The 121,896-nt window shown below is 42.6% G+C and overlaps 2 protein-coding genes across 2 annotated transcripts; both read right to left on the bottom strand.

Moving 5' to 3' along the window:
* Positions 1 to 700: 700 nt before the first annotated feature.
* Positions 701 to 74,170, bottom strand: TBC1D15 (TBC1 domain family member 15). Its single transcript, XM_090042543.1, has 17 exons — positions 73,868 to 74,170; positions 59,841 to 59,939; positions 59,212 to 59,286; positions 47,294 to 47,432; positions 44,950 to 45,160; positions 36,675 to 36,777; positions 34,346 to 34,543; positions 30,314 to 30,442; positions 28,868 to 28,971; positions 28,440 to 28,534; positions 26,605 to 26,721; positions 19,785 to 19,885; positions 18,713 to 18,812; positions 18,255 to 18,352; positions 5,652 to 5,768; positions 4,420 to 4,506; positions 701 to 3,737 (listed from the first exon to the last, which is right to left on the bottom strand). Exons 1-17 carry the CDS (start codon positions 73,889 to 73,891, stop codon positions 3,531 to 3,533), a joined length of 2,004 nt encoding a protein of 667 aa, XP_089898669.1. The 5' UTR covers positions 73,892 to 74,170; the 3' UTR covers positions 701 to 3,530.
* A 28,890-nt stretch (positions 74,171 to 103,060) lies between these two features.
* On the bottom strand, positions 103,061 to 118,754 carry RAB21 (RAB21, member RAS oncogene family). Its single transcript, XM_090042542.1, has 7 exons — positions 118,409 to 118,754; positions 110,210 to 110,269; positions 109,863 to 109,970; positions 106,820 to 106,883; positions 105,547 to 105,601; positions 104,734 to 104,822; positions 103,061 to 103,768 (listed from the first exon to the last, which is right to left on the bottom strand). The coding sequence occupies exons 1-7, from the start codon at positions 118,544 to 118,546 to the stop codon at positions 103,629 to 103,631; spliced, it is 654 nt and encodes a 217-aa protein (XP_089898668.1). The 5' UTR covers positions 118,547 to 118,754; the 3' UTR covers positions 103,061 to 103,628.
* Positions 118,755 to 121,896: the final 3,142 nt, after the last annotated feature.

Here is a 121,896-nt window from a genome sequence, read left to right as displayed (position 1 = left end):
CCTTTCTCCCCAGCACCACCTGGGGTGACAAGGAACAATGGTAATAAGCTGATGGAGAATAGGTTTAGGTTAGAGATCAGGAGGCAATATTTTACAGTTAGGGTGGCCAGTTAGTTGGTTCCAATCTGGAACCAACTTCCCAGGGAAGTGGTCTTTGCCCCTACCTTAGGCAAATTCAAGAGAAGGTTGGATGATGACTTGTCTGGGGTTTTGTGAACCCAGCATTCATTCCTGCCTGTGGCAGGGAGCAGGGAGTCAGGCTAGATAATCTGTTCAGGTCCCTCCTGACCCTAGCTACTATGAAACTATGAAACAATTCTTTGCAATCAAATGCCAAGAAGAAAGGAAAGGCTGAACATAAAACTTTAATACATTAACAGCTCTACAGTTCCAGTTCAGCATCAATGGGACATGTTTTAGCTCATTCAAATTGCTTTGGGCTCAACTTTTGCACTTAAAATAGGCATTAAAAGGAGACTGAATTGGCAAAGCATGTAGGTAATTAGAAGGCAGACAAAAGTGAAGGTACTACCAAATTATCATGCTGGGGCATTGTATTCTTGCATTTTAATTAACAGAATGGTAAATTTTATAACACTGAAAAATAAGTGCTTCTTTAGTGTTGAAAAATAATCATGCCTACAAGATAAACCACAGAATCTCCTTTGTAATAAAAATTTTTACCGGGGGGGGGGGGGGGGGGGGGGGGGCGGGTGTGTCAGGAGTTAGTTGACCAACTGGGCTTTCTTTACTCTTTTAAGAAATATTTGACAGAATTTAAAAGAAAAGTAATGGTACATACTACATTTGTACATTCTGGAGGGATTCTGAATACATGAGATGATACATTAGAACTGCAAAACTTGGCATGAGTAATCTGTAATCTTTTAACCTGTTTTTTTCCCATGATGTAACAGATTACACCCCTTTCAGAGAAAGCTCGGCCCTAGGACTCCCCAGGAAGCAGCCTCCTTTAGTCTCCTGCTCCTGAAGGACTGCTTGCCATGATTTCAGAAGAGGAAAGCCACTGGCTCTGTTCCTGGCTCCCCAGGTGATCTGTAACATTGCTACCTTGGAGAGTTTGGGTTTTTCTGATCAGCACCTGAGGAGAGTGGGTATTTTCTTTTAGGGGGCAAAGAGTCAGAGTGCCAATGTCACAAAGAGCACATCAGACTGCTCAGATCCAGTCTTTACTATGGCACTGCCGTTCCCTCTGCTCTTCCTGGGACTCCATTCTGGCCTTCCTAGGACTATCCTTTTCTCTCCCTACTCTGGCATCTTTAAGACTACTCTTTTGTCTCTCCAGTTCTGTCAAAACATCCCTCTTTCTCCTCAGGCAGTCAGCTGCACTCCCATCAAAATTGTTACAAAATTCTAGTTTTAACTTGGGTATACCTATCTAGCCTCACCCAATGAAACAAAGTCATGGGGAACCAATCAGAAGTCCCCAAGGCCTATCAGGTCTAAACTACCACATGTTCCCAGGGTGGAAAATACATACAAGTACCATGATTATGAAGCTTTTTACAGGAACTTTACAGTAAGGCACACTCACACTGAGCCCCCAAAACACTCCCAATTAGAACTTAAGGCTTCAAATCAGCCCACTTAACCTTTTTTGTCACATGCAAATATTTTAGAAATACTTTACAAGCTCTCAATAAAACAAGACATTCTGTCCTAGAACATACTAAAGCAAAACTCATTCAAGTAACTGACACATTCAGTTCAAATATAACAGAAATACAAGTAACAGATTTTATTTCATGTAAAATGAATCACCTATTAGCCCAATGTTCAAAAAGGAACAAAAGCATCATAATGCTTCAAAGTAATTTCCTGTAAGAAAGGAAATGAAAGACTGAGGAGATGCTGAAATATCACTGATTTTTGTTCACCGGGTTTCTCACTTATTAACTGATGGGAGATAACATGTTGACAATATTAAAAACAAAATCTGTATTGATTCAACTAACCCTTTGCTGTGTTTGTTCACTACTGATGTAAGATGTTTATAATCCGGTCTCAAGTTATTGCAACGATTTAATTTATCTATTGAAGACTTATGTCACATTTATTTGTTTTGGACAGTAAAAGTACCATTTTCAATAGTAAACTGCTCCAAAAAAAAAAAAAAAAGAGGGAGGAAAATACATACTTCATACTTAATACCTAAACCTGCCTTTAGACTATGAATGAAATGTTCCACTCAGCGAAGACAGAATCTCCCATTGCTCCCCATTACCCACTCAAAATATGATGTATGTCTTGAAAACTGGCATTAGCTATGTTCCCTCTTTATCTTTCCTTCATATATGAGCCACTGGACAATTAAGGATTTTCTCTAAATACAATTTAATTAAAAGCACTAAATAAGCTTTGAATTTTATTTTATATGTACAATAGTTACCAAATAACAATGAATACACTGAATCAGTTATGTTAAATTTCACATAACTTAAAAAGGTCAGAGCATGGCATAGAATAAACTCACACTGCCTTTTGCATATACAAAAGAATTAATTATTAAGATCTCTGATTACTGTTTTGCATTTTTCACCTGTTTTTAAATTCCCCAAATAGTCTGACATAAAAAATAGTGTAAGTAGGAGTTTATTGATCAGTTTATATAAGATTAGCAAAGATAAACATTATTAGTAAAGTTAAAGTTTGCAAGAAACTATATGTAAAATTACACCAAATGTAGAACTTAATATATCCACATGAAATAGTTACCTTTATTTTTAGAAAATAGTTTCAAAAACAGTCCAAGTTGTATATTAATCTGGTCAAACTGACTTGCATATGAATGAACAGTCAAGTTGACTCAAATATTGAAAATATGCCTATCTTTTTAGTATTCACAAATAAGTATGTGTGTGGGTGTGCATGGGTGCATATATATGGGTGTGAAGAAATGTTAAATGCAGGAAATATACTGGTTCATCCACTCCCAGTTACACAAAATTTAGTACTTGGACATTAAACTGCAATAGGTGAAAAAGTCCATTTCAAATCTACATTCAACCAGCAAATACTTAGAAGTATTTTTGTAAACACTTAAGAATGAGAAACCCCATTCATTTACAAAGTATTCCTTCTTTAGGAAAATCAGAATTTTTTCAGCTTGGAAATGGTGTATAGGAGCTCTAGTTTGCCCATTTTGATTTAACCAAACAGAAGAACCACCCAAGCTCAGAGTAACACAACCAAAAGCTCAGCAGATGCATCATTTCCAAGTCAGTCACTTCTGAATCATAATTCATGTCCAGTTCATCAGCAAAAAAGAAAATGCACTTGGCTACAAAAATATTAAGGAATGTTATTGAAAACAAAAGGCTATTTTGGTAGAAGTAACTACAAAAATAATTAAGTCAGGTCATGTTGTAAAGCTTTAATGCAACAGCATTACAGTACAGAATTTCCTTCCAAAACCTTAAAGCTTAATCAATGCCAAATTTAAATAGTGACCTCTCAAGTGCTTGAAAAATTAGCTGAATAAAGTCTCTCTTCAATTTAGCCAAGTATAATTATGCAGGTGTCAATCTATGCACTTCAGCCATCTGTTGAGCATTATCTCTTGTTCCATTGGCAGCAGTTAGAGGCATTGAGATATTCTGATATGTTGATTTAAGATTACTCATCACACCACCCTCCTCTTCTCCAGTGTCTGAATCTGGTGTTGTTGCAGTGCTGTTCTCCATCCCCAGGATCTCACAGACTGCCTGAGGTAATTCCTGTGAGGAGGAAAAAACCACCAAAGTACTTGTGTTGTAAAATTTACAAATTAAAATTGAACAAAACATTTAAGAACAATTATTTCTTGAATGTAATTGTTAAAAGAACAAACTCTGATTTGTACTTAAGATACTTAAATATGTTCTAAAACTATCTGCTTTCTGAAAAGACTTGAAAGACGATTCAGATTCTTGCAATCTGCATCTGATTAACAATGGTATCTTTGCCCTGGTCAGAATAAAATCTGAATCAAACATTACCAAGTTTTTTCAGATGCTCAAAAAAACCAAAACAATATTCAATTGTTAAGCCCACAACAAACTATAGTCTTATGTTGCTTGTGATTCTATAGGTGACTAACTTAGGTCCTCACTATGACCCTTCCCCACATACCAAAGGTCATCTACACACAGCTAATCTAATAATTAAATAATAATGATTGAACAGAGCAAAACTTCATCTTTTCCCATCAGCAGCATTAGTTTGATATGAAACGTAGAATTCAAGCCTATGCAGGTGCCTGGGGCTTTGTCAACATCCAATCAAAGACTGAAAGCATAACATCTTATCTAAAAACTGAACCATTTCAAAAGCTATACATTTATATGACTACAGCCAAACATACTTTTTTCTTTTTATTGTCTGGAATGCTCATAGCAGACATAGTTAAAATAATTTTACCTTGCAACTCATCATCTGCATAGAAATTGCTTCTGCTTTGCAGAGTATATCTTCCACATCAATTTTCATAGACAGTTCATTGACATGCTAAAAATATATTCACAAACAATATAAAAAAGTGACAAATGGTCTGCTAGAAAAATACATTATTGCATTAAAAATAATTTTCCTCTACTATATTTCTGTAAGTATCACACTGGAGATTAAGGGAACCAAACTGCAATGCACTCCACTTTCATCAATTAATGAACACTGAAGGTGCTAAACCATTCATAGCAGGTGCCCAGCCCTTTAAAAGATCTTTAAGAGTCCACAGCAGTATTACTTAAATCAAATTTAATGCAACATTTTAGTGTATATCAGGCAAATTCAACTGCCATTTTCAAAGCGGTACTGATAAATAAATTTAGAGAGGGAGCATTAACAGAATTAAAATTAAAACACTTAAGATTGATAAAAACATACAATGCTATTTTTCTACTTATTAGTGTGTTGAAAATATTATTAGCTCATCATTAGGTTTTAACTTCTTAGCACAAGTACATGATCAATAATTACACATCTATCCAGCTGCCCTATTGTTTAAAGAGCTCTGGAATTAAACAGAATTGGCAAAAAGTAAATTAAATGTAACCCTCCAAAAGACACGCCATGTATCTATGCCCTTTATTCAATATAGAACCCCAAAAGCTTACAGAGGGCATGTCTACACGTGCAATTAATGCAAGCAATAAGCTCCGGCGCATTATGTGCCAGATTTTATTGTTCCTGGGCACACCGTTTGCATATGCGCCCAGGACTGCAGCACGTTGTAACAGGTCAGAGCAGCCCCAGCTGGCAGGGGGCCCAGGGGTCAGCCTGCCAACCCAGGGCTGCTCTGACCCAACTCAAATGTGCTGTGACAGGACCGGCTAGGGCATAAGGGTGCTCCAATGCAGGGCTAGCCAGCTGGCAGCCCCCACAGTGAAGCACTCTCATACCCCAGCCAGCCTCTCCAGCGTCTACACATGTGCTGCTGTGAACTATAAAAAAAACCTTGCAGCAGGATAGTATTTGTATTTACAAGTACTAACCTGATGCAGAGTTAGTTTCCTCCATCCTACTAGCACTGCACATGTAGATATGAGACATGTACTGCGGAGCTAATTAGGCAATTGCAGTAAGTGTCTCATGTAGATGCACCCACAAAGTGCTACCTTAAGCTAACTTAAGACTACATAACAGTAAGATACCTTTAGTATTTCATTAAAACCATAATGCTTGTCCATTATTTGCTGCTTTTCAGATTCCAAGATAGCACAACAGATGAGGAGATGAAAATTCTGGCACGGCAATTCTGTCCACATTACCTGTTAAAAACATTAAAACAGCTTTTGAAACTGGAAATAAGACCTTATATATCTTTTTTGAAAGAGCAAGATAGATTTTGAAGAATACTAATGTAATGCAGCTTCAATAATCCTCTAAGCCTAATTGCTTAATTAACAATAAGCTGCCATTGATACCATCTATTTCTATCATTGACCAAAATCTGGTAAATAATTAGTGATAAATAAAACCAAATTGGTTACATGTACAGTTCGTCAAGACTTTTGCATCCTTTGATTCTATACGATATGCTTTCACAGTCTATTTGTCTTGGATTCAAATTTTACTTTTTCAGCATAAGAACGTTAGGTAAGTGACTGTCGCACACACTTGTGAATTTTAAAGGTTTTACATAGTACAAAGCTTAGAGGGTCTATTAGATACAGCTATTGTGCTCTCAAATCCAACCCAAAAGCTCCCAGCTGCCAAAAATTGCTCCCCATTCCCACTCTCACTATCATATATCTGGCATCAAAGTATGTTTTATATGCATAATAATGGCTTCGGACCAATTCTTGATTCAACAGAAAAAGCTCAGTGAGTTCAAAACTTAGCACTCATGAACATTTTAAACTGCAAATGTAAGCTGAAATTCAGTGCTAGTATTAGGGATGAAAGTTGGATTTATGCTTGAAGAAGAGGTGGGGAAGGAGAGAGAAAAAATAAAGGACCAATACTGAAAAATGCTATTTGCATAAATAATCTTCATGCATATTAACTGCAGCAAAGAATTCAATAGAATTACTCCAATAAGCAAAGGCTACTAACAAGACCAGGGTCCTGGAGAATCTGGTTTTTGATTGGATATATTAAGACATGTTGAAATGAAAAAGAGGACATCAAGAAAAGGAGAAGGCAGTTATAGTTATAGACAATATAGTTATAGTTATAGACAAAATAAAAGTAGTTCCGGTCTAGAAGGTACATATTTATGAAAAATAGTATTTCATTTTATAACACTGACAGGGAAAGTGTGGGTTACCATAGGGAAATAAAATGGAGCTACATTTGAGAGAGGAAACTGAACGGCAATTTTTAAAAAACACATATAAGCCAGCTTTGTGGGTATTTTCTAGAGCAGGACTGTCCAACTGGCAGGCTGTGAGCCAAACACTTATAAACCTTCTTCTTATGCTGAAAAAGAGAGTACAATTCTCTGTTAACCATCTGAGGCCTGCTGTCCCTGCCAAGATGCCACTTCCAAACCCTCCCCGCATTGCTCTTCCTGCTTCTGCAATACTCAGGCACACATACACTCCCTTCTCCAGCGTATGTCTCCTCTCCTGGGGGACAAAATAACACAACCTGGAAGGCCAGTGACCCCAGCTGCTGAAAGTTGGGCAGCCCTGTTCTAGAGCAATGGGGGCCACCGTTTTGGGAAGCATGCCAAAATTAGCCTGGTACCCTTCCACTTTGATCCCCTTCCCAATCTCCTGTTCAGCTTTCTGCCCTATCTGCCATTGTGCTGCCTGTGCCCAATCTACCACATGCCACACACAGAGGCTATTCATTCCACTTCAGGCATGTATGCTGCAGGTTGGCTATCCCTGTCCTAGAGTATCAAATTCAGTATTAAATACATTCTCTTATATATGCCATGTTGCATTCTTAACTGAACATTCACTGTAAGGACATTTTCCAATTTGCATACTTTTAACTGAATACTTTTCAGAATATGCTGCTGCAATGGTTTATCAGATACCTTCTGCTCCTCCCTGATTAGCTACCTCCATTAATGTAGCGCTTCATGACTCCACCTGGGATCATGGTGCCATTATCCTAGGTACTCTACATCCATATTAAGATATAGTACCCGATCATAAGAGTTTACAGGTTAAATAAACAAGACAACTGGAAAATCATCCTGTCCATCTTAAATAATCACAGTGAGATTAAGTGACTAGATTAAGTCAAACAGCAAGCCTGTGCACAACTGTGAATCTAGATGTTATCTGAGTCCCAACCCTGTTTCTTTCAAATCATTAACTGATTTAATAGGACAGTCAAGAACACTGTCAAGAGTTAGAACATGTCTACATTTTCTAAAAAAGATAATTCATTTTATAGAGTAAAGTCTCCATCAATTGATCCCTTTAGTGAACCCAACAAACATCAGTTTCAAACTCCTTTTCACCTTTTTCAAATTTCCCATTAAGATAATTTCATCTTGGAGCAATGTCACAGTAAATTCCTGAAATATCAGTTTCCTGTTGTTGCTCTGCCCAGACACTAGCAAGTATCCAGCACTTGTATCTTTACACTACTCTGGTGTCCTATATATCCCATTACGTATCTCACATAAAAAGAACCACATACTTAAAAGGTAGATTTGTGTTGCATTAAAGAAAAACGAGCAATTTTGTTTCTTTATGATGTTACTTTGAATGGCTAAAAAACTCAAAAAAGTACTGTCCTTTGGCATTTTTTGAGATCTTCCCTCAGGAAGTAGATTTTTGTTCTCATTTGAATCAGTGGTGTCAAAACTTCCTGATTCCCCTGTCCCGCTCCCCTCCCCATCCTCCCCCCCCGGTTTTCCCCCAACCCTTAAAACCAAACTATGGGACTCCTGTCAGGTCATATCCAGATCCATCTCCAGCAGCTGAGCAAGCAGTATCGGGGAGCTTCGGGTATTAACACACCCATCATTCACCCCTATGACATCAACAGATGCCCCCACTGAGGCTCCATACTCTGGAGTTTGATGGTGGGCCATGACTCCACCTACCCTTCCCCCAATTTCCAAGCTTTTTTGGTAACTCCACAGGTCAGATGTGGCCCACAGGACATATCCTTGCCACCCTGATTTAGATATAAAAAGCAATATTCTCAGCAACAGTCAAGAGCCAAATTTAGTATAATTCAAAACAAAGGCAGCCTCAAATTGTCCTCCCATAGACTGGGTAAACATCTCATCAGGGTAAGACAGTGCTAAAATTTCTGGATGTAAGAAATGACTTTTCTAAAACAACTCATCTGAGAATCCACAAAAGGAGAAGCAATTCTAGACCTAATCTTGATTAATGTATAGAACTTGGTTTAAAAGGCACCTGCAGGTGAGCTGCTCTGTAACAGCAGCCACAACAATTACATTCAACATCCTAATAGGAATAAGCCACAAAAACCCACTATACTGATATACAACTCTACGAAGGGAAATTATACAGAAATGAGGAAATTAGAAAGTAGTTAAAAGGAGCAGTCAAAAATCTAACAGGCCTGCAGACAGCCTGGAAGCTGTTTACAAATACTATATTAGAGGCTCAGGAAATGTGTATAGCATATAAATCAAAAGGGGTGCCAAGCAGTCCAATAAAACCCTTGCATAGCTTAATAGCCAACTTAAAGAAGCCATTCAAGGCAAAAAGACATCTTTCACAAATGGAAGGCATGCCCAAACAAGGAAAACAGGAAAGCTCACAAACTCTGGCAGGTCAGGTGTAAAAGCAAAGTAAGGTGAGCCAAAAAAAAAAAAAAATTGAGGAGCAACTAGTAAAAGATGCTACAGCTAAAAATAAAAGCTTTAAATACATCAGAATTAGGAAGCCAGTGAGAAAATCGACCAGTCCATTAGTGACTGAGGAGTATGGCTTGCACTCAAGGATGATAAGGCCATAGCACAGAAACTAAATCAATTCTTTGCATCTTTTTTACTGCAGAAGACACCAGGTGAACTCCCGCACCAAATTAATCCTTCCTAGAGGATAAGTCTGAAGAGTTGGATTACAATGAACTGACAACAGAAGAAGTTTTAGAACAAATTGTAAAATTAAATATTAGTAAGTTGCTAGGACCTGATAATATTCATGAACTCAAAGGTGAAATTGCAGAACTGATGGCAATAGTATGCAACCCAAACAGCCTCTATGCCAGAGGACTGGCAGGCTGCCAGCACAACACCCATCTTCAGAAAGGCTCCAAAAATGAGACCAGTGAGTTTTACTTCCATCCCTGGTAGGGTTGTGTGATGCTTCGGTAGCCAATTAGATTCAGCCCAATTCGGCAACTGAATCTCTGAATCCAAATCAAATCAGGAGACTAATTAAAAGGTCCAAATTGAATTGGAAGCCTCTGAATTGAATCGAAAAAGATTTGGCACCACTTCAGAGATTCGGCCATGGACTAAACAGGCAGCAGTCCTCACCATGCTGGACAGCTGGTAAGTCTGTTGTGGTGGGCAAAGGGGAGAAGGAAGGATTGGGTTTGGGGCTTAGACAAGCTGCCCAGGTGGGGCGGGGGGGTGCGAGATTTGGGGAGGGGGATGCAGACATGGCAGCACTCAGAAAGGAGGTTATGCCCTGCTGCCGCTTGTCCAGCTGGGGGGAAGGATGCGATTCAGGTGCAGCTTTCTCTGGGTGGAATGGGGCAAGTGGCATAGCCCACTGCTTGCCTAGCTGGCGGGGCATGAGATGCAGGCGCTGCTGCCACTTGCCCAGCTGGGGGGGTGGGATGTAGATGCAGCAGCGCTGGGAACGGGGGCTACGCCCTGCTGCCACTTGTCCCCTTCCACCCCAAGTAAGCCATGCCTGCATTGCACCTCCTCTGCCCACCCCAGTTGGGCAAGTGGCAGTAGGGCATAACCCATGCTCCCAGTGCCTTCTGCCGCACCCACATCCTGTTCCCCCCACCTCCACCTTGGCTGGGCAAGTGGCACTATTACCCTTGATATCTTATACCTAGTGCTCCTATTGATACAGCCCAAAAGCTCACTCCCCTTTTGTGTGGCTGTATCACACTGCAGACTCAGTCTGAGTGTTGTCCACCAAAACTCTCAGATCCTCTTCCACAGTACTGCCATCCAGCCAGTTGTCACCTATCTTGTATTTTTGATCATTCTTCTTGCACTAAATTTCACACTGTTGACCAACTTCTCATCCCAGAAGCTTCTTCATTCTTTGGAGACCAGTAATTCTGACCTCTCACAGAAGAATGCTGCTGATCCACTTAGATTCCATTCCTTTCCCCCACCTTTAGAAACCAAATATCCCCTTTTCTTTCTTCATACAAAAGACTTAGGGCCCAGTGGGATGCAGGAATTAGAGAAAGGAGTAAATTCAATTTGAAAACAGACAGCTTCTGTTTTTCAGAAATCCTCTCGCAAGCAATTACATGGAAGAAGCCATCACATTTTTACAGTTAGAAAGATTAAAGTGGGTTTAATGTTTAAGTGTGTTTAATGTTTAAGGATTTCAAATGTTAGGTTTTAGTTCTGGTGGTTTTTATATCCAAAGGGAAAAGAAAAACATCATAAGACCTATTCCAAAGTTCTGCTATCACAGAAGTTGTTCACCTGAAGGATAAAGTTATACATGAGGCTCACCTGGGAACCATAGCTCCTCTGCCTACCACAGTGCTGGATCTGGACTACACAGTTTGAATTGGAGCATAAGTATTATGTCCACATCTCAGGAAAGAGGCTTATACATAGCTTGTGTCAGCTTAGTCCCGATTATTTCCAAATCACAATTGCTCTCATCTGCAACAAAGCACCTGCTTTACACCCCTCTTCAGGTTTCTCCTACGTGGAAGATTACATCAAGTAATGTAACAGAACAGACCAAGAATATAAGCAATCTATAACCTTTGGAATGTCCTGATGATTTAGAGTTGTGTTTACCCATACAGGGACCAGAACACCTTACTGCTACCAGCCTTGCTACTCGGGTAAATTGCCAGGAAGTAGTGGTAAAGAACTCAGCAGATGACAAGTTACTAACGCCCCAAGGTTTCAAATACCTTAACTGGATACCTTCAAGTCAGCCGGCCCTGACAATCTGCACCCCAGGGTACTCAAGGAGCTGGCGAGCGTCATAGCCCAGCCCCTGGCACGGATCTTTGAAAACTCCTGGCGCTCTGGTGTAGTGCCCAAAGACTGGAAGAAAGCCAATGTGGTGCTGATCTTCAAGAAAGGGAGGAGAGTGGATCCGGCTAACTACAGGCCCATTAGCCTGACTTCTATCCTGGGGAAGATCTTAGAAAAGTTTATTAAGGAGGCCATCCTTGATGGACTGGCCCAGGCTAACATCCTAAGGGATAGCCAGCATGGGTTTGTTGCGGGTAGGTCTTGTTTGACCTCATTTCCTTCTATGACCAGGAGACCTATCATCTGGACAAGGGAGAAGAGATTGATGTCATATATCTTGACTTCAAAAAAGCTTTTGATCTGGTATCCCATGATCACCTCTTGGCCAAACTGGCCAGTTGTGGCCTTGGCTCCACCATGATCCACTGGCTGGGGAATTGGCTCCGTGGTCGGACCCTGAGGGCTGTAATTGATGGCAGTCACTCATCGTGGTGCCCTGTGACCAGTGGGGTCCCTCAAGGCTCTGTCCTGGGACCCATCCTGTTCAACATCTTCATTAATGATGTGGACATTGGAGTCAGGAGTGGACTGGCCAAGTTCACCGATGACACCAAACTTTGGGGCAAAGCATCCACGCCAGAAGATAGGCGGGTGATCCAGGCTGACCTGGACAAGCTCAGCAAATGGGCAGATGAGAACCTGATGGTGTTTTACACCAAAACGTGCAAGGTTCTTCACCTTGGGAGGAAAAACCTGCAGCATCCTTATAGGCTCGGCAGTGCTACACTGGATAGCACTACAGAAGAAAGAGACTTGGGGATCATCACTGACCACAAGATGAACATGAGCCTGCAATGCGATGCTGCGGCTAATAAAGCGACCAAAACGCTGGCTTGCATCCATAGATGCTTCTCGAGCAAATCCTGGGACGTCATTCTCCCCTTGTACTCGGCCGTGGTGGGGCCGCAGCTGGAGTACTGTGTCCAGTTTTGGGCTCCACAATTCAAAAAGGCTGTGGAGAAGCTTGAGAGAGTCCAGAAGAGAGCCACGCGCATGATCAGAGGTCAGGAAAACAGATCTTACGATGATAGGCTGAGAGACATGGGACTCTTTAGCCTGGAAAAGCGCAGGCTCAGGGGTGATCTGATGGCCACCTATAAGTTTATCGGGATGACCACCAGGATCTGGGGGAACGTTTGTTCACCAGAGTGCCCCAAGGGATGACTAGGTCGAATGGTCACAAACTCCTGCAAGACCGTTTCAGGCTGGACATAAGGAAGAATTTCTTTACTGTCCGAGCTCCCAAGGTCTGGAACAGTCTGCCAGCGGAGGTGGTTCAAGCACCTACATTGAACACCTTCAGGAGTAAATTGGATGCTTATCTTGCTGGGATCCTATGACCCCAGCTGACTTCCTGCCCTTTGGGGAGGGGGCTGGACTCGATGATCTCCCGAGGTTCCTTCCAGCCCTGTTGTCTATGAAATCTATGAAACTAATTAATAATATGCTTATTTAAACTACATAAAATAATTTTACAATATCACAAGGCATGTGATAAGTATCAGAGCCATGTAATTTAACATGCAATATTTCAGTATGCCACCAATTTTCTGTCCAATAATCCATCTTTGCTGAAACAGCTCATTAGGTTCCAAGTTCCTAAGCAACTTAACACAACTGACTTTAAAAAGAAGGCTGCTAAGACCACAGTTTCACTTTTTCCTGGATAATTTACATATAGCATTGGAGCACTGGGAATTTCTTGTTTACAACAGAATACAAGATCTTGCTAGAATTCTAAGTTTGTTATAGAATATTAGGGGGTGCTTTGAGGTTTGTGACTTACAGAAGCAAGTTGAGTGGATGTCTTGTGAACTCTTTCAGACCTAGAGCTTACATGGTTACTTGCAATTGTAGGGGACTAGATTTTCACCCATATGATCCCTTCCAGTCCTATGTTCTTTATTATAAAAGGGGCAGTAACCAATTGCCTATGTGGACACCAGGAGAAGGACGAAAACAAATCGGATGCAGTGACGAAGATTTTAGTTGGATATTATGCAAATCTAACTGTTACAGTAACGAGACAGTCAAATGGATCCAAGGACCTGTGGAATATCCTACATTGGAGGGTTTAGAAACATGTTAGACAAATATCTGTTAGGAATGGTTTAGGGTGTCGACCACGCCTTAGTGCAGGTGTGGACTAGATTGCTGATTCTCACCAAGGGTGCTGCAACATCCTTTGGATGGTGCCATAAGGTGAGAGAAGGTAAGCACAGACTCAAGACTAGTCCCTACCTGGCCACTCCCCACCATCCCCACTGCAAGAGGGTAAGCACTATACTAAACCAGTTTTTTTAAATGGGGTGCCACTCAATTCACAGAAGTTAGAGAGGTGGCTCGAGTCTAAAAAACACAGAACCACTGGACTAGATGATTTCTTGGGGTAGAGTCTAGCTCTTCATTTTTATAATTTTTTCTAAATTATTTTTACCCCTTGCTCGAAAGATATCAAATGTTTTTCTTTAAATAATCATTGATCATTAGTAGCCCTATTAATATATTAACTATATTTTCCTTACCTTTCAAAACCAGAACTGATAGGACAAAGTACCACGAAACACTATGCTTTGTAAGTAAAGGAAAGCACATATTTTGGCACTATTTTTTGCCAAGTTGTCAAATATTTCTGAGGTTTTTCCTGGAAAATGTTCAGTTTACACACTTATGTGGTTTAACACAAAAGATTTGACTTTCACTCACTAGAATGACTTGTTTAATGACTCAGAGCATCCCAACTGATAACAAAGTTGTTCCAAACTAATTTTCATAAAATATGTACACCTCATCATGTCACCATTTAAATTAATGCAGGTGGCAGTATGCCAATAAAGTAGCTAGTAATGGGAAATGGAGAATCATAGGGGTTGAAAATGTTTGAATTACTAACTTCTTTATTCTGAGCCCAAGCCCTACACCCAGCATTATATAACATGATATACCTTTATTCTGAAAATAGCATACAAAACTGAAAAAAAAAAGGTAAACTGACCATTTTTACCAAACAAACACCACTTGCAAAGGCTAAGGCATATAATGTATCCAAAACCTGTTAGAACATTTCTATACTGTGTGGCTACGAAAAGTGAACATCCCCATACTGTATTGGCAAATATTGAGATTATATATTCAAGGGATAACCTCATATATGGACAATTATACAAACAATATTACTATACAACATACATGAGTCAACATGAGAAAGTAACATTAGGCCCATCCAAACTCCAAATGTTCTAATGAAATATGAGAACTTACTTCTAGCTTCATCTGAGGAAGATGCTTATTTATGACAATTACACAGCAAAACTTATTTTGAATGCCTTTCAGATCCAATATTAGATACCTCCCACAAGTTAAAACATTTTTTGCACAGTACTATTCCATGATGAGGACTAATTTGATACAAATGGTATCATTCATTCAAGTACCAACAGTTTCTCCTATTGGTGCATTCCCTAGCCATAAGTCATTATTGTAACATACGAAGTAAGGCCATGCACAGACATGCTATTTGAAGCACCCAAACAGCAAAGGTACAAATGGTCACACCCAAAGAAATGCTTTAAAAAAATCATTTGGGAAAAAGAAAACCACTTTTGATGCTCATCCTGAAATATCTGAACTCTCCAATGGTCCCAGCATACCACACTGTACTTCTTCCCTCCCAACACACCAAACAACAAATGGGAAAGAGTAATGAGTATTCTCTTCTGTGCTCTGCCGTCCTGGGGAACCTGCACAACTCTGAACGCCTTTAAATGGACATTTGCCCATTCCCCAAGAAGCAGCCACACTCAATTGGACAATATGAAATTATAAGCATGCCATTCCCCTCTATTCCAAAGATCTACTGCATTTAATCCGACTACCCTATAGCCGAACAGGTCTTACTTGGCTGCAACGGTAAGCTTTGTGAAAAATGTCCAGGCTCTACACAAGAATGATCAAAAGGGACCAACAACATTATTTCATTAGGTCTAGAATCATACTTTTAAACAACTAGAACAAATGCTACAGAGACACCAGACATATTTTCTTTCATTTCTAATTTTGTTCAAATACCAGTTAACCTTTAGACGGTTAATTGTGTCCCACCCCTGCATCTGTGAGTGTCTGCAACAGCTTCTAATACATAAGCAAGGAGTTGTGCCTTTCCAATGTTATGGTATCCAAGTTGTAACCCTGTAAGACTAGAACAAAGTGGTAAATCAGTTCTGTAACTATGTATTATAAGATTCTACAAATACCCATATCCTATAGTGTAGCATACCTCTGACTGAAAATGTTACACTTCATGGAAGATACAAGTAACCTCTATAATCATTGAAGATTAAGAAGATCAAAAAGGGTGGGGGGGAAACCCACTCTATTTCTTGGGGATGAGGAGGGGGACTGTTTTGCTTGTTCTTTACCACAGGCATTTGACAGCATTCCATTAACATCAATGAAGTTGCACAAGTATAAAATTGGAGCAACACAAGCCTGACAAAGAACACGCTGTCAAACAGAAGAACTGCCACAGTGTTTTTAAAAATGAAGTGTTTTGTTTTTCTGCTCCTTACAGCGAAGAGACTGAAACTGAGTACTTTGAGTGTTCACTTATTAAGATGCAATTAGAGGATCCAAACAGATCCATTGTATTATTTTAGTAGGACTCCATATTACTGTGTTTAAATAATGAATAAAAGATACCTAAAGGGTTTTTAAAAAGTAGAATGCAGAGACAGGAAATGTGCATGAACGGATGCTCTACATTTAAGGTACTCCAGTAGGAGTGCTATAATATCTCTAACATAAGATCTCAAACCTCATTAATATGAACTCTATACATTTCAGATTACTTGAGAGCTTATGTTAACTGTGCAATGAACTCTGACTGCAACAGTATTGCAAAAATGGCATGATACAAGAACAAATTTTTCTCCTGTTAAAGAGAGGGGCTGATTTTGCAGCCTCTTTGTACAGACTGCTAACACTGAAGGAAGTGGAGGGTTCTACACAACAAGCAGCTGAAGGATTGTGCTAACACTGAACAACTTACTGAGAAAGCAAATACAAGAGAAACATAGGCACCACTACCTCACAATCAGTTGCTGGTAGACCCCATCTGCCAAACAGTTTAGGTAAGCAGGTAACAATCTTTTCTGACTACAGGATGGAATGACTCACCTTAGGTCAGAAGCAGCTGTCCACAGCTGGCGTTTCTCCCCCCGGTGATGTAAAGAGAATGCCTGCAGCCAAAGCCCACCCCACCACTGCAAGTCACCAAAGCCCCATGTCCGCAGGCTGAATCCAATAGCTCTGAGCCAGATCTGACCCATAGGCTGTAGGATGCTGAACCCTGGCCTAAGCAGTTGCTTGTAAAGGAAGAGGGAGTGAAAAATTCCTAGTCAGCTTATGCCTTGGAACAGGGGCTAAATTCTTTTGTATTTGAGAGTTCTGGTTCAGACATTTAATATATGTTGTTCATACACTTATCTAATCCTCTTAAACTCTTTGTTTCAATAACCTCCTATGGCACTAAATTCCAGATGCTGACTACACAATAGCTAAAAATGATTTCTTTTTGGCAGTTTGAGAGTAACGGTTTTCTTCATTTACAGGGCAAAGTACAACTGTCAGGCCATTTTTCATTCTAATAGCAGCTGTATACACCTCTAGCTACCTCTCCTTCCTTTCCAGGCCAATTAACCACAATATAGGCAGTATTCTGCTGTATGCCAGTCTCCTTTCTTTCATCTACCCATTTTATTTATTTTCCCTGGAGATATGCTACTAGTTTTTAAAATAAGTTGAACAAAGCCTTGCAAGGAAGTCCATTCTGTCATTTAATGTTGTTGTATTATTTATCACTTTTTAAATAATATACCCAAGATTTTCATTTACTTTGATCAGTGTTAAAGCTTTTAGACTGGTGCTTGTTTTTCAGGCCAATTTCTAGGCCACTTCAACCAACAAGATACCACTAATTCAGATTCCATAAGCATTTCCATCTTTTCAATAAGCATTACATTTTATTAGTTGTGATCTTCTGGAATTGTACAGCCAAATAACCTAAGCTGATAAGATACTCCAAAATCATTCTATACTCCTCTCGATAGTTTTTACTAAATTTGGAGAGCTTTCTGCTGAAAGAAAATGTCCTTGTCTAACTGCCCACTTAAGCTACATATCATTTATGAAAGTAGTAAACACCCTAACCCCAATACCAATCCCAAGAACATCCTACTATCTATTCACTTCTCACCACTCTGAGAAACAACCATTTATTCTGGCTCCAGTTTTTCATCCCTGTAGGAATACTACCTCTTAATCTCTGGTTATTTATGTTTCTTAAGAGTCTTTTTGAAGGACCTTGTCCAAAGTTTTTAAAAAACAAGTAAATTATATCCATCAGAGCCCCTTTATCAAGGAACACACTGTAACTTTCAGTCTTCTAATAGGTTAGAAAGGCACAATATATATTTATAGACAATGGGCTAGTTTTTCCTTATCAAAATAGATTTGTCCAATTGTTTTATTACTCTGCCCTTGATTAGACTTTTAATCAACTCCCTCGATCTAGAACTTCTCTTCTGAAAGACGGTACCACGTTTCTTACCTCCCATAATCGAAGAATATCTTGAAAGCTAAATTCCCTTTTAAATCTGATCAGAAGCCATCGGAAACAAAAATAAAGGTATCCTGAGTCTTGAGATTCTAAAAAGGGAAAAAGAAAATAACTTCTATGAAAAATCAAACTTGGGTAGAGTATCAGAAAAAACTTACAACTCATAGGGAAATCATCACAGCATCAGTGTTTAAAATAACTATGCTTGTTTTGAATGAATAATGCCTGTTCAGCAAAACAGCATGCGAAACAGTTCACTAAGGGCTCTTCAGCCTGGGACTTAAGAAACTTCTATTTTGTTTCTTTCAAAAAGACTAACTCACTTCAAATGAATATGCTAACACTGTTCTGCATAATCAACAGTATGTTTGAATGGTGTTTTAGGTCTCTTTGGGGTATCAACATATATATCTATAAAAACTAACAAATGGCCTGAATAATCCACGTACCTAAGTAATTGCAAAACCCACTGTCTAGCAAGCGAAGCAAAGTACTCAGGTGAATTAGCTGTGTCTTCATGCCCTGCATTTGTTCCTCAAAATTCTGATGCTAAACAGAAAAAAAATATTGATAATGGTAAATATTTCACTAGGTCAGAGGCAGCTATAAAAATTGCAAGACTATGATGAACTTAAATCTTGAAATCATTGCCCTGATAACAGGAGACCTGATCATTTAACTGTTCCACATGCTAAACAGTGAAAGGACTAAGCACATATTGGTAAATTTTCCACCTTCAATTAGAATCTTAAAGTAAAAACTGGCCACTTAATTTCTAAAGTTCTACGATATTTGCATTTAGTTGTGCTTTACAGACCAAACATTCAGCAGTATCACTGGGCTCAATCCAGCTGGGGAAAAAAATTTGAAAAAAAGTTGGTTTATATCCTAGTGCCAGGTGGTCTGTTTGGACCATGGGCCCAAGTTAGATCAGCTTCAGAGCTGCTTTAAGCTTCAAGTCATCTCAAAAGGCTATTCTGATAGATGGGCATCACCTAAGCATAACTGCAATTTAGGCAGGCAGAGGAGCTGATGGGGAGCTGTGCTGGCTCTGCATTATTTGACAGTTGTTCTTGGGTACGAAAATCTCTAGGCAGCTTGTTATAGAAACTCTTTAGTTGCTCTGTGCCATGAAAACAGCCCAAAGTAACCAGAGGCTGTGTGAAGGATAAATTAACAGACAGAAAAATAAAGGAGAAAACAGAAAAAATCAAAAATCTGATTTGTCTGTTGTCAGAGCACAGGTAAATTAACATATGCAGCACTTCTGGTGAAAAAAGGACTGGGAAGTTGAACAGTTATAGGATTAATGCACTTCTTGCAGGCCATATATATTGTACAGCTATTAGCAATAGTTAATAGTTAAGAACAACAGAAAAGAACAAGTGCCACTTACTTAGATGGGCATACTATATATACTGGGTTCAAAATGTGATGTGTGGTTCTGAGCTGTTCTACAGGCAGATATCAAAAACTGACAACAATTCCAAATAAACAAAACATTTGTTTAGGTCTTTTTACCATTTGATCCATGTATGATACAAAGCACCAAAAGGCATCCACTTCATTTTCCATGACATACAAGACAGGCGAAAGCAAGTCACTCATTCCCTGAACATAACCTAAAAAGGAATTTGACTTAGTTTAACTGGTTTGTTAACTTACAAGATAGGCAATAGTGAATTTCTGCAGGAAAAAGCTCTTGTGATAACTGATGCTTCTTCTTTGTTTTCTAAGATGCTAGACTGAATACCATCTTTTTTTGTTTTACAATTATTTATTAGCAAGAAAGAAGGCTGAAGAAGGACATCTGTGCTCAAAACCTCATCCAACATCTCTCCTGGGGGTGTGAAATGGACTGTATTCAATTCAGATTCAGCCTGAATCTGGGACAGTGGTTCGATTTGTTGATTCAGATCACTGTTCCAATTCGATTCGGCCGAATCTGAAGATTCAATGCCGAGTTGGAGAATCAGACCCAGGAGGAACCAGTTGCTGAGCTGGAGTGGTGGGGTGGGGGGTGTCCCCATGCTGTTCTCGGCAGACCCAGAAGTGGACTGGAAGTGCTTCTGGTGCACTTCCAGGTCCACTGCTAAGCATGCGGGGTACCCTCCCTGTGCTCCCATGGAACACGCCATCCACCCCAGCATCTCAGCATTCACGAGCCACCTGGTACCTTAAGGTGTATGTAGAAAAGACATTTAAAGCTGTGTCTATGTCTGAATCGTCAAACCTTTCCAAATCTCTCCAAATGGATTCAGAGGGTTCCAATTTGATTCAGAGAGATTAAAGGGTCTTCTGATTCAATCTGGATTTGGAGATTTGGTCGTCAAATCAAAGCAGTGACCGAAACTTTGCACAGCCCTAATCTCTCCCAACTATACAGTTGATCCAAATATATATATTACCTACCCCAACCCAAAAACCACCTTGCCTCTCATGTATTTCTTTGACTATTGTAGCTAGAACAACACTCCAACCATATTACAAGTAGTGGAGTGGGGTGGTGGATGGCAGCGGCAGCCGCCATGTGCAAGGTTCCTCCTCCACGTCCAGGGGGGGCAGGAAGGAGCAGCAGCCGGTCCTGGAGTAGCAGCCGCATGCGGAGCATATACATGGAGTGGTGAATGACAGCAACAGGCGCTGCATGCAAGCTTCCCTCTCTGCATCCAGGGGAACAGAAGAGGAAGTTTAAAAGGTGAATTTTAAAAAATTTTGGATATTTAGATTTTTGAGGTAATACTGTATTAATGTCTCTAATTAACCAACCCTATAAGCTCAACCTGAAATTTGAAAAATGTTAATTTTTTCCCTTGAATATAATCCCTAGTAAAAGTTCTGAGAGCCAAATTATGCCCCAAATTAAACTGGTGGAACTCTATTTTCCACTTGGTTTGGTGATTTTTAAGGAAGTCTTGTATTTTCTTTCCATCTAAATTCAACTGAGGAGCCACTAAGAGTTGAGGGAAATATACCAATAATACTCAAGGAGCAGGAACGAAAAAATTAGCAACAGTGGTTTAACAGACCTATGAAGGACCACTTTCTATAATCATTTATTTAGACACATATGGATCTCAGATGTCTGTACAAAATGTTGACTCCTTTGCAATCACTTTTCAGAGCAGCCCCATATTTACAGCCTTCTGAAAAGTTGTTTTTTTAGTCTGTTAAAACATCAAAAATTAATGCTTTTAATAACAGTAATAAAATATCCAACTGGATGTTTTCATTATGCACTAAAAGACAAATAGCTTCTCAATTTTATTTAAAAACTGAAGTTCTATAAAAAAAAATTACAGAATTCGGACCCACACCTAGAAAAGCAAAAATATCTTCATATGAAATTAAGTAAATTAAAAAAAATATAACTTATTTTTGCTTCTACTGTACATGCTTTAAAACTACTTTATTTAAAATCTACAGTTGTCACTCAAAAGAACAAACTTTATAACCCATATTTTTCAGAAATTTTTTGAAATACATTCGAGACCATACACAAAATTTATGATTTTGGAATCATGTAATAAATATCTGTTGCTTATTAAAAACTTGGTTCTATACAGCACTGTAATCCTGAATGGTTCTCATTAATGTTACCTATCTAAGCTAGAAGTGATCAAGATACAGTCCCACAGACCCATGTCACCAGTGTTCCCAAAGGTCTGGAAATTTTCCAGCTGTGGAGTAGTAGCACTGTTAATTGCCATGGTTCATTCCACTGCCAATCCTGCATGCTGGATCTGGCCTGCATGAGCAGATGAGTTGGGCACCACTAGTTCAAGCACAAAAACTAATCTCTCTTTTGCAAAAAACTTAACATTTCCACTTCAAGCATGCACATTGTATTGTGTAAATATATACCTAAAAGTGTGGCCAGGAAGAATTATTTAGGACAGAGGCTTTAAATCAAGGTTACTCTGCCTCAGTATTATCTGTACTCTGAACACAAGCCTGATCTATATAAACAAGTTAAGACATTACTTTTAGCATTAAATGACAAGGTCACCTAGCAGAAGATGTAAATCTTCTGGAAAAGTTAAAAAAAAAAAAATCCAACCTAATCACTAGCGACTTTAGTATCGTCTGCAGCCTTTAGGAATTCTACTATAACAGGAAATAGCTATAAACGCATATTATTTCATTACTGGCCAAACAGAAAGCCTCAAGTATACACAATTCTGAAGCCATTTAATAAACACAAAGAAAGCTGTAATATACAGTCAAGCCCTCCGATACCACCAAATCCGCATCGTCATGATCATCACCTCACAAATTTCAAAGGGCTTTCATTCAACAAGGACACTGCTGCAGAGAGACAGATTGCACTTCTGAAAAAGCCACTGGGAAACCACGTGAAGAACTGCTACAGAACGAAAACCCCCAAGAATCACACACCACTGGTTATGACGTGTCACCCCTCCCTGGAACCTATATGGAAAATCTTAAACAACTGCAAGCCATATTAGAACATGACCCAATTCTTTCCAGAACGACCTGTTCTAGCCTTTAAACAAGCACTGAACCGTAACAACTTCATCACCAGAAGCAAACTTCCTACAGCCCAAAACACAGCAACTGGAACCAAAGCATGCCATGACAAGAAATGTAAAACCTGCCAACCTATCTCCACCACTCCCACAATAAACTACACCCCACAACAGAACCATCACCATTCCTAGATCTTACACCTGCACCTCCAGAAGTGTTATGTATCTCATCCAGTCCACCAAATGCTGTAATGCTGTAATAGAAAATATGCAGGATAACCAAACAACAACAACTGCATACCAGGCTGAACACACATGGAAATCTATCAAAGACAAGAATACACAATTTCTTGTGGGAGCACACTTCTCAGAAGAAAACCACTCTCTCTCCAATCTCTCAGTTCTAATCCTCAAAGAGAATTTACAAGACACCTTTCACAGACGAGCCTACGAACTTCACTTCATCAACCTACTAGATACAAAAAATAATGATTGGATTTATGACAGATTATAACCTGCCTAACATCTGACTCCCCAAGTAACCTCTCTACCATTTACCAGCTATATTCATCCTTCTCCCCCCATCCCACCTCTCTCTTACCTATTAACCATCTCAATTTACATTTTCACTGACTGGCTCTCCCACATGCATACTGACTTCTGGCTTTTTTTTACTAATCCATCCAGCAAGAGCACAGACCAACTGCAGATGCTTCCTCAGCCTGACAAAGGGTATTTGTACCCAAAAACGTGCAAAGAAGATTTTTTCCAACTATATGAATTGGTCTAATAAAAGATAACAGATTTACCCAAAGAATCTTGTCTGCTTATGTCCTTAGACCAACACACCTACGTCTTATACCCCTGAATCGCACTGCAGCACCTGGGTGCAAGGAAGCATACAAGCTGTCTTAGCTGGGCTAAAACACAGCATAGGGGAAAAGAAAGATTGCTAGAGGACTCTTCTGTGCATGACACAGGCTCTGTCCCCACCTTCCCTGACCCTAACAATCCCTGCCTACATTGACTGGAAAAAAAAGCCTGCAAAGCTTACTGCTGGGCTGAATGTTCTAGGGTCCCCTGCCTGCCCAGCATCTGTACTACAGACTCTTTGCTGTTCTGTTTGAAACTAACTCTCGAGAAAACAAACCTGGGAGAGCGTCCTGGATGACTAGAATGCATGTATGTGGCTCCCAGTTCTGCAAAGCACCCTAGGATGATAGAGAACTACGTTGTGACTCTTCTCAGAAAAGAATGTGCAGACTTTTGCTCACCTAGGACAAACTCTCCCAGGGTTCAACTCAGGTTATTCCCGCTTATTTTTCTTCTCAAGCACCCTTTTTTGCTCCGGAAGAAAAACCTGAACACCTCTAACACTTGTGATTTCTCCTGAGAGAGAAGCAAGTCTCCTGCAGGAAACAATGTCTGTGGCCTGAGAAACAAACAGTCTAAAACAGAAATTAAGAATCCTTGGAAGGATACAATTATGCAAGATACAGACTGCTTTCATTTTGCTTCAATGGTCCTGCTTGAAGCAGGGGGTTGGACTAGATGACCTCCCCCAAGGTCCCTTCCAGCCCTATTTTTCTATGATTCTTCCCCTGTCTGTAAAACAGAAGTAGTCATAACATGTTACAATAAAAACAAATACTTTAAAAAAAATCTACTTTAAATTATTTTAAAAGATGTATATGTTTCCCTTGCTTTATACTGTACATGCGTTCCTGGAAAACAGCGCATAACTTGAATTCGCATAAAGGAAACCTGCTTTACAATGTAGCAAATAGGGATACATTCCAAGACCTTGACTGTACTGATTCCCAGACCTGTTTCTACCACTTCTACAAGATAATTTCGATACTCACCAACAGTAGACAGTACACACAAGCACAGGGTGGTGGTGAATGTTACCATAATAGGGATGGCAACTACAGAAACATGTCTCAGACAACGAGCGAGGAACACAGATCCACACAGGGGACTATATTTTGGTGTGCATCACTCCCACAATGCACCACACACAGCAGCTAACTGCAGGCTTCCAACACACTGATCGCATAAGAGTGAATTTACCTCACATATAATTAGTTTTTGGTATAAAAAGGACCATCTCATAAGAGCGAATTCACGCCTACAGAACCCGCATAAAGCGAGGGAAAACATTTTTTATTTCAATTAGACCTGACATTACGTACTAATAGTGAGTAAAACATATCATAGTCCCTGAACAGTCCTCAGCCAGTTTTTGTTTTTCCTCCCTATCAGTATTTGTTGTCTCCAGATGTACAGGAAAGTACTGCATGAGAACAGCTTGGATTTGAGGAAAAAAGACAAATGCCATCAGGTACTGCTGCTATGCTGCACCCTTGCTAGAGATTCCAGACATTGCCTTCCCTCAAGGTTTTATAGAAGAGATCCCTCTCAAGTCCCAATACCCTTTTTTTGATGAGAAGACTGGGGAAAAATGTAAGGCAACAAGTAGAAACAGCCAATTAACTAACATCCAGAGGAAAAGGAAAGTCCTGGCAAACAAATACCACTTACTGCAGTGGTTGGAGGCAATGCAGAATCCCAAGCCACTAGTAGAGTATAGCATCTTTCACTAGCCTACTACTAATATTTATGTGGATGGGGTTTCTTTGTTCTCTCAGTAGCGGCTATAAACACTTTAGCCTCACCTACTCCTTTCCCTCAACAAATGCATTCCAGGAAAGGAACAGGACACATCTAATGGCAGCAAAGGGATAGAGCACTAGCAAATAAGCCTTGCTAGCAGAGAGTTTTAGTTTCACAGAATTACTGTTCATAGGAGTCAGAGTCTCTTCCAGCAGCTGCAAATAAGACTAGGCAACTTGCTATACATATTCTTTTATATTTTCAAATTATGTGCACGCAAATAAGTCATCCCCAATACTGCAAAAGATGCTACAACTTTAAAGGTCCATCATATACATCCTATTTCTGGGAAGGATTTTATTGTTGGCAGACTCCCAGTACCACAGTTCAGATCCTACCTATCTGTTCTAAGGTGTCAAAATACACATCATGACTCTGTCCTCTGTTGAGATGTAAAGGCAAAAGGTCATATGTGACAAATGTGGTAAACTACCATGGAACAACACAAAATTGTAATTTTCTGGTACATACAGCCCAATTTTAGATATCTTAAGAAATACAGAATGTCATTAATGAGGAACATCACTAAAGCACTCAAAAGATTAAATGGGTCTTCCCAGACATATTCAAGTAAGTTCTCACTCCACAGATGCATAAACTAAAAGCAGCAACCTGGATGGTGCAGACCATTATGTTTAATGCATCTCTTAACACGCAAGTTTAGAAATGTTCACAAAAACTTGCATATTTGACAAGAGTTGATTCAACCTCCTAAAATGAAATTTAAATTACAGCTGTGATAGCTGGTTTTGTACTTTTAATTACAGCAATAGCATCAGGCTTTTAAGAATGGATGTAACAGTCAAACTGAGTAAATGATACATCAGCTGCTTCAAACAGTAGCTCAATATTAGCTTAATACTTCAACAGTAGCTCAAGGCAGGCACGGGCAGGGACACAGCTAAAGGCAAGTCAGCATTAAATTCACATTCCTCTTTCAACTGCTGTGTGTGTATGCCTATGATAAGCACTAGACAGAAGAAAGGAGGAAGACAGGATAAAACACTGAACAAAAAGTTATCTACACCATTAAAATACAAATCTTGCCATTCAGAGACAGTAATAAGCCAAGCTCAAGCTTAGTGCTAGATCTTACTTTGAGAAAAATAAGAACTAGAGATTAGAGGTTAGTTTTTAAATAACATTTTTTTTTTCAAATTCAAAAAAGTCCTTACCTAAATCAAAGTCATACATACAATAAGTCATCAAAATATCATGAAGCAAAATCAATCCTGGATTATCTTGACCTTCATAAAACTTGTTTGTGCGATCTGTTCTGTTTACATCTTTTTCTGAAGGAAAAATCCACAGATTTTAACCATTTTCAAAACATTTTTTACTAAGCCTGTATCTAACAAATGCAGAAAAGCTCTTTAAATTACTGATTTTTCTCCAAACACTGTGGCAGAGCTTTGATGCGTTTACTAAGACAACTATCCACTAAATGTCATTTTAAAATACATTAAAGAAGTTTTTAAGAGAAAGTATTTAAGAAAAAAAACCTCCTGTCTGGACTAAAATGATTTACTTATAAGCAGATCTTAAACTTCAAATGTTACACCCTTCTTATGGAAACCTCATGATTAAATACAAATATTTTCACTGAATACACAGCAACCCTGAGAACTATTTCAAATGAGTAAACTAGAATATACCACTTGTGAATGCATGTAATATTTAGCATAACAGAAAAATAATGGAAAAGTTACTCTACAATCAAGGTAATCTAGAGCGGGACTGTTATTTTTGTAATTCTTTGTACATTATAGCAAGTATTATGGACTTTACTTTGCCAGGCTACGGTATTCACCACTGAACTCAAACTGCAGGCTAGTTTTTCTATATATTTTGTGCATTGCTTCAATATTCAATATGGAGTTCATACTGCCAAGACTGAGGTTACACTCATAAAGGATTGCTTACTTTATTCATTTTTAAATGGATGTTTTATAGTTTTAGAGACTATGTGATCTACAGTCTCAGGATCCTCAACTTTTTACTAACATTAACATCCACACCTTGGACACGAGCTAATGTAATCCTTTAATATAGCCGTTTCTTGAATTAACGAGAAGCATGCATATCTGTTTTAAGAAAGACGGTGCACTATATTCAATTCTCTCTCAGCTTCAATCTGCCTGATGAGCAAGACCACAGGCATTCTGTCCACAATATGCACTTTTTGCAAAAAGTGAAGTCAAACTGAGGAAGTCCAAACCAATTTAATTCACCTTCAGAGAGAACTGTTTAGCAACCAATTCCATAAACTGGCTAGTTCCCACAACTACTGAAGACTTCAAAATCTCTGTTTAAAATATGGTCCCTTGCAAAAGAATTTTCAAAACAGAGTATGTATTACTTGTGGTTTCTCTCACTGTTGATCTGCCACCTCAGTTACACATACAAGGAAAAAGTATCTCATAATGAAGCAACATGAAGTAAAAAGGTTTTGCTATTGGTGACAAAAACATATTTCCAGAGTTTTAAAATAATTCTCTCTGTTTTCTGATTATATTGGACTTTTTAAAAAAGTTTTAATGACACTTCTACTATATCAACATAGCAAGTTTATTTTCAATGCTTTTTTAATGACAAGACTGAAGTTCTTCTACTTCATATCAAATTGTAAAAACAGAAAATAAAATATTGATCGTTTTGCTGCAACCACAAACCCATTCCAGAAGACAGGGGCCATATTCTACAGAACTAGCTGCGAAAACAGAGATCTGATGCTGAGGAACAAAATGATTGAAACTGTTTGAAACTATTGTTTTAATCTCTCTGCAAACTCAGGACAGCCACACTTCACTGATTTATACTCACTGCACTTTTACATTATTAGTAACAACGAAGTTGAGATCCTGTACTCTATTCTGGCAGCAAGTTCCTGGCCACAGAATATGAAAAGCAATGAACTTTATTTCCTAATGCAAAAGCACCTCTTTTTACTTTGACCAAAACTTAATCCATCTGCATACACTGTGCTCTAAATTTCTAAGTAGAAAATTACCTATAAGACTCCGGTAGTCTCTTAATCTTGAATTGCGTTTTTCTTGCTCCTCGCTGACTGATTTCCACTGAAGTTTCATCCTGAAATACTCATCTCTAAAAGAAACAAAAAACATTTTGCAAGCAAATGAAACCTGTTAAATAATGAGAAGTGAAATGATTTGTCACAAGCTCTCTCAGAACACACACACACACAACAGGAGCAAACAGAAGGAGTATGAAGCAGGAACAAGTAACTCATTTTACAGTATATTCTTCAATTACATACAGTGGCCTTTTTAAAATTTGTCAAACACTGCCCAGTAATGCTAAATATTTGTCTCTGAAGTCTGCAGAAAGCCTTCCATAGCACTACAATTAAGCATAAGCTTGAAAAAAAAATCTGAAGCCCTTTATACCATTGGCAATATAAAGTTAATCTCTACTCACGTCTTTCTTTTTTGCAAGTTAGTTCTTTCCTCCTTGGTGCTGTGCCAAGGAAAATAACCCAAAAGGAATTTCCATACTTCTTTTCTCAAAGCATGGCAGAGCCCCTAAGGAAAGAATGCATATAAAATACACAGATAAATGAATACGCTAGCTATGAAACAGTTCCACAGTAACTGAACATTTTCTAAAGCAACAATTTTAACTGAAAGAGACGGTGCAGAGACTCCTCCAAGATTTTATAAAGTAGCTGTACTCTACAGTAGCTGTAGATCTCAGTTTGTAGCCTGGTATGTTCTTTTTTTTCCTTTCTTTTTTCAAATAGCAAAAAAACTAAGTCACAACTAGAAACTACAGCATGTCAAAAGCATACAGACAATCTTACATATAAATCACAACCAGTCAAGAAACTGTCATCTCAGCAACTGTTTCACAGTCTAAGTAGCCCATCCTACCATATTTCTCTCATTAAATGATTACTTCTACCTTACCATTACCCCTGCTTCACACAAGAACAGCCCATGTACTTGCTATGAGCAAGCATATACACTGTACCAGAAGAAGAAAAAGACAATAATATTTTCTTAATTGTCACTGTCACCATTTAATAGCCCACTATGATTTACTATAGTAAAGGTGTATTCCATTATTTCCTCATTCATCTACTGAACTAAAGTTGGGGAAATCATACACCAGTAAGTACCATTTGCTGCATCACTTGGCCTTACCACCAATTCTAGTTAGGAGATTCCTTCTGGCCTCTTAACTGCCCCAAATACTTTTGATATTTTTAAAATCCTGACCCCATACAAAGACAGCATGCTGCAACTTGCATTCAGAAGTGGCCTCAAGTGTTCACTTACTGGGATTTTGGGTACTCAGGGCACTAAAAATACACTGGCCTTCTTAGCATAGGTTTACAGAATAAAAACAAGATTAAATGCAATTTAGGATGCCATATAAATGCTAGTTGGCAATAAGCCAGCAGTATGAGGAAAGCAGTTTTCAATGGATATCACAAGTGCCTGCAACAGGCTCCTGAACCACCTGGCAGGGGCTTTAAATGACCAGTACAGGTGGAAGAGGTACCACAATCTTGCACCACACTCCAAGCCATTCTCTTCATTACTTTTCTCAAAAGAAATTTTGCTGTTGCTGCTGCTGAATTGCCCAAGATGCAGTCTGTCATTTACTTCCAAATCCTTTTAACCAGTCTAAATTATCCATTTCTTGTGACACCATTTCTTTTGTTATGTTATTTCAGAACTATGCAACTGGTAGTTTAACATGAACCTGAATACTGCTGAAGAGCCATAGGGCCTTTGGGATACTTCAAGCGTAATTCAGCTAGTGCAACATGAGACTTTGGGGACCACTGAAAGGAGACAAGACATCAGACTAGTTGACTTAACACCTAACAGTGGTTTAATTGACGAACATTAAAGTTACCCCTTTGAATATCATTTGCTTTATGGAGTCAACATGTATCAGTCTTCCTTCTGAATCCATGTTCTTTGTCCATTCCTCAACTGACACTGGCTCTCTTCTGCTAACTTCAGGTCGCTTTCCTAGATAAATCTAAAAATATTAAGAAGTTGTTACAAACCTGATTGGATGGACCCATTGTTTTTAACATACAACATAATGAACAACATTAAACCCTATTCCCTCCTCCATAAGCCCTTGGGCCCTGAACATATCAGTCCCACTGTGCATAGGGAGTGCAAAGGAACAGTGGAGAAGACAGAGTTGAGAAGGATTTCAGGACTCCATGGGGGCTCTTTACACATAATAGCACAGTATGGATTTGAGACTAACAGAGCAGTTCCTGTAAATACAATGGCAATTTCTGCTAACAAAAACTAAGGCCAAGACAGTTTTGAAAGCACAAGAGCTCCATAGCTGAAAGACTATGTCCCCAACCTACATATCTGAGCACCCAGAGGAATCCAAGTTGTGGGCTGTAATTTCTATAAAGATTCATTCATAGGAGAAGCCAAGTCAACTTTCAGTTTGCTTTTCAACTGTTTAGGAGCCACATTCTTCAGTATGTCAAGACACATCAGTAGCATTATTTCTAAATTAATAAGATTTATCATATATAGATTTTCCTTAACGTCCAGTTACTGAACAAACACAAAGCAGCAATTTCTAGGATATACTGTATTTACTCGAATCTAAGATGGCTTTAGATTTTAAACAACCCCCCCCCCAATAATTAGAGTCTATACATGGAAAATGTATAAATCTGTTGTAACTAAGTACAGAATATAATCAATAGGAGGTTTTCCTTGAATTCGTCTTTCTCCCATTTGTACAGCAGAGCAAATAGTGCCTGTGGAGGTCAGGTGGCCTGGGTGGGGAGGCCAGGTGGCCCTCTTGCCCTCTGACCACTCACTTCTTTCCTCTGCAGCCTTGCTGCCCCCCCCAACCCCGCCCCAGCTCCTCACAGCCTCTATTTTTTCACCTCAAGCCCCACAACTTCTGTCCCTTCCCCCCTTGGTCTCTGTATCTTCCCTCCTCCCTTTCCCTGCTTACTATCAGACTCTGCTTGTTCTGTTCCCTGCCTGAATACAGTACGTGGAAATAAAAAGTGGGGGAAGGGGCAGGCAGGAGCAGGGCAGATGCTGCATGGGCAAGCAGAGACTCAGAGCCAAAGGACATACTCAGGACCAGTCAGAGCTGCAGCATCTACCTGCACCCCCACCCCCCCGCCACCCCAAACCTTCCTTTCTGCTCTGTGCAGGAAAAACTTATTAATCTGAAACACAAGAAACCCAAAAACACTGACTGTGAAATTAACATACCCATGGTAATTTTCATATATACATGTTACAAGTACCTCCAGAAGCAATGTATTTTACCATTTTTGCCAACTACTGCAAGTTTCAAAACAGGTTTTTTTGAATACACAAACACACTTCTGAGCAGTACTTTTGTACCTACTTAGACAGTACAATTTCACTTTGAAGGGCTAAATCAGTTCTGAAGTTCCGAGTTTCGACTGAGCTCAATCATTCAGGTCTGCATGGTTCTACCACCAGGTAAGTTTCCTCCTTCCCAGCCTCAGTCTGGGGCTTCAGATACTCCCCAAATCTGTGGCACACATCCTACATGCAAGCCCAGAGCCCAGGGACCCTTAAGTTCAGATGCCCCCTAGTTTCACTTGCTCTTAGTTAAAAGACCAGGGATCAGGGGGAAAGCAAGAAAGCAGTCCTACATTGCCATAAAATTCTGCAGTCAAATACCCTGCATTTGGGGAAACTCATAAGGATCAACAGGCCCAGGATGCAAGGGACAGGCCTCGCCCTGAAAAACCACCTCTTAACCCACTAGAGGCCTGGTGATCATGGTATTTCCCTAGCCAGGTAAGTATGAATGATATTAATCCAAAGGCAAAAGTCTCATGATTCACCATACAGTTCATTGGGCTGGGCCCCACCACAAATCAACAGTGTTTCAAGTCATGGTGACGCCACAGCTCAGCACGGCTCAGTATGGCTAGGGACAGACATTACGCATAAACCAGTTTAAGTTATCACAAACTGGTTTAAACCAGTTTGAAAATGGCTTAAACTAGTTTGAGATAAACCTAGTGGAATGTAGTATCAGACTTAACTGATTTGGGTCAAACCAGTTTATGCAATGTCTGTCCCAGACCCCTTCCTGGTTTAAGTTACACCAGATTCCCCCCCAGCATCCCAGATCCTTTGCAACCCTGAGCAAGGGCTCTGCTCCAGCCCAGCAGGGCTGGCCCCGCCCCTCTGCTCCCTGGCTATGGCTCCAGCAGGTACAGCGACATCTGCCTAGCTTCCTTGTGCTTCCTACCTCCCGCACCCATTCCCTGCTCAAACGGGGTTTCCTCCCTCCCCTTTGCCTTACACAGACACCTCTCAGCATTAGCTAGCATACCACATGCTGGCTATGGTCCACGCTGTGGGACACAGGACAAAGGCAGACAGAACAGTGTCAGCTTAGGGCTGTTTGGTGCTAATCAACAAGTAGCTGATAATGTCCCTGTGTTCCTTCAAGGGAAAAAGTTGTTTAAGAGCTTGAACTAGTGAGAGAGACTTTTGTTTTGTTTGATGGACTGATAAATGGTAACAACTCCCTGCTGTGAAACTAAATGCTGTTATCAACTCCCTGCTAGCTCCCTTGCTGGTCGGGAGGGGTGGAGGGGTGGGACCCCTCCCTAATCAGAGCATCCTGCCAAGGTGTGGCCATGCCCCACCTCAGCTCAGCACTGTAGGGAGGGCTTCTCTAGCACCACCTGACTTCTAGCCTTCAGTCCAGGGGGGATGCCTGTTCAGTTACAAAAACTTGTTCAGCCTAGCCAAGTTAGACTAACCTGCAAAGACTGAATCAACTCAGGCTCAAGCTTTTTCAATGTCTATCCCTAGCCTGTGTGTGTGTACTCCAGATACCCCCACCCCCCTCAAAAAGGATTCATGGGATAATCAGCTCCCCCCTTGCAAATGGAATCAGGTGTTCTTGTCACAAGTCCTAGGATCCTCCAAAAATCTATATACAGATGGGGCACAGAGCTACCTCATCAGTCAACTTCATAGTTTCCATAACTGAGCACACACTGCTTCTGGCAGCAGTTTAATGATATGTATTTAATGAGGTTTTCCTGTATGCAAATAGAAGACGAGGGGCTTTTTACCCCATGATGCCTGGATTAAAAAAAACCCTTGTCTTACATCTGAGTAAACACGGTAAGTAGTTATAGATATCTCAGCCAAATTTACTGATAATTTTTTTTGGGGGGGGGGGGCTATTAAGGAAAATTTGAATATTAAAAAGTTGTTGTGCAGAACTTTGCAAAAGCACTTGGGCTACTTAAAAAAACCCTCAGTATTGTCAACCCCTTGATTCAGTGCTGTCAAACTCACTGTGATACCCACAGCACCCACAGTAAATGATTAATTATCCAAATACATTACACAGAATTATTTGCTGTCCCTAGAACACCAATTCATTACATAACACTTCTACAACTAATCATCCAACTATTTGTTTGCATCCATATAGACTGGTTTAGATGTAAAACTGAGATTGTAAAATGACTACTGTATCTCTAGCCAAGTCATGAGAAAGAAACCAAGCATGTACTCAATTAGTTTAGTTTATATGAGGATGACACTGCAAGATAATGAGCATCTTAATATTCCACTGGCATCCCATGTTTGGATCCCATGTTAACAATTAGAAGTTCCTCCTTCACTACATTCAAATACAGTTTAATTTCTGACCATCTGTTGGAAATGATAAATGATATATATTCTAAAGCAGTAACTGATGATACTATACTGCTACATGGTTTATAAAAAAAGAGACCACAACAGTCTCCAAGGAGGAATACAGCATGCTTCAACAATTTTAAAATCAGAAAACATGCTTCTCAAGACAAAGGGTTAGCAAGAGAAAAAAAAAGGAGTTATGTCTCTATCACGCTTGGAATTTTATCTACACACTCACTCGTGTAATGACTTCAAATCCAGGTTCTTCCTGCTGATTTATCTTTAGTCCTGGAATAGCGTCACTAAGGAAGTCTACCATTTCTGATGGTGGCCGCCGTTGCGTTGACTGGTCACTTAATCGAAAACTATCAAAAATATAGTTGGTCACTTTGGAAAATCTTCCCATAGTTGCTGTATAAGGATCCCTCTTCAATTTCTGTGTAATAGCAGGAAGGGAAAACAGAAGTCAACACTAAGCCTAAAATTCATGTGAGCAAAACCCTAACAGAACTTGAAATCATAACAAAAACAGCAATTTTCTAAGTTATCAGAGGTTTATATAACAGTAATTTTGTACAGCACCATTCTAACAGGATAAGGAAAATGAGCAATCATGACAGATGAAAAAATTGCTACTACTGATTTGAGTGATTAGTCAGCCCATCACTGGCTAAATCTAACCAAATAATATCTGAATAACATTTCACAAGTAGTGCTTACTTTCCAGTGATGAATGACCCCAAATGTTTTTCTTCCATGTAGTTTCCCTACCTTTGTAGAGAAAAATATATCTTTTAGCACCCTGGAAGAGCTGTTACACAAAAGAGTATCTTTGATCACTATAGCTGAAAAAACAGTTCAAATCACTCTACCTTAAATCAATGCACAGGGTGAAATTCTGGCCCTACCCAAGTCCCTAGGAATTTTAGCAACAACTTCCATAAGACAAGACGTTACCTAGTTTGGCAGTTATAAAGACCGAGAGTTTCCTTTAACAGTACTGTGCTCTGAAAAACTATATTTCCGACACCATCTTCTTAGTTGAAAGAACATTAGTGTAGCAGAGCACTGGAGTGCTCGCTACTAGCAACAGTAATAAGGACAGCTGCCAATTAAGAGGGCAGCACAGGTGAGGGTTGCCAGGGCAACTAATGTTGGTCAGCTGGCTAGAAGTGGGCTGAGCCGGGCCTTTATAAACAGCCCAGGCCGGAGCCTAGCTAGCAGTTCCCCTCTGGCCACTGCAGGAGCTGGAGCTGGAGCTGGAGCTCTGCGGCGGAGAGCTGAGCAGCAGAGCTTACGGTGGCAGTTTGGCCACTGCAATGATGCGAGGGGAGGGAGAGAACCGCTGAGAAAGGTATTGGTGAGAGCCAGCGTGGTGTGTGGTTTATGTTATAAGCCGGTGGGCTTTTTGCTTATGTTGCAGCCGCTTGGCTCATGTTTTGTTATCGTTACACGGGAGGACCGGGTGAGGCTGTAGGGGTGTGAGGAGGCCTCACAGGAGCTCCCCAATAACCTGGGGGTCCCGGGTGCCCAGTAGTGGCACAGTGAGCAGTGCCAGTGGGGCACAGCTGTTTGCACCGGAGAGGCGCGGTGTGTGGGGTTTTGGACCCCAGCCCGTGAGGGCGGTATTTTGCCCAGTGGGGCAAACAACCCAGGAAAGGGTCGAGGGGCCAGACACGGCTGCAGCCACCTGAGCCCCAAGCGCAGGAAACGCGTGAGCGAGACGCGCGGCAGGGGCCCCCGAGGAGGGGCGTAGAAAGAGTAGGACAAGTTCCAGCGGGGCATAGCCTGGGTGAGGCAAGCCCAGAGGCGCCAGATAAGGGGCGCTGGTTGTGAGGCTAATCCAGAAGTGCCAGGCAGGGCGCAGGGAGACAGAAGGACCAGATATTGTCCACGAAGAACTGCGAGGCTTGGGGCGTGCTAAAGGGGAGGTTGGAGGCACGCATCGCCCATAAGGCAGGGGTGCACTAGGGCACCCCAATCGGAACGGGGCATAGTGCAGAGTAGTGTCCAAGGCAAGACAAGGCAGCCTCCCTTACTGAACTTAGAACATCAAGGACATGGCGGGCGAGTTGAGGATGCTGAATCACCTAACTGGACACGGGAGGGGGCGCTAGAGGGATCACGGCCGCCCCTGCACCCACTCCATGACAATTAGGATAAACAATAAATCAAAACACATTTCAAGAAAGATTAGTTAACATATATGTAACACCTGCTCTTTCTTTCTCTGCCCCCCACTGCCATGCAAAAGCTGAAGAGCATATTTTAAAAAGTATATATTAATAACCTAAACTAACTGGATGTCTGTCCCAAGCAGAACTGAGTTGAATAGTTTCCTTACTGAAAGAAAACCCTGTACAACATGGCGCTTTAAGTAATTAATATAAATGGAATTTATGAACGTATACATAATAAATAAAAAGCAATGTTCTTTCCTTACAGAAAGTAAAATAATGGCTTTGAGAACATGGCAACTGTTTAAAGAGCTCATTTAAGGGGCTGCGCATGCTTTTAAATCTCTTTGTAAAATCAAAGGAAAAGCACATTTAATACATAGAACATACTTGTAGTAAGCCATATGATGGTTCATCAAGGAGATTTTCAAAAGATTGTGAAAGACTCTTGTTCTGACAATTCACAAGGAGTATTCTTTTATCCTGTGGAGATCTGTAATAAAAATCAGTACATTGGTACCCTGTGATACAGACAGTTTGTCTGCAAATGTTTTTCAAATGCTAGTTTTTAAATTGTAGTTTGTTGCTTTGAGACAGAAACAGAACCAGCAAAAGAAAAAAAAGTTATTTTTAGTCTCTTACTCAACTAATATAAGCATTTTTAAAAATATTTTTAAATCACTTGTATTATTTACTCATCAAGTCTGATTTAACATTCAAAATTACACACCATCATTAAGACAATGGTTTCAGCTTCTTAAGTGTGAAGTGCTTTAAAAACTTGACTCATTATGCACTGTATAAATCAGCTGATGTGGGTGGTTGCATCTGCTAGTGTTTCTTTTACAAGTTGATGCTTGCACACACTCAATATGTTATAAGAAAGGAACTGAATAGGGTCCTTATGTTTTCATATACATTATTGGAATGGTCTTCAATAACAGACGAATTTCATGCTCAGATACCCAGTAACAATATTTCAATGATAAGAAGTTACCAGTAACAATAAACAACACTTCACTATAGAAATACAAGTTTCTTGATTTTTATGAGTTCCCCTATAGGAATGCAAGTATCTTGTTTTTTTATGAATTCCCCTCAAAATAGCAATACTACAATTATATAAACACCTACTTGCAGCCAAAATACATTCAAACTCACATAAATGTAACTTCTAAACAGTGTGGCCATCATATTCTGAAACTACCATATTACAGCCATGAAAATTATTTTCCTGTTCAAAACCCAAAATGCTAAATCTACCTTTAACCCTGATAAAGCAGCTGAGTGAATTCAGTGTATTTGAGTAAGCTTTTATTTTGGTGGTAATACTGGTCACACCACTGTACATCTGTACCTCCCCATAGTATACTAGTTAATAAATCACTAGTATACTAGTTGGTTAAATCCACTATTTCTAGTTTTTGATGCAAAACAACGTTTTTATTTTACTATAACCTAGATCACCTACCTTGTTATTAAAGCCTAAGATAAGAACTTTAATAACCGTTATCTCTTTTCAATTTCAACAGGACAGGATACAGTGTTAATACTAAAGGATATGAAATCCGACAGGAGATCTCATTTTCAGGCAGCCAGAGACTGCAGTCATAGTTCTGAAGTAATGGCAGTTAATAAACCTCAACTGGGTTTTGTTAAAAGCAGCACAAAGGGCAAAGGTTGAGTCATGTATTATATGCTTTGCCAAGACATGAAAATGAGAACCTGTGTAAGAAATTTCCATTTTAATTAAACTCTCTCTCTCTATGGGCAGATACCTGGGTAATGTTCAAAACAGTATGTGGGCTTAAGTATTCTTACTGAGCACCTATTCATAATATTCCAATTTTGAAAGCATAGCACCACAGTTCCTCTCAATGAAACTGGAGATCCAGTCAAACTAAGAAGAACAGTATCTTCCACATGAACAACTCACTTAAATATTTACTCCATGCTACCTTAGCAGTGACATGATATTTTGATAGAAGAACATTGTTAGATGGAAGGCAAAAATATTATTAGATCTGATTTTTCTCTACTTTGATATCAAGTCATCTAATATTTCAAAAACAGTTAAACAACCCTAAATGAGAACCAAGGACCTGATAATACAAGATATAAAACAATGAAGCAAAGTGACTGTACGATTTAACATTTAACAACTATGATTCTTCAGAGAGAATAAAGCCAGTTTCTCCCCCTAGAAGACATTTTAACTAAGGTAACCTGTCATAAAATGAAACAAAATATGATTTAGCAGGGCAAAGGCAGAAAATAAGCTTCTGATGAAGTGGTTTGTAGCCTATCAACATATATGCCTCCCTGAACCAGTCGGTCTCTAAGATAACACTTTATTTTCTATGTGAAAATAAAGTTGGAAATTGATTGTTTTCACAAACTGTATGCCATGATGTTACACTTATTTAGGCCTCATGCAAACAATTTAATTGGAATTTAAACACCCAAATATAAAAACTGCAATCTTAAAAGCCCAGGCTCAGCTGCCATTTAACTTAAAGGCACTAAGGTGCCTCAGCTTTTAACCTACAAGTTTCCCAGGCACTTTATTTCTTAAGTCTGAAGGATGACAATCCTTGTTACAAATCACTTGCTGCCCAGAAGTGACCATCCTGACGCTGCCAAGCAAGTCAGCACCTTTCTCATGCTCAGGCTCAACTGTGATCCAAAAACTAGGAATTCTTTCCCCTGTCACCCAGAAAGGGTTGAGACAGCACTTGTTCTCAGGGCACAGGTGACAGATATTCTACAGCAGGGGTTTTCAACTGGGGGTCTGCATACCCCTGAAGGTACTTCTGATGGCCTCAGGGGGTACTAGGCAGCGGGCGCCGCCACCACTTTTGCCACTGGCACTTGTGCTGCCGCTGTGCCACTGGCACGCTCACCGATCAGCTGCTGGAGAATGCCCCCGCTTGCCTGGCTGCCAGTGGAATCCTGCCTTCTCAGCCAGCCACTTGGGGTACAATGACCCCAAAAGGTTGAAAATCTACAGGATTGGATTCCTCCTCCCCCAAAATGCAACGGCAGAAAGACTGTTTTCTGCTACAGGACAACTGGATGAGTGCATGGTGGTGATGGTGTCCCTCCCTTAATAATCTACCACAGAGGTGTCACACATACAAAGGAGATCCAGATCCAGCTAAACCAGACAACCAGATTCAGCCCACCAGCCTCATCACCACAGCTGCTGGAGAGCCTGCGCAGAAAGAGTGTTAATCCCTGCAGCTGTAAGAGCTGCTGTTTCAGTACTCCTCCAGAATCCAGTAAGTTAATGCCACTTGCCTTTTCCACCACCAAAACCATGGGTTTCAGTCACCCCTGGTGACTAAAATAGGCAAAAGGGGAAAAGGAGGAGTGAGTTTGTGTGCAGCAATGAAACAGTGGCTCTGGCAGTTGAGGGGGTTAATGCCATTATTAACAAGTCGTCTAGCCTATGGGAAGCCATCACCATCCAGGGAAGATGGGGGATTTGGGTTCAATTCTCTCCTCTGCCTGAGGGTTCAAAATCACACATTTCACCATTTAGTAAAGGACCCGAACCATCAGGCTACAAGCTATTCCTTCTGCTTCCTATCCCTTCTGTGGAAGCTATACCACTCTACTGGAAACAAGTTCAAGATGATCTGGGCTAGAGAGATGGAGCAAAACCTGTAATCTAGGGATCAGAGGATTCACCAGAGACCAGCAGGAGACCTAACTTTTGGTCCCAGTGCCAAGCACTTCACTAACATTTTACCCAATGACTCTTTCACATAAAAATACATGAATAGCGCCTGGAGCAGGAATGGGAATCTGGATCCACCCTTTGACAATGAAGGATCAATGGGAGGAAAGTATCAGCAGAGGAGGGGATAAAAGTTATGGGATACAGAACTAGGAAATATTTCACATATATGAATTAGTGAGTTAAAATTAAAAAAAAAAAATACAACCTTGTTAATAAATCAGGTTCACAGTCCCATCTTTATACTTTCAATGTAATTCAATTTATGTTAGCAAACTGCAATATGCATAACTCATGAGTACTTAGCATTGCATTTTAATCATGAAATAAGTCACACTGTGAGACTAGCATATATTTTCAAGCATTAGTGCTTTTATACTATCATATTCAGTACAGAAAACTGAAAACTGAAGAAAGAAAAATCTGTAATAATGCAAAAAAGTGTTAGAGTATGGAGGGAGGAAGGGGAATTAAAGCACGCAAGAAATATCAAATATCATAAAGAATGATCATAAAAATCTTTGCTCTATAAACAAGGAACACACAAGCCTGATCTAAGTTATTAAAAATGTTAATGAGTGTCCACTTTTAATGCAATAAAAAGAGTGCAACATCTCTACAATATTTCTTATTTAATTAGCCTCTTATTTTGACATCTCTGGTACAGTTTTGGGTTTTTGCAAAAATATTTACGCATACACACACGTGTGCATGTCCCCCTCCCCCACAAACTTGTCTTTCAATCACTACGATTCACTTGACAGTCCAAAACACACCTTTAAAATTATATCATCCTTAATCCCCTTACAATGACCGAACCGTGCACCCATGCTCCCAGGCACTCATGTTTCCATCAATTTAAGTCACACAAAGCAGACTTATTTGGCACTCAAAAGATTACCTGGAATTTGGGGCAGATTGCTGAGAGTGTAAACAGACTTAACATCTGAAGCTCTTCAAAGGGCAAGGGCTGTTGGCTGAATTGAGATAGTGTTTTGAACTACTTTTCGGATACAGCGATCCAAGACTCTTTTGTGTAAGAGTCCTATTAGGGTACAAAAAGATATATTTTTCTCTACAAAGGTAGAGAAACTACTTAGAAGAAAAACACAAAGGTACACATCCATTGTAATACTCTGAAAATGGCAGAAGTGCTCCAAAAATACCCGATGAAACAGTAACTACTTCCATTACATCTGCAACTCTCTAGATCTTTCAGCATCCTGGAATGCTCTGTTCCTCTGCCATAACACTTGAATATCCTCTATTTAGGGGCCAAACTCTGGAGTATTTTTTTAAGTAAATGGGGAGCACAGCAGACTATAAGAAAGACACCAGAACTGGGAGACTAGGGACCGGAAAGCAGGAATTCCTGCAAGCCTCTCCACATCTGGTCTCCGAGTTCCAACACGAGATTCTCCTGCCTCTGGCGGAGGGAAGGAACTGAGAGGGAAACAGCAGAATACTGCAGCACCCTATCATGTCCCCAGCTGAGTACATACCACTACATGTAGCCATGGCAATTCTAAAGCACTATAAGTGCTGGGGCTTGCAGCAGGGCGGGCTATATGTTTGTCCCCAGTGGAGGCATATTTCTGAATCACTTCAAAGTGCTGCTGCATTTGAAGCGCTTCAATTGTTAAGTGTGTCCATACGTTAAAAGCATCCAATCCATCTCCAGCATTTTCAGCAGTGTTCCTTGAACAGCCAAAAGTCCATTTCAAGGCTGGGGCAAGGTTTTTTCAGCAGTGCAATGAAATAATGGGGTGCAAACACAGGCTAAGCCCAGGCTAGGAGTTACAATGTAAAGATGTGCAATGAGCACAGGCTTGTTGCCACATGAATTGGCAGAAGCACTTAAATGTAGAGCTTTTTCTGATTTGTGGAAAGTCATTATATTGAAAGGTGATAACAGCAGTGACTATAGCACTGGCTTAGGCAGTACCTTTACGAATGACAAAAATGGAATTTGACAAGTGGCTGATGCCATTAGCACAAATAAAAAGGCTGCACAGTTTAAGCTTGTTCCCTACTGCAAGCTCATCTATAAGAGCCTGAAGTTCAAAGTCCTATATGATTTTGTTTTTGTTTTTTTTAATTCCACATGTAGGGGGTAAACTTTAGATTCCTATTTTTTTAATTTGACCAATTTTGTCCACATAAATGAAACAGTAAAGCACTATATTTTCTTTGAAAGTGACAAAGATTTTATGCCGTTACAAGAAATTCTAATGAAAATACAATTCTGATCCAATAAAATAAATTAAGATGCATACACTTTAATTTAGTACAGCTGTATACATTTAAAGTAATGTGAGAACAATTATAAATAAGCATTTTGCAATACCAAGGTCTTAATTTTCAATATTTTAATAGAATATTTTATATAAGAGGGAGTTAACCTGAGGCCCATGAGCTCCTGTCTGACCATTACTCCCCACATTGTTCCAGTACTGGTGGCTGGCGTCTATCATAGCATCAAGGGAAAAGAGGGACAGTGGAAACTGCCTGCATGGTAGTGGCAGCAGAGTTGGGGGAGGAGACAGAAGAGGCAGCAAGAGGAGGGCCTTGCATTGCTCACTGGCAGGGGGCTGCACACAGCAGAGGTCCCGAGGAGCTCATGCAGGCCCCCTGGCACACAACCCAGGTCCATGATCTATGTAGCATGCAGCCCCTTGCTGGTCTGAAGCTGGACAACCCTGGTCTAGCCCATGCTTTAAAACATCCAATAAATGAACTTCTATGCACCTAAATAATTTGTTTCTGTGCTTCAAGTTAAAAAGCTTTTCCCAATATCAAACCTAAATCACTTTTGCTGAAGATTAAACCAACTTCTTGTCTTCTTCCCAGGGAATACAGAAAACAATTGATCACTGGCCTCCTAACAACAACCTTTTACACGCTGTAATCTCTTTTGCCATGCCCCCTCTTAGTCTTCTATTTTCTAAACCAAAACCTAATTCCTTCAACCTCTCCTAATAAGTCATATCTTCTTCACCTCTTTGTGGAGAGAATCAAGAGCAGAGGAACAAGAATGTTTGTCCAGCGATGGCTTTGAGAGGAAATATGAAAACTTTAATGTAAGTAGAACCTAATACAATCTTTCAGGGAGTCTCTGAACATCTTGCCAATTCTTCTTGTAGGACATCTCTATGATACATACACTCTTTCATCTCCATCCACATAGCTGAAATTCTCAACTCGACCATGTCAGTTCTTCTCCAAGTACTCACTCTGGCTGTCTCCTTTATCTCATATACAAGCTTTATAGAATAATGCAACTCTACCTCTAATCTCTGTACACTTGCTCAGGTATAATTTTCTCCCTCTGCCAGTGATGTTGCTTTCACCCTTACATTTTCCTCCCATTCACAAAGCCAAGTTGTTGCCTGGCATCAAATCCATCTCTATGGTCATTTGCAAATAATACCCAAAGAGAAACCCTGAAATTGTTATATACCTGGTATACTTATTGGCTAACTAATATAATCTCATTCTTTGCTCCTATCCTGTTTGCATTCACCCGCTGTCATTTATGTTATAGATAGGTTATAAACATGCTGGGAGCAGGAATTGTCTTTCCCCCCCGCATGTCTATACAATGCCTAGAACATTAAGTACTTAACCTCCCAGCCCCATGAACCAGACAAGTGGCACAGGGTCAGTCTGCTGCCAGTGCTCCATCACTGCCAAATTTCTGGACCTGTGGGGAAACCCACAGGCTGGATGGCCTCTTGGGCAGATCTGGCCTGCAGGCAGGAAGTTGAGCATACCAACCTAGAATAATAATCTCTAAGCCAATGACAAAAAAAAAAAAGTGTGTGCATGTATGTATATACATATATCTATATATTTATTTCTCTCTCTCAATCACACAGCAAATAAAATACCAAACAACAGCTACTGGAGGATTAAGATGAACCAGTTCAGTATACAGTCTAAAAACTAGTTTTATTAGCCATAAGACAGAAGGATAAATAAACGAGAAAAATGGAAAAAATGTTTGCTTCTACCAGACAAAAAGACCAGCAGAAAACAAGCAGTCCTGTGGGGTTGTGTTTGTTTGTTTGTTTTGGGGTTGTCTACATTGTCCTTTTTTTGTAACAAAAAAGCAAATCTAATAATAAAGCATAACATACTATCAGAAGAGATATCATAGCAGAAGCAATATCAAAGTTCAGGATTTACACCAGATCTGTCAGTTCTGGGTTACAGGAACAGATAATGTTCCAGATCAAGGACAACAAAAGAATCCATGTTCAATTTTCTTGGCTGTATGTACAATATATGTATTGAATTGAATGCTGAAAAGTTAAATTTGAGATGAAAAAGCAAGCTTTCGAATTCTGAAGATCATTTTGGAGGAAACATTTATATATAAATAGATCTGAATGACAGAGCTATATTTATTTAAGTCCTTGACTCATTTATGTCAACGTTAATAATTACTGTGCGCATAGTCATTTGAGGACCTCAAAGTGCGTTACACAGGTAAGTTATTATTACTTTCCCTATTTTACAGGTGAGAAAACTTGTCTAGAGAGGCAAAGCTCAAAATAACACAGCCTGATAATATTCACCAACAAAAGAACCTTGGTCATCTTATCTCCTCATCTTTATAACCACTACAAGGTACTATTGACATACTGTGACATCATCACAATTCTTTCCAATTAATGGCTGGATCCAACATAATTTTAGTATTTCAAGCCTTGCAAAGAAAGGGCATGATTTACTGAAACAATTGTTAGAAATGGCTGAAGTTAACAAAATAGTGAGACAATAATAAAGGGAAAGGATTATATCCTTGTGTTAAATCAGTTAAATTTTTAAAACCAAATGTTTTCAAATTGGAAAACTTGCGACCAGAATTCAAAATTGTGGCAATATTTCAGATTTCAAACAGAATTCTTTGATACTTACTCACACAGCACCACATATTTTTCAAGGCATTTAATCAACAGTTTGCTATCTCCATGATGGAAGTGAAGAGCTGGGAGTATGATGTCATCCTTTAAACAGAACACCAAATAAGACCATCCCATGCCTTCTTTATTTTGCTTGACTGACTTTAGATCTGTCAAACTGAACAGGAATGACCACTTGCTTTCTCCATTTGCATGAACTGTAGCATCTTTAAAAACAAAAGATGTACTTTATTTTGGCGTGAAGAGTAAAGAGCTACACCTACCCTCCACAGCACGATTTGTACAAAATTACTGCTAGCATCAAAAATCATAATATAGTGTGATCCTTCCCAGACTAAATCCTTCAGTTTTTACTATACCTATTTCCTAGTAGTATCTAAATGATTAGTGTTAACTCAGGTTCCATTTTCCTAAAATTATGCTGATTCCTTATGCAATTTGTCCAGCAAGCACAGATTTAATTACTATCAAATCCCAGCTACAACTATTGTATCCCACCATCCAGTTAGCTAGGTGGTATCAAGCACTTAAAATGCATATACAGCATTTTCTTGCATAAAAATTCCACCCCTCAAGTTGGGGTACATGTATTAAGTGAGGAAGCTGATTTTCTGACTGGGACAGAAACACCCTGCTTTTACTCTTATTCCACAGTGCAGCAGCTGCATTATTAATACCCAGGCAGCTAGAGAAGTCAAATGACTTAACTCTACAAGTGGCAACAACCTCTCTTCTTTTTAATGCTCTTGATGTTCCACTAAATGAGCTAACCTTTCTTAAAGCAATTTTGCTGCCCCCTAGCTGCTCCTGGTTTCTTTCCTCCTATTTTACAGCCTAAGCAGGAAAAGGAGGGTGAATCAGATGAAGATTAGGTTCTGTCTCTGCTCTGTGCAGCCATAACTCTGGAAAAATAATTTTTTTCTTCATTCTGCCTTTCAAAAAAAACAAGGTACGTATTATATTTTAGGATGTGTCACATGCAAGAAAATACAGTACCATGCATTCCAAAAAATATCTGACAAGTACCCACTATTTGACATGAATACCCCAGACCAGAAAAGAGGATTCAAACAAACTCTCTTTCGTTTCTTCCTTGTGCAGGGATCATGTACAAATAAGGTATCTTGTGCTTCCACAACCAGAAGACTGCAAGTTATACATTGCTGGAGCTCACAGTTCCCAGAACGTTTGGAGAATGGGCTATATTTTTTGTCAAGCTAAAAGAAAGCCAATCCTACTCAAGGTAACCCTCTGCAGTCCATCAAAGAATGGCACCTGATTATAAAAGCCAATCACAGTATGTACTTTAATGACAAGACTGATTCCCTAATGCTGCTGTACTTCACAACTGGAATCTTCCAAAAATTAATACAAACAATAAGTGATGGAGCAGTAAGCCACTGTAAACACAAAATGGTAGGATACCCTGACTCTTTATATTATCATTGCACCTAAAAGCTCCAATCAAGACTCCAATCTTATATTAGAACTCAAAAACCTCGCTACCTCAAGTCCCAATCCTGCATTTATTTATATGCAAGTGAATCCATAGCCCCATTTACAACATCTTTGACAAGGAGCCAAATAAAAGCATCCCTAGCTACAGGACTGCAGTCTAACACAGGGCAAGACACAAAGAGTATAAAATTGGGGAGTGAGCTTCCAGAGCAAGGAAAAAGGAACTTGAAACATGTAAAAAAAATCAGAGATATAATGGTGTTCAGATGTGTACAGGGGGAACCATGCAGTCAGAAAACAGATATATTTTATCTACAAAAAAATTGCATCTCCAAGACATTTATTTCTTTAAAATGTTCTAGTATGTATTTTCCCAAAATCTAAGTGTTAGGTGGTAAGAAGAGGCTGATTTTCTGGATATTGATCTTTGGCTGTGCAAGCTCTCAATTATTATATAGCAGTATACACTATCTCCCCCTGCTGTTCTAGTAGTAAAAAGCATTCAAGTAACAAAGCATTATATTTTCTCATTCTCTAACTTTATTGTAGAGATTAATTCAAATTTTATGTCACTTAAAAATGTTTTTAAAAAAGTCCAATGCATATAAAACACTGCTAATCTTACTGATAAAGCAATAGGATAGGCATTTAAAACCCTGGTTGGACAAAAGTCTCTTAATTAGAAACTCAGAGTAATTTAGAGCAGCAAACTGCTTTTGAGGTACAGAGAAATTTCAACTGAGAAAACGCAAATTGCTGTTGTACCGGAAATCACCTCAGCTTTTTAACTCCTGACAGAAACCTTTGTGTGTCCTCTGACAGTAACTTACTAAAACAAATGAGTCATTTTAAATATTCCAGAAATGTTCTTTTTTAGATACCTCCATTAGAATGTGGCTTCTTTTTAAAAGAGACTGTGTTGACCATGTCCCATTCTGCTTCATAACTATTCTGATGTTCTGACCCTCGGAGAGATTTTTCTTTAGGAGTCTGAGTCCATTCCACAACAGAACTGGAATCCTAAAAACCAAAAATTTAAAGAAGCCACCAAGAGAGAAAATAGTAATGATTATTCATAGCTCATTTCCATCCTAAAACAAACAAAAATCCTACTTTCAATAAATTAAAATTAAGGCTGAAACCATACAATGGGGGGGGGCGTGCATGTGTGCGTGCGTGCGTCAAAATCCCCAAACAATAAATTTAACAAGCACTGGGGGGGAAACAAGAAACTTTGTGTTAAGATAAAAAGAAACCCTAATACTGAAATAAGGGAAAGGCAATTACAGTCACCCAAGCAACCTTGAATTTGTCCAATTAGAGATGCGTTAAGAACAAACAGTAATTTTAAAGAATCTTTTCTATTCCATAGAAATTATCATCTTTCAAAGATGACAAATATAACATCTTACACTAAACTCTAATATCACTTGGGCCATTTCTACAGTATGGCCAAGTCAGTAAAAAGGATACATTTCAACAGGGCCAAATTAAACAAATAAAAACATATTCCTAAATTTTCAGAGATTCCATGTCAACAATTATACAAGGATGGAAAAGAGATGACAGTAATAAAGTTTTTTCTGACAACAGACTTTTTATAGAAAGTCTACTAAAAAACCTTTGGTATATTTTAAATTCTATCCGTGCACAGAAAATGGCAGCAATTCACTTTTGAACTAAAGCACCTTTGAGGTGTTTTAGTTCAAAAGTATGCCGCTGCCATCTTCTTAGCGCTGACGTGCATTTCGCCGCTTATACAACTACATGCGTCGCAGCTCTGGGTACTTTCCAAAGTGACCAGCGCTGTGATGCATGCATGTGTAAAAATGCTCGTAGAGTCTTCTTCAGATGGGAGGGCAGTTATATCCTATAAACTTATAAAGTAAACATTACTAGTTATAATACCTAGTTCTTATAATACCTAGCATTTTTTTCCATAGAATACAATGCACTTTACTACAGAGATAAGAGTTATTATCCCCATTTTACAGTTAGGTTTATCTTTTTGCTCATCATCACAAGTAAAGGCTCTTCAGACTAAATTAACCCCTCAGTTATGCCATGTGACTAACATTTTGACTACAGATTTTGTCAAAAAGGCATTTTAAACAACTCATTGCTAAATGCACATGGTTATTTCCAGTGCTACTAATTTACCAGAAAACAAGAAGTTAAGGTTTTTTAAATAATGAGCATGTTTAACATGGAAATTAGTAACAAAAGAAGTACAGAATCCCAGAAACACATATAACCATATTGCAAGTTATCCATAGTTTTTGGCCTTTAAAATCCATTGAAAAAAGTTTATGCTGACAATAGTCACTATTTCATTCTCTGGGATTTTTCAAAAAAGGAAAGTAAATATAATAATTTCTGCATGTGCACCAGTGTTTTATATTTATAATACAAATAAATAATATACAAATATAAAATTAATGTATCTATATATAAATATAAAGAAATAAAGAAATAAAATGGGTGAGATTCTGTATGTACTTTGTTACTAGTTTCCATGTTAAACATGTTCAGTATTTAAAAACATTTTAACCTTTTGCTTTCTTGCAAGCTGGTAGCTCTGTAAATAACCATGTGCTTTTAGCAATGGGTTTAAACTGCCTGTTTGACAAAAACTGTAAATATTGGTCATGTGGGATAATTATATACATTTACTTTCCTTTTTTGAAAAATATAAGAATGAAACAATAACTGTTGTCAGTTTATACTTATTTAATGGGTTTTAAACACACATATAGTAGATATGAACAGGGCTCCAAATTTTCCAGATGTCACAGAGCCACTAAGTCCTCCCTTCAATTCACAGATCTTAAGGTCAGAAAGGACCACTGGATCATCTTGCCTGATAATATCACAGGCCTTTAAATTTCACCCAGCTAACCCTGCATTAAGCCTATTATCTTGTGTTTATCTTCCAGTAAGACACCAGGTTACATCTATATGATACAATGCAGCTAATCTGCTTTCAAACCCTGACTGAATTTGTTCAGTCTCCCTCCTCCCCACTAGCGACTGACTTAAAAAGGTAAAGACATGGAGAAAATTGGTTAATATCCTTGAGGTTGAATATTAATATATTCACCTCCAATTTGAATTTCTCTAGCTTCAGTTTCTAGCAACGGATTTTTGTCCTGCCTTGCTTTGCTGAATTAAGCAGACTTGTAGTGCACATAACACTCTGTGAAGGTGTTCCATACATCATCATCAAGTTACCCTTCAGTCTTTATTTTGATACGCTAAACAAACTGAGTTCTTTCAATTTCTCACTAGAATACATTTTCTCCAACTTCAGATACATTTTTGTGGTTCTTTTCCAAAGGCTACATTAGCCTTTTTTGTTCACTTGCTCGTCCACTACAACCCTTACATTCTTTTGAGTCACTGCTTTCTAGGAGACAGACCCCCGATATTACAAACACAACTTACACTCTGTGCTTATTTACCAGCTTTCATGCCATACAAATTCTATATTTACTTGTTCAAAGAAAATTAATGAGTGTTGAATAGTATCAGGTCTGGTACAAAAACTACTCGAAACACCACATTTAATGGTAATTACCCACTATTTTTGCAACAAGTCAGTTATCTTATTAAGAACAGTTTATTTAACAAATGCTGTAGTGTTATTATGTGGTGCTAATGTTTAAAAAACAGGAAGTCCTGTAATACTAAATCAAGACATCTATTACCTAACAGTGCTCTTTAATTAATCAAATTTATAATTATGAAGGATACCATCAGAGGTTTGTTTTGGTTTTTTTAAACAAGTGCTATGTGTTATAAAATGAAGTTAATTAATATTAATTCTCTCTCTGCCTTCTAATATTATCAGTTGAATATTGTATCAAATTTCCAATATTTTGCCTAGCTCAAAAGCCTATGCTTACTCAGGTCATCATTCCTGGCTCTTCTATGTGCCATGTCACACATTAAACTTAGGATGTGTTAACTGTACTTAGAACTTGAGCATCTGCATATTCAAGCAGTAAAACACATGTTAACTGTCAAGCACACCATAGCAAAAGTTACTCCTCCTGTGAAAAATCATATCTGCAGATTGAATTAAGTAATATGTTTTCAGCTGTCATTGGACTGCTCCATGGAGATAATACAGTTTCAGATTCCAGTCATTATCAGTCCCAGATCCAGCACTGTACTAGAGCTGGATCAAGACTTCCATCTGGTGTCGGGGCTGAAACCAATAGGCTGACTCTGCCAACGGCAGAGACACATCACCCTCTCCCAGGTTTGGCTCTCCACACCTCCCTCCACCCACCACCAAAAGCAGACACCTGGCTCACCCTAATGAGCCAGGACAGGCACTCCCAGGATAAGCAATACTGAGCATACAGCAGGGAGGGCACCGGCTCTAGGCACAGGGCCTGCACATCCTCACAGGCAGCTGCATGAGCCACAGCACCCAGTGCCAGAGTCAGCGTTGAGTGGAACAGGCTGCACAGCTGGCTACAGCCCTGTCCAGAGAAGGCTGAGATCATACGATTACTCAAAATACGTTCTAACATTTAATTACACCATGGTAATACCTACCACAATCTAAATGATGGTTCTCAACTAGTGTGCTGCAGCACCCTGCGGTGCAATGGGGGCAGTGGCCAGGTAAAATTTCCCCATGCATTCCCCCTATACTAGGTCTCTCCAATCAGCCTAAAGCAGGCAGCAAAGTTGCCTTGCACCTTGCAGCTCTTTCTGGTCCATCTGTCCGCAATGATCCTCCTGGAAACAGGTGGAAATGTCCCTCCCATTTCTGATTTTAAGAGAAGTGCTGGGGGTGCCAGATCAAAAAGAACTGCAAAACCAAGGCAGCTCCTGCCTGCTTTAGGCTGATCAAGCCCTAATACAGAAGGAGAACACCTGCATGGCGCACACCTTCCCAGGCTGCCTTTGTAGCACAGGACAGTTTCACGGCAGCTGCACAGCCCTCCCTGGCAGAAGAACACCACTAATAAGCACTCAGATAAGCTCAAGCAGCATCAACAGTGGTTCTCAGCCAGGGTTTCCAGCGCATTCAAAAGAAGGGATGTTGGAGTACCCTGACCTTAAAAAGGTTGAGAACGCTGATCTAAATAAATCACATGCTAAGTGACCCATGCAACAAGGGTCAAAGCAGAATAATGTTAGCAGTATCCTGGAATTTCTCCAGTATTTAAAGATTTATTTAAAAAAATGAACATTGAGAGAGAGACTTCTCCACTGCCAGCTTTCCAGATCGTTAGGTGTAAGTTATTTGTGATTGCCAATTTGAAAAAAGTGGTTCTTTCTAATACATGCTGATTAACATCTTCCTTGATTACTAACAGAGTGGAAAGTACTGCATTTTTCCCAAGTGATATAAAGATATCATCCCATCCATCCTATCATCGTCAGATGCAAAACGTGTATTTTCTGTTTCGTTATTTACAATTTTACTACCTCAATCTAGTAGCAGACCTATGTAATTGTTAGATTTTCTGTTGCTCATGACATACCTAAAATAAATAAATGAAACCTCTTTGTTGTTCTTAGGTCTGCCGCGTGCACCAATGTGAGGTCAAGGAATAATACTGAGGTAAGAACTCAGAACAAATGTACAATTGATGAAAAGGATTTATACCATTTTTTCTTTCTCCTCTCTCCACTTCTCTAGCTGTAAGTATAAAGGTATCTATAGTAGTCTATCCAAACCTATGTTTTGGCTGCTGCTTATAACTTTCATAATTAAGAGTCTCACCAGTTTTGGTGCTCCTCCCGAACTTAAGTAGCAACAGTGAAACAATTTATTAGTTGTTAAATTTAATCAACTGTTGCCTTAAGAAAATTAAGATACAGCAGAACTCTGAATGGATTATCAATAGATTCAAAAGATAGTACTGCAAGAATATAGCTAAAAATGTATTTACAAAGTTAAAAATTATTTGATGATTGTAATCACATGGCTTCATATTTTCATATCCTTTGATTTCATCTGAACAGTCAACACAGTTTCCTAGCTTTCTAGGCTTGTTGGTGAAGTATTTAGGCATCTATAACACTAATGCTATTTTAAACATTAAAATATTTTATAATGTTTTATAGTAACAGATTGCAAGGATGTGGATCAAAATACTGGTTATGATAATGAGAAGGGTAGCACTATTACAGTTAAGGCTAAGACAAGCCTACTGTTTATTTGCTGATTCTCCGAAACTATTCCAAAACCTACATACATACCGATTGCACAGATCCCTGACCAGTACACCCAGAGGAATTTCTACAACTTCAAGAAAAGGAGTAGAAAATGATTTAGGCCAAGTTTTAAAGGGTTAATATTGGATCACAATAAGCTACACTCAATCTAACACCTCCTGAAGTTAAATCAAAACAAGGCAAGGTGTGCTTTAGAATTTGTTGACCTAATCAAGTTAAAGCCTAGAGGTTTTAACATAATAAACTCAGCACACTTTAAAATATAAACTGCCTTGCCTACCATAATTTAAAATGTTTTGTAAAATGGGTTTATTTTAACCCCATGTCTAAAAAAACAGTGGTCACCAACCGGTCCATCATGATCGCCCGGTGGATCTCAGAGCCTCTTCAAGTCCATCCCAGGTGGGGGGAAGGGGCTGCCTGCATGCATGCACAAGCCCGCCCCTACCCACCCCCCCAGCCCAGCAAGTCAGTCGGTTGGGGAGGGAAGGGGCGGAAGCCTGGGGGTCACATGCAGTGGGGTTCGGGACCCAAACCCCAGCCCACAGTGGCAGCTGCCTCCTCCACACACAGATCAGGGGGGCATATGCTCCCTCCCCACGCAGGGCAGCACTGGCAGCTGCAGCAGCTCTGAAGTAGGTAATGGGGCAGGAGTAGGCCCTACACAGCTGGCACGGGGCAGGGAATGGAGCTGTGAGCAGCTCATCCGAGGGGTGCAGAGAGAGGAGGCACACAACCCAGGAGGGCACGGGCGGTGCATGCCCCTGGATCTATCCATGGAACAGGGTGGGCAGCACCAGCTCTTCCTCAGATACTCTAATCATTGTTATCTGGTCTGGTCCCCTCCTGCAAAATAACGACCATCTCAAAGCAGATGGACAAACTTGTCCTGGCTTACAAACAGCACCCTAAGCACAAATGTCTTCTCTCCAGCAACAGACTTCCTACCTATATAGGCTACCTGTGCAGAACACAACCCAACCTCCCTGGATGGTGTATTATCAACTTCATAGTAACTGTTCTTGACTTAGACACAGAAACTGTAAAAGTCAACTTGAATGGGAAACTGTGAAACAAGAAATCCTTCAGAGCCTGGACTGTGTTAAGTACGAACTAAACAAAGCCCCGGGTCCCTCTTAGCTGAGCCGGTAGGGAGCCGCGCTCCCGAGCCGCGCGAACAGAGCGCGCAAACAGGTGAGGGCTAGGGGGTTGTCCCCCAAGCCAGGGAGTGCCCCCGGGACTAGCCTAGGGGAGCAGGCTCCAGTCTCACCAGATCCCCCCCAGTGGGGGTGCTCAGGGGGCGGGATCATTGACAGGCACTTCCGGTGACACCGGAGCGCCTGATTGGTGGGTAAGGCAGCGGCGGGTAATTCAAACCGCCTCCTTTATAAACGGCGGTTTGACGTAGCTTCCGCCACTTGGAGGTCAGGAGCAGCGGGGAGAAGAGGGACTCAGGCGCACGTGTGTCCTTCCCACACGTGTGCCTCCTTTCTGGACCCGGAGCGGAGGAGAGTGCAGCAGTAGAAGCGGCGGCGGCGAGCGGAGCAGCTGAGGGGCCAGCAGCAGCTGATCCCCCTAAGGTAAGTGGGGCTGAGGGACTGAGGGGCCGGCGCAGCTGAGCCGGATCCGGAGGGGAAGCCCCCCGGGTCCCTCTTAGCTGAGCCGGTAGGGAGCCGCGCTCCCGAGCCGCGCGAACAGAGCGCGCAAACAGGCGCGGTCTGTAAGAGCGCGCCGGCGTTTGCGGCGGCGTTCGCGCCGGCGGGCGAGCAGGCGGGGCCCAGAGGCTGACCCCTGCTCTGCTAGTAAGGGCAGCAACTCCTGCGATGGTGTCGACACGGAGTTCTGCCAGGGCCCCTGCCCGGGGGGCGCGGCCTTCCCGGGGCTTGTCCGAGGCCTCCACCCAGACAGAGCCCTCGGGGGGGCTGCCGTCCTCCAACCCCCTGGCCTGCGGGAACTGCCTGGCAAGGTCTGGGGGGGCAGGGACTGGGGACTCCTGCACCTGTCCTGTAGGTATCCGCCTTAGGACCCTGGAGGAGCGGGTGCAGGAGCTCCTGGAGGAGGTTAGCAGGCTGAGGGGAATCCGTGAGGCAGAGGAGGAAATTGATAGGTATTTTCTTTCTCTGCAGGGTGATACAACAGAGGAGAGGGCAGACCGGGATGAGCCCTCCACCGCTGAGTGGCAGACAGTCTCCCGCGCCAGAGCTATTAACCATGTTGCGGCACCAGTTCCTCCTGTCCATCTGGAGAACAGATATGAGGTCCTGGCAGCCCTGGAGGAGGAGGGAGCAGTGGAAGATTCCAGGGAGGAGACTTTGTGCACACAATGTCCTGTGCGGGCGGCGGGAGTCAAGAGGCCTAAGAGGAGGAAGCGTCGCGTCATCGTGATTGGTGACTCCATCCTGAGAGGTACGGAGGGCCCCATCTGTCGCCAGGATCCCTCAGCACGTGAGGTATACTGCCTGCCCGGAGCGAAGATTCAGGATGTGAAGGGGATGCTCCAGTCCATCATCCAGCCCTCCGATTATTACCCCATGGTCCTTGTCCATGTGGGTACTAACGATGCGGCCAGGAGAGCCCCTGATCGCCTGATGGAGGACTACCATGCTCTGGGAGGCGTGCTGAGGGAGATGGGCGCACAGGCGGTCTTCTCTTCCATCCTGCCAGTGAGCGGACGCGGCAGACGTCACGAGATGTGCATTGCGGAGACCAACTGGAGGCTACAGGAATGGTGCTTCGAGGCGGGCTTTGGCTTCCTCAGCCATGACCGGCACATCGTGATGAGAGACATGCTGGGATGGGATGGGCTCCACCCTTCCCCTAAAGGTAAGCGTGTGTTCTCTTCCAGGTTGGTGAACCTCCTTCGGCGGGCTTTAAACTAGGCTCGTCGGGGGAGGGGGAAGATGAGGGCGGAGGAGACGATGAGATACCAGGCCCAGCAACAGCCAGCGAGCCCAGACCAATGGTCAAAACGGAGAAACAGGTAAGCGATGGGGGACGGGGCATTGCTGAGACTAGGGGGTCAGTGGGCACAACCGCTGAAGGCCTCAAATGCCTCTACACGAATGCTCGAAGTATGGGGAAGAAGCAGGAGGAACTCGCCCTCCTCCTAGCTGTCACCAGCCCTGACATAGTAGGGATCACAGAAACGTGGTGGGACTCATCGCATGACTGGGCGGTGAGTGTCAAGGGCTATAGGCTATACAGGAAGGACAGGATAGGAAGGAAAGGTGGAGGAGTAGCACTCTACATCAAGGAGGAATATACTTCCTCGTTAATTAGCATGGGGGTAGAGGGGGGGCACTCTGAGGTGCTCTGGGTTAGAGTAAAAGGCAGTCCAGGGGAGAGAGACTTAACGGTGGGAGTCTACTATAGACCTCCCAACCAGGGAGAAGAGCTCGACCTGGAATTCTTAGGTCAGCTTACAGAGGCAGTGAGGGCTAAGGATGTGGTCATCATGGGGGACCTGAACTTCCCAGACATCTGCTGGGAGGAGCAGTCAGCCAAGTCTGATCGCTCACGTCGGTTCTTAGCCAGACTGCAGGACCTCCATCTAACCCAGGAGGTGCACAGTCCCACCAGGGGAGACGCCTTGTTGGACCTAGTGCTGGCCACGGGTGATGACCTGGTGAGGGGGCTGCGGGTGATGGGCCACCTGGGAGACAGTGATCATCGCTTGCTGGAATTCACCATCCAGCGTAAGGTGGCAAAGGGCTGCAGCAAGGCAACAGCCCTAGACTTTAGGAGGGCTGACTTCAACAAGCTAAGGAGGATAGTTGGGGAAGCGCTGAGGACCCAGAGGGGAAGGGAATCAGATGTCGAAGGTGAGTGGTTGCTCCTTAAGGAGACGATCCTCCATGCCCAAAGGGAGGTAATCCCAACAAGGGTCAAAGGGAGCAGGAGGGCACATAAACCCCCATGGCTCACTAAGAGCATCCGGGGATGTCTCCTTGCTAAAAGGGAGGCATATACCCAATGGAGAGATGGGGTCATCGCCAAGAAGGACTATGTTATAGTCGCCCGAGGATGTAGGGGGGCAGTCAGGAGGGCCAAGGCAGAGTTGGAGATAGGACTAGCTTCCCGGATTAAGGACAATAAGAAGTCCTTCTTCAAATACATAGGGGGTAAAAAGAGGGTCCCGGGTAATGTGGGGCCCCTGCAGGACACGATGGGCAACTTAGTCATCACGCCAGATGACAAAGCTAACATATTTAACGATTTCTTTGCCTCTGTCTTCCTAAGTAGGGACCAGTTCAGCCACCTCCCTGCTGGGCCCCCCTCGGGCCCCGAGAGAGACACGCCTGGGCCAAGGGTTAGCGAGGAGTTAGTTAGGGTACTTCTGGAGAAGCTGGACGTGTTCAAGTCCGCTGGTCCGGACGATCTTCACCCTAGGGTTCTACAGGAACTGGCTGAGGTCATTGCGGGACCCCTGGCACGGCTCTATGAGCACTCGTGGTGCTCTGGCGAGGTGCCGGAGGACTGGAAGAGGGCCAATGTGGTCCCTATCTTCAAAAAGGGAAAAAAAGAGGACCCGGGAAATTACAGGCCAGTTAGTCTGACCTCAATCCCGGGTAAGCTCTTTGAAAAAATTATCCTGGCACACATCCAGGAGGGCCTTGCGGGGGAATGCATGCTCAGGGGCAACCAACATGGGTTTATCAGTGGCAGGTCTTGTCAGACCAACCTGGTGGCCTTTTACGATCAGGTCACCAAATCATTAGACGCAGGGGTTGCTGTGGATGTAGTCTTTTTGGACTTCCGGAAGGCTTTCGACACTGTCTCTCACCCTGTCCTCATCAAAAAGCTGGGAGACTGTGGTGTCGATGCCCACACGGTCAAATGGGTCGCCAACTGGTTGGAGGGCTGCACCCAGAGGGTGGTAGTGGATGGGTTCTTCTCGACCTGGAAGGATGTGGGCAGTGGGGTTCCGCAGGGCTCGGTCCTCGGGCCTGCACTGTTCAACATCTTCATCAGTGACTTGGATGAGGGAGTAGAAAGCACCCTGTTCAAGTTTGCTGATGACACTAAGATGTGGGGGGATGTGGGTGCACTAGAAGGGTGCAATAGGCTACAAGCTGACCTTGACAGGTTGCAACGGTGGGCGGATGAGAATAGGATGGGGTTTAACACTGATAAGTGCACGGTGTTGCACATGGGGAGGAAGAACCGGCACCACACTTACAGGTTGGGGAACTCTCCTCTTGCCAGCACGGAGACGGAAAAGGATCTTGGAGTCGTCATTGACTCCACGATGAACATGGGCTGGCAGTGTGGGGAGGCAGTCAAGAAGGCCAATCGTACCCTATCATGCATCCACAGATGCATCTCGAGCAGGTCCAGGGAGGTGATCCTCCCCCTCTATGCGGCACTGGTCAGGCCGCAGCTGGAGTACTGCGTCCAGTTCTGGGCGCCACACTTCAAGAGGGACGTGGACAATATGGAGAGAGTTCAGAGGAGGGCCACTCGTATGATCAGGGGTCAGCAGGGCAGGCCTTATGAGGAGAGGCTACGGGACCTGAACCTGTTTAGCCTCCACAAGAGAAGGCTAAGGGGGGACCTTGTGGCCTGCTACAAACTGGTCAGGGGGGATCAGCAGGTATTGGGGGAGTCCCTGTTCCCCCGTGCGCTGCCAGGAGTGACCAGGAATAACGGTCACAAACTGGCGGAGGGTAAGTTTAGATTAGATATTAGGAGGCGCTACTTCACAGTCAGGGTGGCTAGGGCCTGGAACCAGCTTCCAGGGGAAGTGGTGCAGGCTCCTAGCCTGGGGATTTTTAAAAGGAAGTTAGATGAGCACCTTGCCGGGGTCATCTGACCCCGGTGCTCTTTCCTGCTAAGGCAGGGGGTCGGACTAGATGATCTACCTAGGTCCCTTCCGACTCTAGCTACTATGAAACTATGAAACTATGAATTCTTATCCCATCCCTGGATTAGCTTTTATAACCCCTACATCCACCGGGGGCTAACAGCTTTGCTTTTCTCTTCTACCCCCCTGGCCTCTCCTAACAGTGCCCACCTCTTTTTTCTTCCCCTTTGTATTCTAATCTCTGTTTTCTAATTATAAACTGTACTTCCTGCAATCCCTTCATTGCATTTCGCGAAGTAAACTGCTGCCTACAAAGGTTATGAATCTGATTTAGATAACTGATAAGGTGCAAATCTACCTTGTCTTCTGCCAGACTTCAGACTAAGTATACAGCTAACTAACACTCTCTGATGAAGACTTTGACACAATGGAGTCAGGATTAGGGCCCCTTGACAACAGTGAATACAAATAATCATTACCATTGATAGACACGTTTTATTTCCAGTTATACTGCTGCAAATCCCCTGCTTTCCCTGTGGCAGGTTCCAGTGTTAGGTCTGGTGTTGTACCAGGACTAACATAGTTTAATGTAGAGTTTAGACTATGGATTGCATAGAATGGTTTGGCTAGACACGATCCTTCCTGAGGCATGGGATTGGACTCGATGACCTCTGGAGGTCCCTTCCCCCCTACTTCTCTATGATTCTATGATTTAGCTACATTCAACATATGCATGCTAAACCCAAAACTTGTGAGAAGAAAAAAAAGATAAATGCTAGTAATTAACAAGCATACCTTTCCAGCATACAGAATATTGGAAGAGTCCAAAGTATCATCAACTGGTCTCCAGTCCACTATTACTTCAGCTTCCTACAAAACATGTTATATAAATAAAGCAAAAATCTGAATAATTAAGAAAAGGTAGCATTCTATTTACAAATATAGCAATATTTTTATGCATTTTATTTAAAGATGGTGAACATCTTGGCATTTATTAGCATAGGCAGACAGAGTTGGGGAAAAAAAACAGCACTTTACAGGAAGAGGAAGTACATAAGTTCAACCTGGCTCCCTAGCATTTGTACAGACTGAGCACTCCAGCGGGGCTTTTATTTAAAGCTGATTCAATCAGCTGTTAGATAAGAGCACCAAAAAGCCCTACTGAAGCATACAATCTATGCAGCCATTGGGCAAATCAGGTCAAACTAACACAATGCCTCTTCTGGGCACATGCTGAGCTTGGTGGTGGAGCATGTTGAACTTAAAGTGCTGTTTGTTTGTTTTTTCACATCTGTAAACAGCCGTAATGTTTTCATCTAAATGTTTTCATTTAAGAAAATATGTTTCAAGTGTAAAAACATCTGTTATATTTGATTAACATACATTTAAGGGGGAAAAAATCTGAAGACTATTAAATTAAATACCTTTTCTAGGACATGTAGTACTCCTGATATTAAATTATCCTGGTCATCATTTTTTCCACATGATGAATGAATGAAAACTCCTTCTTGTTCATATACAACCTGTAAAATGGAAAAGAAAGAGACTGGATAAAGATGTCCTTTACTAATGGGAGAGCAACATTCAAGGGGAAATTCCACATACCACCAGTCATCATGACCTAAAAATCAAACTGCATAGTCTCATTTTGGTGCTTGGAATACAGAGCATAACCTGTCTTTGTTGTTGTTGTTTTATTTACTCTTCAATTCAAAAGTAAGTCACATCAGAAAATCCACAGTATTCTCCTGGTTTAACTTAAGTGCTAATTCATTAAAATTAGCTATAAATACTCAGTATAACTATGTCTTTACTAGAAGCTTTTACTGACACAGTTATATCTATTGAGTACTACTCCTCTTAATTAAAAAGGTTAATTTATAACAGATAACAACAAAATTGCCACTGTCTTATATTAGCTGGGAAAAAGCTTAAAATTGTTATAATTAAAATAAATCGCCGTTCCAATTATTCCACTATACACATTACATGAATTTATTTGTATGCACCAAAAATTTTAAAAATTGCAATAATTCTGTCTGTAGAATACAAGTTTTCAATATACAATTGCTTGCAAAAATCTAAGTAATGTTGACTGCCTAAAAGCTGGCACTCTCTCCAGTTTTGCTTGCTGGAAGTGCTTACGTCTGTCAAAAGCAATGAAAGCTAAGGGTGCTATAAACCTGCACAAACCCTCTGTTTCGTTTCTTTTGAAGGAGATTGGAAAATCCCGCAATATACAGACAGAAGGTTTTGGGAAGTGAAACGTAACATCCTATACGTGATTCACTCTACAAACACATTAGTTCCCCAAAAATAAAGGTACATACATACTGTTCAAAGTAGAAAAAAGTAAAATATGATAATTCTCTCAATTAACCAGTTAGCCCTAGCACATTTTGCATATGTCCTCAAAACCTCAATACTGTTCTACCAAATACTGGATTTTCAAACCGTTTAAACCATTTTACTAGGCCAATCTAAATTTGCAAGAAAAACACATTTTGGGGATGTTGAATTATCCAGTATGGAATGCAGGAGTTAACATCAGCAAAACTCCTAATTTAGCTACTTTGTTTCTTTCAATGTATTTCCAGTTTTCCATTATTTTTGGTACAAGTTGGAATGCCATACTGCTTCACAACTGTACAACTGTATCATTAACTTTAAACACTAAGAAAGAAGGAATAAACTTGGGGTTTCACTGCATCAGTTCTGGATAATCAAGTATAGTAAAAAGAAGATACTTCAACATGTGTGTTAAAAACATGTACGCTTTATGAAGAAAGGACCCAAAAGGACTTGCTTTCAAAGTCTTAACTGTTGAACCATAACAGCTGAATTTAAACTGAACACTGTTTTAACTATTCAGGTGGAAAACACAATTAGTTGAACCCTTGAAACAACCAAACTTTGGTTTGGTCTATGCTACAAAGGAGTTCTGAAATAGCTATGTTGATCAGGGGATGTCAAAAGGACTGATATGTGGCTGACAAAGTTGTATCAACAGTGAATCAGTTATATAAAAAGATAGTTTTGCCACTGTGATTTTTACTGTACTGATGCAAAGCACAGTTCTACAAGCACAGCTGTACCAGCACTGTGACTGCCTTCCCTCTACAGAATACTAGTAGCTCCTATCCCAGTAAAGCATTGCTACTGCAGAGCAAAAATCTCAAATGTTTTTCATCATTATTTTATGCCATATGTTGCTATCCTTTCACAAAAGAGCTTTCCTTTCTTCATTGAAAATTGTTAGTCTAAATTGCACTAACTGGCATGTAATTCAAAGTCTTGATATCACACTAACCCTGCAAGACTCTCAGAAATTACCTCTTCCCAAAAGGCTCAGCTGCACAGCTGAGAAGCTCAAAATACGTCTCTAGATTTTTTAAGTCTGAGGGTAACTGATAGAGCATTCTCTCTCAAGAGGGCTCTTCAGAAACAAATTTCTGTACTGGGATCAGAAAGCCAAGTCCATCCAGTTATACAGAGCTCTATCTTCCAGCTGATGATAGTTCTACTTGTGTCTGCTTTTCAGGCCAGACCTCATGTGATCACATATTTCACATTACTTTTGTTTTGATTTTATACAAGCAGTAAAATACTAGGGAGAGTGCTTTTATTTATGTTGCATTCATACAGAAAAAATTAAAGGCATTTCCAAGTCACGCACAAATGGAGAAACTGGAAGAAGCCATAATAGGAATGAAGGTTCATAAAAGAAAAAAAAAATGGGATATTAATCTCACAGCATAAGGTCTGTAGTTTCCTTCTATCTACTGTCCTCTTCAGGATTATTTGAAACACAAAGTTAGTGCTGTAGCTACTTCCATTGCAACAGGGGAATCATAAGGCAAAAGATGAACAGGCTAATCTTGAGAACATAGTCACACACAAATGCTGCTAGCAACTGATGATTAGAGTTATATGAAGTTTAGCGTTATGAAAGATTAATTTAGAGTTATATAGAACCATATTTTCTTCAGGCTGACAAGCAAGACAACGGACCAGTAAAATAACTGACTGCCTATTATATGACCAAAATCAAAAATGGTCAAATATTCCATGAATCCAAGAGTGTATTTGTATAGGTGGCAGCTGACCTGTTAGAAGGCAATCTGCCCTCTCAGCAGGGCCACCAACTCCATAGCAGCACCAGCTACAAGGACCCAGGTGATCCACTGCAGAGCCAGCCGAGCTGAGTATGTAAACCCAGGCTCTTCCTTTGGGCCCTGACTGCCCAATGTCACATGCCCTGCAGCAGTTCAGCCATGTTCCTGCCCAGACCCTAGTATCTCACCCCTTCTTATTCTGTTTGTGTATCTGGAATCCCCAGCTCCTGACCTTTGGCTTACCCTGGACTACAAACAAGGATATTACTTCAGATCTGGAATGCGACTGATTCTAGTTCTGACCTCTTTGATGCACCGTGGCCCCAGGTATACCCCTTAACCCTGGATATTGTGGGGAACCCCTAAACCACATGTTCTAGAGGCAACTCTCCTAGCCGCCACCTGCCACACAAGTACTCTTGACCCCCTTTCCACTATACACTGAGGACAGCCCTTCTCCCAGCTGCATGCACAGCGTGGGCTGCCTGGCTCCCCCTACTCAGCCCCTCTCCCAACACAATGCAGACAGTCAAGCCCCACTCCACACAGCCCAGACCCTCTCAAGGTATAGTAGATACCACAACCCCTTTTCCTCCTGCTTATGCTCAATTCAGACTGCCAATACCCCTTCCGACAACCCCACCCCCAGAAGCAAGGGGCAGAAAGCAGAAGCCAGAGGAGGAAGGGAGAGCCCAGAGACTTTGGCTGCCACACTAACAGAAGCAAAGGAAGAAGCAGTGGCTAGGCTCCTCCCCAAAGCTCCTCCATGCAGCCCCCAGGCCACCAATTTGACAGCCCTGTGTTAGACCATGGACATAACTACTCTAAGGAAAGAATTCGTCAAGCAAGCACGCCAGGTTTCTTCCCTTCCATGTCTGAACTGACTGTATTACCATAGGCGGTACGTTTGTAGTAATTTCATTAACAAATTAAGGGAAAATAAGAGACAGAGAGGGATAGCTATATTAATGTTAAATGTACAGCTTTAATTATTCTGAAGATCTGCATCCATAAATCTTGCCTAGGCTAATCGCCTGCAGAATACATAATTTAGTACTGCACCTATTACCCCTATCCTCCACTGTATATAATTAGAGCCAGGTTCATCACCCAATTAATTCAAGATGGGAAAGAATGATATAAAAATCAAAGCCAAAGTCTTCAAGCATAGCCTCTGATATTATTATTTTACTATCTTGGGCCTAATTTTTGAGAAGTACCAATCCCCCCACAACTCCTAAAGAAATCAATTACTAGTCACTGTCCACAGCAACTCTAAAGGAGAGAAAACACTATGACAACTGCCAGAAATACAGCAAAAGCTATGTTATCCAGCACTTTATCAACCAGAAAGCTCCACTAACTGGCATCCAAGGCACATGGCAAAAGCAAAACCAGAAGTCCCATATATGGTTTCGCCAACACAAGCCAAGTTCTCCTTCACTTATTCTGCCCATGGCACTGAGCAAAGCAGCCTGCACAGGGCCCCTCTCCCTGCCCCATGGCACACTGATGCCAGAGAGTGCACCAGACAATGCATACTTGATTAACTGTCATCCCCCATTCCCAGGAGATGCTGGATAGCTGAGCTTTTGCTGTAGGCAAATGGAGCTGTCCGAAGACAGGCAACCTTGAGGCTTGGAACTCTCTTGGGGCAACCACACAAATACAAACAGCCATCTGTTTCACTAACACATATCGGAGCTTCCATAAAAAGGAAGACCTTACCCCAAGTTAAGCTAAGGCAGGGGGTTAACCTTAGGTAGGACCTTTATGGCATTTCCTCCCCTTGGGCATTCTGAGATAGCTGCCACAACATACAGTACGCTAAAATCTCCAGGTTGCACATCCACGGATTCAGCTGCCCCAAATCTCAGAGTTCTCCTAGATCAGTGGTCAACAACCTTTTGCTGGTGCAGGCCAGTGCTTTCAATCCAGATGTCCCTGTGGGCCAGAGGTCTCCATCCCATTTCCAAAGGCCTTGCTGACAGATTCTTAACCCCTCTACAGCAAAGGAAAATTCAGATGTTGTGGCAAAGCAGGCTCCACAGCAGAGAGGGATACTGCAGAGGGATGGCATGATGCAGCTCCGCAAAACAAATTCCCCATGACAGACTGGATCTCCACAGGCCAGATCTGAGCTGCAGGCAGTAGGCTGTAATTGTTAAACCCTGTCCTATATAACCACTCTCAGGAGAGATACAGTGCAGTTTTCAAACTGTAATGACTGCAGCGAGGATGATTTATATCTTAACTTTGTTAATGACAATAAATCAAGGGACTGTGATGTTATGTTGAGGGTCACCAGGTACATGCTTGTGTAGGTGGTCTTCACCATATCCATAAGCAGTTTCAAAATTTAACACTTGAAATGTACACAATGGATGTAGGTGCCCGCTGTTACAAAACAGTTTATGAACCTGTTGGTAGATGAAGACACTAAACCACCACAAGATAAGAAGATTCATATGACAAACAAGGAGAGCTTGTTCTGGAATCATCTGCAGTTTATGTTTCCACACTAAGAAACAAGCACTGACTAGTGAAAGAAGACGGTGCTACAGAAATGGGGTGACCAACAATGTCAGGAGAATTTCAGGACCAGAAATGCCATTTTCCTGGGAACTTGCTACCCTGAGCTACCCTGATGCTACAGAGGTAGTGCAACATGATACCACACTGGCTCAGACAGAAACACTGGGCCAGAACCATCTGGAAGTTCACCTTCCCCAACTATTACCAGCCCACACAAGTTCAGCGTATGCAAAAATACCATTAAGGCAGCATGTGCCACCAAAAAGCTACTGTAACTGCTTTTTTCAAAATTTAGGAAATTCCATATTGCAAAATTATCTAATCTCCTGGGAATTTGCAAATACCCCAGAACGAATGATGGCACCTATATTCCCCTTCCTTTACCCCAGCAGGCCTCAGCTTATTAACATGAATCTCCATTTCCATATTTATAAAGATGCTGCTAATCCATAGAACAGGTTCATTAACAAGAACACAAGCTAGAAAAATATTTGACACTAGCATTTTCAGCACCTTCCTCTTGATTTCACTAAACAACACAAAGAAAGAAAGACACTGCTACTGGCATCTATATTAACAGTATAAGCATTCCCCCACAACCTTATCCTCAGCAATTCCAACCACCCTCTGCTGCTATGGCTCATGAACCAGCTGTATCACAGAAAAGAACGATTTCACCTGGATGCAGCTTCATGACAGCTGTGTAACTTCAGGAGACTAACAACCAGGTGGCAGGCATTCAGTGAGAGGCTGCTGGTGGATGAAAAGCACATGCCTAGGATTTTAACTGCCTACTGTGTTCTGCATATTATTTGAGAGCAAGAGCAACAGTCCTGGAAAATGCTGGGAAGCAGAAATACAGGCAGAGAGACTAATTGCAGCTTGCATGGACAGGACACCCATCAAAACAAAATGATGACCAACAAGCTCACCTTGTACGCCTACTCCAAGGTAAGAATTTGAAAATTCCAATCTGCTAAGTCAGTCCATGAATGAGGACCGTTTAACAAAGGAACCTTCACAAACTCATCATGACAGACAGACAAATCCAAAAGGGAAGAAATCTGTTTGGCTTTGTCTGTAAAATCACTCCTATGCTATACACGTTTTCTGTATACAATTCTCATTCTACGAGACTGCTCCTGAGTCCAGCAGGGCCTCTACTGTACAGGCCTTTTGACCTTATGAAATGTGAACCAGTATGTGCTTTAACCAACAGCAGCCCCTACTTATTTAGGACACTTACTTGCCTGTTCCAACCAACTCCAAAGGCCAATTTCAGCAACCTTCAATTATAAGTACAACATGAAATGCTGTAAGCTTTAACAAAAAACAAAACAAAACAAAAAAAAAAAACCTAGTCAAATTCAAAATTGAAGTATGCAAACTGAAGTGCCATGGAAGTGGGCCAACATAGGGGTTAGACGGATCAAAGCAGACAGGTTTTCATGAAGCGCTATTCTCCCTGTGACAAGAGTACTGCTTGTGCATCAGTATCCAGAGTACTGGTCCCAAGAAAAAGGTGATCTCCGATATTTGGAGAACTAGTGCTGACTGAACTGTCACTCGCATAGGAGGTCATGGTACTGGGGCAGCCAAGCAGTGGACGGCAGCTGTAGCCTTCAATAGCACACACCTCTCGGTCAGAACATCCACCATTATTTCTGGTTACTTCACCAGTTCAAGAAGACTGTGTCCTTGGTCAGATAAGCTCAATTTTGTTCTGCTATAAGTTCTTTGCTCTAGTGCAGGAGTCAGCAACCTGGATCCAGCCTGCAGATGCTGGGTGGTGGGTGCCCCCCACCATCACTGTGGGGATGAATGCCGGTGGCAGCAGGGTCCTAGGACCCACCCCTCTGACCTGGGGTGGGCCATATCAGCGCACAGTCATGAAAGGTTGTCTATCACTGCTCTAAATTCTAGCTGAAGCCATGCTCTGTAAACAACAGTCATGATTTTGCTTCATGTGCTCCCTCTACCTTGGAACATTTGGCTCAGGATCCAGCAAAGTTTTTTGGGTATCTCTTTTTTCACTGCACTTTTTGCAGGCCCTCAAGTTTGTTATATGCTATGCCATCATCAGCATTAGAGCCCCTGAAGGTCTCTAATGCAGGTATCAACTCTTGAAGGCAAGAAAAGTACCAACAATGAGTGCAAAGCCATACACAGCTATTATTAACCTCATCTTGTCTCTTACAGCCAGGAGTGCTGCTAAAGACATGAATCAATAGCAGACTCCAAAAGAGGCATCTTGAATTCAAGCTTCAAAAGTAAGCAGCTGGGCTCATGGCCCAGCAAAAAAGTCCTTGCTCTCAGACGCCTACTAGTACACCCAAGAACTGCTGACCATGGTTCTGTCCAAAAGTGTTTCCCAAATGTGCAATGGGGGAGCATCTTCTCCAAAGTTATTTAACACCTCGCAGTGGGGGTTTTCAATCTGTACTCCAAGCCATCACAATAGTAACATCCTACTACCTTCTGAGTGGCTATGGCATCACAAGTGTCTCACTGATTCCTTCCCAGGACTGGCCCCACTACAACAGTAGGTTGATGACTTCTTTATATGGCCAGATGATGGAAAACGTGTAATTGTTAGCATGCTCATAGAAAGATGGTAGAGGTGTTCAGCAAAAGTGATCCCTGGAGCATCCAAGCAAGAAGAGGAACAATCTGGTAGGGAGAGCTAGTAACCATGATCACAGAGAGAGACAGAGACTGGCTAGGTTTAAAGGCAAAGGTTTAGAGCAGTGTGGGAATACTGATGGCAGATTAACAGGCTAAATCAGAGTAAAGTAGTAGGCACAATGATACTGTACCGCAGTATCTCACTCTGGGGGGGAAAAAGGTTATCCTAGACTGAAGCCACAATAAAAGTTCTCTGTTACAGACTTACCTCCGTTCAAATGAGCACAACCTTTTTCTTCCAGAAGGCTGGGATTTTGCAAGATACCTTGACCATGGCAACATGAACAGGGTATTTTATGCTGCCACCAAGTAACGCAATACATTAGTGACTTGTTCTGAAGAGTCAGATTAGTGAATCTTCTTGAGTCATTTGAGGAATGCACATAAACCACCAGCGACTGGGTGATCTCTTTCCTCATCCAAAGATATACAAGTTGTTCTGGCTCCCAGGTACAGAGCATGATATAACTATTTAGCTTGAGCGGTAGAAGTTCTGAAGATCCCCAATTCAATTCTCTACATATTGGTAAAGCAATACTCCTTACAAGTGAGCACCAAGCCTGCATCCTAAATTACTTATGAAAATTAGCATATTGTAGAAACAGAAATAATGACTTTCATTTCATCGTGCTTCAAGCAGACAGAACGGCTCTACTACGCACCTTTTCAGTTCTAATGAGAACTGCTGTGATACCAAAAGTACTCCCAGTCAAAACTTGCAAGGTAATTCCAGTATCTCCAAGGCTAATTTAAAGCAGTGTTTACAAAGCCACATAATGAGAAGCCACACACAAACAATACAAGTCTGGAAAGGAGTGCAACTTGCTTTAATTAGCTGAAACAAGTACAAAGTTCTTAGTTCTTTCCTAACCACACCTTTTGAACATAACAATAATATTAAATGGTGGAACACCCAATGCTATACATTTTCAAAACCTCACTAATATGAATGGGTTGGGTTTCTTTTTTCTGTTTTGGGGGGGGGGAAGGCACACACAAGACGACAAAACAGCATCTGCTTATATCTGACAGCTTCTCTCTTAAGCCTTAAGGATAAAAAAATACCACTTTATATCTTACCTTAATAAGTAACTTCCAATTCTGCTAATACAGGAATGATTATGGAACTAATTACAGCCAGCCACTTGCATTCCAGACCTGACCCATGTCCCTTTTTTTTTTTTTTTTTTTTTTTTAAATTCCATCTACCCAGGAGATTTGACTCATACTAATTCAGTTTTCTTTTTTCTTTTTTAACATAATTTCTACATCTGGTATGTTTTGAGCACTTACAGATCATGTTTTCATGGTTTTTTCTATGACTAGAAAGGCAAGAATCATTCTTTTTATTTTTTTAAAAAAAACAAACAAACATGACCACCCTCTCAATCATGCAGGTACAAGACTTTTTAAGGAATCTTGTGATTCAAGTGTCAATAGCTAGTAACACTGAGAACCATGCACTCTAAAAAAAAAAAAAAAGGGTTCAAAGTTCACAATAGTAAGCACATTATTCAAGTCTAATTCAGGTGTATTGGAAATTGTCTTGAGCTACCAAAGTAGTGCAGCTGTATACGTGGCAACAGTGAGATTTCAGTTAAAATAAGTGATTTAAGTACAACAAAAGACTAAGGTTTATTTTGCCCTTAACTAAGAGTAAATCTCCTATAAAAAGCAGAAAGATTTTTACATACTGATCAAGAGTTATATGTAGGGACTTACTTAAATTGCTGTTTTACAATTGTCACAGAAACCACGAAAAATGGTGATCCCCATGAAAAATGGGAAAAGGCACAATTTCTCATGGAATCAACCCAACAAAATGCTTACTGGAATACAAAGATAGCACGGCAATCACTGCAGCCATAGAGCACATGTTTTGAGTGAAAACTACTGAGAGGCTGAGCTAGTGACTAAGTGAAGGTACCAGTCAGAAAAGCAAAGTATTTTGGTGGCAAGGGACGGACGGGGCTGCCATGGCCCTTCTACCAATCAGTGGTGAGGGGTGAAGCTACTGTGAAACGTCCACAAAACTGGCGCTGTACACCATGAGTGGGATGCAAAAAAACCCTTGTCTTGCTGCAATTCAAGTAGGTCTAAAAGCTGCACCAATAAAAATTAAGATCCTGAAAATAAAACTAAACTCTGACACCAAAAGAACGAACACCTAGCAAGGAAAATGTTAAGTGAATTGCGTCCTAAAAAAGGAATCGTGAGGGAAGACAGCATGAATGAAATGGCAAAGGAAATAGGACTCTCTATGGATAACACAGAAAGAATAATTATTAGAATCAAAACTCAATGATCGACCACTAGGGGAAGAAAAAACAAGAAAATATATACTTTTTTTTCTAGAAGACAGTGTTTCATGAGATCTAATTTAATGCAAGCCATCCAACCAAATCGATCTGTTTCTTTATGAGTAATCCCATTTACTCCTTGAGTACTACATTTTACAATAATATTAGCTTCAGGGATTTTTTTGTAAGATGCTATTATAGCATAAATCTGTATATTACTTCAAAATGAATATACAATAAAAACTGAAAAGTGTTTGAGAATCTGAAGGACACATGCAAAAAAACCAACACAAACCCCCCCCAAAAAAGATTTCCATTAACATGGGCACCGTTGAGAACTATGCTGTATTTCAGTCCTCACCAAATAATGTAATCGGTATATCAAGTTATACTAACTATCACTCACTTATAATATGGAACTATTTTTGGTCTGTCTCAAGAGTTTGGAATTAAGTCTCCTTAAAGTCTGTAGAAAGAAAGTACATAGTATTACTACACAAAGAGTACGGCTCTCTATTCTGCAAGACTGAGGTCATAACACATGTTGTTTACATGGCCATATTAGCATTCTAGTAAACACCTAACTAACAATGTTTTAAAAATTGTGACCATTTCCTGTGCTTCCACAGTCAGCATCTGGAGGTTGTAATTCCTCCCAGTACGTGCTGTGGTAGCCTCAGTCCCAACTTTGTAAAATTTTATGTTGGAAAGGTGTTGCTTGGTTTCCTGTCCGTATGCTGTTTTGTCCAACAGCATGACAACAGCGACACCCCACTTATCTTGTTGTATGAAAATATCAGGCTTGTCTTTAAAGACGAGTATGGCTTTCCATTCTTCAGGACTGAGGTTGTAATGTAAGGTGTTATTTTTTGGGTACTCTCAAAGCAGGCATGGAGCAAGAAATAGTTTATATAAGGTCTAGAGTGGGCTTCAGCCCTCAGGTGGACTCCAGTTGTCTTTGTGTATGAGTTTGGTCAATGGCAGGTTAATCACTGCATGGCTCCTTGTCATAGATATATTCCCTTTAGTCTTAGGGTGCAGAAAAAAAGCCTCAAGGTTTCCATTCAGCTGTACCTTAGCTGCAAGCTATTTCGAAAACACCACAAATTTCCTAAAGAAACTGGCTCCACTGACGCACTTCCAGCAAATACCATACTAGGTACCATGGACATCACATCTCTATACACTAACATCTCCCATGAGCACAGATTACAAGCCATCCAAATATTATCCCCAGTGAGGACATAGCTTCCATCACACTCATGTGCTTTGTCTTCACGCACAACTCCTGGGATTCCCTATACCTTTAAGAACTTCCACCCCTCCATCAAACCGATTTGGGAGTACTGTAACAATGGGGTTTTCAACCTTTTTTTTAGTTTAAGTACCCCTGGCAACCAAATGCCAACCAGGGGGTAAGCATGCAGCCAGATGCCAAGTGCCAGGGAGGGGGGTTGTACATAGCCAGATACCAGGGGAGTGGGGACACGCAGCTGGACACCAAGTGGGGAGGCAGGGATGGTGTGCCGCCACCACCTCCCAGGAGCATGGCTGGAGAGGGGTGAGGGCAGTGGCACCCCTCTGCAGGGCAGGGAAACTTACCGGGTTGGTGGGTGGCAGCAGCTGCCACCATGTGTGAACTTCCACGCCCCAGCCCTGCTCCTGGGAGGTGGCTGTGCTCCATCCCCGCCTGCCCACGCATTTCCCCTAGGACCAGCCCAAGTACACCCAGGGGTACACATACCCCCCAGTTGACAACACCTGCTCTAGCAAATTCATTTCCTAGACACCATGGTGAAGGTTTACAATAGCCACATCGCCACCCCATCATATGGGAAACCCGCTGACCACTACAGATACCTTCATACCACCTACTTCCATCCTAAACACACAACTAGATGTGGAGCAGGGATTCCTATAATTACAGTACAATCCCCAAACTGTAGCCACTCAAATCAGCAACATCAGACCCTGTTCCAAGCTGCTACAACACACACAAAGCTGACAAGGACAACAGAACCCTTCTGGTTGTCACATACAGCCCCCACCTTGGGTACACAATGAATGACCTCCAACCTCTCCTGGAAAAATGTAACCATGGAAGAAAAACCTGTGTTGGTTTACAGACAGCCCCCCAGCTTTAAGTAACAGCTCTCCTGCAGCAAGCTACTTCCAAGCTACTAGCCCTTAAAAAGGACCCAGGTGCTAACTGTAGCACTTCATCAATGCAGGCCACATCATCACTGGACTAAATAAAAAGGATTATAACATCAAGTTTCATTCACCTACTCGTCTACTGATGTCATATATGGCAACACCTGCTTATAGTGCCCTTCTGATGTCTACATTGAATAGACAGGGCGATCCCTATGTGTAAGAAGAAATGAACACCCATTTGACATCAGATTCAGGAAGGCATGAAAGCCTGTGGCAGAACATGGAAACCTCCCGGGGCACGCCATCACGCACCTTGGAGTACCTTGTTTTAAACAGCAAAACTTTAAAAATGAACTTGAACAGAAAACCGGAGAAAAAGAAATCATCCACAGGCTGGATTGTGTTAAATGTGGTTTAAATAGGGACAACAGATGCTTATTTCATTACCTGGATTGGCTTTTGTGAGACCCTGTAGGGTTTATTACTGGTTGGCCTCTTCCAGCACTATGCCTCCCCTGCCTTCCCAGTCATTTTGTATTCAAATTGCTCTGTTTGGTACACTGGACATAACCCTATTGCCTGGCTACCTTCTTTACTGAATGTCTCCTTTTAGCATGGAGCAGCTGAGTGGTCTCCGCAGTACATTCAGAGTACGTGCATGCAGCTGAGTATCTCTGCTCTCCCGCATCAAAAGCAGAACTGCTCAAGGCATTCACTTTGCTGCCATTCAGCAAATAACTAGTTTTTACTTCCAGAGTCTGGTAACGGGTAGGAAGTTAGTCTGAAATCAACCAGAAGGCAGGATAGAGATGCACCTTTATAGACTAAGACGGCAATTCCCAGTCTGTGATATGGGTACCACCACTGGTACGTAGACAACCCACCAATGATACACGTTAACATATTAATTATAATTACTTTATATGACAAAAATTTGCTAATGATACTTAAGGCTGAACTGAAAAATTTGCTGGCGGTACCTGAGGTTGTACCAATTTAAAATGGTGGTGCGCAATCTGTCAGAGTTTGGGAACCACTCAACTAAAATATAAATATAGAGCACACACTTTTGTGAACCCAAGTTCACGTCATGGGATCCTGAGAGGCAGCCAGCCAGCCAGTCAATCAGTCACCCAACATGCCCAGGATTCAGAAATCCCCATCTGCATCCTGTCACTTCTACATTTGGCTCTGGAAGATGAATGTATTTTAGAGAGGAACAAGTCATTTTGAGTAAGCATGCATATGTACGTGTACCAGAGCGTACGTCTGTGAGTGTACCAGCACATACTTGTACCAACACAAGCACGCGTGTGCATGTACACATGTGCACAAGTACACGTACATGCACCAATGATGTGTGCACACATGTACCAGGCTATATATACGTGTGTGTGTGTGTGTGTGTGTGTGTACAGGTCCCGCTCCCAGGGACAATCCGGCCCCAGCCCCGGCCAGGAGACCCCGGTCCCCTACTCCAGCAGCAACAGCAGCAGCGCGGCCTATCCCCGGCCCCGGCCACTGTCCGGTCCCCTGCCTGCCAAGCGCCCGGGCCCTGGCACAGCACCGCCGCGGCAGCAAGCGCCGCCGGACGCCGCCGGCCTCACCCCAGCGCCGCACCCCGCGCGGGGGGAACAGGGCCGCCTTCCCGCCCGTTACCTTTCCGCCCGCAGGAGCCGCCATGTTTCTACGAGTGTTATGATGACGTTGGGCTCTTCACGTGCTCCGACCGCTCCACAACAACCCCCTCCCGCCCCGCCCGCGCGCCGCTCGAGGGCGCATGCGCGGGGCGTGGCGTGGCGTGGCGTGGCGGAAAGGCACGAAGGCTGCTGAGGCGCCGAGCTCAGGGTTCCGGTGAGGGGGGGAAGGGCCGTGCGTGAATTGGCGCCTGCGAGGTTGCGCAATCACATGCTGTGGCCCGCAAGACTTGTTCCTGAGTCACCTTCGGCACAAGGGATGGGAGCTGCTTAGCTTACCCCCGAGCGCGGGGTGGGAGTTCTCGGGGAGGGCGCACGCGCGAGGCGCTAAGGGTGTGCGCGTCGACACACGTTACGCTTAGAACGCGTTGGGTTTGCGGTGCAGTAAAGGCTGCGGCGGGGAGGCTTTCTGCGCAGGCGCACATTGCCGCCAGCGGGGTCTAGCGTCCCGGTACGTGCTGCTGACGGGCGTCTGCTGGGGAGCCTTTTTGTATCCTTCCCAGCAGAGAGACTTTAGCACAGCACGTGTTGGGGGGAAAAAGGGTGTTAGTACTATATGTATATATAAAATCACCCCATCCTGTGCTGTGCTAAGGTCCCTCTACTGGAGGTGATACAAATATATCAAGTGATTGAACAAAATTCAATTGTTCTAACACTGTATGTGGTGCTCATGGGCAACTGGTGCCTCCTAATACTGAGGGGACACTGGCAGCAGATCACCAAGGGGGAGAGGGGAAAGTCCCACAGCTGCCAACTAGTGCAAAACCAGAAGTGCTGCTGGCACTCCTCTCAGGGGAGACATGGCCATATCTCAGGGTGTGCACTCCAACCATCAAGTATCCTCCACCCCAGTCCCTTCCAAATCCATCAGCAGGCATCCTATGTGCAGGCCCAAGCTCAGAGACTTGGGATTCAGATACCCGCAAGTCTTACTTGCAGTCAGCTAACAGCCACAGGACCAAGAGGAAGGAGTCCCCCATTTCCATAACATCAGCATGTAGCCAAGATGCTCCCACTGGAAGCTGGCCAGTGGGAAGCCAGTTACAAGACTTGTAGAGTGTCCTGTCTGCAGTGCATTTGGACAGGGGTGCACCCTCCACTACACAATGCTGGATCCCATTTTGGCTTGGTACAGCCACTGCTGCACTTAATCTTAGCCCATAAGAGGATGCTGCTGGTGTGAAGGGAAGCTGAACTGATCCAGCTAATTTAACCTGGAATACACATTCTTTTTTATTTTTTGGAAAAGTTAGGCTACTCTAGCCTAGGTTTATCTCTGATCAGTGTTACCCAGCTCCTGTTGTGTAAATATGAGACTGCTCACCACAGACAAGTTGCCTAAGTTTCAGTCCTCTAGCACCCGAGGATGCAGCGTCCCTTTCCCACCCTCCTGTTCTGTGGGATCAAACTTTCTACCCCTGAACTCTACTGCCCAGTGCATGTGGCATTTATTGGCGATACTAATCGGCCACATCAGCCAAAAAATGCTGATTGCCAATAATGTCAATTTCCTTTTATCAGTGTAGATACAGTATGAACCAATGTATCTGTGCGCCTCTAGTCACAGGATATGGATGGGTCCAGGAGTGAGGTCTCCATGAGCTGGGACTTCCTTGGCAGAGCAGGGGCAGTCGCTTCCTCAAAAGCACCTTCCCTTTCCACTCCTACCTCCCAGCCACCCCAGGAGGCATAACCAGCCCCCACCCCGCCATCTCAAATCCCAATTTATTAAAACAAGAGCTTTAAATTTACTTCCTCTGTTTCTTTTTAATGTTTTTTCTTATTTTATCCTTCAGTGGCTGACTTTCTTCATCTTACCACCCTTCTTCTACTTCCTTTCCAGCTCCTTTTTCATTAACCACTGCCATCTCATTAACTCTTTGCTTTCTAGTTTCATGTTCCCACCCCCCCAATCCATCTCTCGCCCTCCCCAAGCCACCTAGAGCAGGGAAAGAAGTCTGTCCTGGCTCACCAGCCTGTAGTGACAATTCATAGTTGTAGCTCCTAGTCATGTCCCTGATCACCAGCCCTCTAGTAGCAAGTCACAGCTGTGCAGGTGGGAGACAGTCAAAGGTTTTTAGCCTTAAGGTGTGGCTGCTCCAAACGCAAGCTAGCACTAACACTGATAGACATTTGAGCAGCTCAAAGTTCAATGTGTAATAAGGCCCTCACATGCTAGCGTTTTAAGTACAGTTATCGTGTCCCAAATATAACATGCAACAAGGCTCTGCACATGTTCCAAATTCAAAGTCAAAGGACATTGTCCTTTTTTTTAAATTGCTTTCCATCCCACCTTTTTCATCCCTCCAGTAATGCTGGTTGCCTCTGTCTGTTTGGTTTTTGCTCACTATCATGCCCCTCACGCAAGGTCTTTTCCCAGCAGCTGCTGCGAGATGTTGCTTTTACGACAATCTATTGAACGCAGCATGAAGAAGGCAGAGAGCTAGGGAAAGAAGAGCATTAATTCCCTGTTAGGCTATTAGTCATTACATTATTATTCCATGAAATAGCAAGAAGTTGTGAGGAATATGAACAAGCAAAGACGCACAGTAAGGCAAAAAGAGCACAGGGTGATAGAACAGAAACACAATCAAGGTTATCCAGCAGGGGGAGTAACAGTAAGGCAAAGACTATGGCCACAGAGCTGAAAAAGCCATCTTGTCTGGTTCTCTCCAATCAGATAAGCTTGGAAGGCAATAATGAAAGTGAAGTGTGAAAAAAATCAAGATTGTAATTCCCAGAGTAAATGTAACTGTTGAGATGTACTAGCAAACAGAATTATCCCCACCTTCAAACTTTTCAATGTCAGATATTCTTCAATTACATATTGAGAACTGTAGTGAGTTTTAGCTAAAAAAAACCCAACACATATCACATGTTCCCAGCTGTTCTCCCTTTCCCCTCATTGCATTTTTTTCTATATTAAAATTTGCCTTTTTTTAAAAATTAAGAATCCAAGCCTTCTCTCCTGATTTTTCTTTGAGTAAGCACTTTTCCCTATTGTTTGTTTGACATAAACTTCCTTTTCCTTCATCTTTATCATTCCTTTAACTAACAAGATCATAAAGCTTTGTTTTAAACCTGTCTTGCATCTTAAAAACAGCTTTCCATGAAAAGCACCATCTGAAGTCTGGTGTTTTAGTTCCTCTTTTCTATCATCTGTCACAGATGTAATAGTTGATAAACAGCTGTTTCAGTACATCAGCCTTCCCAAATTTCGGTCTAATAGATAGATAGGTTTCTCTCTTTAGCCAAGCCAGTGCAAGGTGCTTCACTCAAAGCATACAATTCATATCCTCATGTCACTGGTCACATCATAGAAACATTTTGAGGATTTTTCAAACTTTTTTCTAGTAAATATTATTTATATCTTAAAACCACAAACAAAAACTATTTTAAGAGGAACTGAATGTTAGGGATAACATTCTGTCTCAACACGCACTTGTAAAAAGCAGTTACAGCATACCCAACTATCTATACAGCACATTTCCACTTGACAGTGATAAACCTAGTGTCTTAAAGATGAGCTTCCTTCTGCCTCCAAAAGACATCACAACAATTTAACCTTCCTTACAGAATCATGGCCAGCATCACTCAGTTTGAGGATGATCTCTCCCATGGCTCATTGAGATGACCTGAGAGATCAATCCTTGAGCCACAGACCTGCCCACAAAAGTTGCAGGTCTTTCCACAATGGAGAGAAGGTTGCAGGCTGGGATTCCTCTCCTTTTCCTTCTTCCACTCTTGCTTCTCTGCTTCAAGGGCAGGACGCTTTACCATCAAATGGGCTGACGCTTTGTTGAGGTTGCAGCACCATTGTAGTCAGTTGGTAGCCAGCTCCTCCCAACTTTTGATGTCAGAATCCGTTTTCTTGAGATATGCCTTCAACGTGTCTTTGTAGCATTTCCTCTGGCTACCACAAAATCTTAGGCTGCTACTAAGCTGGGAGAAAAGCACTTGTTTTGGGACTTGAGAGTTGGGCATCTGCACGCAAGGACCAGCGAAGCTGATGGTTAAGGATCACCAACTCAATGCAGATAGCATGGTTTTGGCAAGGATGCTGGCTTTTGTGTGATGATCTACTTATTTGATGTAGAGGATTTTCCATAGGCAGCATTAGTGATACTGTAACAGGCTGGCCTTTTAAGGTTGGGTCCCCATGCCGGCCACCCACCTTTTCAGGGCTAACCCTCCGCCTTGCTAGCCTTGATGGAAATAAATATGACTGCTGTTTCTAAGGCAGGAGGCTGCCCATCGCTCACCTTCCTGATGCCAAGGGCCTTGGTACATGATCCAGCCTCCCCTTACAGGTGCCCCATGCCTTGCAGATGTTTTTTGGCCTAGCACTGAGCCTTCCATATCCAGGCTAGCACCTGGCCTCCAGCCTGAGGCACACACCAGGCCTTCATATATGTGGCCTGGCACCCAGCCTCCAGTTGGGTGGCACACACCAGGCCTTCCATTCTTTATCTAATATTCTATATTCTCATATCCCATAATTCTGCAGTCCCATTAAGTAATTCTGCCTTCTCACCAGGGCCACTCCATTTCACCACCCCTCAACTGGGCCACTTACATGCCAGCCACCTCACTGGGCTGCTCTATACTCTGGCTGCCCACTGGGCTGCTTCACTATCACTCAGCTCTCACTGGGTCTTCTGCCCCCTTTTCAGGGCCACACACAGCCTCACTCCAGGCCACTTCTCTCACTCAGCCCGTGGACCACCCTGTGGGCTCAGATGGCTGCTGCCATGCCTGACCCCTACACTCAGGCAACCCCCTTAACAGGCTGGGCCTGCCTGGCCGACTCTTCTCTGGTGGAGGTAACCTACCTGTAGGCAGGGGCTAGGGTGTTCAGGTGCCCCTCCTCACCTTTCACTGGGGAAGTAAGTGGCCTGGCATTTCCAGGGGACTGTTCTGCCACAAGCAGCCCCACCAGGCCACCTATGCCCAGCAGGGTACAGTTTTAGGTCATGCCCAGGACCAGAAGCCTCCAAACCATCCGCATAGCTCCTGCCCTTACCTTCTAGTGTTATCAGAGCAGCCCTGCCCGCCTGCCTTGCCCTGCTCAGACTACTGCTTTTCTCTCTGAGGGCCGGGTTAAACTGGAGGCTGCTCCACCCCCTCAGCCAATCCCAGGGTCCTCCTAGGGTCATGTGGTAGTCTTAATGTGCTGGCACACACCTGCCGGCTGCTCCACTGCCAACTTGAAACCTTAAAGTGGCAGGCACTGCAGATACCTTTCCAGGCTCTTGAGATGATGTTGGTAGGTCACTCACATGTCACATCCATAGAGGTGAGTAGAGATGGTGACTGCATTGTAAGCCTGGATCTTGGTGTCTTTCCAGAGATTACAATGAATAAAGACACAAGAAAGCAACTTCCTAAAGCAAGCACTTGAGCATTGGTGCTCCTCATCAATGTTCAATCTCCAAAAGAGGTGGCTGCTGAGGTAAGGAAAGTGCTCAGCTACCTCCAGGGTCTTTTCCTTGATGGTAGTTTGGGGAGGGAGGTCACATTGACAGCCCAGAGCAAGCTGATAGAACACTTTCAGCCTCACAGAATAATGCCAAACCTTAATTACAATCTCAGCAATATAAGGAAGTATTTAGTATGCATATGTGGGAAATCCTGTTATGACTTTGTAAGGAAAGTTTGAACTAGTGTTTCTGCATAGACTTTGGATCAGGCCTGTATCTTTGAGATCCCTTGGTGATGTCTGTCAGCTCAAGATCAACATCTTCAGACAGAGTTCTTAATCTCTCCTGCCCCCAAATCCTCTCCTTTTTAATCACTGTCATTCGGGCCCAGAGGTGTAGCAGCACAGCTCCAAGCCTGGTTGCATGGCAGGAAGCCATAGTCCAAGAGTGCCTACTGTAGAGCTAGCAGTAAAGCAATAGGACTATAAGGTAGGGCTGTGTTGAAACAACAAGCACACAGCTATAGCAACCAGGGTAGCAATACGAGGCTGCCCATCAGAATGAAAGAGGGGCAGCCATGCCCTGACTGGTACCAAGCTATCTGACTGGAAGGAGCAGGGTTTGGGAGGCATATAAACCTGCCTGATCCAGAGCAGGCAGTCTGGTCCTATGGACTGTGGAGAGAGGAGCCCTGGAGCAAGATGGCTGTGGGGGATAACCTGCCTGACAATGGGGAGCTGTCCAAGGGAGCTGCAAAGACAGACCTAAGGGAGACTTGCATTGTACAGAGAAGGTATGACCCTACATGGGAGTAGTTTGTGTTACACCTAGTGGACTTTCTCTTTTGTTACAGTTTAGAACCAGTGGTTTGGGTTGGGACTATCTGAAGTAGAGGAGGTCCCAGGAGTGCCCAAGAGGCATCTGGCTGCTTGGGGCCTGCTAAGGGCTGAACTCAAGGTGTGGACAGGTGGTGACCAAGAAGGGGGCTGTAGCCTAGTGACAGACTAAAGCAGTACCCGAGCAGGGCGTAGACACGGCCATGGGGCCCAGTGTCTGAGCAGGGCAGAGACAGGGCCAGGTCTGGGAGACCAGGAGCCAGGTCCAGTGCAGGGTAAGGGCCCAGAGAAAGAAAAGGGGCAGAAGCCAAGGCCCCAACTGGTGGCTGAACAATGACACCTATGAGGCATGGGCATAGGCCACAAAATAAGCCCTTAAGGTGATTAGTGCCCTGGTGGGCACAGGCAGACCAGGAGGGCACCTGAGGGCAGGACATGGATCAGAAGGGTTCATTAGGAACCCACAGATTAAGAGTAAATGAGGGTTCAGTTGGGGAGCCTAGGTCAGCCTCTTTTTTCACCAGTCAGTTCATTACATCAAGGTGTGGTAGGTGAGGAAAAAGGAAGGGGACCCAGGGAACTGGTTTAGAGCAAGACCCTCAAGGCCACCAGGGAGCATCATGGCCATCGCTGGGGGCCAACCTTGCCACGATATCCTGTTACTTAATGAATTTTTGCTTAAGGGGTAAATACTTTTTCTAAAACACACACACATGCACACTCTTTCTCTCTGAATGACATGGATTTGCCATATAATAATCTAAGAATACTACGAAGTAACAATTTTATGAACACTCCTTGTAACCTAAGCAAAGGAGAAAGCTGTTCTATATTAGGTTGTAAGATTTTCCTGTATGAATACTTTGATCTACCTTAACAAGGGGGGCTGTGCGAAGAACAAACAGGAAGGCAATACAATGGATCTCCACATAAGCAGCCTCTAAACTCACACTAAAGGGGAATGGGGGGGCAGGAAGGGGAAGGGGAGAAAAAAAAAAGGACATTACAGGACAATGGCTTCCAGGCTCCAGTCCAAAATGACATAGTTGCTCTGCCAGGCTGGAAACTGACATTCAAAAGGACAGTAAACAGTTAAAGGACCCTTTTTTCATGAGCTAGAAGCTCATAAGGGTCAGTTGACCACGGCAGTTAGTAGGGATAGGTTGACAAAGAAACAAGTTCTGTAGAGGAGTTTGAAAGAGTTGACTATTTTCCCAGCCCTAATGAAAGATATGTCACAAAGAAAGGCCAGCATGCATGAAACTTGTTTATTGTTCTCAGATCTGCCAAATGCTCTTGTTCTAAATAAACAATACTTTGTTTTAGGACAGATGTTTAGTCCTTGGGTACAACTGTTATCATTGCTAGAAGACCAGAACTTCAGGGTCTGAGCTGCTGAGGTATAATCAGTGTTAATACCAGCCAGTTCCAGACTAGGAATTCTCATCTGAAAGTGGGAAAATCATATGATTCTGCCACAAGAAAAGTAATGGTTGAAAACTTGAGCACTTGGAGGAATTAAAAAGTATTAACAGTACAGTTAGGCCAGGATCTATATGAAATATCTGAATATCTCTGAAGCTTGGTAGAGGCTAAATCCAAATCCAAGGTTCACCAAACTTCTGGGAATGTTTTGGAATCAAAACAAAGCTGAACAAAAACCCCAGAGACAGAAGCATTTGAATCAGAACCTGACATAAACACTTAAGATCCGAGGCTCTTGAGTAGTGCCAGCTACATTCAATACCCAATTCAAAGAATGGCATAAAGAATAAGGGGCTGATGCTACAGACTTCACTTAGTCAAACACCTATGAAAGCTCTTGGTTCTGCCGTAGTGAGGACTGCAGAGCAGATTGTAGTGGTGCAGGCATAGCTAGCATATGCCACTCAGGTTTTGGGCAATGTTTAAGTAGTTGTGTAGAGCAGTTTTATGGTGAAACACACTCTACCAATAAAAGAACTGATTACATACTTAAAGCCATATTTTATTAGCCTTTAGTTAAACATATTTTAGGTTCTTGTCTTTCTGCATTTCTTGAACAGCAACAAAAAGAGGAAAACACAGCATAGCTGTTTTTTGAAAATTTGAGGCGGGCCCACAAAACAAAGCTATTTACAAATAAAGATGTAAACTACATGATGCAGCCACATCAGGGAGCAGTATGCTACCTGGAATAGGAGGATTAAGGCTAAATTCTGGTCACATATCTCATACATAGCCCTGTTGACATTGCTGCATGAAGACCCACTTCTCACTGGACATCTACAACTCATTCAAAGGTCTCTAGGAACGTTCAGGTGATCACTCTGCTCCCTTTTAGTGACAAATCCTCTGCCACATAGAAGTAGCATGACACCACAGCATGATACCAACCTACATGTCCCAGCCTTCCTGATCAGATAGCTGAAACATAAAATGTTCCTGGCTTTCCTGTTGTTTCTGTTCCTCTTGCTGCTGCATTTTTAACTGTTGTTGTGCCAAGGCTTGCAGCAGCTGCTATCGTTGTCCCTTGGCCATTTCAGCAAAGCTTCAGGCTCCATTTCTGTCTTCAGATGTGGGAACTATCTACGTTCTCCATCACAAGTAAAACACCAGGTCAGGAAATATCCTGAGCCAGGCCCAGTTCTATTTGAAGCCCATCCCTTGGGGGAACTAATACAAGCACAAAACATCACAAAGTCCCAAAGAACAAAGAAATTCTCCTGGCCAAAGTTGGCCACAGGGGTCCAAAGGCCTTTCTCTGTATACACATATACTCACATATATATCCCACCCTCTCTCCAGCCAGAAAAAGGACATTCCTTCCTTTAAAGCCTTGCTGTGACAGGCAGGCAGCTCTTAATTTTTTATAGGCTGTTCTCCCTTGTCACAGGGCCTAAGCAGACAAAAAATTACTATAGTTCAATTATATGGTGGGCTTGCTGGTAACAGCCTGGCACCCCAGGCTCAAAGAATCTCCATTGTGATTGGTGGAGCCTTTCCACCAATCAGGTAACCGCTGGGGAGGGGAAGAGTTTTCCCCACCCCTACCTGGAGAGCCCTGGACCTGGTTGAAGGTCCTCACTTCATTCTGATTGGTCTGTTTATAAGCTGGGGGTGAAGCCTGCAGAGGGAATAAAAGAGCAGCATGCCTGGCAGAGAGCAGGCAGAAGAAGAGCTGGCAAGAGCCGGTCAGTGGGATGGAGCTGTTGCCCTGAAGAGCCCAAAGACCCCGTCACTGAATGGGTGTCCCCAGCCCCACCGCAAGGAGCACAATGAACAGTGCACAGTTCAGCGCACAGAGCCAGACCTTGGGAGCTGCATGTGGCGGCTTGGGTCTGAGACCCCTGGAGTATAGCCAGGTAGTCAGCATGCAAACAGCACACACTGTGGTCCGGGAGTGGGACTGGGATCCTGGGAGCCACTTGAGGCGGCTTAGGTATCCAACCCCTGGTATGCGGCCAGGGACTTGGTGCAGGCTTAGCTGCACGGTGGGTCCTCAACAGACTGAAACCCTGGGAGCCACTTGAGGTGGCTCAGGTCCCCTGCCCCCCAGTACAAGGATGGAAACTTGATGCAGGAGGCACTGCATGGTGGCCCTAAGCTGGACCAGGCCCTGGGAGCACGCAAGGTGGCATAGGCCCCCAACCCTGAGCATGCAACAATGCTCAGGGCTACCAGTGGGCTGGTGGCTCAGGAGGGAGCCAGAGGCCTGGGAGGCTCCTGCCATGAGAAGCAACCTGGCCCCAGGGGATGGAGACCACCCACCTGGCCCCTGAGTCATGAGTTACTGGAAAAAAGTGGTTCTTACAGGGGACAGAACACCTAGGCCAGACTTTTCGGAGGGGAGGGGCTTTGTGGGGAAGCATCCCTGCTGGGGCCACAATGGGCTGGGAGAACTGGGGATCCTTTTCCCCTTTGGGAGCATTGTCGGGGGGCCCAGATATCTGGGGGTTTTGGGGTGCCTCCACCCTTAAGCATGAGGTACTGAATAGTGCCCATGAGCCTTACAGTATGTAAACAGCATCCTATATTTTGTTCATTTGAGTGCCTTGGTTTGTGAGTTCATAGATGCATAAATTGTAAGGCCAGATGGGACCTTGAAAGATCATTGGCCCCCTGCACCAAGCAGGAAAGATAACTGGGGGGTCAGGTGACCCCAGCAAGGTGACTGTCAAGTCTCCTTTTGAAGATTTCCAGGGTAAGTGATTGCACCACCTCTGGAGGGGGCTTATTCCACAGTCTGGACACCCTGACTGATCATACAGGTGGCTCTTCTTTGGGCTTTCTCAAGCTTGTCCACGTCCTTGTGAAAGTGTGGTACCCAGAACTGGACACAGTACTCCAGCTGCAGTCTCACCAGTGCTGAGTAGAGTGGAAGAATCACCTCCTTGGCTTTGCTGGAGATGCATTGATTGATTCGTGCCAGAGTATTATCTGTCCTACTGGCTACAGCATCACACTGCTGGCTCATATTCATACTGTGGTCTGTTATTACCTCCAGGTCCCTTTCATTCATGGTGCTAGTCAGTTTGGTGCTGCCACACCTGTAGGTGTGTTGGGGGTTACTCGTCCGATGTGGAGCACTTTTCATTTCTCAATATTGAACTTAATCAGATTCGGATCCGCCCAACTTGCTAGCCTATTTAGGTCTTCCTGTAACTGTAGCCTGTGCTACAAGCGTGACCATGTTCCCCCACGATTTGGTGTTGTCCGTGAACTTGGCCAATCAGCTCTTCACCCCCATATCTAAATAGATAATAAAGATGTTGAAAAGATCAAACACCGACCCCTGCGGCACACCACAGCCCACATCTCATCAGAATGACACAGATCCATTCACTATGACTCTCTGGGTCCTATCCTGCATCCAGTTTCTCAGCCACCTGACTGACTGTCTCAGAGTTAAGCACACAATTCTCCAATTTTCTCGTGAGGACGTTGTGGGATACTAGATCAAAAGTCTTTTGAAAGTCAAGGTATACAATGTCAACTTGCTCTTTCATGTCCAGGTGGCAAGTTACCTGGTCATAGAAGGAGATGAGGTCTTGGTAAGGCAAGACCTGCTCAAGACGAAGCCATGCTGCCTGTCATTCAGAATCTTACCTTCTGCAAGCTTAATCAGAGATAGACTCCTTGATGAACTTTTCTAGGATTTTCCTTAGGATGGAAGTTAGGCTGACTGGCCTATAGTTACCAGGATCCTCCCTCCTGCCCTTCTTGTGGATGGGCACAACACTGGCCATCTTCCAGTCCTCAGGGACTTCTCCAGAGTGCCACAAGTTGTGGAAGAGTTTTGCCAGGGGTTCTGCAATGACTTTGGCCAGCTCCTTCAGATCATCCGGTCCTGCTGACTTGTATACATCTAGTTTATTAATTGGTCATGTACCAATTATACAGCAGTAGTAGGAAAGTGGCTATTACTTCCATGCTCATCCTCTGCTCTACCTGGCATGGTTTTCCCCTTGGTCTGGTGAAAGACGGAGGGAAAGCAGTCATTCAAGAGTTCAGCTTTCTCCTGGATGCCAGTAACCAGCTCTCCTGAGTTGTTGAGCAATGGCCCCACTCCCATTTGTTTTCCTTCTGTTCCCTATGTACCTAAAGAATGACTTCTTGTTGTCCTTGATTCCCATTGCTAATCTAAGTTTGGTCACCGCCTTAGCCTTTCTTATCTGTTCCCTGAAAATGCGGGTCATCATGGACCTCCTTGGGGTCCACCTTGAGCTTCCATTGTTTATAAGCCTCTTTCTTCTTTCTTAAGAGGAAATCCCTGTTTAGCCAAGAGGGCTTCCCAGCCCTTCTGTTACCTCTTCTCTGCATAGAAATGGACTTCCTTTGTGCTTCAAGGAGTGTGTCTTTAAGGAACAGAGCAGGAAACAGACTCATGCCTGCAATCTCCCCTCAGGGCTCACCTGTCAAGACTTTTGAAATGGGAGAAAAGGATGTTAATCCTTGAGAGGGGTGAGGCAGAACAGACCACCCAGAAGTTAATCACCCAGTTGCCAATCTTTATTGAGCCTTGGTCACAATTACTGATAATCGTGCTAATTGTCTTGTTAACATGGAAGCAGCTGTTCCGGTGCTCTGCTAACAGGCATCTTCCTCTGACTGTTCCTGACGGCAGTGGTTCCCTTGCCGTCCAGATCGCCAGGATCACTTGCCACTGGGGCTTCCCTGTGACAGGGCTCCCTGGCCTCCCGTGAGCCCTGCCGGTCTCCCAAGCTGTCCGTGCCCCTCCGGGTAAGTGCCCCCCCATCTCACCGGCTCTGTGCAGATCCTTCTTCCTTCCATTCAAGGTCCCTTCCACTGCTTTGCCACTCCCCATGACCGCTTCACTCCTCTCCAGTTCCCCAAGGGCAGGTGCTGGTCCTCTTGCTCTGCCTTTTAAGCATGGCGGCAGCTCTAATTACCCTCATCTTCCCCCGGTGTGTTAACCCTCCACTGCTGTGGCCCTAGCTCTCTGAGTTACCTGTGTCCAAGGTCTACCCAGTAACGGGGCTTCTGCTTGAGTCCCTGTTACAGAAACAGCCATTCTTCATGCACACCTTTCACCTTTGGTCCCTGGTCCCACAGCACTTCCCCTACTAGTGACCTAAGCTTGTTGAAATTTGCATTTTTGAAGTCCAAGACTTCAATCCTGCTATCTGATTTGTCTGCCTCAGTTTCATAGTTTCTACGGTCGGAAGGGACCTGAGTAGATCATCTAGTCCAACTCCTGCCATGGCAGGAAAGCGTACTGGGGTCAAACAACCCCAGCAAGGTGATTGTCTAGCCTCCTTTTAAAGACCCCCAGGGTAGGAGCCAGCACCACTTCTCTTGGAAGTTGGTTCCAGATCCTAGCCACCCTGACCATCAAGTAGTGCCTCCTGATATCTAGCCTAAACCTACCCTCTGCCAGCTTGTGACCGTTATTCCTGGTCACTCCTGGCAGTGCTCGGAGGAACAGGGACTCCCCCAGTGCCTGCTGATCCCCTCTGACTAGTTTGTAACAGGCCACGAGATCCCCCCTCAGCCTTCTCTTGTGGAGGCTGAACAGGTTCAGGTCCCGCAGCCTCTCCTCGTAGGGCCTGCCCTGCTGCCCCCTGATCATGAGAGTGGCCCTCTGGACCCTCTCCATGTTGTCCACATCCCTCTTGAAGTGCAGTGCCCAGAACTGGACCCAGTACTCCAGCTGCTGCCTGACCAGTGCCACATAGAGGGGGAGGATCACCTCCTCGGACCTGCTTGAGATGCATCTGTGGATACATGACAAGGTACGGTCATTGGCCTTCCTAACTGCATCCCCACACTGCTGGCCCATGTTCATCTTGGAGCCAATGATGACTCCAAAATCCTTTTCTGCCTCTGTACTGACAAGAAGGGAGTTCCCCAACCTGTAGGTATGGGGCCGGTTGTTCCTCCCCAGGTGTATCACTGGCACTTGTCAGTGTTGAATCCCATCCTATTCTCATCCGCCCACCCTTGTAACCTGTCTAGGTCCGATTGCAGCCTATTCCTCCCTTCTAGCGTGCCCACATCCTCCCACATCTTAGTGTCATCAGCAAATTTGAACAGGGTGCTTTTTACCCCCTCGTCCAAGTCACTGATGAAGATGTTGAACAGTGCGGGTCTGAGGACCGAGCCCTGCGGAACCCCACTGCCCACATCCCTCCAGGTTGAAAATGACCCGTCCACCACCACTCTGGGTGTGGCCCTCCAGCCAGTTGGCGACCCAATTGATTGTGTGGGTGTTGACACCACAGTCCCCCAGTTTCGACACCAGTCCCCCAGTTTCTTAATGAGAACAGAGTGAGAAACGGTGTCGAAGGCCCTCTGAAAGTCCAGGAAGACTATGTCCACTGCTACCCCTGCATCTAATGATGTGATCTGATCATAGAAGGCCACCAGGTTGGTCTGACAGGGCCTGCCACTAATGAACCCGTGTTGGTTGCCCCTAAGCATGACCTCCCCTGCTGGCCCCTCGTGGATATGCACCAGAATAATTTTCTCAAAAAGCTTGCCCAGGATCGAGGTAAGACTAACTGGCCTATAGTTTCCTGAGTCCTCCTTCTTCCCCTTTTTGAAGATGGGAACCACGTTGGCCCTCTTCCAGTCCTCCGGCACCACACCAGAGCACCACGAGTGCTCGTAAAGCCGTGCCAGGGGTCCTGCAATGACCTCAGCCAATTCCTTTAGTACTCTAGGGTGGAGATCGTCTGGACCAGCTGACTTGAATACGTCCAGTCCCTCCAGAAGTTCCCTCACTAGTTCCTCACTAACCTTTGGCCTAGGTGTGCCTCCCCTGGGGCCTGAGGGGGACCCAGTGGGTGGGTGACTGTTCCAGTCCCTGCTTAGGAAAATGGAGGCAAAGAAATTGTTAAATATGTTGGCTTTGTTGTCTGGTGTGACGACCAAATTTCCTAATGTGTCCTGCAGGGGCCCTACATTACCTGGAACTTTCTTTTTACCCCCTATGTATTTAAAGAAGGACTTCTTGTCCTTAATCTGGAAAGCTAGTCCCAGTTCCATCTCTGCCTTGGCCTTCCTGACTGCCCCCTTGCATCCCCGAGCAACTGCAGTATAGTCTTCCCTGGTGATGGCCTCTCCTTTCCATGGGGTGTACACCTCCCTTTTTGCTAGGGGACATTTCCGGATGCTTTTGGTGAGCCATAGGAGTTTATGTGCGCTCCTGCTCCCTTTGATCCGTGTTGGGATTACCTTCCTTTGGGTTTAGAGGATCGTCTCCTTAAGGAGTGACCACTCTCCTTGGACACCTGGCTCCCCTCCCCTCCAGGACCTCAGTGCTTCCCCGACTATTCCCCTTAGCTCATTGAAGTCCGCCGTCCTGAAATCTAGGGCTGCTGCCTTGCTGCAGGCCTTTGCCACCTCACGCTGGATGGTGAATTTCAGCAGGTGATGATTGCTGTCGCCCAGGTGGTTGAGCACCTGCAGCCCCCTCACCAGGTTGTCTCCTGTGGCCAGTACCAGGTCCAACGAGGCATCTCCCCTGGTGGGGCTGTGCACCTCCTGGGTTAGATGGAGGTCCTGCATTCTGGCTAAGAACCTACGTGAGCAGTCAGGTCTGGCTGACTGCTCTTCCTAGCAGAGGTCCGGGAAGTTCACGTCCCCCATGACTACCACATCCTTTGACTTCGCTATCTCCGTGAGCTGACTTAAGAATTCCTAGTCGAGCTCTTCCCCTTGGTTGGGAGGTCTGTAGTAGACCCCCACCATTAAGTCTCTTTCCCCTCAACTGCCTTGTATTCTAACCCAAAGCACTTCAGAGTGCCCCTCCCCAATTCTTTGTTAATTGACAAGGATGGGTATTCCTCCTTAATATAGAGTGCCACACTCCTACCTTTCCTTCCTATCCTGTCCCTCCTGTACAGCCTATAGCCCTTGATATTCACTGCCCAGTCATGCCTTGAGTCCCACCACGTTTCAGTGATCCCCGCTATGTCTGGGTTGGTGTCAGCTAGCAGGAGGGTGAGTTCCTCCTGCTTGTTTCCCATACTGCGAGCGTTTGTGTAGAGGCATTTGAGGCCTCCTGTGGATATGTGTACTGGCCCCCTACTTTCAGCATTACTTTGGCCCTTGTTGCTTACCTGTGTATATGTTCCACTCATCGGTCTAGGCTGGGCTGTACTTTTTTAAATACACTGGGGGCAAAAAGAAGGTTCCGGGTAACATGGGGCCCTTGCAGGACACACTAGGAAATTTGGTGGTCACACCAGATGACAAAACTAACATATTTAACAATTTCTTTGCCTCTTTTCCTGAGCAGGGACCAGAACAGCCATCTTGCAATAGTTTGTGTGTTTCTAATATCATATGTGTAGCTATCACTCTACTCTAGCTATATTGTGTTGGGTTTTTTTGTAAGCATATTAATTATTAATAGAATCCTAGAATTTAGAATGGCCTAAAGAAATGCAGGGTCTGCATTACTTGATGATAGGATTTCTTTAGACCCTAACAATGTTATAGCAGGGACAGTTCACTCACATGATATTATAATGGTCTTTTTATCTTGGAAGGGGATAGGAAACATTTATTTTTAGATCAGAAAACCAAAGCAGAATGGATACTAAAGAGAAATGGTCTGAATTTGCCAATCAGTGAGTGCTGCATGATTGCATCAGCCTCTAGAGAAACTAACTGAAGACTATTACAGAGCAATGGCATGCCAGACACTGATGTGTTGCTTGCTGATTGGTAAATGGCACTATTGCCAAATCTAGGAATTCAAAATGCAAAGCCAAATGAAAATAAGCCCATCCCCAGTGGACACGCCTTACAACACCAGCAACTGGCAACATTTTCTGGAGACAGCAGGAAGCTTACAGAACAGTTGCAGGCTGGGTATAGTCACTGGTGTACACCCTGCTTGCCATTCAGAAAGAGCTGTTAAGGTCTTAGTCATGTTATACTCACGCTTCCTTCTCTTGCAGTGACTACCTTCCTCCAGCCTGCTATGAGATCCACCTCAAAGCTCTCTGTATTTTCTACAACCCTTGGCCATTATATGCACAACAACAATAATAATGTATTGCAATAGCAGCTAGAAGCCACAAACACATAACAAAAGTATGGTCTGTACTTCCAGAAAGATCCCAATCTAAGTATAATTGAAAACTATTTAAAGCTTTCATAAATGAACAACTTCCCTGAGCAACAGGGGTCAGTGTCATGGCCCCATTGTGCTGTGGCTGCTGTAATGTCACAGGATTGTGTTCACTGGGGGAAGAATCTCAGCTAAGCAAACAATTAGATGTGTACTGAATGCTTTGCTGTCTCTTGCTATTTCAGGTATTCTGCACATAGCCATAATTACAGATCCTCATTAAAACTAACACATCTGCTTCCTCACCTTTAAATATAGAAGCTTAAATGAAATACTGACAATGTGTGGGAAGCAGCTGGTGATACAAATCTGCAAAGTAACTACACTTACTATAGAAGGACATTGAATTTAAACTTGCTGATGGGCAGAATCATAACCAAACTATTGCCTTTTTTTTTTTAACTTTGGGGTAAATCTTATTAAAAATGGGAATGAAAGCCCCAGACAGTGTTGAGAATAGCCCACCGGACTGCCTTACTAGTTACCCATGTTTCTACGTACGTTATCCCTCATATTCAGTTCAGCTTTTACTGAGTTAAGCTTAAGAGGCAAATGTACCCAAATACCCATTACAGACATGATTTAATCAGAACTGAAACATGTCACTAACATTAAAAATCCAATCCTGGCCTTTGCTGCTGCTCTGGACGTACAGAACAGAGACCAGACCTAACAAGACAGCTGGCGATTCCCCTACTATAGGGTGTGTGTAGATGAAATGGGGTCCTAAATTGAAGCAGTGGGTTTTAAAAAACACCACTTCAATTTAGGGCTGATTGAACCCCCATGTCGTGCACACACCCTGCTGATTTATCCACCTCTTCAGCAGAGGGGAGGGCGAGCTACCAGCAGGTGGAGTGGTTCCTGGGCTGTAGGGGGTGGGGTGGGCAGGGAGCTGATGCTTTCCTCCGTGGCAGTAGCAGCCCGCCCCCAGGTGGCACCTGCCCACAGGAACCTGCCTCGGGTGGTTCTGGGGGAAACCACAGCCATGGAGGGAAGCCCCAGGCCCCGACGCAGCTCAAGCAGGCAGGCTCTGGGGGAGCAGGGTGGGGACTTGCCCCTTTTCTTGGGCTGAGCCTGCTTGCCCCGGCTGCTGCCAGGCTGGCTACCTGCAGGGCTTCCAGCAGAGCTGTGGAGCTGCATGGAGCCCAGTGCTTCACTCTGTGGCTGTAGGGGCAGCAAACTAAAACTCCTTGAAGGAGGTTTAGTTTGCTGCATCCCAAATCATTTAAGATGTGTTACACTCCCAAATTTCCTACAGTGGATGGAATTAATGTGCAATACACCGCCGACACATGCAAACACCGACACCATTAAAGCGGTGAAAAAGATTTAGCCCACTTCAAAGTGTTGTGCACACACGCTGCTCATTTTGTCTATACATGGCCATAAAGGTGTTTTGGAGTGGTGCAAAACTGGGCCTTGCCAACTGCTTCCTTCTACCTCCCATGTAGTATATGGCACTGTTGGAGGTTGTTAAGGAAAGGCATAAGGAAGACCTTGCACCTTGGTCATTTCCAGTCCATGGTATAATACTTGGTAAACTGTTCTAATAATTATCATCAGGGATCCTGGTTTTCTGTTTAAAAATCACGAATACGCTGATTAAAAAAAAAAATCACAAAGTTCTTTGATTAAAAAACCCAAAATCTACATTTTTCCGTGATTAAAATGAAACATCACTACATATATATAGGTATCAATGTTTGATATATTTACAATTTTAAAGCAGTTTGGAAACCTACCAGTGCCTCAATTATTATAATAAAATAAATTCTAAATACCTATATATTTTGGCATTTGCTCTGGGGGGTTTTATCATGGAAAATCAGAGCTCCCGCTGCCCCTTTTGCCCACCAGGACGCAGGTCCAGCTGTATCTGTCCCATCCCCCCACTCCGCTTTGTGGCACTGAGTGGCCTGATATGCCAATACCCTTCCCATCCTGTTGCCCTTCACTCCCCACCCAGAGCTACTTGAACCCTGCCAGGGCTCCTTGCTCCCTATGCTGGTGCCCCTCATTCCCCACCCTCAGCCCCCTGCTGTCTCCAGCCCCAGAGGAGGAGCCCCCACAGCTGTCCACAGCCCCCTGCCCCCCCAGCAGTGTCCAAACCTGGCTGCCACCCATGGGAGACAGTGCCTGCTGAAGTGAAGAGCACAGAGCTTGGGTCCCCCCTCCCCTATGGGTGGCACAGCTAGAGTGAAACCTGGGCGATGCAGGCTGCCTGTTGTGGGCTCAGCAGCCCAGCAGGTGGAACCTGGCATGACTGAGCAGAGTGGGATAAGGAAGGCAGGCTCAGTGCTGCCACTGGGGGCCCCGCACTAGCATGGCAAAGAGCCCCTGCTGCTGCCAGGCAGTGCCTCACTGTAGCAGCACGGGGCTCATGGCAGCAGCACCATGCTTCTGTCCCCACTCTGTCCTGCCACATTGGGTCCTGCCCACCAGGCTGCAGAGACCCCAGGGGGAGGGCAGCACAGCAGGGAACCCTGAGCATCCAGACTGCATCCACCCCCACCCTACACACAAATCTGAGGGGCACATGCCCCCCATTCCTCCCCAGAAGTGCCGAGTGGCAGCCCCCTGCCAACCCCCTGCCAGGCTGCCCATGGTTCCATCCCACTTCCTGTCTGGGCACTGCAGAGTGCATTCCAACCCCATGTCCCAAACCCCACACACCATCCTGACTGGGCAGCAGCCCTTGCCCCAGACCTGCTCAACTCCCTCCCTCCATATGGGGGCATCAATCCCACCCCTCCTGACTTACCGGCAGGGAACTGCTCTCCATGCTACCTGGCTGCCATGTGCATATGTACACATGCACTTGCACATGGTATCCCCTGCCTGATTGTACTCATTCCACTTCCCCCACTCCCTTGCAGGCTGGAACTCTTACCAGCCTGCAAGGGGAAACCTGCTTTCCCATGTTTTTCTCCTTAAAATGAGAAAATCCAGGTTTTACTGCATTTTTCCATGGCAAACACAAAACCTGGATCCCTGATTATCACTTAGAGTAAGCATTCAGCTACCCCGACATATGCCAGGGGCTGGTTTGACCTGCTGGGGCCACTTTCCAATCCACCATGTACTGTTCTGCAGTGGATGAAGTTCAGATGGTCTCAGGAATCAGGTCCCATATTTGTAGTATTTGTATTAAAAAAAAAAGAGTTGCTGCCTTGCCAACTATCATCTGTAACTCCTTTAGCAAATCCTTTTTTTATCTAAGATCCAGCTCCTCTTTGCTCTAATAATTCCAGGATTCTGTCCATTTCAGTCTGTTTATCACTGAGTTTTGTGGTTTGCTATCATTTACAATAATGCTACTAAATCATAGGCTGGCTATTCTAGACTCCAGCTGCTGTTTCTTTTATCGATCTTAAACACACTAATGTTTTCCCTTCTATCGATTTACTCCCACTTATTAATAGCATGGTTTCTATGTTTATTTTTACCATTTATATTAGTCATTAAATGAATAGCAGTCATGCTTAAGATGATCTTTATTCCTTTTCTTTTTATTTTATTGACAGGTTGGTATTCCTAAGAGTTTGCCACAGAACTGACTAGTTTAAAATGTTGCTGGCTAAATCATCTGATCTAAAACATTTACAGAATTTCACTTGTAGCAACCTGTTGGGAAAGTGAGGGTTTCATGTACCGTATCTACGGTTTACGAAGATATATTTTCTAATCTTCTTTGCTCCCCAACTTCAAAATGGAATGCTTCTGCATTCATTGTGAAAACCACTAAGACACCACAGTAAAATGAAATGGGTTCAACAGCAATAAATAGCTTTTGGGACTTTAGTAATTGGCCACCTAGGTAAGTATTCATAAATTATCTTTTCTTAATCCAAAATATTACATATGAGTGAAGAGTCTTGGCACACATCTTTGTAATTTCAGTAGAAATCATAGAGGTCTGATAATCAGAGGTACAGAACTCAAAGAGTTTAGGGAGAAATGTAATTTTATGTAATCTGTACAGCTCCTGAATTACAGTGAAAGCAAAGGGACAGCTTTTGATCCTAGTCAAAATTGAAGCCATTTTAAAGCTACTTTAATTTCTACTTTGCTGCACACAGCCTAAAAGGTTCATTGCAATAGCCAGTAATAACTGGAAAAGAAGTATTGTATAGCCACTGTACCCCCATTTTCCCCAGCCATGTCCCCAATAATGGAAGCTGTGAATAGAAATGATGTAGAGCTATGTTGTGTATAACACCCAGGAGTTCCCCCTGCATTGGAGAAATTCCCAGCTGCTATATGCAATTGCTTTATGGCCAGTTGGTACTGACAGATTCAATGTTCTATAAAAGCATTTCCTAAATAACGGGTCACAACCCCAAATGAGATTGCCTCACTTAGCAAGTGATATCATGAGCCCTACAGAAATTCAATTATAGTGGTTGGGTTTGTACTGGAAGAGGGGTCATGAGCCAAGAAGTCAAGTTGCTACAGATCAAGACTGGGTATTGCTGATCTACCATATTAGTATGATAAAGAATGAAAAGTATTCCCTGAAAAAGAGCAAAGGAAAGGGAATAGAGTAGGAACAGAATTAAACTGGATGGCATATCCCTTGTTCCCTACATGGACGATCTATCCGAGATTATCCTTATCCTAAGCCCTAGGAAAAGACAATCATCTTAAAGGGCAGGGGAAACAGAGAAAAGATCCAAACAAGCCTGTGTTAGGGTCTCAACTCTAATATCACAACTTGATCAGACAAGGAAAAATATAGCCATTTAGCATCTTTGGAACCTAGGCTTTTTCTGCTGAAGCCCAAATGATCTCTGTTGGGGGTACTACTGAGACTGAGATATGCACATGCAGCAACGCTGTTACCTCTGTTGTTTTGTTTGCATGGAGCATCCCCCTAGGGACTTCAGAGGGGCCAGAGGCAAAAGGCTCCCTCCTAGTGCCTGGGACAGGGCAAAAGGGTTTGGCTTTGGCTATGCTCATTTGTTTGCTGGTTTGTTGCTTAAAAACAGCCTTTACATGGAAGAACTAACTGAGGAGCACCTCTGGGAGCAAATCCTGCCTGTGGAAGCCAGTAGATGGGGCAATCTGCTTACACATTGTCTTTACTCACGTGATGTGTTGGGGGAGCATGGGGGGGGCACATGCCCCCCCAGATTTCTTCACCAATGTCAGGGTGTGGGGCTGTAGCCTGGCTGAGCCCATAACCCAGCAGCAGGGGGCAGAGAGCAGCAGCAGCAATGGTGGTGTCTTGTGGCCCCCTCCCCACTCCAGCAGCAGCAGAGTTGTGCCCCCCTACTGTCAGCACTTACTCATTGCCTGCATCTTCACTGCCATATTACAGGTGCCAGGGATGTGAAGAGAGGTACTAACAGTAAGCTAACCCCTTACATAAGCTAGTTCTTCAGCTTCTGCTTTGCTAAGTTATCCACCATGCTTGAAAACTCTGTCCCAAAGCAGAAGTCAAATCTTAAAAAAAGGACTTGGTAGTTAGCTACTCTCAGGTGGAAGCTTATAAAGGAATAGATTTAATAGCATAAAGGATCCAGACTTTCTTGTAGCCTTTCCACCAAAAGCCCTATAAGGATTCCTTTTGAGCCATTCTGTCAAGTAGCTGACATCTTTCAAACATTTCAGAAAAAAAGACTCCATTACAGGGTCCATCAATTAGTTACCTAGTAGTGCGGGGAGTTTTGATATTGGAATGTCTAGTCCTAGTGCTGAGGTGATGACACTATGTTTAAAGCAAGGTGACACCAAATGCCTTAGCAATGAAAACAAGGGTGGGAGGCATGTGTTTGTAGGATATGGGGACAGAGGAATAAAAGAACCATTGGTGACTATTTTTTAATACCAGGGCACCAGGATCCTGGTAGAGAGTACTGAACTGAAAACAACCTAATGTGTTAATAAACACTAAACTAAAAAAGTAAAAATTAACCAAGACTAAAGGTTCAAGCACTATTTAAACTAGGAGTACTGGTCACAGGCACACAGACTCTGCTAGGATACCATCTCATATCACACACTGCAGGAAGGAATGGAACTGAATGCTAGCGGCCACTGCCCCACCTCTGAAAATTTCAGATAGAGCAGACAGGAGGGTGCAATGGGTACTGGGCACAAAAGACTTAGGAATAATTGATCATGGTAGCGTGTACAAAAGCAGGACCTGTTTGGACAGTAATTTGAAGAACACCCCCCGCCCCCAAAAAAAGTATGAAACTAAGCCTGAGACTAGTTCTGTCTGAATACACAAAGTAGGGAAAAGCAACTCAACAAACCTCCTTCCCTCTCCTTTGCTATCTTTGCATTAGGACTAGTCTCCCACTAAGGAAGGAAAGAATGGATGGGGTCTTTCACTGGAATAGGCTGGGAATTTTTCAACAAAATATTTTAGGAAGTCAGAAAATGCTAACCAAAAGGGGACATTTTCCAATTCTGACACTTGGAAAACTTACAGTTCTATTCCTTCAGTTCAGAATAACTTTTCATTTTGCCAAGTTAATATAGCAAAAGCTTTTTTTAAAATTAAGGTCAAAATTAAAGCATTTCAACTGTCATAGAGGGGTTTTTTGGGGAATGGGTGGGAGGAAAGAGATGAATTGTCAGTGGCAAAAGTGACACAAACTCTGAATGAAAAAATATTTCAGGTCTTAAACATTTCCAACGAGCAGAACTGCCTGGATGCTGGAAAATGACAAGTAGCCACAGTATCTGAAGTCAGCAGCCTTTATGTTCACAACAGCCATATATTCACATTATAGGGTTGTAAAGTCCTAGTCTAGTTTTAACCAAGGGGAAAAATTAGACTAACAAGATAATCCTTCCTAACTTGGGTGCTCTCCCAAGAAAAGCTGTGGAAGTTGCATTTAACAGGGAGCTGATGTTGGATACAAGCTCCTTGGGACAGGAATTGCCTGTCTTTTTGGTATGTTTGAACAGCGCCCCTAACACAATGAGTCTTACTCTAGGGTCTAGGTGCTATAATACATACAATAAACAATAGTAATGAACTGTTTACTTACATCCCTTTCGACAAATTAGAATAAGCATCCTACAGCAGAACAACAGCAAAACCTGTATGTCTGTAATTCATTAATATTCAGGCCAAACTTGTATGTGACTAACAAAATAAGCCAAGCTATACACATCTGATAAATGAATCCAACATTCACATTGCTATTCTAATTAAGCTGAATATATCTTGGTATCATCTCTGGAGATTTGTTCACAGTTAATTATACTTTCTTTAGCGCTGCAACCAGCAACTCACCAGGGAAAAAGTAGACTTAGTTATCAGTTTACATGAGCCATCTTGATAAGCTAATTATGAGCATTTAGAAGATGATTTAGCAACTTCAAGTGTGAATCAGTTTAAGCAGCAGGAGGCTGCAATTAGTTTCTCCAACTTTTAACAGCCCCATACCAGCACCACGACTTCCATATTCATCTTGTTCACATGAACTCTACCTTCTTCCTCCTTTCTAATTTATCTGCTCATTCTACCTACCTACCAGGAGCACCCATCTTACCTCTTGCCCAGAAGATGCTCTCATTTCCCTTATGTTCTTCAGGGTAAATGCAAACAAATTTTAAGGAGGGAATGGATGCAATGAGCCCAAGCTGTTTCATGCTAACCATCCCATGTATCTACTCCTACCCTGTGGAAATGGAAGCTGCACTAAGGCACCTTACTCCTGGAAGTGGGGCCAAGTACCAGAGTTTACCTTCCTCTGTGAAATAGCACTAGGCATACAAAAATGACCACAGAGCAGCAGATATGTTGAGTTTTGCCCATCTACGTTTAAGTAAGTACATTTTGTTCTTCTGACTAAGCCCTTAAATTCTGTTGGGTCTAAGCCTGTTACTATTACTGCTTCTCTTAGAAATGGCATCTCTGAAAGGTACGCTTCCATAGTCTGCTTACTTCTTGCAAAACACATTTTGTAGCCCAACTTAAAATATGCGAGTAAGGTAAAAACTATTACATGTATTTGAGAGAGAACTGTAGGTGGAAAATTAGCTGAGTAAAGTACCTGGTATGACAGGAATTAAAAAAGAACCATGGTATAAAAGGATTAAGATGTTTTAAGTACTGTAGGAAGCAAGCAACTATTTGCAATCTGCTGTCCTCATAGAGAAAAACTGGTAACCCAAGAAAGGCTCATAAATATTTAGATACCTCAGTTAAATAAATACCTGAACAAGCTATTCAGGTGTAATAGGACTTGAAAGGTTAATTACCACTAGACAGGGAGCTAAGTCACAGAACTCAGATTTGGATTTCAAATGCCTTTGTACCTGGGGGTTCAGATAATTTGAAAGGCTCAGTTTTAGATTCCAAATTAAACAATGTACTTTTTATGAATGTATAGAGCTGGAGTACTGATTTTGGGGCACTTCTTTGAGTTGTAGCAAGAGATGTCTTGCTGACATACAGGTCAGGCTGATGAAACAGGGAGTGGGGGAAATCCAAGTGTCTCAATTAAAAAAAAAAAAAAAATGGAAAAGAAAGATTTTACTGCAGCTCCATTATTATTCCACAAGTGCTCCATGGCTGACAAACTGCTTTAGAAATGCTTTAGATTCCACAGTAATGAATAAAGTATAAAACTTAGCTTAGAGCACATCTTGACAAAGTTAACACAGTCTTAAAAAGTGCACAGATACATGCAACAGCAAGCTCTTGGCTGATATTTGTGAAACAGTATATCCAGGATGGGTGTATTTCAGGGGTGGGCAAAATACAGCCCGTGGGCCCACAGGGCCCCTAAAAGAAATGTAGAAAATTAATATTTCTCTGCCGTTGGTTCCTGTCATTTTTGACAGGAACCAAAGACAAGAGGACCCCGGGGTCCAGCTATCAAGGAAATAGTATGAACAGAACTTACTCTATAGCTTGACATCAGAGTTCAGCTGTTATAGAATCAAAGGACTGGAAGGGACCTGTAAGATCATCAAATCCAGTCTCCTGCCATGGGCAGGAAGTTAGGGCTTAGATGAGCTCAAGGTGCTTGCCTAGCTTCGTGTTGAACACCTCCAAGGATGGTGATTGCACCACCTCTGCAGGGAGTGTGTTCCAGATTCTGGTGACCCACTGGCCCTCATTCTCCCTTGAGGTGGCTTTCTGAAGAGTTGCTCCCCTAGATCTTGATGCTTACCCCATGTACTTGTAGGGACCCATCAAATCACCTCTCAGTTCTCTCTCAGAATGAACAGGCCCAGTTCCCAGAGTCTCTCCTCATACAGCCTATCCTCCATGCCCTTAATCATACAGGTGGCCCTTCTTTGTACCCTCTCAAGCTTATCCACATCTTTCTTGAAGTATGTCCAGTTCTGAGCACCTCAGTACTCCAGCTGTGGCCTCACCAATGCCTATTAGAGAGGAAGGAGCACCTCCCTGGCTCTACCGGCCACACACTGGCTGATGCACACCAGGGTTCTATTTGTCTTCATGGCACCATGGGCTCATGTTCCAGGCAATTGTGACCTCCAGGTCTCACTCAAATGCTGTGCCAGCCCACCCATCAGGTAGTTGTGGTAAAGGTACCCAGCTGAGAAACTCTGCACTTCCCCCTGTTAAAACTTCATCTGGTTCCATTCAACTCTATTTGTAAATCCCATCTGTCAAGGTCATCCAGGATCTTAACCCTATCTTTTGATGTGCCCATGTTTCCCCACATTTGGCCTATTCATGGCCATTATTTCATGTTAAAATAAAGTCTCCCTCCGGCTCCAGAGATTACCCCCACGTTGGCCCCATTCACCAACAAAAAGGTAAAAATTCCTAATTTTCACAGCCAATGCTTTTGTTCATTAATAAAGGTCTTATGAAGTATAGTTCCAAAAGTATCAGTTCTGGGCCCCTTTTTCATTTTAAGAGTTGTTCGCCCTACCCCCACCTGAAACTTCTCTAGTCAACGCATAAGGAAGTTTAGAACAGTTCTCATGGCTGGGGGGCAGGGGAGAGAAACAACAGGGAGGGAATTTGACCACCCCCAAAACAAGATGCACACTACATCTAAGTGAAAAACAAAGTCTAGAACCTGATCTTTGACTGTGATCAGTAATAGATGAAAACAAAAAAAAGAGTAAAGCTTGAAAGCTTACTACTTTTAAATTAAAGGTTGTCCCCACTCCCTACTTGGCTATTGCTACCCTGTAAAATATGTAATCCTTTTCTGCAACCTTCTGAACACAAAGCTTCCAACAAACTTTAAAAGTAATACTTTTTCTGGCCAAAGCACTATTAAGCTGTAATGTATTTTCTTTTGTAAGCTCAATTTACCACGTTCCATTTCACTGAACTTCTTATTTTTTAGGAGCAAGAGCTTGTATTGTATCCAGACTAGTCACCCTAAATTTTAAAATTTAATTCAGAAGTCTTTTGTCATATAAAACTCAAAATATGCAAAGCTGCCTGCAGTTGTATGTTATTGTACTAAGTTACACCAAAATTAGCACATGGTCCTGCTTCAGCTGGTTTTGAAGATCTGACTAGCTGTAGTTCTTCTATGCTGCTTTTAATATTAGTGAAAGACTATGCCATCTTTTCTGACCCCCTGAAGTACAGTTAAGACATCCAAGTTCCATATTTCTCTTTCATATTACATCTGCTGGAGCCAACCGATTCACAGTGAAGCACTGCAGTTAGAATGAGATGAGCAAGCTCTCCTTTCATCCTTGTAAATAGACTGTGTACTCCTTTCTCTACTACATGGACTTCCAAGTTCACTTCTGATAGCAATGCTAAGCTTTATGAAAAACTAGCATAGAAGAATGAAGTTAAAACAGCCTAGAATTTAAGAATTAAGAAGAGTTCTTAATCTTATAAACAGGACTAGCTTCCTGGTTAGCTGGACAAAACTAAGAATGCACAGATCACAGTAAGTTTGCCAGGTATTAGTATCACAACTTAACTCAAGAATAATAGCAGTCAATAAAATAGCATTGCTATATACAGCATGACCTTAATTTCTATAGTTGTGTTCCAGCTTGTTCTTAGTCTTGAAAAGATATACCGCTTAGCTTCAACAATCAGCATTTTCTTCACTGAGCTCATACACTGCTTGGTGTAAAAGTTACTGTTTTCTGCTTCCTTTGCAAAGACAGACATCTGTGATGTCAAAACATTTTTAAGGTGTTCCTTAAATACTCATTATAGGGAACACATTGATCAAGTTTAAGCCAAAATGTACCTTTTACAGTACAGTTTAATTCAACTATTACTGCTAAAAATACATATTAGAAAATATTACATGGTAAAGCCATTTCTTAAAAACTTTTGGAACAGAGAAAGTGACCTGAAGATGCTCAGTTTAAAAAAAAACAAAAAAACAAAAAAAACCAAACACACCTCAAACCTTATTAGCAGTTACCATCTCTACTGTACAGCAGATTTCTCCCCACACCATTCAGTGCATATACAGTAAGTAATAAATGCAGTAGTGATTCTGCCCTTCAGAAAAAGCAAGGCCAAAGAATAATCTATTGTCAGAGACATAAATTTTACTGTTTTTTCCAAGCATGACAAGTTACGTAGAAAAAAAGTCAGAGCACAAAACAGGTTTGAAGTTAATTGCCACCATTTGTGTTCTTTCTGTGGACATTAAATTCACAAACTTTAATGTTTCTGAAAAATCCCACCTCTCCAATCCTTAGATGTGGGTTTCAGTAAGTACCTACAGTGGGGGTAGGGGTGGGGAGAGAACCCAAATACAAACCCCAAAGCAGGAACAGTTTAGTTTTCTAGTGTCCCTACAGTTACACTGCACCTTGTAAGTTCCGTATCCTTTACCTACAGTCAACCAACAAAAGAAAAATTTAAGAAAAGTTAAATTGGTTCACTCAAGCTTTGCCATAAGAGAACTAATGCTTATTAACCAAAAGTGTAAATGCCGTCTCAAGAGGCAAGGATTCAAAACTGTCAGAACTCCCCCAAAGTGGGACTGCCTTAGTGGCTACCTAATGGACAAAAGGTTAAGTCTCCTGAGCAGATTAGGAACCGAAGCATTTGCAGAGCTGAGATGTCAGTATGCTCCATTGTTCAGTTGGGACTCAGACACCTCTGGATTACAAGCAGTTTAAAAGGAAGCATTCCTTCTCTGCCAGAAGTAGGTGCTTTGAACACTGCTACTTGCCAGGAAAAGGCTTAAGAGATTGAGTTCTGTACATACTCAGAACTCCTAAAGAGCTGTTAGGATTTTTGCAAGGGGAGGGAATGAAGACAGAGCAGTTTGACAAAGTACAAATGAAAAGCTTGCATCTTTTCACTGACCGATTCACTTCACAAATCACTGACAAGACTGATGTACATATTTCTGCACCTGCACTTTTAAAAGCAGATAAAATATTTAATGTCATTTACAATGTATTTTATCAGCTTGGCATACACGGTGAATATAGAGTATATCAAAGTAGTTGACAGTTTGGGCTTGTGCAAGCCCTGCAAAAATATTACTTCAGGTATCTGCTAAGAAAAAAAACCACCCAATCAGTGTGCCATCCAGAAGTGATACAATTCAGTCTACCACAAAATACAAAGGGCTGCAAAAATGTATTACCATTCCAACAATGTATATAAGTTATTAAATAATAATGATCTGATTTAAAAGAATATAAATGAAGCCTTTAAGTAGGTCTTTTCTACATGCATATTATTCCTCATTAAAGAAAAATATGTAAAAAGGCCATTGGTAATTGCTTTGTTAACCACTGTAGAAAACGCCAATTCTCTGGTCACAGACTCCACTAGTTTAGCACTTAAGGTCTCTGCAGTGTTACAAGTGTGATTATTTTTTAAATACTGTTAATTCTATTACTCCATTGGTAAAGAATGTGTGACTTAGAATATGGCAGTCTTCAGGTTGCAGAGGATAGCGATCCACAGTTTTACAGTTATCCAGAAGAACAGCACCCTCCACTGCTCTGTACTTGTGGCTCATCATCAATGATCTGTACACCCCGCCTTGCAGTTCCTGACTGACTGGAACCGTTGCCTCTCGCTCTTTCATCCACTTGAGCAGTTTCTATCATTCCTGGAAAAGAAGCACTTTATTAGGATGGCATTCCACTGCAATTTAAGAGACATTTTTCATTTAGTACTTCTTCACTTTTCAATTACTTAAGCTCCATGCACACAATCAACCTGGTAACTAATAATTTAGCAAGAAAATAGTTGTTTGCCTTTGAAAGCTAGAGATGTAATCATTTTTAGTCTTTAGTTTTATTCCATAGTTTAGGTCCCATAAGTCTGGAATATCCAAAAGCTATAGGTGCCTAAAGTTGAGTTTAGTTTGGATTTAGGACTGAGCAGACTTGTTATGGGTAACTACTGAACTCAAGTCTTCATTTGCAAGAGGAACAGGGAGTTCCTGCTTGTTGTCTTTTTTGAAATCCAAGACAGTCTTCACAGATTAGCCTCTTAGGCCCTCAAGAAGAAGGGGCATTTGTTCAAATAGTTAACTGCTGCATCCACAGAGGCACTTGGATCCCAAACTTATTCCTGAATGGTCATAAGACTTGGGATGCCATGCAACAAGCTTCTGAGTTTGAGAAAGGAGGAGATAAATCTGAAGTCAGAATTCCAGAGGCAAGTTCTCTAGAACAGTGTTGGAAAGGACTAAAAATGGTAAAAAAGGATCATAGGAAAAGCTACAGCTCAAGTCTTCAGTTTGAGAAGAAGAGCCAAATATACAAGGCAGTACTCAGGGGGAGTGAAATACTTCAAAAGACACTAAAATTGCAAATTAGCATGCTAGTTGTTAATTATTATAAATACAAATTCAGTCCAAGTAGCTTGCACAAGGAAACAAAACAAAACAAAACCAGCCAACAACAACCCCCCCTCAAAAGAAACCAATTTTCCTCGTTTGCTTTACAGTTTAATTCAGGGAACTGGTTCAGATTTACTACACAATTATATGTTCTAGGACTTCAGGTCTCAAAGTCTGCCATGACCATGAGCCATTACCTGTAACATTAAAAAAACCAAAATACTTACTTTTACAAAGGTCAAGGAAGAGTTCTTCGATGCCTTTATTCTGTTTGGCTGAAGTATGATAGTGTTTTGCTCCCACCGATTCTGCATATCTGTACATAATGAAGATACAGAAAATGCTTGAGGCAAAGTTCAGAGCATTAAAATTCAGAACAGTTTTGTACTTTAGAAGTAGTGGGGGGGGTTGGGGGGAAAAGGGAAAAATGCACACGACATCCTTCATATTTAAAGGCAACTCATATGTACCCATGTTTAGTTAAAAGCTCTGCTATTTAAAGTTTGAAACTTCATGCCTATTAGAAGCCAATTTTAAATAATACAGGCAACCCCTGTTTAATGCTGTTTCACTATAACGTTCATTTGAAATTGATACCCGATTTTATTTAGCACTCAGCAAGTTTCGTAATGCTTGCAGTTGCCATCTTGGGTTGTCAAATACTTTCAGTTTCACTTAATGCTTGATTTTTCAGGAACCAATTAAGAATGCTAAGTAGGGGTTGCCTCTACTTTTAAACTGCATTTAAAAATTAAAAAAGGAGGAAAACTACCAATTTAGATATTTAGACTTCATTAATCCTCCAAAGATAGATTTCTCCATGTTGGCTCCAATGTTAACAATACTAGTAACAGTGGCAGAACTAGTAGTGTTTGCTAGTTAGCTCCAATTATTTAACAGCACTGCCAATACTGGTCCTTTGGTTTTGCAAGACTATTGTCACTCTTGCAGTAACAGTCTAGTTAGAAATTAAAAGGGTTTAACTGGCAAAAGAAATGTGTGAAGAATCCTGCCCTGCACCCTGGGCCAGACACACTTACGTTTCTGCCTCTTGAACTGAAACATGCCTCTCTTTTTCCAAGTCTATCTTATTACCTGTTGGAGAGAGAAACACCAATGTTAAAAAGCCTTTGTAGATCAAGTAGAACGAAGTGAAACAGCTGAAAAGCCAGTGAGTTAAAAGAGTATAAACAGAACTAGAGGGCAGAAGCCAGAAGAAGGCCACCCCTTCACAGCAGAGGCCAATCTAACTCCAGTCACACTTCTTCCTATTTGCTCTTATGACCCAATGAATTTTACTGAAGTGGGGTCACTGGGTAAATAGTCAAGACAGAGGATGTCCTCAGCCCTCCTAAAAAACCACCACAGTATGGACATCGTGACATGTAAGATGTAGTTCCAAGCTCTAGAAAGCCTAGAACTTGGTCTTCCATTTCCTGGGAAAGTGCCCTAATCACCACCCTATTAAGCCAAGAAGTGGGACAAAGTGTTATTAATCTTTTTCCTTCCAGATGCTTTATACATGCACCGAAGATTATTTTCACATTAAATGTTATTTGTCTGTGATCTTCTAACATGCCTGCTAAAGCAGATGCATCATTAACATATAGCTTCTATTCATGCCTTCTCACATTTTCCATTTTATGATTTAGCAGCCTGGTATTAAAAAAAAAAAAAAATCAGATTGGTATTATAGGAACAATGTTTAAATGGGGGAGGAGGGGAAAGAATACATTAAAAACCCTTTAGACTCAGTCCCTTAAGGGACTGGGATCATCTTACTTATTTTAGAACTGGTATTTTAGTACAGCAGACATGCACATTTTAATGTTTAAAGTAGTCAATTCAAGTGCCTAAGCTCATTTAAAAAGTGCCTAAACATTTGGAATTAGAAATATTTTAGACTAATGAAAGGAAGATGAGCATGCACTCAACATTTTCTTGGAAAGGACAAATAAGTCAGAAACAGTACAGGGAATCACAGTAACACGCAGTAAGTATTTGTGGAATTTATTGTTTAAAGCTCCCCCCTGCTCCCCTTATTCTACTGTCAGGGAAAAAGCAAAACAAGACTACTTGTAATTGTCTTCTTGTTTAGTGGAGAGGATAACACTTTGCTTTTCCTGTCACAAAGACAAAGAGCAAGGCAACTTTGACAAATACTCATGCACATTTTAGTGAACCTGCTAGAGGCAGAAGTAATTTAAGAGCAGACCGAGACAAAAATATTTTAACCATTCCACTATAAAGCAAAACATCTTAGTCACAAGACAGGATACACTCAGAATTGCATAAAGGAAAGGACAGACTTACCAACTATACATAAACAGATCTCATTTCCCAACATTTTTCTTAATTCCTTGACCCAGTTTTTCACCTGCATATAAAGTAAAGTATCAGCAGTTAAAGTTTAATCTACTTTTATATACATGTATTACTACTTTACAGCACTCGGGTATTCCCCCCCTACCCAACTTAAAGCTGATAAACCTATATCCATGGCAACAAATACAGAAGTCACATTTGCTTTAGAAGTTGAACACAAGCAAGAGCACTGATGCATTTACCAGCTACTGCTTAGTGCGATTCATTTGCACAATTGAACATTGGCACTAGGACTGATACACCAAGCCTTGGTGACAATTCACTGCAGCAGACTACACAGAATTGAAAATGAAATGGAGTTGGAAAGGTAAGAGACCCAAAACCCTGAGACTGCTGTTACATGCTGTTAAATGAACTGTTAAAAGAAAAAGTAACCTTGTGGGCTTCCTTGCTCTTAAATGCATTGTTATTCCTCCTACATTTACATCAGGTGGTAGGCCAAATAGAGTTTCTGTATTAATCTTTACTTTTACCTTTATGATCCATCAGCAATTAAGAATAAGTCCCCGATCTAAAGAGTTTACAATTTAAACATAACAATAAGACAGATGTAGGAACTGAGAATGCACTGTAATTATACAATAAATAATGGGATGTTTCAGCACATGAGGTATAAGCCTGACAATCTTTCAGGAAACTGAAGTTTATGCAGAGAAAGAGACAGGTAGGCAATATGCTCCATAATGGCAGGGTGAAGTGTGGCGTCATAGATATAATACTGGAGAAAGGGTGGAGATGATAGTAAGATTAATGGCAGTGGTTGCAAGTCCTAGAGTTTAGCTCCTGGAGGTTGATGAGGAAGCCAGCTAGGAGTAAACAAAGCAAGCAAGAAACTTGTGTACTGGCAGTAAGATAGATGTGTGGAAGCTGAGCTGGGTCCGATTAGTTTCGACTCAGAAGACTAAATAAGTCTACCGGGGTAGGAAGAAAGTGGAGGAAGAGAAGTTCTTTGCTAGTGTGAACTAACCTGGGGGAGCCAGCCAGCACGGGACACCTAAAATGGCCCCTTCTAGCCCAGTTGCACATAAGCATTTGATCAGAATACAACCAACTACTTTGTGATTGTAGTCATTAATTAGTACTGTAAGAATGCTATGTAAAGTACAATTCTTATACTGTTACAGATTTTTAGAGCATTCATTTAAGAGAGTTGGCCCAAAACAGCTACTGCCTTTATTTAAATCCAAAGACCATTTTAGCTGGAAAAAAAACCAAAAAAAAAAGAAAAAAGTAGTGACAGGGTCAATTCAATTCCAAAGAAAAAGATAAGTCTGGGAAGGGAAAAGAATGAGGAAAAAAACCCTGCTGTTTTACCAGGTGGCTAGGGATGAAGCAGAGAATTCTGTTCATATGCTTTGAGACATGATCACTGTCTAGACTTAATTTCTAAAAATAGAAGCTGATGAGGAAAGGCAATAACTGCAATGCATCCAAATTAAACCATCAAGTATGTCAAGTTTTATATGCTACACATTAGTCTGTCTTCTAACAAAACAACATCAAATGCTTCACAGCGCAAGAGCAGGTAGCAAGAATATCTACAGAAACCCACCAAGTATGAAGCTAATAAGCAAAGATATATGGCAACATTCTGGAACAGACTGATACCGCACCTCTTGCAACAATTATTTTTGTACAGAAGTAATCCAGGGGCATGGTGTTCTTAAACATAAAGTTAGTAGCAATGGAAGATTTAGAGAAAAAAGTTATAATATGGTGCATCCATAATTAGTATCACTGTGTTCAATGATTAGATATCAAGCCATTGATGACAAGGTGGAAAGAAGTATTAAGTAAAGTTTTCCAGGGTCTATCCAGATTCAGGCACTGAATGAAGAACTATTTGCCGGATGGAACTCAGTGGACACTTGGTAAATTTATTGGAGTTTAGACATTTTGGAGGGTAGGATTAGGATACAAAGTAACTTCGATATATTGGATAAGTCGTCCAAAACTAACTGGATAAACTTCAAGTGTGAAATTCTGTAATTAGGAAGAAAAAAAAGAAATGCACACATGTGAACTAGGGAACAACTGGCTCAACTACAGGTCTTGCAGTAAGACCTGGAGGTTAGCATGCCACAAGCTGATCAGTGTTCCTTTTGTCAAAGTTATATTTACACACACTTTTCACCCTCTCCAATCCACTAAATAAGCAGTAGATTGTATTTACAGGACTGCTATTTGCAGGTTAAGAAAAAAAGTGATTCTATTCCCTCTACTCAGCACTGGTGAGGCTTCACCAGTGAGGGCTATGTCCAGTTTTGGGACCCATGCTTAAAGACATGGAAAAATACATAACAAGGTTAGAGGAAGACAACAAAGATTTGAAGTCTAGCAAGCATGACTTATAAAAGTAAGGCTGGAAGACCTGGAATCATTCAAATCTGGAGAAGAGACAAGGAATTTAAGTAGACTATCTTCAAATATATGAAGCCATTAACAAGGAGGATGGAGGTCACCTCTGTGACTACTGGAGACAGCATAAGAATTAGCAGTCTTGAACTGCAATAAGGGACATTTTTAGGCTGGATTATTAGGAAGATATTTCAAACTAAGGCCAGTAACTTTGCAACTCTAAGGTAACAGAATATTTACAATCCTAGTGCAAGCACCTGATGCATACGCAAGTCAGAATTTAAAACCAAAAGGCCCACAAACAACCTTACCAAGTAGAACTTAAAATTATTTCCAATTAAAAGGAGGAGGAGTCAAGAGCAAATAGAAAAAGAGTTCCAGCTTCAACTAAAAATTATTGCTTTAAATTTTTATTTTTGTTTTAAATACAGACTTTTAAAAGTTGTCTAATAAATAAGCAGAGTCAGTTAAGAGTGTTCATTAACTGTTATCTATATATCACAAAGCACATGCTTTGTTACTGTTGAAATGCAAGTTTCAGTGTTGCATAGGCAGACTGCAGGTAGGTCTGACTGTTTTTACTTTTTGTGGAGAGGAAGTAGTACCACAGTACCTTCTGAAAAGAGTCTTCATCTGTTATGTCATATACTAAAATAGCTCCGTTAGAATCTCTGTAGTAAATTGGACCCAATGCATGAAATCTCTCTTGGCCTGCTGTATCCTACATTGATAGAACACATTTACATTAACATTCATTAAGACAAAACTCCGAAGAAAGCATTCTAGAACAAAGTTAGAAATAGAACTTCGCTAGAATTCAGTCTTCATTACTCAAGTTTCTATGCTTAAAAGTATTAAGCAAAAGATTTGCTTTGTTCACTTAAACTCCATTTAAGCATTCTTAAAACTTCAGTCCCCCCCCACAAGTCAACTGAAATAAGATAATGAAAGTTAACATACCCATATTGCAAGGTTTACTCTTTTTCCACCAATGTTTAGCTTCTTTGTAAGAAAGGATGCCTAAAAAACAAAGAAATATTAAACATTGCAAATGAACTGCAGTGACTTTATTAGCATGACTAATAGCTTTAAGAGTAGCCAGCTATTTATATGAATACCCTAACCCCAGAAAGGAGCTAGCACTTTTTTTTTTTTTTTTTTTTTAAAAGAAAAATTCTTAGCATGCTGGTAGGAAAGAAAACATGATTAACCAATCCAGACAGAAAATAACCACCATCACCACCTAAGATCAGAAGACAGATCAGGTAATATAGACAGAACAAGTAATTTATCAAAAGGATTAATTAGCCAGTTCTGTAGAAGTCGGAGAACCGAGGATCCCAAAAACAGGTTGAGAATTATCTGGTTTTGCTTGGCTAGCTGCTTTCTTAAACAATTTTTGGCTCCAACCATTCTGACTGGCCAAATGGTACCAGTTTTGCCAGAACAACATTTCATCTGTCTTCTTAAATATCCCTATCAGACTGTCAGCCAGGGAAGTATTTTGCTGTAGTCCAACCTGAATGAGAGCTAGCCTCATGCAGTAGTTTCCAAATTACTTGTTTTGCTGCTACTATGTTATCTGAAGGCATCACTTACTTTATCCCTGGATAAAGTCTGACTATTCTAGATTAAATAGAAGACAGTACACTTACTTTCATGTATCCACTAGATTAGCCTTAAACATGGTGTCTAGAAGTTGCCATTCTTTAAGCCTCTTCTCTACTGACCATTCCAGGGCTATCCAACTAGTGGCCTGCAGGCCACATGCAGCCTATGCAGGATTAAACTGCAGCCTCAAGATACCCTGTTGGTCATTGCTTTCTTTATGGCTCTGGCTGCTGCTGCCCTCAGAACCCCTAGACTTCCACTCCCCCTGGGGTCAGGGCAGCAAGTCTGTGGGAGCCTCCAACTCTGGGATCCAGGTGGCTCCTTGAAGAAGGCAAGTCCACACAGGAGCAGGACCTCCAGGTGGCTTGCGTGGCTGAGGGAGTGAGAAAGACCATGGGGAGGCATGGGAGTGCAGCAAAAGTGGGGGTAAGGGTAGCAGAGACCATACAGCAGGGGAACCCATGTGTTCTGCAACCCATGGTCGTCAGCCATGAAAAGAGTCAAGACACATGCACATACGTCCCTCCTTCAAACTGTAAACCTGTCTAATCTGATGCTTCCCTAAAACTCAATCTGTCAAAATATACGCATTTCTAAAAGTGCGTGATCCAAGTCCAAGTGATCCATTTTGGACTCTAAGAGTAGAACACATTTGTCTAAACATAGAGGTGCACTGATATAAACAGTTGCCTAACGGATCAGCACTGATAGAAGAGGAAAGTGACATTGCTGTCTACCGACTTTGAGCTGTTGTAGCCGATAATGTTTTCTGATAAGTATGCCTTCTGGCCAGGGCCCTGGAGTCCCACTTGCCCACAGGCTCAGGGCCCCTGGATGCTGGACTGGAGGGCTCCACACAGCCTGTTGCAGCAGGCAGGGCTAGCCTAGCAGTGCCTGCAACTGGCACAGGCACTTTTACATGTGCTCTAGGTCCCATCAATTTTAATAAGTTTTAAAACCGATTTGTCATTCTTATTTCAAGATCCACTTTTATTTACTTCACTACAAAATTAACTCATTTTGACTCTTTTCAGGTGCTTTTCATCTTAAATTCAGAATGTGTTATATGCAAATGATGTCAATTTTAGTGTTATAATGTATACACTGAACAGCACTAGTAACCCGATAGAAAGCAAATCTGTAAGTCTGCTTGCATATCAAGGTGCAGGGCACCTAGCACAATCTGCAGGCAAGGAATTTTTTAGAGATACAATTGAGAGACTGTGATTTAATTGGAAGATTTAAAGCTGTTTTTTTGAGACTGTGCAAGAGATTTTAGTTTATGATAAGAACACACCACAACCTTAAGGCTACTAAGCATGCAAGGTACTTGTGAACAGCTTATATATTGTTTTAAGCAAAGCAAGCTTTTATGTAGCAGGCAGTAAAAATGAAAGATAAACCAGAAGAGGCTGACATATACTACTTGGCCACATAGGTCAAGTACAGCAAGAAGAGCAGCCTTGCATAGAAGAATGTCACTGGTAGCAGAACAAGCATCTATTCTTCTTCCTTAAACTCCTAGAAAATGGCTCATTTCTCAAAATCTTTGTATTTGAATTACTGTTTTCTATTTGGAACCCCTGCTCCATGCAGGTGTGTTCAAAGTATCTGGCACATCTAAATTATTAGAAAAGCTTATGCCTCTCTGAATTAGTATACAAGGTGCCACTTTGTCCTAAATTCTATAGCTATGAATTAGGAAGACAGACAGAGGGGAAGAAAATTAACCAACTATATTTTAAACTTGCTTTTCACAATATACATGGATGAGCCTAGAGGGGGAAAAACAGGATATTTGATACCTCTGTGTTCCCTGCCCTTTCTGGTAGTTTCTCAATAGGAAGTTCCGTTCATTTAGAGCTTACAGAAAAAATGATCTGTAACAAACTTCTTAGAAAAATGGCACGTTACAAAACTGTTATCAATTTCTATGGGGGCTAGTTGTTTAATAAGAATAAAAATTTGGGGACAAGAAATAAAACCCTGTTATGGCAAAACTTTCTTATTAGGAAAGTTAAAAAGGTATGCTAATTAGGACTACTAATTACATAAAATTATATAAAAATAAATAAATGTTAAGTGATTTTAGTGTCCCTTCCCTTTGGAATATACTGGAGAAATGGAATCAAGAACTGATGCAGCCCACGTTCTTCTCTGAACTTCTACTTTGAAAATTGGGCAAGTAAACGTAGTTTCTACACCTTCCGTGCTGGGAGAAGGTGGGGCAGGGTTAAAGACAACAACATTGCAAATAAAACTATTATTATTATATTAGAGCATCACTTGCAATTCTTTGGGCAGAAGTAACCTGGTGGTACCCATCTCCTCTTCAGGTGTGGATGGCTGTTGGCTATGGTGAGTTCATCTGCCCAGTGACAGGTACTGTTTTTAGTCCTGCTGGCTCTCTGTACAGACCTAATGGGGGTGATGGTTTAGTTGCTGATGACCCAACTATGAGATGGATTGCATTAGGCTACATGGTACTAGTGGCAGGGTAAACCCTAACCTGACCATCTGGACCACCAACATAAGAAACTGGATGGGATTAAAATTGATTTATTGTACAAAGATTGCAAGAGACTAGGAAGAATGGAGGAAAGTTACTGCTACACCAAAGACGCCCCAAGAGTCAGCATGGCCTTGGAACCAACCTGCCTCAACTTGATTACTAGAGCAAATCAGCATATACATGGCCACACCATGACTTCAGACGTGGTTTATGTAAAAAGATCAGGCCATTTGTACAGATTGTCTGAAGATTATAACAGGTGGAAGTATCATCCCCCACTCCACCCTGGTTTTAAAAAAATCTACACATTGGTACCTCCCCCAACATCTCTAGCCATCTGTCTTTCATGAGATTACTCCCATTGTAGAGATTATAGCATCACAACAGTGGAATTCAAGTTTCCCCACAAGTAAATCCACAGGTGGTCTGAACATTTAGAAGCACAATTCTTGCATAGATACAGGAAATGGTAGGGCCTGAAGTAAATTATTTCTGACACCAGCCACCTATTTTCCTTCTAGTCTGAATGGGAGCTAGGTGAACTACATCTGCCATACATTAAAAAGTAGATATTTAGTAACATCTGCAAAGAACTGGACTAGTTCCACATTTTATGTTCTGATTTAGATTTCAAAACCAAGATAGACAATATTCATTTTTCTCGACTTGGAAGTCAGTCATTGTTTGCATTCTGCCTCTAACCAGTGGAAACATTAGAATTACAGTCCAACATAAAGCTTCTTTTCCTTTAAGCAACTTGAACTCTAGGGAGTTGCACAGAATAACCCTCCGCCTGATTAACAAACTTCATTCTTAAAGTTGTGTGATGATTGAGGGAGTGGGGAAAGGGAGAAAGTTTTCAGTGATCCCATACCTTTTATGATTTCTAGTCTTTTTTTGCTGAAGTGCACTACTGTATTACAATATTATACTGTTCTTCACAAAAGAGCCCAACATACAGCTTGTTTTTAAGTCAAGCTAACTTATTTCAGAATCTCATCACTTAGTTTTTGTATAACAGCACTTCTAGCCCTGCAATCCTGAGAAAGAGCTCCTCAAACAAAAAAAACAAACAAAAAACAAGATGGCTATCCATGAGAAAAAATGACACTGTCAAAATGAAAATGTTTTTGTAGAAACTTGTTTTGACAATTCAGCTGGGCCAGTTCCTTGGGTCCAGGACAGGAGTAACAGAAGGAATCAGTCTTCAAAATAGCCAACCACCTGATGACAAAAAACATCCCTGTCTCCCCAAGTGGCATGGAATAGGGACTTAAACTTGGCTTCGTATATAACAGGCTAGTGCCTTGGCCACCAGGCTTTTGGCTAACTTAAGACAAGCAACTTGCTCCTTTCTTCCACATTTCAGACAGAGCTTCGAAAACAAAGTCAGAGCTGTTCCGCACCAAACATTTCAAAACCTCAGTATTTGGAAACAGAAAAAAAAAGTTTCAAGCAAGCCCTAGAGAATTACTGCAAGGTAACTTTGGACAAAAATAAAACCTGTATTTGTTTTTGTCTCTTTCAGAGCTTTAGTAGAATCTCAGTCAAGTCATGAGCTTTAAATAGAAGCAGCCACTTCCTCTACAGTACAGAGTTTAGCACTTTTTGAATTGGGCTTCCAAAACACGAGGTCAGCAGAAGATAGTAATCTCTCTCTAATAACTCTTTGAAATATGCCATCACTACTAATGATTCATTGAACTCTGTGGTGTCTTATGACTTCTCCTAGTCTTTTTCCTTGTTACAAGCCTTTGATCTCTGATGAACACCTCAGCCTAAATCAACCAAAATGTTTTTAAAAAAGGGTGGAAAGTCAGATATTAAGAAGTGATATTCTATGTACATATCAAGCAGGGGCATTGAACTCAAAGGGCAAGAGCTTCTTCCATACTCCAACCGTTGTGACACTTACAAAGGCTTAAGAATAAGAGCAGTTTTATGAAAAAGCTAATCACAGATCCTCTATAGCAGTTAGGCTGGAAAATAAATGCAATAGCAGGGAGGAACAAATAAGGTATTCAATGGAAAACAAATAAATAGAGTTCCCTTCCACTGGTTAAAAGCACTCTGCCACTATCACAAAGGCTACATTTCATTATAGAATCAATCCATACATTCAGAAATCACGCTGAACTACTACAGACACCAAAGAATAAGAGCTAGACATCTGCAAGGTAACAAGCTATAATATCTCACTGAATTAGAGCCATAATACAAAACTAAACTCCTGTCTTAAATCTGTTTTTTATTGCTAAGAATCCATTCAATCATTATCCAATCCTACCTATTTCGCTGCTTGATCATAAGATTGGGAAGAAAGTGAGTGTTCATTGCCCATTTTAAATCAAGCACACCACCAAATTACTATTTAAGACACATGCCACTGTGTGACTATACGGTAGTAAAAACAGCTTTAACTGCGTCTGTCATGTATTCCCTTTCCTGTAAAAAGTTTTAAAATGTGAACTATTTATAGACTAGATTCAATAGCACCTTTAAGATTTAAAAACAAACACCTTGTACAGCTAAACACAAGTTTCTTTTTGGTTCTTCTCCCTTCCAAGTATCAGAATTTACTGAAGATTGGGTCATATTTCATGTGGCCTACTCCCACAATTTTTGCTATCCAAAAAATGTACTGTTTTACAGTTCCAAAGCAGCATCTTTCACATCTGTACATTGAGGATTTATTGCCAGTCAATTCAGACAGAAAGAAGACATGCCCCTTCCTACAAAACATCATTCAGAAATGTTATTCACAGGAAGCAAATCATGATATCTTGGGAGCTCATTTATTCTTTCTGCTTTTACTTTATAAATACAATTTAGGGGAGTTGTAGCTTGCTTCACTGCACTCAGTCTCCATACCATAACCAGTAATTCTGTACTGTAAAATTCACTTTTCAACCCCGAGTAATACCTCAATTTAAGACTTCTAGTTAAAGGGTTATACCAGGTGGAAAAAAAAAAAAGTCAGATGACAAGCAATTTTTGGCTTTCAGTTTCACATTCTTGTTTGGCTTTATATTGGGCAACAGAGCTCTGTTATTCACAGGAAGCAAGTTTGTTTGTTTTTTAGCTTCACAAGACAGGGTTTGGTTTTATCTCCATCCATTGCAGACACCTCTCCCTATAAGCTACAAAGTTACTTGTCTAATGAAGAAAAGAATAGACAACTGTCAACAAAGCTTTAAATAACTGTCAGAAGTTTAGAGGAAGCATTCTTTAAACAAAGAATGAGCCACAAACTCCAAATCTTCAAGGGGCTAACACAAAATGCTAGAGACTGAAGTAGTTCAGCAACAAAGCCAGACTGAACATGTCTCTGCTGTACAGTTATTCTGGGTGATGGGCACTAGGCTCAAAAGCCAGGTTAGCTGTACACCTAGTCCACACTCCATATACTCATTGCTTCTCTCCACTCCCCCTAACCTTGCCTTGCCTTTTGTCTGGCATATAATTCATATCTAGTCAAGACACTAGACTTCTTTCCTAATGCCGTTTCAGGCCTTCTCTACCATTCATGGTCAACAGTGAAAGAAAAACTAGAGGCTCTTCAGCATTTGATCCATTTTGCCCAACCTTTCACTTCAGAAAAAGCGTGTTCCAGCCAAAGTTTGCCAGGAGGCTTGGCTCTAACCTAACCCACCTGACCAACAGCATAGAGGTGCTCTAAGCCCGAGTTTAAAAAAAAACACTTTAGAGAAGTGTTCTGCATGAATAATAACGGAAGTTGAACTAAAAACTTAGGCCTTCTCTATTCCCACCTCCCCCCAAACAAAACTTCCTTTATCTACTTTATCTCAAACCTTAATGAAGTACTGTACAAACATACAATATTAAGACATTGATTAAGAACTTTTATGGCTTTCTATCTCCCACACAGTTAAGAATGGAAGACTTCTTCAAAAAGATCTAGCTGTATATAGCCAGCCCAGGAAGATTTTTCTCCTGGAGAATAAATAAGACTGGCTCATGGCTGATTTGTCATTACCCCATACCAGAATGGGAGTAAGCTACAGTAGCAGTCCTACAATGGTCGCTCAGACCTCTTGCAGCCCATCAAGAGCTAGATGACCATACACTTCCCATTCCTGTTCACAACTAATATTGTGCATTACTAAAGCTGCCCTCACTTCTTACGTTATATGATATAAGCAGTGCTAGAATTTCCTGTGTGATGTTATGAAACCGTAAACAGGAGAAGGTAGCTCAGACCTCTGAATGTTACCCAGAACACAAGAGAGTGCACCACTTCTCTGTGAGTTTACCATGAAACCAGGAGGGCCCTGCCCACAGGCAGAAAGAACTAAGCTTCACTATACATTGGTGCTGCAAATGAGTCTGTTTAACTTGGGTCTAAAAAAAGCACATGCTCCCAACTCAATATACATCCTGGTTGCCATGCCAGTAGCAGCTGAGGGCAGAACTCGGCCACCTGCACAAACGTTTGCCTTCCTGCAAGGTGGAAGCCAAGACTTTTTCTATGAGAAGGCAGGACAGACTTGCACTTTACAGACTCTGGTAGATTAGATACAATACACAAAATGTGAGTATGAGCAAGATCAAAAGCTCACTATGGGACAGGTAGTGGAGGGAATGCAATTCCATGCCCCACCAAAACTTTCCTGAAATAAACCTCAGCCCACAAAAGCATGTGCTGTACACCAGGGGTACTCAACCTGCATCAGGACATCACGCCTGCTGGGCTGGGCTCCCTGTGGGCTGGGAAACTGGGCAAGGGAACAGTGACAAGTTATTCTGCAACCCTTCCCCTGCTGCCAAGCCCTGCACAGGTGGATGGGGTCTGAGCCACCTCCCCTCCCACAACGCAGCCAGCCCGGGCCCAACCTCATCACTCCGTGGCTCGAGCACCGAGCACTGCCCGTCCTGACCGCGGGGCGGGGAGGCCAAACACAGCGCACGTACGAGCACACGGAAACACGTGCGGGCCTCTCGCTGCCTTCAGATGCCCAAGGCCGGCCCCGCCAAGGAAACCCCCCGCCCCGGGCCTCTTCCCCGCCGGGCCGCACCTGCAGGGTAGTGATGTGCTTGTCGTTGAACTTGTTCTCGCAGTAGCGCAGCACGAGCGAGGTCTTGCCCACGCAGCCCTCCCCGAGCAGCACCACCTTGAACGAGAAGCTGCGGCCACCAGGCGCCGCCGCCGCCATCCGCGCACCAGCTCCGCCCGCCGCCGGGCCGCGGCCTCACATCAGCGGCGCCGCCGCCGGCCCTGGCGGGGACTCGAGGAGCGCGGCCGGGAAAGGCGGGGCGGGGTTCAGACACCGCCGAGAACGCGAAACACGAAATACTACCCTCCCGCCACTACAGGCCCCGCTGCCTCTAATGGCGTCTTCTTCCTCCTACGTCACGCGGCACTGCGTCACGCGACCTACCGCAGCCAATGGGAGGGGCCGCCGCTACGTTCTGGGGGGCGGGGCTCGGGCCGCGGGGGACCTCCTGACGGGAAACAGAGGGGGCGGGGCACTGTCCGGCCCTGCCTTGTGTCCCTGCGCCTGCGCGAAGGCTGTGGGCCCCGCCCAGCCTCAGGCGGCGTAATCCCGGTACCGTATTTTCTCGCATATACGTGCACCTTACCGCCAGCCGCAAACGTTGCGGGCGGCATGCAGTATATGCGAAAAAAAGGGCTCCCCACAAGTGTGGAAATTTGCCCGTGGAGGAGAGGTGCAGTAGTAATTGATGCAGCTCTGCCAGCCACAGCCACTGAGGCTACCACTGCTCCCTCCCTTCTGTCCCAATCACAAACTTCTCAACTCCTGTGGAGCCCCACTCCACACTTTTTCCCAACCTTGCATGCAGGTTCAACCCAGTACATGGCACCCGAGCCAGAGCATGAGAACGCACCTGGCAGATAGCTGTAGCCTGTCTGCCATATTGAGCCATGCAGCACTGGCGCCCATGCATTGAATCAGGCCACATTACCCAAGGTGTTGGATAGGGCCCTCTTGACCCTCTCAGCCCCAGCACGGCTGTGCTGCGATGGGCCCTGCCACGCAGTCCCCAGCCTGAGCAGGTGGCCTCCAGGCCTAAGCTCCTGGCATTCAGCCACTAGCTCCATCAGACCTTTACTACTTGGGCTCCAGCTACACGTTACATATATTATGCAATGAACTGGTTAATCCCACAATAAATTTAGGCCAACTGCATCTGCAAAGTAATTATCACACCATAGACATGACTCTCCAGCTATGAAAAAGCCAACCAGTTACAAAGGTAGTGCTTGAAAATGTGTAACTCTCTAGTTGGTCTCTACCCAGGTTTAATGTGAACATGTAGTGGGGCCCTTACCCCTACTCCAGGGTAAGATGCTTTCTCTTGGGACCCTGCAAAATTAGGGTGTAGGTTACATCTGGGGACAGAGACGTGTGAAAAAACAATGGTAATTCTGGTAATTCTTCATACCGGTTTCCAGTGTAAGTAGGAGCTTGCCCAGTCCTGACATTCTAATATAACAAACTCCTTAGTCCATTTGTCTATAACACTCTGGGCCAACTGCACATGCGCCGCCAAGAGAGCATGCACTGATGGGCTGCAAGGGCCCGGAGCATTATGGACAGAGGGAGCAAGAGAGCTGCTCTGCTGCCTCTCCCCAACAACAGCCAGCAGGGAAGGGGAGGCAGCAGGGAAGAGGGGAGGAAGGAAGGGAGAGGAGCGGGAAAAGGAAGTGGGGGGTTCCAGTGGCAGTGCCCCCCAGTGCAGCACAGCCCAGCAGCTGCAAAGAGGAAGTGTCTGCCGCTCCCAGAGCTGCAGCGGGGACAGGAAATTGCCTGCAGAAGGATGAAAGCAAACTGGGGACAGCAGTGGCACCAGGCTCTTCCTGGCACTCAGGGTGGGCCACGGCGATGGGAGGGGGGCTGCTGCCACCCCAAAATTCACCGTAGCTCCCTGCAACCTGCTCTCCTCGTGCTGCTGCCAAGCGCCGGCCTGAGCCTGCAGCAGCTGTCGTCCCCAGCCTGCTCTCATCCTGCTGCAGGACTCACCGCTGCCGAGCGCTGGGAAAAGCCTTGTGCAGCTGCCAGCCCTGGCCTGAAGTGGCCACCAGCTCCAGCCTGCTCTCATCCAGCAGCAGGTGGCTGCCTAACCCTGCTGCAGCCCTGGGAGTGGGCAGGTGCCACCTGCTTGTAGCTACTGGGCTGCACTGCGGTGGGGGGCTCAAGGCATGAGCCCAGTGGCTGCAGGCAGCTGGCATCGCCTGCTCCCAGGGCTGCTGCAGCAGGGGTTGTGGTGTGTGAAATAAATGGGGTGAATGGGGCTTAGGCCCACCCCTAGCACCATGAAGAGCCTAGTGCTGCCCCTGCTGCAGCCCCAGGAATGGCAGACACCACCTACTTGCAGCCACTGGGCTGCGCTGCGCCCCGCTCCCCACCCCTTCCCTGGCCCCAGCCTAATTCCCTGCCTCCCTCAGGGCCCTGGGAATGCTTCCCTATCTGTTTCATTGTAAACTGGGTTTGCTTTATACAAATTTGATTTATGTGCCGTTCTCTGGGAACACATCTACCGTATAAATTTTCTTAATTTGCTCTGCAAATTCATTGCATCTATTTTCAAACAGTGCATTCAACTTTTTCTGCGACTCTTCCATTAGCTTTTGTGTAGCTGCACGCATCCAGCCAGGTATGTAGAACAGATGGGGCCTTGTCCTGGTTCGTATATATTTAATTATTTTGGCATTATGTTCATTCCATTCTTCTTGCAACTAAGCAAGTTAGACCTTTTGTTCCAATAGCCGCAGTTCTGTCTGTTTAGCACATTTTTCTTCAAACAATTCTCTCCTCTCCTTTTCAGCTTGCTCAAGGGAAACCTTTACTAAAGCACGGCGACATTACTGCAGGCAGTTACTGCACCATGAGCACGGTGCACGGTTAGATTTCACCGCTACATTGCTATAGCAATGCACTCTACTGGGGCAGCGTGTTGCTACGGTGACATAGCTGGCGATCATGTATAGTCCTGTGTAATTGCTACATCACTGTAGCGTGCCATACAGTGACATAGCATGTCACTACGTCACCACAGGGAAATGTGTAGATGTGCCCAATGCACAGCAAAGGATACCTCTAGACCGCATGGCAGGTGTCTAAGCAGGACATATAAAACAAATAAATATGACCCTAAACCTGGTCTCTCACTCCATGTAATAGACTGCTCTGTGCATGTCCTTTCACAGCATCTGATGAAGTGAGCTCCAGCTTGTGAATCTCTGATTTAGTTAGTCTATAAGATGCAACTCTGCCCTGCCTTCTGCCCAAGCCAGCAAATATTAAATTAAGGGCAATGGAACTACTCAAGTGGATAAAATTCTGCACATGCTGAAGGCTTTGCAGGATTCAGTCACATCTGTGGGCTTTAAACTGGGTCTATGAGAGAGGAAGGGAATGTTAATAGCCAGAGTGAAGAGGCAATGGAAGATACTACTGTTTCTTCAGATTTCCTTACCACAATGGCTCTTCCCCTGATAGGGTACCTCGTCTCAATAATTAGGTCAGTATTTTGTAAAACT

This window comes from Crocodylus siamensis, chromosome 4 (assembly GCF_052110815.1).
Source record: "Crocodylus siamensis isolate JL-2025a chromosome 4, ASM5211081v1, whole genome shotgun sequence".
NCBI classification, from domain to species: Eukaryota; Metazoa; Chordata; order Crocodylia; family Crocodylidae; genus Crocodylus; species Crocodylus siamensis.
This window is presented reverse-complemented; position numbering and strand designations above follow the sequence as displayed.

What these genes read in the sequence shown, in the direction of transcription:
- TBC1D15 (XM_090042543.1), bottom strand. Translation starts at nt 73,891, where the DNA reads ATGGCGGCTCCTGCGGGCGGAAAG. An exon ending in TACTACATGTCCTAGAAAAG is followed by an intron (nt 59,287 to 59,840) that starts GTATTTAATTTA and finishes CATGTTTTGTAG; the next exon opens with GAAGCTGAAGTAATAGTGGA. An exon ending in TATCATACATGGATCAAATG is followed by an intron (nt 18,813 to 19,784) that starts GTAAAAAGACCT and finishes TTTTCTGTTTAG; the next exon opens with CATCAGAATTTTGAGGAACA.
- RAB21 (XM_090042542.1), bottom strand. Translation starts at nt 118,546, where the DNA reads ATGGCGGCGGCGGCGCCTGGTGGCCGCAGCTTCTCGTTCAAGGTGGTG. An exon ending in GAGTAAACCTTGCAATATGG is followed by an intron (nt 109,971 to 110,209) that starts GTATGTTAACTT and finishes CTATCAATGTAG; the next exon opens with GATACAGCAGGCCAAGAGAG. An exon ending in TCAGTTCAAGAGGCAGAAAC is followed by an intron (nt 104,823 to 105,546) that starts GTAAGTGTGTCT and finishes CATTATGTACAG; the next exon opens with ATATGCAGAATCGGTGGGAG.